Source organism: Cricetulus griseus, chromosome 4 (genome assembly GCF_003668045.3).
Source record: "Cricetulus griseus strain 17A/GY chromosome 4, alternate assembly CriGri-PICRH-1.0, whole genome shotgun sequence".
NCBI classification, from domain to species: Eukaryota; Metazoa; Chordata; class Mammalia; order Rodentia; family Cricetidae; genus Cricetulus; species Cricetulus griseus.
The window spans coordinates 128,461,806-128,564,920 of NC_048597.1; the positions used below are offsets into that span (position 1 = coordinate 128,461,806).

At 45.4% G+C, this 103,115-nt stretch overlaps 1 protein-coding gene and 1 long non-coding RNA gene across 2 annotated transcripts; one reads left to right on the forward strand and one right to left on the reverse strand.

Moving 5' to 3' along the window:
* Positions 1 to 38,528: 38,528 nt before the first annotated feature.
* On the forward strand, positions 38,529 to 57,566 carry LOC103164114. Its single transcript, XR_003484455.2, has 3 exons — positions 38,529 to 38,793; positions 39,184 to 39,569; positions 57,050 to 57,566. It is a non-coding gene; the product is annotated as an uncharacterized LOC103164114 (long non-coding RNA).
* A 2,706-nt stretch (positions 57,567 to 60,272) lies between these two features.
* On the reverse strand, positions 60,273 to 99,125 carry Panx1 (pannexin 1). Its single transcript, XM_027410834.2, has 5 exons — positions 98,472 to 99,125; positions 77,377 to 77,516; positions 65,299 to 65,519; positions 63,015 to 63,673; positions 60,273 to 61,966 (listed from the first exon to the last, which is right to left on the reverse strand). The coding sequence occupies exons 1-5, from the start codon at positions 98,650 to 98,652 to the stop codon at positions 61,887 to 61,889; spliced, it is 1,281 nt and encodes a 426-aa protein (XP_027266635.1). The 5' UTR covers positions 98,653 to 99,125; the 3' UTR covers positions 60,273 to 61,886.
* Positions 99,126 to 103,115: the final 3,990 nt, after the last annotated feature.

The window sequence follows — 103,115 nt, forward strand, 5'->3', positions numbered from 1 at the left end:
TGGGAAAAGATGAAAAAACACTCATTGTTTGCTAAAGTTCCAGGCCCACAATAAGCATTAATTTATTGAATCTTTAAATGACCTTTTTAAAATTAGGCATATCTGTGTCTCTGTATGAGTGTCTTTGTGCATGTCTATGTATGTGTCTATGTCTGTGCATGTGAGCCTGTGTCTGTATGGGTGTCTCTGTGTGTGTATCTATGTGTCTTTGTATGTGTATGCATATCTATGAGTGTCTATGTCTTTGTGTGTGTGTGCTTGTGTGTCTGTGTGCTTGTTTGCCTTGTACGCTTGTATGCTTGTGTGTGTGTGTGTGCGTGTGCATGTGTGTGTGTGTGCGTGTGCATGTGTGTGTGTGTGTACCCATGTGTAAGTGCACACATACTACACCATACATGGAAGTCAGAGGGTAACCTTCAGAAGTCACACCTCCTCTTCTTCCATTTGTGTGGGCCCTGGGGATCCAACTCAGGTCGCCAAGACTGATGGCAAGCATCTTTGCCTACTAAACCAAATCCCTGGCTCTTAAGGTTATTAAGTGGACTTTTAAGGCCAGTATAATTAATCAAACACTGTAGATGAGTACACCAAGCTCAGAGAAATCTAACAAATTTCCCAGTATCACATGTGACAGAAGTGGAATCTAAATCTAGTGAGTGATACCAATGTAGCTCAGGATTGTACCACTCATGGAACTGACATGTGGGCTGAAGGCTGAACTTACACTGAGCAGTATTTGTTTTCTTTAATTGGAGTCAGCACATGGGGGTAGATGGCTAGATTTGTCAGTCTTGCAGATAATTCTCCATACTAGATCTCACCTTCTGCAGAGTTATAGCCAAGGGCAGTTGAGGTCACACAACAGCAAAGTGCTTGGTGGCTGGCACTATACCTCTATGTTTAGTTGTTGACAGCCTTTCTTTCATCCCTTGTGCTGGATAGGTTGTCACTTCCTCCTTAGTAGCTGGAAAATCAGTGAGAAAAGGTATTTGAGTGAAGCAATAACTTGCTGTAGCTTTTTCAACTCAAATTCACCATGTTCTTTGCCCAGCTGACTTGAGCCCTCCTACTCCAGGCTGGCAAGATTGGGTTATAGCTCCCTTCCACTTTCAGTCCATCAGAGAGGCAGATGAGAAGCCCCTGTGCCACACCATCACTCCTGATGTATGTGTGATGCTGTATCCTGCACACAATCTCACCCCATCCAACAGACAAACAACATATGTCAGTGTGAAAGTCAACATCCAAGCCCAAGAGGTCCACTTACTCTCCATCCTCACCTGGAGATTATATCCTTCTTGAAACACAATCCAAGCACATCCATCAAGAACATCAAGTCCCCAGCCCACGAATGTTCTACTCCATGACAGTCCTCCAGGCTTTCTGGAAAGCAGAACCAGGCATTGTCACCTTTGCTTTTCCCAGGAACAGTGAGTGCCAGGGCCTGCTTTGTCTATGCCAGGAAGGTTGGGGTGCTTGCTGTGCTTTCATGGAAATCTGAGGCCAGCTTGGAGCATTCTTGCTACACATGGCTGTAGGAAAAATCACAGAGCGTCCCTGGAATCTCAGCCTAGCTGAACAGTCACATTTGGGGTATGTGGGGCAATGCTGGCGAGGGGTTGGGATAGGACCAACAGACTTCTGTGGTGCATATTTGGGTCAAGTGTGACAAACAGTGGGAAGGGATGGGAGGGACTTGTTAGCTTGTCCCATCACCTGTAGTCTGCCTAATTGTTCATTCACTCAATTTACTGATTCTTTTGTGAGCTCCCCCCCCCCCACACACCCACGGCCATCCACCTCTCCTTTCCTTCATTGTACAGTCAGCATTGTTATCTCTAGGGAGAATTTGGGGAAGACCCATGATGTACCTATCTGTTCCTGGTAAGAGCTAAGGACTCATAAAAGCCATGTCTGTTAGCTGTTCCCTTCTTTTCTTTCCTACATAAACCCAGCAAGTATTCAGCTTGTAATTTGCCTGAGCTTCACTCATCCCTATTCAGAGTCCCATTTGAAATGATGATGGTCACTGATCACTCTTACTGAGCCTTTTCAAGTGTTAAGCAGTGCCTTAAATCATTTTACTTCTATATTATCAGAATATGGGAAGATAGGTCCTGATAATGCACTTTTGTTTTTTTCAGATAAGATATCTTAGGCATAGGGACTTCTGCAAGCTGCCTGACATCACATGGCTACTGTGAGAGAGGGTTGAGATTTGGATACAGGTCTATGGATCCAAAGCCTCCTTCTTAGTCACTGCACTATCCACACAGTGAGGAAGCATTGGCCATAGAAAACACGTGAATGTAGGCAATGCTCTTTGCTGGCTCTAATGATGGGATTTAAAACCTCCTAAAGCGGTCTCTAATGGAAACTGTTGAAGTCATTCATTCCTTACCGTCCTCATTTGTGGCCATTCTTGGAGTCAGCTATACACAGTCTCTGATGGCAGGGAAGAAACTCATTTCGTCCAGAGGAGATGAAGGTGGAATCCTATGAGAACTGTGGTAAATTGGATATTCTGGGAATAAAATCCCTTTTATTTTCTGTCTCTGGTAGATTTTATAAGGAGAGGGAGAGTTGAGCCAGAGCTCAGAGAGAAGCTGGGGTTTGCAGAAATGGAGGAGATGCTGAGTGAGAGGGCTGAGAAAAAACAGGCTGAGAAACAAGAAGAAAGAAAACTGGTAAGGGATGGAGTAGGGTGAGGGTGCTGTGTGCATGGCTGTGAGAGGAAACAAGAAAAGGCAAACAGCTAAAGCTGTTGTGGAACAAGACCTCAAGTACATGGACTTGGAAGAAGGAGAAGTGTATGAAGTTGTTCAAATCCCTCCCTTCCCTCTTCCCTTTTCTCCTTTTCCTATTTTCTCCCACTCTCACCTCTCCTTGCCTTCCCTCTTTGTACTGGACATGTTTTTGATATGATTTTACTCTGAAGTACACTGTGGTTTGAAGATTACTGTGATAAATGGAGTAGAAAACATAGCCCCACTGAGTACCCTCACAGAGGATGAAGAGACCCTGAATGCCATAAAAGCAACCCCTCTCATGCAGGGAGTCTTATAAAATGTATTCCCATATATATGCCCAGGCAGAGCAACTGCAACATGGGGTAGAGAGAAGAAGAGGAAGAGAGGAAAATGAGAGGAGGGTAAATGTCTTAATCACTGTTCTATTGCTGTGAAGAGACATCATGGCCAAGGAAACTATTATAAGAGAAAACATTTAATTGGGACTGGCTTACTATAAATTACAGGCCCAATGGAACATGAACCAAGAGACTCATTAACCACGTGGAGTTTATTAAAGGGGGGGGGAGAGAGAGAAAGAAGCAGAGAAGAGGGGCAGAGAAGGGAGAGTGAGAGGGGGCAGAGAGAGAGGAAGGGAGAGAGAGAACATGTGGAGGTGTAGCTTAAAAGGGGAAGTTTGCACATGTGTACTGAGTCCTGACGCAATCCTGTAACTCATGACATAGCCATGATGTGGTCACACAACACAGGGCTCTTTGAGCTGCCTAAGTATCTGCCTCAATGCTGTATGCATGTCCCAGCCATTGTCAGGGGGCAGGGTCAGTATAATGCTGAGGTTCCAACACCTAACAGTTTCAGAAGTTTAGTTCATTGTCATCATGGCAGAAAGCACGGCAGCATGCAGGCAGGCACTGGAGCAGCAGCTGAGAACTACATTCTGGTCTTAGACCCATTCCAAGTGACAAGCTTCCTCCAACAAGGCCACACCTCTTAATCCTTCTAATCCTTTCAAATAGTGCCACTCCCTGATAACTAAGCTTTCACATATATAAGTCTATAGGGGCCGTTCTTATCCAAATCACCACAGGAAAGAAGGAGGAATGAAGGGAAAGATTTAAAGTCACAGCTGATAAGCCACTAAGGCCAATTTTAAATACAGCATACCCCCTGAAAAGTATTTATAAATAATTCATTCAGTAAGTATAGTTAAGCCACCACCACTCAGACAGCCATGCCTGTCCAACCCAAAAGTTCTTGCCACACACACCCTCTGTGGTGGTGATTGAGCTGTGTGTTACCTTGGAGTTGGGTGATGTTAAGGGAAAAGCCACATGGCTGCCTGGAGGAGGGGAGTCCTGGGACTTCCAGTCTAACCCATCCAGAGCAACTCTGCATGTGCTAAGGTCTGGGCTTCACCTGGGACTTCCTAAGACAAACAGGGACAGCTCCTAGAGAGTGTTTTCTTCCTCTTGCCCTTCTTGTTACCATGTTACCTCAAGTCTCTGTAAAATTTATAAGCTAGTTAAAAGTCAATAGAGATATTAAAATACAATTGGTATTGATATCAAGTGTCTGAATCCCAGAAACAGTCCACACTGCTAGAAAACTACAGTGCTCTGTGCTGGTGACTGCTGCGTTAACAGTGTAGTTAGCTGAGGTTCTTTGCACTTCCCCCTCATCCATGCAGTATGAAGCCCCACATCTCATGTGTGAGCATCAGCTCCCTGCCCAAGATGTACTGCTTCCTTAACCCCGTGCTTTTTGCTCATGTCTGATTTCCTACCCAGAATGGCCATCCCAGTTTGCATCTGTGCAATCCTCCCAACAAATGTGGATCCCCTGATTGAAACACTGAGACCTGTATCACCTGGCCTGCCCTTCTGATGCTTATGCTGGCTTCCTCTGCTGCATAGTCCTGGATGAGGTGCAACTCTGGGTCTCTGTCCATGGTTCTGAATCAACAAAGCCCCACAATGGCTTTAGTTCACACATACATAGCAAATGGAAAAAAGACTGTCTCAAAATTCAAATATCTGATCCCATAGGCCTCTGTGGTTCTTTCCTGCTTCTGAGAAAGGGACCTGTGCATGCTCAAAAAAAGGAAAATGAGGACATGTTATCCCCCGCCACGCCAGTGTGTGCATGCAAACGCATGTTTCACATGTATGCACATGAACATGGATGTCAGAAGACAACCCCAGGTCTCATCCTTCAGGAGCTTCCCAATTACACCTTTTTGTTTGAGGCAGGTATCTCATTGGCCTGGAACTTTACCAAGAGGACCAGGATAGGGGACCGGTGAGCTTCATGGCTATGCCAGCCTCCACACCACACCTTGCCTTTGCTGAGACCACAAGTGCATGCGGTCTTGTAGATTACAGAGATCTAATTTGAGTCCTCATGCATCTCCTCAGCCCATGTGTCTCTCTTATCACTGATTGCCCCGCAGTGTTAGGTCATGACTTCTAAACACCCTGGTGAGGGATCAAGCTTCATCTTGCCCAGCTTTCTGGTTTTTAATGTACTGGGCAGTTTTTGTACGTAGTAGATTCTAGGATGGTCTTCTCTTAGACCATCGCAGAGTTCAGTCCCCTTGATCTTATATGCAAACATCTCCTCCACAGAGAGTACTTGTTTTTCTTATATATAAATTTTTATTTAAATTAGAAACAATCTTATTTTATATATCAATCCCAGTTTTCTCTCCTTCCCATCCTCCCATGTCCCCCATGGAAACTTTTATAAAGGAGAACATTTAATGGGGTAGCTACAGTTCAGAGGTTTAGTCCATTATCAGCATGGTGGGGACATAGCAGCATGCAGGCAGACATGTTGCTAGAAAGTAGATGAAAGTTCTATATCTTGCACAGGCAACAGGAAGTGAACTGAGACACTGGGTGTAGCTTGAGCATATATGAGACCACAAAGCCCACCCCCACACTTCCTCCAACATACCATATTTACCTCAACAAATCCACACATCCTAGTGGTGCCACTCCTTATGAGCTTATGGGGGTTAATTACATTCCAACTACCATAATCAACTATTTAATCTTTGTGTGTGTGTGTGTGTGTGTGTGTGTGTGTGTGTGTGTGTGTGTGTGTGTGTGTTGAGAGTTGAACCCCGAATTTGGTTTCTGTGAGGCAATCTCTATACCACTGAACCACATCTACAGCCTTTCATTTGCTTAACATGCCATGACATATCATTCTTTTTCTGTTTATTGCAGACCCCCTGGCTTATTTGGAAGCCCTCACCAGAATGTATGTGCAGTGGGCACAAGGCTTTGTTACCCAGTCCCTTCTCTTGTGTTTAGTGCCTAAGACAGCGCTTGCTGCTAGATAGAACTTATGCAATTTTAATAATAAACAATTCACGAGACAACTGTGATCTGCATTTTTCCTGCCCCTTCCGGAGAGAAGCAGGGTATAAGGAGGACTGGTGAGAAGATGGGTTGGGCAGGGGAAGAGAAGCAGAAGCACCATAACTACTGAATGATTGGGCTGAAGTCTCTGTTGTCAATGCCAGTCAGTCCTTGAGGCAGCCATAGCACTCTGGACCCTGCAGCACTTGACTCTCTGTAGGAGCTCTCAGTGCTAAGAAATAAACAGCATGTTTCTTATTGAGTGGATATTTCTTTGGGCCAAAGGAAAACAGCTCTGCATCATTCATATACCACAAAGACCTAGCTTAGGAGGCAGGGGTTCATAAGGACAAACACCTGGAGGTCTAATAAGTAACCCCCTTATACTGGCTCAGCTGGAAAGTTCAGTCCATAGATGGGAAAGGGGGGGGTTCTAAAGAAATTGCATCCCAGGAAGTGATGGAGCAGGAAGGTCCATTTCCAATATCTGAGCTCAAATGGAAGCCTAGGCCAGGCAAAGTGGCAGTGATGTCCACAGAGAACACCAGTGACTTGGTGGCCTCATTCTCTATCTGCCACACTGTGGGGGTTGCTTGCCACTGGATCTTAATATTATTCAGATTAGGAAGGCAGACACTGAGAATTACCAGAGAAGAAGGACATACCTGCTGCCTTTAACTCAGATCTGGCAGAAAATTATTTAAAAAAAAAAAAGCAGGAAGGAAAAAAAAAGAAATACAAAACAAAAAGTCTGCTAGGATTGAAATTATGAGTATTGGGGTCTTTGGAATGGGGAGCAGAGTTAAAGAAGCTTTCTACAAAGGAGAGGAAGGGCTGGAGGGGGCAGAGGCCAACAACTGTTTTCTATGCATTTGCTTCATTGAAATATTGAAAGAAGCCTTCAGCCATTTCATTTTGAGACTGCAGAGTCAACCTTGCAGAGTTTTGTTTCCTTGGGTATGACTCCAAAATTAAAGGGAAGCTGCTGAGCTACAAAAATGCTGCAGAGGAAGAAACATTGTGGGAGACTCAGCCCAGAACACTGTGTGATAATGGGCTCAATAAATACTAGTTAGAGGAAATCTTTCTCCAGATAAAAATTCCACTTTGAGCTCAGACAATTTCTTTCTCTTTCTTGATTTCCTTAGCTCTACAGCAACAGTTTCAGCCAACAGATGTCCTGCCCCTCTGGGGGCAAATGATCTCAAGTCGGGCCACTTAGACAACCACTTAAATCGAGCACTTATTCCTCTCACCAGTGATAGACTGCACTCTTAATTTCACAGACAATTGTACTACCAGGGAGAGAAAGAAAATCAAAGAAAGTTTGCCTATTAGTAAGCTTTGAATACAAATGACAGAAATAAAGGTGCTTTTGGGTATTGGGAAGTATCACTATCAGCCAGATGCAATCAGAATCACTTTTTCTTGTACCATGCCACAGGACCTGGTCTCTCTCATGCACTCATTCTCTCTCCTGCATATTTTCTTTTGATACTAGGCAGATGGGAACATAGTTTTATGAAAAGTAGTGTCAGCCAGGCATTCAGTGTCAGTCAATGATAGTCAGTGTCAGTCAGTCAGCGTCAGTCAGGCAGTTGGTGTTATTAGTCAGTTATTGATAGTCATTGTCAGTCAAGCAATGTCAATCATTGCCAGTCAGTGTCAACCAGGCAGTTAGTGTTAGTCAGTGTCATTGTCAGTATCAGTCAATATCAGTCAGACAGACGGTGTCAATCAGCATCAGTCAGTGTCTGTCATTGTTAGTATCACTCAGTGTCAGTTTGACAGTTGATGTTAATCAGTCATTGCCAGTTAGTGTTAGTCATGGTCAGTCATTGTCAGTCAGTGTCAGACAGAGTCAGTCAGTGTCAGTCAGAGTTAGTCAGGATCAGTCAGATAGTTGGTGTTAGTAAGTCAGTATCATCAGTCAGTGTCAGTCAGAGCCAATCAGGGTCAGGCAGTGCCAGGAAGTACCAGGCAGTGTCAGGTAATGCCAGACAGTATCATCAGTTTGCTAAGCTATAATAATGTCACAGTCTGGTTATCTTCAACAACGGACAAATATTTCTTAATGTTTAGAGCTGAACGATCTGATGAGGGCATGGTATGGTCAGATTTGGGTAAGGATTTTTCTAAGTCTACCTATGACCATCTTTTCACTGCATCCTCACACTACAGGGGGCAGAGCTGAATCTCTTCTCAGAATGGCACATGTTCCATTCATGAGGCTCTGCCTTATGACAAGTACTACCTCTAAACAGCATCAGTGTGGACTCAGGCTTCACTATGTTTTAGGAGAATGCAAGCAATCTGTCCACAACAGACAGAATAGAAACTGAGCTGACTTATTTGATCTCATGTCTGAAAATCCACAGCTGGCTCTCATTGGTCCTGATTGGTCACAGCTCATTTATGTAGCCAAAGAGCCATGGGAAAGAATAGGGTCTGAAATAATAGAACAGTTCTACATGAATGACACTGAGAAGTCTCTAAGGAAGGCCTTCCCTAAGCCCAAAGCAGGGAGCAGGCAGAAAGGTAAAGCAACAGGGACTCATCAAAGGGTAGGACAGGAGGACAGAGCAGGGAAGGGAACACCTGGCTAGCCTACTGTCTTACATTTCAGACTGAGAAATTAAGGCCAAAGGAGTTGTGGAGGGACACCTGCCTTTTTACCAAGGGAGTATGTGACTTAACAGACTATGAGAATCCTGATAAGCTCTTTTAAACACTCACCAGTAAGAGAGTGTTCATTGGGAGGAAGTGGCAAGCAATGGAGACTGTGTTGTCTCAGCAACATGGTAAAGGGAAGCTCATCAAGCTATTAAGACTCACATGCTGGGAAAACATGTGAGAAGACTGTGAGGACAGAAGGAAGGAGATGGCATACTTGGAATTATAAAAGATTTCTGATTTGCCACAGGCCTACTAAATCAGAACCCAAGGGGCAGATCCCAGAAATCTGCATTCTAACAAAACCCCTTAAAGGCTAGAGAAACTCTGTTGACCAGGTACTTCATCTCCTAAGAGCTGGATGGCTTTTACAATGGCAGAATTTGATAGGGGGATCTGTGTGTCACAAGAGCAATTGAAGACCCAAAGGATGAAAAATTATATAGAGTGAGAGAGAAACAGGTAAGGGAAAGACTACCAAAGTCCAGTTTTGAAGACTAAACAAAGTACATGACTAATTTACAAAGTAGCAACAAGAATGATCATAATAAGAACAAATATATTGTCTCTGTCACAGTTCTATTGCTGTGAAGAGATTTCATGACCAGGGCAACTCTTATAAAGGAAAACATTTAGTTGGAGTGGCTTAAAGTTTCAGAGGTTCAGTTTGTTATCGTCAAGGTGGGACACATGGTGCCATGCAGGCAGACACAGTGCTGTGAGTTCTACATCTGGATCCACAGACATCAGGAAAAGGGAGACTCTGAGCTTGGCTTAGAGTCAAAGTCCACCCGCAGTGACACACTTCCTCCTACAAGGCCACCCCCCTTAATCCTTCTCAAGTAACATCACATACTTGGTTTATTACATGCCAGTTGCTTTTTGGAGTAGTTTTCATACACTAAACCCATAAATGGTTCATAAAATCTTTCCAAAGATTCCAATGATCTTTTTATGAACCCAGTGTGATAAGTGAAGTCACAGACTCCAGACTCATGAGGCATTTGAAGAATGAACATCGTAAAAAATGGCAGAGTAGGGCACTCCCAGGAACCATCATTCCCCTGAAACAAGATTTAGGCTTGCAAGTATGTTCACAAGAGACGATTTGGAAATGCGGACATCTAATTAAAAACAACTAACAACAAAGGAAATGCTTAATGAGAAGTTTCTAGTGTTGACCAGAGACCACATGACATTTGGCTTAGCCTTGTATGATCTCAGTTTCTTCCAGCTTGACCATGGCTCTTGCTCCTGGCTGGGCATCCTGCTTGCTATTTATGACAACATTGCTGTTTATGAATCACGCTTGATTCTTTGACCTGGAAGCAGGTCCCCCAAAATTATCTTTTTTTCTCTGAGCTAGTATTTGATGGCAGGAATTGTAGTTATGATAGCCTTCGGGAGGAAGTGGGAGGGAAGTAAGCAAGCAGCAGACACAACAAAAGCTAAGGAGGAAGCCACAGGAGGAAATAGGGACCCGAATTATTTCTAGGAACAGCAGAGAATAATGAGAGCTCTAGTCTGCTGAGCTCTAGACCATTCTCACGAGGACCAGGGCTAGGGCTGGGGAGATGGCTCAGCTGTCAGGAATGCTTGCTGCTCTTTTAGAAGACCAGAATTCAGTTTCCAGCACCCACATTGGGTGGCTCTCAACAGCTTGTAATTTCAGCTCCAGGGGATCCCATGCCCTCATCTGATCTTGGCAGGCACATCACACACACACACACACACACACACACACACACACACACACACACACACACACACACACACACATTATATTTTAATTAAATAAATATAAAATAAGAAAGGCCATAGATGAGCCAGTACATGCATCCTGGCTTAATTGTGAACTTTTGTAAGGACGTAAGGATGAAGACAAAATTACAGATGACTGGGCTAAACATTGAATGCCTCAGCTCATATGCAATCTGCCAAGACTGAAAATTGCACAGGATATATTTTGATTTATTTTTAGTTCTAGGAATTTAGAGAACTATTTCTCAGGTTGCTGGGCAGCTGACAAGGTAATGAAAAGGAAAGGCGCATGGCCACACATGACAAGAAATCCAACAAGGATCACTTGCAATATTGTTTGGAAAAGTCATAAAGTAAATGGATGCCAGCAGCCCACAGCATGAAGCAGCAAATCATGAAGGAAGAGGAGACTCAGACCCCAGTGATAAGTATGGGGAAAACTTATGAGCTTGTGAGCACACTAAGAAAGAGAAAGATGTGGTTCATTCTCATGAAAATAAAACAGTGAAGTGACAGGCACTCCAGGGAAGCACAGATACTAACTAGGCTTATCAGGGAGCAGCTTCAATCAGTCTTCTTAACTGTGCTCAGACAACTCAAGTGAGCCACAGGAAAAGAATAAAATGAAGGCAGGATGCTGATATCCTTATACAGAGAAGATCAGCAAGCAGAGGGGCACTGAAGGGAGACAAAAATGTGTAATAACTAAAGTTAAAATTTCACCAGACAAGTTCAGCAGGCTTCAAAGGTAAGTCACTTTAAGAAAGTTTTATTAAAATTTCCAGTAGAAAAAAATAATAAATACAACTGCACAGAGCCAGGGGTACCCACTGAACTTCAAGAAGTTTTCTAGAAAGAGAAAGAAAAATATTTGAAAAAAAATCACAGTCCAGATTTCACAAACATGATTGAAGACATGAAACCACACATCCAAGTCCAGTGACCCATGATAGAATTGCCTAAAAGCCTCTACATGAGATGCACAGCTGTCAAATTGTCAGAGAACAAAGACAGTCCTGGAAGGTGCTGGGGAGAGCCACTGGTCTTGTACATATTGTCCTCAGTAAAATCAGCAGTGGTTTCTCATTAGAAACCAGAGGTTTCAGACAGTGACAATTCACTTAAAGCATTAAGAGAAAGCAAAAGGAAAGGGATAGCAAGATGACTGCTGAGAAGTATGTGCTGCCTGAACATGAGACCAAAGTTTGGTGTTATGGTGGAAGTTCCACCCAAGTCTCCTCCCCTAACTCTCTCCAAACCCTGCTGCAGCTCAGACAGCCCTCCAAATGATAACCCCTCCCCCAGAGATGCTCAAGACCACTCCCACAGGATATTTAAACTGCCTCCTAGAAAATAGACTGGTGGTTTTTCTGGTCTCCCTTTTCCATTTCCTCTCTGGGAGACTGAAAGGTCATTTGGGAGTGCTGTATCCATTAAATATAGGCTTTTTTTCTAATTTGGTTTGATTTGGTCTGATTTGGATTGCTGCATTGGCAGAGAGGCTTATCGGGTGCAGAAACTTTTCAGTTATAATGATTGAATGGTGAAAGCTTTTCAAATGTATGCTCCCATGAGGGCTGTATTCAGGGGCCTCTGGCTCAGCTCTTGCTTTCCTCCCCGAATCTATGAGCTTCTCATAGGGTGGTTCATGGCTCTGCTTGTAGCTGTGTGCATACAGCTCCCCCATCCCCTCACACACAGCTTGCTATCACTTGTCCCATGGTAACACTCGCCATACTGACTTTAAAAGACCTTTTGTTCAGAAAGGCCCAGAGTTCAGTCCCCACCACATTTATGTGGGTTTTGGTTAGCTTGAGCTCATGAATTATAAATTATGGATGAACTTAATTCAGGAATCGCAGAGCAAGGAGTGTCTGGGAAGAAGTTGATCATTAAGCATAAATACATGGGATGCTGCTATTTATATATTTTCTCCTAGTGGAAGAGATTTTAGAGAGAAACAACATGAGGCTGCTCAGGCATGGGGAAACATTTCTATGAGATATTAAGACCTTGAGTCTTATCAGGAAATGTGTCCACTTTAGCCTGTGGGTCCCGAGGCACAGCTGATATCAGTTTGGGAACATGAAAGATATCAGGACTGGAGTTCTGAATTAATAAAGACTTGGTCCTGTGTGGCTGGCCAAGGAAATTAAAGCCTGGTTTGGCCAGTCTGTCTCCCATAAGGATTTGTCCTAAAAATCTGATTTCATTTTCAATGCAGGAATCTTAGGAGGACTTTGGGATAAGGAAGAAGGATGTTTTTTTTCTGGCCAGTTGTAACCTATGAGGAAGAGAAAATAAGGAGCAGAATCTATGCACACATATGTGTGAAAGAGGGGAAAAGACTGTATTCATGTCCCTCTCTGTGTGTCTTTCTGTGTCACTCTCTGTCACTGTCTCTCTGTCTCTGTCTCTCTCTCCCACACCACAAATGTGCAGAATACAGGAATAATAGCCACCAGGAGGAAATTGACACTTATGAAATTGCTCAGGCCTCATCCAGACCTAGATCCACATGCAGACACATGGTGGCAGAAACTGAGGCAGGAGGTGAGGTTATTGAGATACAGAGAAAGAAAGGATGAGGGCAGACTGTGGCAGGCCATTAACTCAACAGACCTTGACTGAACATGTTAGTTCTGACTGAAGAACTTAGTCTGGAGCAGATGACCTGGGTTCAAATCCCAGTTTTGCCACCTACTTAGAGTGTGGCCTTGGGCAAGTGTCTGGAACTGTATGCCTCTGGCTCCTCTTCTATAAACTAGGTCTAATAATCACAATTAGAAAGGGATGATGGTCCATCTTCATTGTCAGCCTGGCCACATTTAGAATCACCATGGAAACACACTTTTGGGTGTGTCCACGAGGTTGTCAGGAGGAAGTTTTGACTGAGGAGGACTCACCCCCGAATGTGAGCAGCAGCATTCGATGGCTGCGACCCTGAACTGAGTAGAGGAGAAAGCAGGCTGAGCTCTGGCGTTCATCTGAACCTGCTTCCTAACTGCTGACTCGGTGTGGCAAGCCATGCTTTTGCTGTCACCATGGACTGTGTACCCCTGAACTGCATACCAAAATAAACCCTCCCTTCCTTGAGTCACTTTTGCCTCACATTTCATCACAGCAAGAAGGAGCTCAGAGGTGTGAAGAACTGAGAGCTTTCCTGGCATGCTGCCCCACAGGTGTGACATGTGCCTGTCATTGCTACTTTGCATGCTGGTCATGGCTGTTTTGTAAGTATCAGCTACCCCTGTTGAGGTAGCAGCAAGTTTGAGCCATGAGTGACTCTTATTCTACAGTGACTTCCCTACACCATCATTCTCTAAGAAGAACCTTGTGTTGGCCACAAGAAGCAAGCAGCTATGACAACAGCATGGTCCTTGTCGCTGTGGAGACAAGGGAATCACGGGAGATTCAGAGACATGTGGCATCCCTTCCTCTAACTTTTCTTGTCTCCTGCTCGTGTCCTTGGCTTCCACACCCTTAAAATCCTCCTCAGACCCCTTCAGCAAACTATAAGACTCAAGAGGTTAGGATGCCTTGGTGAGCTGCCATCTCCCAAGGCAAGATGATTTTGCTGGACCTGGGTAACTTAGGCCTTGGCCCCAAGCTTGGAAGATCCCCAGATGTTTTAGTCAGCCAGCCTTGGAATTCAGTCTTGTTTAAAATATAACAAATCCTTTCTTTGGTCTGGGTTCATGTCTTTTTTGTCCCAGCTGCTTTTTGTGGTTTCCATGGAGATGAAGACTTCTGGCTGGGACCATCCCTGTAGCAATGTTAAGGAGATTAATAGGCTCCCTCATCCTGTTCTGTTCATTTCTCACTTTGGGTTCAGTGAAAAGCTCACAACTCCACCTCCTCATTTTCCTGGTAAGAGGGTGGGGACCTGTCTCACTATGTTGGGAGGCAATATAGCAGGAATTAATTTGATTTGTGGGTCATTGCTCTGCAGTGTGTCAACATACATTGGCTTGGAGTGAAACACATGGAAGCACTCATGACTCATGTAAACACTGATGATGGATAAAAGTACCGGCTCTCCAGGATCCTTCACTGATGACAATCCTGGGGCCCAGGGTGGGCTGTTACCTTTATTTCAGCACTGTGACAACCATGCTGCAGACTCTTTGTGTCCTAAAGCTAACTGTGGTCATTTATCCTTCTGGAGGTTCAGTCTGTGTGTCCAAAGCCACAGATCTACACAGGTGGGGAGGCATCATAGGCAGACTTAGTGGTTGAGGAAGGAAGGGTTTGGAAAACCAAGTTTGGGTTGTATAGTACATTGCCTAGCCTTAGCAAACTCAGGGCTCTGACACGCATGTATATAGCTGTCTTGGTGAGCGAGCCTTGGAGAACTAACGTGTCAGCATCCCACACTTACTTCCATAATTATATTTTATATTTTATTTTTTTTAATTATTTTGGAGGAACAGAGTTTCTTTGCAGCTAAGGTTGGCCTTGAACTTGTTACTATTCTCTAATCTTCTTGTCCTAAGTGAGAAAAGATGGAATCCTCTATTATTGTAAAAAGCAGTTTTATTAAGGTACAATTTACATGTAGCAAGATCCGTTTTGCTTGGTGCTTTTGATAAACACATTCACAGAGCTGTCAGCATAACCAAGGTTCAACACAGCCTCACACCTGTCTCCAAATTCTCCCATGCCCTCCTGTGATCCCCCTCTCCCTCTGACCTCACATCCATTGCTGTGTTTTCTATCCTTGTGGATTTTTCTTTTCTTTTTCAGAACACCATATAATATATTAGTTTGAATAGGGCTTCTCTTTCTTCCTCAAGCCTTTGAGATGGTAATCACTTTTAAAAGAGGGCAGGTTTGCTTTGGCTTCCAGCTTCAGAAGTTTCGAGGATGGCTAGCATGGCCTGATGAGAAATAGCTTGTCATCAGGAGGCTGTGGAGGAGGAAGCTGAGCTCCCTATGGAAACTAAGAAGCAAAGGGAGAAGAGGGGGCCAGGGTACCCATATCACTGTCAAAGGCACACCCCTGTGTGACTTGAAAAGTTCCATGTAGCCCTACGTCCTAAAGTGCTCACACCCACAAAGGTGCCACAGGCTGGAGAGTGAGTTCTGCAAGACTTTCAGCAGTTGTCTGAGCTGGTATGAGTCTCTAGAGTTCACAGCGATGCCTCACGGCCAGGATAACCATTGCTTCATAGATGAGATTCCAAAAGCCTCAAAGACAATTCAGGATCCATTAGATCAAGAGAAGCTTGGTTCTAAGACTCTGCTGTCTCTCTAGCAATGCTGATACTGAGGATGTACTTTCCCCTTATCCACCAGCTCAGGGAGGTGAGGACAAAAGAGGATGGGGGGGCAAAGAGGAGGATGAATCAGATAGTCCCAACCCTCAGAGCCAGAAGTGAGGCCCTCTCTCCCTCCCCATGAAAGGCTCTGGGTGTGCTTCCAAGCATTCTTGTTATTTCGTATGATCAAATCACTGACCTGGAAGAAGGCTTTCCAAGGAAGAGCTGAGGAAGGCAACTGAGTGACTTAGTAAGCTCTTTGTATGAGACCTTCTGAGCCAGGAAAAAAGCAGGAGTGTGTGCCAGAAGGAGCGGTGTCTCACTTTCCTTTTAATAACATTTAATTAATTAATTTACTATGGTGCATGCAGGCATGATAGGGTGGAGGTCACTTGCCATGGCCTGTGTATGGTGGTCAGAGGGCAAGTCTGTAAAACCAGTTCCTTCCTTCCATCTTTATGAGGATTTGAGGGCTTGAACTCATGTGGTCAGGCTTGCATGGCAAGTACTTTACCTGCTGAGCCTTCTTGATGGCTCTTTAATAGCATGTTAAAAATCAATGTACTTAAGATTCCAGTTGCACACTCCTAACTCATTATCACAGAACAAATGGCTCTACAGTGCACTAACTGAAAAATATATTTATTACATTATAGTTCCTGGGGTTAGGAATCTAGGTCCAGCCCTACTGGGTTAAAATGGCTTAAGGTTTCTCACAAGATTGCAACCAGGATACCACTGAGAACTGTGACCTCATCTCAAGGCTCAAGTTTCATTCCAGGCTTAGGCGCTTGCTGGTTGCTGTCCAGAGGCACCAATTCCCGATGTGGGTCTCTATAGGATGCTCACAGCAAGCAGATACAGAGAGAGCAAAGAAGGCAATGGCAGAGGGAGAGCCTGTCTGTAATTTCATCCCAGAAGGGGCAAGTCATCCATTTTGCTGCATTTGACCACTGGAAGTGAGTCACCAAGTCTAGCTCACATTGCAGGGGTGAGACATTACACCAAGATATGGCTGCCAGGGTCATTTAGATGCCATCTCCTACCTGGTTTAATACACAGACCTTGAGATGTACGGATCTCGAATTCTCAGGTGGGGGGCTTTTGACAGTTTGCACCATGTGGCGTCACTCAAAGTGGAGTAGAAGATTTCCATGCCTTTAGGTTTCCTCACACTTGCTGTCCCCTTGAGATCTCCACCATTCTCTCCTATGCACTGCCAACCCCTACTTCTCCTCCGCCTCCTTATTTTTCTTCATCCTTCCTCTCTTCCTCCATGGTCCTTCTGATATGGGTTCATATGGATCCTTATTATAAAGACACATTTGTACTCCATTTTGTAGATAGGAACTGTCATGGGCTTGTTATTACCAGCCCTATGGAGTAAGATGAGGGATTCAGCCAGTAACAGACCTTCTGGGTCTAGGAAATGGTGGTCCTCTCTTGAGTCGAACTTCATTTCAATGAGCATGTCTTGTTATGCTACTCAGGTAAATTAGGATTCTAAACTACGCTTCCACCACTTCCTAGCATGAGCCCAAACTTCAGACTCACCTGGAAACATCCTTTCCCAGACATGCCTTGCTTATTACTTTCCAGGTGCCCTGTGCCCTCTCTGCCCCTTCTTCTTCTCTGAAGCTCTACGCCTTCCTCTAAAGCTCAAAACAAAGGGCTGTGACACCATCCATCTCTAAACACATCCCCACCAAACTCTTGTCTTGTTGGTTTGTTTTTGGAGACTTTGTAGCCTAGGATATCCTCTAACCTGCAACCCTCCTGCCTTAGCCTCTCAAGTGCTAGGATGATGGGCATACATCATCTGACTTGGCTCCTATTTAAACACGGTGACACTAGGTGACTACCTAGTCACCTTTGTGTCCCTTTTGTCCTGTGCCTACGATATGAGGCACACTGTGTTTAGTCTTCGTGGCCCTGCACAGTTATAATTAGGTAATAGTTTGGTGATTGTTGTGTTTTGTTTCTTTCCACCATTTGTCTAATTCTTGTCTCTGCCATTCCCAGTGCCTGGCACACACTGAGCATTCTATACAATGCTGTTGGGAGAAGGATGCAAGTGAGTCCTCTCCCTGAGAAGAGACCAGGGAAATGGCAATGTTTCTAGACCAGATACTGAATCAGAAAGAGGACAGCTTGGGAACCCGGTGAACTCTACAAATACCAAGTGTAGATCATAGCAATATGTCCATGTGGGTATCATGGCCTTGGCAAGTGTAAGATCGTCACAGCTAGGAGAACTGCTGAGGGGCTTATGGGTTCTCCCTTTACTCTGCAACTTTTCTGAACATTTAAAATTATTCTAGGCAAAAGGGTGTGTGTGTGTGTGTGTGTGTGTGTGTGTGTGTGTGTGTGTGTGTGTGTTATACATTATGTGTCCATGTCTGTAAGCTGTACATGAGAATGTGGAAGCTAGCTGTTGACACTAAGTGTCTTCCTTCTGTTGTTCTATATTTTCTATTTTGAGACCAGATCTTTCACTAACTCTGGAGTGTACTGATTGGCTGCTAAGCACCAGTGCACTGGAGGTTACAGGTGCTTGCTGACATGCTGGGCTTTTCCATGGGTTCTGGAGATGCCTTCAGATCATGTCTCTGCTGCAGGTACTTTTCTCACAGAGCCATCTCTATGTCCCTGGTTATTTGGTTTTATTTTTAAAGTGCTTGGTTGTACCCTCTGACATGAACAGAGAGGTTCTAATAGAGAGCTACCATTAGTCCTAGGGGATAATAACAGCCAGATGGACTCAGAGAGATCAGAACTCTGGGCCTGGTAGACTTAGGGTTGACATTTAAACCTCTGGGTATCTGTTCTTGTAATGTATGGAAGGCAAATTATTGGGGCCTGGACTTACAAGAGTTGGTTGGATATCAAGACCCTAAAGTCAGGGCTGGAGAGATGGCTCAGAGGTTAAGAGCACTGACTGCTCTTCCAGAGGTCCTGAGTTCAATTCCCAGCAAGCACATGGTGGCTCACAACCACCCATTATGAGGTCTGGCCTCTGAGAGCACCTGCATTCATGTGCACACACCTCCCCAGCATACACACATGCAAAAACATACACATAATTAAAAGTTAAAAAATCTAAAGTGCACCATCAGATGCTCAGGATGCTGAATTAATTATAGTAACCATTGTTATTATTGCCCTCCCCTTGAGCTCCAAAGCGTACATCCAATCCTTCTTGCTGATCTAACTGGTCCCAATGTTATACAGAGATGCTAAGGATGTAAGAAGGAAAAGATTTTAAAACACCCTCTATGTGATGATCTAGTTTCCCTTCTGTCACTGTGATAAATCACCCTGACCAAAAATGACATGGGGAGAAAGGTTTATTTGACATACAATTCCATGGCACAGTCCATCACTAAGGGACATCAAAGCAGGAACTTGAAAGTAGACATACTTGCAATTCCACAAAACATTATCTCTGAACATGTAACTTACTTCACAGCCAAGGAAGAGCATCATGAACCAAGGAAGATGCTGCTTTACAACTCACAGAGAGGCTTATACTCATTTAGCTTTCTTATACAGTTCAGGACCACCTGCCTAGGGAATGTTGCTCCCCACAGTTGGCTGGGAACTTCCACATCAATCCTGCATAGACATGCCCATAGGCCAATAATTTACCTGAAATTCTCTTCCTAGATAATTCTAGGTTGTGTCAAATTGGCAGTTGAAGTTAGCCAGGACATGGGATAACAGGACATATCATCTAACTTAACCTAGAAGAACACAGTGTTCCTTAATCCTGGAAATGCAAGTTCTTCTACTGTTAGACCCTGAACAAGTCTTACTCAAGGGGTAAAATACTTCATTGGCTCCCCTCCTCAGGTGGGAGCAAGATTTCCTCTGGCAAAGAGTCTGCAGGTGCCCCACCCTCTTGATTCTACTGCTGTATAAGCCTCTTGTAATGAGAGTATCTTTGGTCTTTCAAAGCTAACCAGAATCATCCCTCTTTTATGACATCAGTCCTTCCCACCTCCAGGGTCCTTTGATATTTTCTTCTCAGGAAAGAACTTATGAGTTAGAATAGAATCATCAACCAGTGGGGTAGTAGGCAGATGAGATACTGCCTTTAAGATGGGTATTTTCAATCTTGACTTAATGTCAGACTCATCTGGGAAGCTCTGAAAACTCATAACATCCAAATACAACCCCATGAAGTCAGACCCACTAAATCATACTCTTGGGAAGGAGGCTGTGGTAATTACATTTTCAGGAAATTCCTCTTCCTGTCTTTTATGTGAAGCCAATGTTAAGAATCACACTTCCAAGGAGAGCCTCACGCTGGCTGCTCAGCAGTACAGCCATTCTTGAGCATCAGCCCAATACCTGATGCCAGTCTCTTGTGCTGATTGCTGCAATGAATGCCTTAGCCATGACCTGTTCTCACTCAGCTCCCACATTTGTCCTTCCAGGCATCTGGTAACTGAACTGATTTTCCTCTGTAATCCTGGCTTGACCTCTCACCCTGCCATGCTCCCCAGGGCCTTCATCTTCATCTTTCCTTGATCCTCCTAAAGACTCACCTGACTCTCAAATTAGTTCAGGAAATTCTCTTCTTTAGGAGATTTCAAACTGACTAAAGTCAGGGCTGTAGTCTATTTCCTGGAAGGAGTAGCATACTGTTGCACACATGGTAGTTAGAAACTTTATGTCTTTATAAAAAATGGATATGTCTATAAAACCACCTATAAAAAAATAGAAGACAATGTAAAATTTATAGACATATGAATTACCATTGTATTTGAAAGGAGATATTTGAAGTGATCTACATAAAGTGCCCTAAATGATATGGGAAAACAACAAATGATCTGGAAACAACAAGATGGAAAGTATTGTTGGATTAATTGAAAAAAGTGTGGCAACCACACCAGTGCAGTCTACTATTTAGCTGAGTGACTGACCATGAGACTAAAAATTCTCTAGAGTGTCATGTATGAGAGAGTGCTGAGTGACTGGCTTTGATCACTATTAATTGCAATCTGTGCTTAGGAAATGATTACTTTCAGCAGTGGTTTTCCCGAGGCCAGTTATCATAAGAATTTCATGTCAATATGACCTACCAGAAAATAAAGGTATGTGAGTCACTCACAGCACCAATGTAGTGATTTAGGACTCTACCAGATGTATTAGGAAGCATGGGGATCTAAGGTCAGGTCAGTGTTCGATTTCCTCTGTGAAAGATGTATGTGATAGGGTTGGCTCTCCCTCCTACCCCATCCTGCCAGGATCTTCTGAGAAGATGGAAAAGACCTGTTGTTCTAGACTTATGTCAGGTAAGTGGCTTGATCTGCTACTCAGCAGGATGGAAGACACATGTGTAGTGTCTTGTCGTCAAAGAAAAGAATGATTCTTGGATGCAATAGTATTGCCAGGGCAGAGAGAACTCACAAGTCCCAGATCTGTGTAGTCCCTTCCTCTAAAAATGAAGTCATGCCAGAAATGGAAGGACCAACTTAGCTAGAGGACGTAGACATCTAAAGGGGAACAGTTTCAGGACAGCTCAGATTCACCTGAGTGACCATGCACTTTTCCTAGCAAGATATTTCTTACCATGATGGAAGAGGATGAAACTGTGGAACCTTTGTTGGTACCTCAGAGAAAGTAGGTAGAAGAGAATTCAAGACCAGATAGGTCATTGCTTCTTCTCATTGTAGCTGGCATGATGTAAGATTCTGTCAGCTGTGCAATACAATTTCACCTTTCTCTCTCATACAGTTTACGTGGATGGCATGCCCAGCGTCCTTCCACATCAACATGCAGCGACCCACACATGTTCCAAATGGGACTCCACACTCCTCATGAGACTCTGAGCTTTCCCCCTTCAAATAGTAGATAGAGTCAGAGACATTAACAAAGGTCCATCTCCCTGTGTCTGCCCAGAAGCAATACATGTTCCTTCTTGTCATTCATCGGCAAGAGCTTAGCCACGTGATCACATATACCTACAGGAACTTCAGGAAATGTGGCTTAGTTCTGCACCCAGGAAGACAGGAAATTGGGTTCAATTTGATAAGGCAACAAGACAAAATTATCAAACTAGCTGAGAGAAAGAAAAATCAATAAAAATGAAACATCCCAAATTTGCTTCAAAAATCCCTGTTTGCTTCAAACTAGCTGGTTAAGATGGTCTTTAAGTATTTTATTCAGATCTAGGTGTCATTGAAATATTGAAGGGCACGAAACACATGTGGCAGGATCTAACCTATAATGTAACAGTGAGGCAGTCTTTGGGGGCCTGGAACTGTGTAGTGTATAGACCTTGATCTGGTTAGTGTGTGAATGAGTGGGTCTCTGATTCTTGTGCCTGTTTGGGGGACTCTTTTCCTTATGTTGGGTTGCTTGGTCTAGACTAGATGTGATGGTTTTTGTCTTATGTTATTATATTTAATTTTGCCATGTGTGGTTGTTATCTCCTAGAAGTCTGTTCTTTTCTAATGAGAGACAGAAAGGGAGGGGCAGGCAGATCTCTGTGAGTTCAAGGCCAGCCTGGTCTCCAGAGAGAGTCAGGATAGGCTCCAAAGTTACACAGAAAAACCCTGTCTCGAAAAACCAAAAAAAAAAAAAAACCAAAAAAAAAACCCCAACTCCAGTCTCTTCTCAAGCTGGGGCGGGCGGGGGGGGGGGAGAGGGGAGGCGTGCTTAAATCCTCGGAAGTGGAAGAGTTTTCCTCAGAACTGTTGTGGAGTGTGTCCTTAGCAGGGCTTGAACTTGTTGAGCCTGCTTTCAGGAGACAAAAGCCTACAAGGCCTTTGTTTTAAGCTGGCAGACTTTTGCCTCAAGTTAGGAGGTGAGGAAGAAGTCAGTTGGAAATTCATCACTTTTATCACCTAGCCATGGGCTCTCTTTCTATCTGCCTATCTACCAGAAGTCTGTCTGAATACTGATCTCTCATTCCTCCTCTCAGAGGTCACACTAACTATTGTCAGAGGGTTGGGGGTGGTGACTACCCTTAGCTGCTTTGAGCTGACAAAGATACAAAGATTCCACAAGGGAGGGGCAGCAGTCAGAATGGCTCAGAGGAGAGTCTTAAGAGGCCACATGAAACCCAAATGATGGTGATGGTCCACAGCACAGGACAGCCACTTGGTGATGGCTCAGTATCTCTAAAGCTTGTCACATGAGTGAGGGAGCATCTGTAACATATAAACAGGAAAAAGAAAGGAGACTGTTAGTAGTGCCACAGTTCCTATTGAGAGCACAGTTAGAAAAATAGCTCGGGCAGTTTGCCCTTATTAGAGGAAGGGAATAGGAGAGAAAACCATTCTAAGAATCCCCGGCAGGCTTTGTCATAGATATCAGGAGATTGAGGATTTTTCTTTTTTTTTTTTTTTTTTTTCTTTGCTCTAGGTCTAAAATCCATATTTGAGTGAGTACATACCATGTTTGTCTTTTTGTGACTGGGTTACCTCACTCAGGATGGTTTCTTCTAGTGCCATCCATTTGCCTGCAAATTTCAAGATTCCATTGTTTTTCCCAAACTGGGAACTACCCAAATATTCATCAGGAGTGGAATATATAATGAATCTTGGTATGAATTATATATGTGTAGTACTTGCAGTGTGACTTTCCAACAAAAAGTGGAAATTAACAAAGTTTGGCTGTATACAACAACACAGATGGGCTTGCCACTGGAACATGATCCCAGGCAGGTAGACACCAAAGAGTGGTCAATGCTTGAGAACAACAAAAGGAACAATGGAGCAAGGATGCTGATTGCAGATTTCCAACATGTGTGGGGGTGACTGAGATTCAGACAGTATGTTTCCTGGGGTAGAGAGGCCAATTATGGCACTGACAGCTGGTTACAGGTGTGTGTTTGTTTTCAGACACTGAAACAAAATGACCATGTATGCTTTTTTTCCCCACTGAGTGTATTAAGACAAAGCCCATCAAATAAAAATAAAAATTCAAAGGGCCTTGAAACCAGACCATGCCATGCAGCTCCTTAAAACTTTATTTATAAATTATTTATGAAGTTCACATTGTGTCCAAGATCTCAGAAATCTAAGACAGAGAATCCCTAACCTTGAGCAAACAATACTGTGGTCAGAGACAAGGCAAACTATCTGAAAACTTGCAGTGGTGAACAGTGGCTGGCCCTCGATGTGAAAGTTGTTTAGTAAGGCAGAATTTAATAAGGAGCGTGTGGGAAGGGAACAACACTAACCAAAGGCCCGTGAGCAGCACTAAGAGTTTTATGTATCCATATAGTAACCCTAAATGTAGTACTACCTTATATCCCTGTAAACATTGCAGCTCAGAAGAAAAGGTATCCCAGCAGTTCAGAACCAAGAAATACTACAAAGTCACTGTAAACATAGCAGCTTAGAGCCTTGCTCCATGGAAAGGTTTCCCCAGAGTGTAGCAACTCTGCTCTGGCAGGGGAGGGTTTCCCCAGAGAAGCAGCAAACTGAACAGAGTACAGAGCTTATATAGGGTTTCTTGGGTGGGGGCAGGGCATGGAGCTTTCCAGGGTGGCTTGGGATTGGTGAGCTTTTGTAGCCTGGGTCTGGGGCAAGCTCAGGGATTGTTGGGATTCTGTGCTCAGGGTTTGGTGGGATTTTGTGTTCATGGTCTTCAGGGATTGGTGGGATTCCTTCTGCAGCTTGACTTTGGGGCAAGCTCAAGGATTGGTGCAATTTCAAGCCTTGATCCTGGGGTCAAACCCAGCTCAGGGTGTTTTTCCTTGGTCCAGGTCTTGGGTCTCATCAGGGGCAGGATGTTCTTTCCTTGACCCTTTTCACCCTATATTTCCCATTTTACCAATGAAGATACTGAGACCAGGACTAGACACTAGGCATTGCCTCATCCTGCCCTGCTATATATAACCTACTTCCCATCTGTCTGTCACAATAACTTTTGCTTTCCATAGACTTGTTCCAGGATTTCTTATGTAGGACTTTGCAGCCATTGTTCTCTCTGCTGGGACCCTCTTCTTCTAAGCCTTGTTCCCTTCCTTTCATTGCTCCCTTTGCTCCGATGCTTCCCTTGGGCCCTTCATAATAGACACACTCTACTACAGGTTCTCAAATCTAAACTATAGGTTCTCAAATCTAAGTGCAGTGCTGGCAGGGACCATGTTGGTAAGTGTTTGTCTCTATTGTCCCATTACACAGCATAGCAACACATAAGGGACATATAATAAAACAACTCCTGAATAAATCTTTTAAATGCCTACCATGAACAATTCCTATGCTATTCAGTGGTGCAAAAATTTAAGCAATAGCTACATATAAATGATGCAGTCATTTATTATAGTTCCAGTTAATTAGTACAAATGCTGCCTATTCTTCAAAGCAAGGCAGATCTGTTTTCATAACTCACACAAAGCCTTTGTGTCAAAATACAAATAATACATTTTAAACATCTAGGTGTACAGTTGGTGCAGTCTCCAGCCTGTTTCTTCTTCTCCTATGATTTCTTACTGGAGTAGGAAAAGAGGCTTTGAGTTTATTGCTTAAAGGTTTTCAGGATGAAGAAGACCTTGGTTGCCCTGCCAACCTCTTTGTTTTCTCATTTCCTTGAGACAGAACAGTCTCAAGGAGGTAAACAGTGGGGGAAGAAGGAGGACCGAAAGCCTCATGCACATCTGTGTGCCTGCAGAGTGTACTTGTCACAATTATGTCTTTCCAATTATTGCTTTTCCCAGAAGCGGGCTGGGGTACCATACCAGAAAATCTCCTCTTCCATCTGATTGTTCAAAATACCCAGAGGAACACTGTCTTCATCAGGCTCTTACTTCCCCTGTGCTTTATAGATGCAGCTCAGAGGTTCTTGTTCTCTTCCCAAGAGAATCCCTTTTGGAAGGGTGTCACTCACAGAAGTCATGACAAGTTGGTGGTTTTGGCAGTCTCTGAATATTGCCAAAGTCAGTTCAAGTGACAGAAATTTAACTTCTTAATTGTTTTATATTTGGCAATTGTTTGTCATTTCTCTTGCACCTTATAACTCCTCAAACTAAAATGCAGCTCCCAGAGGTGCAATTCTTTTCATGGTTCTATCCCTAGTAACAGTAAGGCTGGGCTCAACGAATAACAGAGCAGTGCTAAGCATGGATCTGTGAAGCTGCAGGGCTTAGCTTACCTGTGAAATAGCCATGAACAGTCACCCACAAACATGGGCCTCATCTCAGCTGTCAGTTACCAGCAGGAAATCAAAAGGGAGACAAAGAAACAAGTTAAATAGAGTCATAAAGGTTCTGCCACTTAAATCAAGACTGAGAAATCATACAGGAATAACAATTGTTTAACAAGTAATTATGAAAGGAGACTGTAAGAGTTACAGCTCTGAAGAAAAGGGCATCCACAACACATATGTTACAGCTCTGAGGGGAAAGGTATCCTGCTAGTTTGGAGTCAAAGAATACCACAGTTAGACTGCATAGCAAAGCTCAGGTAAGAGATTAAAAGAGAAAAACACAGGAGGGTGGCTGCCTCTGCTTGGGAGAGAAGCATCGAAGAACTGAGTGAGAAGCAGATTTTATGCAGGGTTTCTTGGGGGCAGAGTTTTCTAGGGTAGGGATTGGTGAGATTTCTTGTTCTGAGATCAGGGATTAGTGAGTTTTCAAATCCTGAGCTTGGGCTTTTATTGTGCACAGAGAAGGAGATGAAAGATAAATTTCTAGATTGAATAAGATATGAACCATAAGAACAAATCCATCTTAAGCTGTGGGGGTAAATTGCTTGCTATGTGAAAATGAAGGCCTAAGTTTGGCCTGTAATCCCAATACTGGGGAGCAGGAGACAGATGGATCCTGGGAGTTTGCTGACCAGCCAGCAAATTGGCAAGCTCCAGGTTCAATGAGAGATCCTGTACCAAAAAAATGTGTAAACATATAAGCTGACTATATCATAAAGGTTTTTCCAGTGCAAGGGCATCTTGATAGTTAGGAGTCAAGTAATACCAAAAAGTCACACCATACAACAAACCTCACATGAGAGATTTATTGGGGAGAAAAGAGTGGCAGCCACCTCTGAATAGGAAGAGAGACAGCAGAGGACTGGGAAAGGGGGGAGGGGTCTTTTCTAGGGCTTTTGGAGCCCATGCAGTGAGCTAATAGACAAGTACAGCTCAGCTGGAAGTATTGTATCACCATTAATGCTGAGTGTGTAGTGGAGAGGACTCCCAAGCCTCAGAGCTCCGGGACATGTCAGGGTCAGAGTGTTCTTTTCTTGGTCCCTTTCCCCCTATATTCCTCCCTTTTTTGTTTACTGTCATGAAATATTATTTTAAGATGTGTTACATTTGTTTATGCTGTGGAATATTTGTTTAATAATGCAAAGATGTGTTGCATTCCTTTATGTTGTTTAACTCTGTGAAGTTGTGTTACTTTGCCTGTGTAAAATACCTAATTGGTCTAGTAAAGAGCTGAATGCCCAATAGCTAGGCAGGAGAAAGGACAGGTCAGGTTGGCAGGCTGAGAGAATAAATAAGAGGAGAAATCTGGGAAGGAAAAAATCAAGGAGCAAGAAAAGAAGGAGCCAGCCACATAGCCAGACACAGAATAAAAAGGGAAGACAAGCTATACAGAAATAGAGTAAGATAAAAGGCAAAATGTAGATGGACAATTTAAGGCAAGAAAAGCTGGGCATTCATAAGAAAGAATCAGTCTCCACATGTGTTTTTTATTTGGGAGCTGGATGGGACCCCCCCCCCCAAACCAAAGAGCCAAAAGAGTAAAAGAGTTTAAAAATAAAAAAACAGTTTACTATTGATACTAATCAGGAGTTGGGAAAGAAGGTAACAGTAGCATTAAACTACTTTGTGCTGAATGGGGGCATCTAAGTCCCTGGGACAAGCTTGATGTTCACTGTCAGGGCTTTGGTCCTGTAGTTAGGGGCTGATAATCCTGTAATAGCAAGTGATTAAAGATCTGGTTAGAAAATTTTTGAATTTGTTGTTGAAATAATCTAAACAAGAAGTTTGTAAGACAGGGTGTAATCAGTAGGATTAGGAAAAGGAGAAAGGGGCTTAAGAAAGTTAGTAATTCCATATTGTATTGTCAACAATCCATCAGCCAGAGTCTGTCTGGATCTTGTCTTTTACTATACCTGATTGATTTGATTGGCTGCCATAGAAGCAACATTCCTTCCTGAAGAAGAGACCAAGAACACCTCTCTCTGCTGTTAGTAAACCTAATCCTCACCAATTTTGTAGTGCCCTGGCAGCCAGCAAGTCTATTTAGCCCTGTAGGATGAGCTGTTCTAGAGGTGATACCAGTGGTTATGCCTAGGAAGGAGAAGGCATAGGATCTGAACCATTCATTTGTCATATTGTGGTGGAAACCAACAAGAGGTCTTCTCCAAGGACCACCCCTAATTTTGGGAAAAGGGACACCAGAACACAAGTCCTGGACCACCCAGTGGGTAGACAGCAGTAAACTTGAGTGCTGTAGAAGATCAAGTCATTGAAAACATTTGGGCATAAGGGCTGGGTTCTTGTGTTCAGGGTCAAGTTATTATAATCTGAGGAACCTGTGTGCAAATAAATTGTGTCTCTGGGAGCTAAAGCAGTCTGTGCCATCAAAGAGAAAAATGTGAGGAGATGAGGACTGGTGATGATAATTAGACTCAGAGCAGTTAGTAAGCAGCAAGGTGCGAGACTCTAATAGTCCAATAGGCAAGGCCATGCATGGCAGTCGTGAGTTTGACCTGGGAGTGACACACAACCAGCATTCTTTAAAGTGGCTAGGTAGAGTATTCTTTAGTAACTGATATGCAGAGATTAAGGTCTGAAACAAGAGATGAAGTGACCATGAAGACAAAGAGGTGGCATTGGTGCTGTCCAAGAGAGGAGAGATTAGGAAGGTAAGAGCCTTTGATGAACGTTGGACCACATCTTCTTTTTTTTTTCTACAGCTAGATGTTGGGAGAGTTAGGTATATACTCTTTGTACTTTGATTGTACTGGGTACCTGCTTAACAGGTCATAAAACAGTTTGTGAGTGACACCCTCCTCCCATTTGGTGTCCCACTAGTCTTGAATATAGAGGTAGAAGGATCCCTCCTATATGTAAAGATGAGAAGGGGAATTAGAACAGCCCATATTTGTCCCATGGTGTTTGTAGGAGCAATATGGGCAACCTCCATAAGTTTTACTACTTTTTATAGTAATCTTCCTTTGTTCACAGAAAAAACAGGCATGGAGTAAGCTCCAGGGAAGGAGAGATGAATAAGGGAGTTACAGGGAACTGGATCAGCCTTTGATAGCCTGCTATAAAGCAATTTACCAGACCTATTAGGATGGGTTATTGGTTAGAGGTGGAAGTCTCTTGAACATTAAGCATCCAGACAGGTAGAAATAGAGGAGGAGAGAGCAAGTTTGGATACAAAAAGATTTTCAGATCATTTGTTTATGCAGTAGCAAAAGGTGTTACCATATGACAGAATTTGAAAATCAAGCATGCAAATTTTGGTCATTGGGCTGTACTGAGGTCAAGCTGTTTGTAGTAACAGAGTTAGGCTTTAATAAATCTGAGACCACGGAGTTAGAAAGGGTCCCCAAAATGAACTCCACTGAAGGGAGTTTGTATAAACACCATTGGGAGCTGAAAGACAAGAAGCCCAAGAGGGCATAGAGAAGCTGTGTGAGTTCCAGGAGGGAGCTGAGAGACAGGAGACACAAGGTCAGGAAAGGCTTACAGAAGCTTCAGGAGACAGCCCCATCCTCAACCAGAAGCCACTCCAGCCAACAGAACTCCAGATAGGCAAACTATCCATGGACCTGACTCCATGACATGATCCCCAATGCTCCCTCTTCTAAAATAAAATAAAACCAAATCCAAGAACACATCAAAAAAATCATTCATCATGACCACGTAAGTTTATCCCAGAAATGTAGTCATGGTTCAACATAGGAAAACCATGAAAACAAACAAAAACAACCAAACAAAACCCTACATGATCATTTCAGTAAATGCCAAAAGACATTTGACAAAATCCAACACCCCTTCATGATAAAAGTCTTGGAGATATTAGAGATGAAGGAACATACCTAAACATAATAAAGGCAATTACCACCAAGCCTATAGCCAAATTCAAATTAAATGGACAGAAACACAAAGCAATTCCACTAAAACCAGGAACAAGACAAAGCTGCTCACTCCCTCCACATCTATTCAATATAATTCTAGCTAGAACAATAAGACAACTGAAGGTGATCAAGGGGATAAAAATTGGAAAGGAAGAAGTCAAAGTATCATTATTTGCCGATTATATAATAATATACATAAGTGACCCCCCCAAAAAAAAAATCTACCAAGGAACTCCAACAGCTAATAAACACCTTTAGTGAAGTGGCTGGATATATTAACTAAAAGAAAATTCAGTAGCCCTTCTATATACAAATGACAAATGGACTAAGAAAGAAATCAGGGGGAAAACACCCTTCACAATAGCCACAGATAATATAAAATATTTTGTGACAAGTCTATCCAAGTAACTGAAAGACTTGTATCAAGAAAACTTCAGGATTTGAAGAATATATCAGAAGACGAAAAGGTCTCTCAGGGATCAGTAGGATTAACATTGTAAAAATGGCCTACAAGGTCACTTCCAGGGCAGAACTAAGCTGAGCAGATCAGGGTGCATAGGACAGGTAATCAAGAAAGAAAACGACACCTGGGGTCTGTGTACTGAATCAGTCCCCAACTGAGAAAGGTAGAAATAGTAAAAGGTTTCTGAATATACAGCCACCAAAACTTAAATTGAAACCAAGTGTGTGGTGTCAAGGTCATCCATGCTGCATCATGACTTCAGTTCTGAACACGCCTCACGTGTGCTTCCTACTGCATGTGACTTCACACTGTGCAAAGTCAATGCTGCCTGAGAAACCCCACGGACCCTAGTGCTGTCACTGTGTGTGCACATTTTTCTGCTATTACAGAAACAACATGATTGAATTATAGAAAATGAAGATTTCCAGTATTTTTCTATCATGGTCTTCAGTATGTATCAAATTGGTATATCTTTTGGATTGTGCTGTGTAGAATGATTGGTCTTAAAATTTGCTGTTTGAGTTGCTGGAGTGAGTTTCATAAAGATTTGTTTAATGAATTTTAGGTTGAGTAGGATAGAATTTTCAAGAGTTTCTGAAATGGCCCTAAAACTGCTTTTGCCATTTCGTTCTTTCCTTTTTCTCTTTTTAAAGATTTATTTTTATTCATGCACTTGTATGTGCCTGTGTTAGTGTATGCTAGAAGACCCGGTTGGAACTTCTAGAGTGGAGTTACAGGTGACCGAAAGTCACCTAATGTGGGTGCTGGGAACTGAACTTGGAGCCTTCACAAAAGCAACAAGTGCTCCTAACCACTGAGCCATCTCTCCAGATCCACATCTGCCACTTTTTACTCTGTGACGGTAGTGTGAACATTGATGATTATAAAACTAAAATATCAATAGGTTGAAACACATTGAAGATACTTTATATCTTCAGCATCCAATACTCAGCCAAGATTTAATTCTTTATTCAAAAAGAATAAAATGGGGGCTGGAGAGATGGCTTAGTGGATAAAGTGCTTGCTGTGCAAGTGTAAGGACCCAAGTTTGATCCCTTAGCACCCATGTAAAAAAATCCAGTGATGGTGGTGTGTGCCTGTGACTGTCCAGTGATGGTGGTGTGTGCCTGTGACTGTCAGTGATGGTGGTGTGTGCCTGTGACTGTCAGTGATGGTGGTGTGTGCCTGTGACTGTCAGTGATGGTGGTGTGTGCCTGTGACTGTCAGTGATGGTGGTGTGTGCCTGTGACTGTCAGTGATGGTGGTGTGTGCATGACTCCAGCCCTGGGGAAATGAAGACAGGAAGGAACCCAGGGTATTCTGGCCAGCTAGTGTAGATGAATTTGTAAGCTCTAGGTTCAGTGAGAAACCCGGACTCAAAATATAAAGTAGAGACATTATTGGGGAAGACAGATGATATCAACTTCTGGTCTACACACATATGTGCACACAGGTGCCCACATAACCTTACACATGCACACACATGCACTCTTACCCTCACACATGTAAAAACAGCTAAAAAATAATAAAAAGACATACCCACTCATTAGGATGCAAATTTGCCATTGACTTTAATAAAGGCTAAAATGATTTGTATGTCAAAGAATTGTTTAAAATAAATTTTTATATGGTCAGTAAAATGCTTGATTTGTATACCCATTTATATAATAATATACTCGGAATCACGTAAAAATCTCTTGGCAGAAAAGAGTTGGAAGTGGAGAAAATTTAGAAAGCTCCAGGCAAGGTCACACTGTGGCACAACTGTAATATTCCTGGCTGACTGCAGCTGATCGCCACTAAATTCCTGTCTCACCACCTCAGGCTTTGTGGTCCTGCATATAAAGAGCCACTTCTTAGTACCAGGAGCTGTTACAAGGAAGAGGAAGAGCCAGTGAGAGGACTAAAGACTAACCACCTTGGGCTTAAAGTCCCACACATCTTTTGTGCTCTTATTTGATTGGCCACAGCCAATCACACAAGACTATGAAAGGAATCAGGAGGAGTACAGAGTGTGGACCACATGGAAGTAGAGGGTGAGGAGATGCTGGTATGTCTGTGCTGTGTACGCAGGGCCTGGCCTGCAGCCATGCTAGCTACATCCTGGCCAGGTACCCTGAGCCCACTCTGCCTCTCACGGAGAAGTGGCTCATCTCCCAGGTTGGCTTTTCTCCCTGTGGAGGATGACGAGATGCCTATTCTTGTTGATGAGAATCAAGTGAGCTAAAGGTACTTGCAGTGCCTGAGAACTCTAAGCATCAGCTGTTAATTGTCAGAAGTATAGAAGCCCTTCAAAATTTAATAGACAAGGATGCTTGGGTTTCTAGAGAGGGCAATAGCAAAGCACAAATCACCCTCAGGAAATACTCCTGGCTGTGAAGAGCAGGGCAAGGATTGACTTTCCGTTTGCTGTTCACTCTAATGCAGGGCTACATTATTTTTATCTTTATTTTAATTTGTGTGTGTGTGTGTGTGTGTGTGTGTGTGTGTGTGTGAGAGAGAGAGAGAGAGAGAGAGAGAGAGAGAGAGAGAGAGAGAGAGAATACTCCACCACTGAGTTATATCATCCATCCCTTTTAAACTTTTTTTTTCTTTTTTTTTTTTTTAATTTGAGAGTCTTATTAAGTTACCAAGGCTGGCTTTGAATGAGTTCTGTAGTTCGGGTGACTTTGAATTTATAATCCTCCTACCTCAGCCTTTTGAGTTGTTAGCAGGGCAGGGTTGTACCACGAGGCCTGGCTTGTTTTTTTTTATTATTATTATTCATGGATTGCTGATTTATTTTATATATGTTGAAGGTTCAGGGACAGTCAACAGAAACGAGTCATGCAGGCTGGAGAGATGGCTCAGGGGTTAAGAGCACTGACTGCTCCTCCTGAGGTCCTGAGTTTAATTCCCAGCAACCACATGGTGGCTCACAACCATCCATTATGAGATCTGGTGCCCTCTTCTGGTGTGCAGATATACATGGAAGCAGAATGTTGTATGCATAATAAATAAATAAAATCTTTAAAAAAAGAGAAATGAGTCATGCAAGGCAGATGAAATACCTTCTTGTTAGCAGTAAGTTGATACTGGGAACATGGCATTGGGATAAACAATAGTGGATTTCTTAATACTGAATCTAGAATTGGATTAGATGCTTCCAACATCATTTAGTATAATGTGTGATGAGAGAAAGTATGCAGAGAGCAGAGAAAAGGTGAATTGCTTCTCAGCTCTGTGCTGGCAGCTATGCAATATCAGAATATATATAATACATAAATATTAATGTAAATAATTATATAGTAATATATACATAGAATATACTCTAACATATATTAGAAAGAAAGCCTGCATTTACAGGTGTGTATATGCATAACTCAAAAGGACCTGACAGTCTGTGTGCTACCTCCTGATGCCAACACATCCCAAACCTGTCAAGTTCAGTAAGACACCATTAACTGACCACACCAGTCCTAAATAAAAGCTTAGCTAACCCTTTGGAGTGTGAACTGCTTCAAGATGCTAAGGTAAGACCAGACAACCATTAACTCTACAGAAATGTACACACTCACAGCAGAACTGTACAAATCATTGCAGTGGTGGTGGGAGAACCCTTCAGAAGATGGAACATTGCCCTTCTAGAATTCTCTGACAGCATTCTGGTTGCATTGCAGGGTTTTCTTGCTGCATCCTAGGGAAAGCACTTGAACAATAAGGTTAAAATAAAGAAACCTGCAGAACAGAGAGCCAAGAGGCCAGGCCTGATAGCTCAGTCAAAAAGTTACAGTGGCCATGACATCACAATTGAAATAATGGATGGCTTCGTTTCTCTCTTTTGACGTTTAAAAGTTGCTGGGTTATTTTTATATTTAAGGGGAAGAGAGGTAAACACCTGGTAGGCTTCTGAGCAGTTGGCATTTCCAGAGACTGGCTGCTTCTCTAGGGAGGAGGGGTGATCAGTCTCCCTTCTTGGTTTGCCATTTTGGCTGCTTTTCCAGATCACTGTCCAGTGGACACTGTGACCGAATACTTGAATTTGATCCTGTAGGTGATCTGGGGTCCTCTGGATTCCCATCTACATCCCTGATCTGAGTCTCAGTGCACCTTCTGCCCTGCACTGGCTACTGTTCTCACTACTGTGACTGAGTTCCTGACAGGAAGCAACTTCAGGGAGGAATTATTTAGTTCCCGTTTACAGAAATTGGCCATTGCGGTAGGGAAGGAACCATGACAGGTGATTGCTCATATCACAGATCAGAGGGTGGGCAGGAGCTAGGGCCAAGCTGTACTTGGGCAACCCCTAATTCGACTTTCCTAAACCATAGGTCTTCAGATGTGAGGTTACAAAGAACTGACAACAGAGCTTTCTCAATGTGCAGCAACCAAATTCAGTTAAAGCATGAAATGAGTCTGGGTATTTTGGCAGTGTCTCCTATGTCATATATGTGACTTTCAGACAGCACTCCACCACCATCACATCATGCAGTGTCACCTCAGCTCAGACTCCTGACAATCCTATGTTATAAACTGCAGTATTGAGACGAGATCTGGTGAGTTCAGGGTGGTATGGCCGTAGACAAAAATAGACAGGTAGACCAATGGAATGGAGTTGAAAACCCTGATATTAACCCACACACCTACAAACACCTGATTTTTGACAAATAATCTAAATTTATTAGATGGAATAAAGAGAACATCTTTAACAAATGGTGCTGGCATAACTGGATGCAGGCATGTAGAAGACTGCAGATAGATGCAAGTATATCACCATGCACAAAACTTAAGTCAAAATGGATCAAAGACCTCAACATAAATCCAGCCACACTAAACCTATTAGAAGACAAAGTGGGAAATACTTTTGAATTAATTGGTACAGGAGACTGCTTCCTGAACATTACACCAATAGCACAGACACTGAGATCAACAATTGATAAATGAGACCTCTTGAAACTCAGAAGCTTCTATAAAGCAAAGGACACAGTCAGCAAGACAAAACGAAAGCCCTCAGACTGGAAAAAGATATTCACCAACTCCACATCTGACAGAGGGCTGATCTCCAAAATATACAAAAAACTCAAGAAGCTAGTCTCAAAAATACCAAACAATCCAATTAAAAAGTGGGGTACAGAACTTAATAGACAATTCTCAATAGAGGAATCTAAAATGGCTGAAAGACATATAAGAAAATGTTCAACATCCTTAGCCATCAGGGAAATGCGAATCAAAACAACTCTGAGATACCATCTTACTCCTGTCAGAATGGCCAAAATCAAAAACACCAATGACAGTTTATGCTGGAGAGGATGCAGAGAAAGAGGAACACTCCTCCACTGCTGGTAGGAGTGCCAACTTGTACAGCCACTTTGGAAATCAGTATGGCGATTCCTCAGGAAAATGGGAATCAGTCTACCAGAAGATCCAGCAATTCCACTCCTAGGCATATACCCAAAAGAAGCACATTCATACAACAAGGACATCTTTTCAACAATGTTCATAGCAGCACTATTTGTAATAGCCAGAAACTGGAAGCAGCCTAGATGCCCCTCAACTGAAGAATGAATAGAGAAAATGTGGTACATTTACACAATGGAGTACTACTCAGTGGGAAAAAAACAATAGAATCTTGAAATTTGCAGGAAAATGGATGGAACTAGAAGAAACCATTCTGAGCGAGGTAACCCAATCACTAAAAGACAAACATGGTATGTACTCACTCATATGTGGATTTTAGACATAGAGTAAAGGATTACCAGCCTATAATCCACACTGCCAGAGAAGCTAGTAAACAAGGAAGACCCTGAAAGACCTTTGCCCCTTAGCCCTTTCTTTCTCGAGTTTGTCTCCTCTTCCTCCTGTCGGCGGCTTCCACTTCCCCCGCCACCCGCCGCACGCCCGGCCCGAGAACGAGCACCAGGTGGGCCGGCACGAGAACGAACACCAAGTGAGCCGGCCTGGAGCCCTGCCCCTGAGCCCCCGCCCGATGAGAAACACTCTGTCCCAAGGTCTCCGCCCCCAAGGTCAGCCATCTGGACGCGGAGGGGGGGAATTGAGTCTGTTGTACCAGACACCAGACCTTGAGAATATGCTGATCTGGAATGGCTCTGTGTCTCATTTGAACCATCCAATAGAAATGATTCTGTATTTCGCCTCATTTGAAAGACTCTATGTTTCACCTCATTTGAATAACCCTGTATAGCGCCTCATTTACATTGACCAATGGGAATAGCTCTGTACAATGCCTCATTAGAATTATCCAATAGAATCCCTGCTTCTAGCTTGCGCCTTTTTCCCTATATAAGGACCCCTTTCCCTTGGCTCGGCGCGCTTGGCCTCACAGAAGCTAAGTCGCCCGGGTACCCGTATCTCCAATAAAGCCTCTTGCGGTTTTGCATCCAAGTTCGTGGTCTCGCTGATTCCTGGGTGCGGGTCTCCCTCTACGAAAGTACCTCTTCGGGGGTCTTTCAACCCTAAAAGAGACAAACTTTGTCCCCTGGAGAAGGGGAAAGGGTCAAGATCTCCTGAGAAAATTGGGAGCACGGGAAGAGGGGGAGGGAGCTAGGAGAATGAGAAGGGGAGAAGAGGAGGGGTGTGGAGGACATGAGGGAGCAGAAAGGTTGAGTCAGGAGAATAGAAGATAACAAGAATGGAGATACCATAATAGAGGAAATCATTTTAGGTTTACAGAGAAATCAGGCACTAGGGAAAGGTCTGGAGATCTACAAAGATGATGCCTGCTAACAATCTAAGCAACAGAGGAGAGGCTACCTTAAATGCCCTCCCCTGATAATGAGATTGATGACTGACTGACATGCTACCCGATAGCCCTCATCCAGCAGTTGGTGGAAATAGAACCAGTGGAAATAGACACCCACAACTAATCACTGAACTGAACTGGAATCCAGATGTAGAGAAGGATGAGTGAAGAGCAAAGGGATCCAGACCAGACTGGTGAAACCCACAGAAACAGCTGACCTGAACATCAGGGAAATCTTGCTCCCCAGACTGATAGCTGGGAAACCAGCATGGGACTGATCCAGACCCCAGGAACATGGGTTTCAGTGAGGAAACCTCTGAAATCTACGGGACTTGCTGTAGCAGTTCAGTACTTATCCCTAGCATAGGTGTGGACTTTGGGAGCCCATTCTACATAGAGGAATACTCCCTGAGCCAAGACACATGGGGGTGGGCATAGGCCCTATCCCAAAGGACATGATAGACTCTGATGACACCCTATGGAAAGTCTCAACATCCAGGGGGAGCAGAAAGGTTATGTGATAGGTAGGGTTCTGGGCGGGGTGGTGGTGGTGGTGGGGTAGGGTGGTGGTGGTGGTTGTAGGGGAGGAGGGGAGGGAGAGGGAACTGGGATTGTCATGTAAAACAATCTTGTTTCTAATTCAAATAAAAAATCTGCAGAAAAAAAGAAAAAGATAAAAAAAACAGTTACATTCTTAAAATAAATAAATAAATAAATAAATAAATAAATAAACCACAGTATTTTTGCTAAATGTACCATGTTGCCTGCTCTTACAGAAACATAGTAGTTTAATTATGGAAAATAGACTTTTCCTATTTTTCTATAATTTATTACTGTTATGAAGTTTGTCCCCTGGGAAAAAACCATACAATTATAATTAAGAGATTTATTGGCTAGTTGCTAGCAGGACAATCTCTGAGGCAAATCTGAGATTGCTGTGAAGGAAGGGTCTGGGGAAAGGACTTTTAAAGGGGAAAACCACAGGAAGACTTTCTATATCTATGCAAGCAAGTAAAAACTGTTCTGTTTCGTCAAGTGATTAAGGCAACTCAAAACAATCTTTGGATGTCTGTGTAAGCAAGTTTAGAAGAAAAAAAAAAGAAGTTAGTCATATCATAATGAGTAGATAGTCACAGCTATACATTTTTGGGTGGGGCTCACAGAGTTACTGGTGTGAGAGCCAAAACTTACATTTTAAGTTTTAATTACTATACTTAAGAGATCCATGAAACAAAAATGCCCCTGATCTGCAAGTCCCTTGCCCAAGGACAGATAGTTCCTGAAATGCTGGAGGCTATTGTTACTGGAGATAACAAGCCATGTGTTTTCATTTCCCCAAACAAGTTTGTTTGACCCATCTGCCACCAGATGTGCTTAATCACATGGGGGAGGTTCACAGGCAGGAAATGTGTCAGGAGGCATGCTTGGCCTGGATTGGACCTGATGAGAAATGGAATGAATTATGGGTTTTCCTTCGTAAGCCCTTGCTGGGCTTGATTCTGGGTCATTTCCTAGGAACCTAGATATGGACCTGGCCAGAGCCCATCCACCTGGCCATTATTTAATTAACACTTGCTTCAAATGTGACTTTTAACTGTGATAGTGTCTTATTCTCGATCGGTGGGATTAACACTGGGAACTTATCTTCTAGGGACTAAAGTCAGAGAGAAATGGCTGGTGGGTGACAAGATGGATGCTTAGCATACAATGGAGCTTCTTTTGCTGTAAGAATTACCAGTAAATGTTTGATTTGTATACAAATTTTACATACCTATATACCTGGGATTGTATACAAATTTCTTGGATAAGAAGAGGCTGCAAGTGGAAAATGTTTAAGAAGCCTAAGCCTAAAATTACCACAGCCTCCCAAAGCTGCATGGCCATCTGGGGACCAGGGTTTAAACAAGAGCCCTAGGAGACCTCTCATGGGAAGCCACTGCTAAGGCCCAGGAACAGAACATCAAATTCCTTTCTAGTGGTTGGTCTCCCATGGGCTACTCCTGACATGAAGAAAACCAAGGACCACTCTGGTGTGACACAGTGGTTCTAAGAACCAAGACAACAGAAAATGCCTTTGGCCTGTCAAATAAAATGTCACCTCTTTTTCCTTGCAGATAATTCCAACCTCTGGCAAGATTGTTTCTGGATGTTTCCCTCATTTTATGGCAATGTATGGCTTAAAACGGAGAGATGAAAGCTGCCCAGGTTCTCCTGGTTCTGATATAGAACTGCCTGGATTTATTTTCCCATCCTGGTGATGGAACACATTAGACACGGGTAAAATTGATTTCTACAGAGTCCGGACTTTGGAGCCCTCTAAAGCACAACAGACCTTTAGTGTTGGATTTCAGTGCTCGGCTGATTTAATGCGTTCTGCTAACTGCACACATGAGTGTCTGGTGCAATCTTCCTGAAGCCACGCAGTTCACTCCAAAGAGACACTCTGGAGTCTGCAATGTTTTTCTACATCTCTTTTGTTTCTGGAGGACACCTTTATCAGGTAGGAGGTTTTGTTCCTTCAGCACCCTGAATATGTCACTGGGTTGTATAGTTTCAGCTGACTAGCCTGCTGATAGCCTTATGGAGAGTCCTTTATATGTGGCAAGGCTTTCTCCTCTTGATACTGTTAATAGTCTACCTTTTAAATTTTGTTAGCTGTCATGTCTGCAATGTTTTCCTTGGCTTAAACCCATTTGGGTCTGTATGCTCACAGCTCTCCCTAGATTTAAGAGAGTTTCAACCATTATTTCTCTAAGTAAGTTCTCTGCACCCCTTCCTCTCTCCTCCCTCTGAAACCTCCACAATGGATGCTAACCGTTGATTCCATACCATCCTTCTTGGAGGCTTCCTTCAATTGTTTTCAGTCTTTTCCTTTTTTTCTCTTCTGACTGGATACTGTCACATGACCCATCTTTGCTTGCTTTCTTCAGCTTCACCAAATACACATTGAAATTAAATTATTATACTTTTTCATTTTATGACTGTCTTGGCTAGCTGTATATTGACTTGACACAAGCTAGAGTCATCTGAAAGGAGGTAACCTCAATGGAGAAAATGTCTCTGTAAGATCCAGGTGTAGGATATTTTCTTAATTAGTGATTGATAGGGAGGGCCCAGCCCTGGGCTGATAATCCTGGCTTCTATAAGGAAGCAGACTGAGCAAGCCATGATGAGCCAGCCAGTAAGAAGTACCCCCTCCATGGGCTCTGCATCAGCTCCTGCCTCCAGGTTCCTGTCCTGCTTGAATTCCTGTCCTGATTTCCTTCAGTGATGAACAGTGATTTGGAAGCATAAGCCAACTAAAACCCATCCTTGCCAACTTGCTTTGGTTATGGCGTTGTATCACAGCAATAGAAACCCTAAGACAATTCTTTATATTCTTCAGCTTCAGAATTTGTTTAACCCATTCTTGAACCTTTATTTTTGTTCATCATTGTTTACCTGATGTTGTTGCCCTATACGCCTATGTCCCTCTTGATACTTTTGTAAATTTATAGTTGAAGGCCCACAGTTTGGAAGAGTTGATGAATAAAATGGGATTCTAGGGATTGGCCCTGAGGGTGGCCCAGAGCCCTGGCTCTGGCTCCTGTCCACTTCCACTTCCTGATCTGTGACGTGAGCATATACCATCCGCCTGTGTTCTCCTGTAGCTTGCTGAGCTGCCTGGAAGCAAGTGTTTAGAGTTCATTGTCAGCTAACCACCAGATCTCCATTTCTTTGAGTCTGCTACTATGGTGATATTTTGTTTATGATTTAACAAATAAATCTTACCTGAAGATCTGAGTGCAAAGCTAGCCACAGCCATAGAGGTCAGGCTGTGGTGGTACACTCCTTTAATCCCAGCCCTCCGGAGACAGAGACAGATGGATCTCTGTTCATTCAAGGCCAAACTGAGCTACACAAAATTGATCCAGTCTAAAATAGAAACAGAGTTCACACAAACTTGGGATCCCACGACTTTAATCTCACCACTTGGGATCCCACGACTTTAATCCCAGTACTAGAGAGGACTATAAGGTGGCAGGAGACAGGAGCTCATTGCAGTCTGAGGACAGTGCAGTTGGGATTCACTGAGGTTCGGTGGATTGCCTCTTGGGTCTGAGCACTCGTAGAGGTGAGAACTCTCTGGTGGCTTGGCTTAGCTGCTTTGCTTCTTCAGCTTTAACTCCAATATCTGTCTCTGGGTTTTTATTATTTGTGCTAGATGCTACTGATCATGTTATTATGTTACTTGGCTAGTGCCATTTTTGTCAATGATTCTTCATGTTCCTGGGAAGTTGTGTTACTCTCTGTGCATTTGAAGAAAAAAAATAGTTACATCTTTTCACTATTTACTATCTTCAAAAGAGAAGCACACCAATCATTCCAGCTAAGTATTCTGAGACATTCTCGGACCTTTTTAATGGATGTTCCCAGTCCACACTGCATGTGTCTACTTGGAAGGGAATTATGTTTGTGTGTTCCTTGATCCTACAAAGCCAAACAAAGTACAGACAGCCTCACATTTGGTTCTCTTGGGATGATGGTTTTGAAGTGCTCAATTTTGTGACCTTTTTCACACTTCTGCCACATTGAGATACACTCACTATCACAGGGTACATTTGAGGCAATGGCCTGGGAAGGTACCATCGGCAAAGAACAGAGCCAGCTGAATGTCCTTATATTATACAATGAAATTTTCTAGAATGTCTTAGAACTGATAGGGCTGCATAGTTCAATAACAGCTGTCTAGACACTGGAGAGACTGGTAATGCAATAGTTGCTTGCTCGTTCCATAAAGCTAAGTATGTAGTAGTCCCCACCCGGTACTAAAGGCCTGGAGAAGTCTTGGAGAACCACTGATCTTCAGTCCACATTGGAAGTCTAATGTCATCACAGAATAAGATATACTCACCAATGAGAAGTAAAGGCAAGCATGCAAGCAGCATTAATTATTCCTAAGACAGACCTCTTTCTTTGTAGGATGCCTTCCAGAGGCTCTGCCCTCTTTGGGGGTGGGTCTTCTCCCCTCAGTGACTCTTTCCTGAAAATGCCCTTATAGAGCCACCCAGAAGCCTGTCTTGTGGCTGATTCCATCTCCCCTCCAGTTGACAATCAAGACTAACCATCACTGACTGGAAGGTGAAGTGTGCCGAGCACTCAGGGTACCTATGGGTCATTCTGAGTGGGAAAACACAAGTGAGATGTCCCAACCTCCTTACTGGGAGGCTTTTTCTGAGGGAGTCTGGGAAGTAATTAAGATCTGCAGCCTCCCTTCCTTGCTCCCAGACTCAATTGTACTGAGCACCTCAGTATTCTGTGTGAGGTGAGAAGGACTAAGTCTCTTGGGCACCATGGTGCAGGGCTGAGGGAGCTGAACACCATTCACTACAGGAGAAACTTCAGGCCAAGAGCTTCTCTGCTGATATACCACCTTAGCGATAGTGTGGGTCCAGTGAAAAAGCCCTTCTTACTCACTGTCATCTATCTGGTGTCCAGTTTTGTTGTTGTGATGATATGCTGGAGCATCTCTGCTAGTTGTCCAGACTCTGCAGAGCTACAGTTGGCCATAGGCAGTTGTCCCATTGAGGTTGGATACAGGCAGTAAAACTCCCCATTCTACCATACTGTTACCAACGTTAACTTGGCTTTTTAACTTATTTCCTGTAAACATTGTTTATAATGAAAATTATTGAGGACTAATTGTGTTGATCATCTATGATGTGTCTGTTATCACTATTAAGAGCAATAATATTTGCAACACTTGTGGGTTTGTGCACTAGCTACTCTGCTGTATGTGGGCTAGTCAATGGATTGGCTCAATATACCTGGACCAGACCCCAATTCCATCTGTTGGATTACTTTAGCTTCTTCTAATGGCAGAAGGTCAGAGAATGCAACTTAACCAAGCTCTGACACCGCCCCCACCCAAGCGCATGGCATTGTAATTGGCTCTACTTTCTATTCCTATGTGTCCTGGGCCTACCACAGTCAGGTGCCCTTTAGCTATGAATATTATCCCTCTATCCCTGTCAGCTGCAATTAGCTGACCCACATAGGAGTGTTTCTTTAGAGATGGGGGCCTGGGCTTACTCAGCTCTCAATCTGGCCCCTGCTTTTTAATTTCCCCAGAAACCCACTATTCAGTCTTGGAGACAGGACCTTGGAGAGCCAGAATCATAAGCATGGGCTTCGATGTGGCTCTAACCATTAGTGTTGTTGTTGTTTGTTTGTTTTTGTCCAGGTCATATCCCTATATACCTAGGCCATCTCGCAGGTACTGGGAAAAGGCTACTCCTTTGCTTAGAAACTTCTTGCTTTTTTTGTTTTTGTTTAATAAGAGGATTAGACTAGAATTGTATTTTTTTCTGTTTGTGGAATTTGTATTTTTTGTAATTTTTTTTAAATCTTATTTTACATACCAGTCCCTGTTCTTTCTCCTTCCCGTCCTCCCATTCCTCCTCCCATCCACTCATCAGGGAGGGTGAGGCCTCCCATGTGGAATCATCAAAATCTGTCACATTATTTGGAGCGGGACCAAGGTCCTACCCAAATAGGGTATCTAGGCTGAGAAAGGTATCCCTCCATAGGGAATAGACTCTAAAAAGCCAGTTCATGCACTAGAGATAAACACTGGTTCCACTGCAAGCAGCCCCAGACTTCCCAGGCCCCCCAACTGACACCATGTTCAGGGGGCCTGGTTTGGCCTTATGCAGGTTCCTCATCTGTCAGACTGAAGTCAGAGAGCTCCCCCTTGTTCAGGTCAGCTGTTTCTGTGGGTTTCCCCAGCCTGGTCTTGACCCCTTTGATCATCACTCTCCCTCTCTACAACTGAACTCCAGAAGTTTGGCATAGGGCTTATCTGTGATTTTCTGCTTCTGCTTCTGCTTCCATCAGAAAGCTGAAAGCTCTGTGATGGCATATAAGGTAGTCATCAGTCTCATATAGGGGAAGGGCATTTAGGGCACCCTCTCCACTACTGCTTAGTTGGGGGTCATCCTTGTGGATTCCTGGACATTTCGCTAGTGCCAGGTTTCTCATTTCCCATGATGGCTCCCACTATTAAGGTGTCTCCTTCCTTGCTCTCCTTCTCTGTCCTTCCACTAACTCAACCTTACTGATCCCTCATGCTTATCTCCCCCCTCCCCTTCTTCTTCTCCTCTCTCTCCTACTTCCCTCCCCTCCCTCTCCCCCCATGCTCCCAATTTACTAAGGAAATCTTGTTCATTTCATCTTCTGGGAGGGACCATATATGTCTCTCTTAGGGGCCTCCTTATTTCCTAGCTTCTCTGGGGTTGTGGATTGTATGTAGGCTGGTTATCATTTGTTTTATTTCTAATATCTACTTATGAGTGAGTGCATATGTGTCAGGGTGTTTTTTTCTATTTCCATCCATTTGCCTGAGAATTTCAAGGTGTCATTATGTTTTATGACTGAGTAATACTCCATTGTGTAAGTGTACCATATTTTCTTTATCCATTCTTTGGTTGAGGGGCATCTAGGTTGATTTCAGGTTCTGGCTATCACAAATAGTGCTGCTATGAACATAGTTGAACAGATGGCCTTGTGGTATGAGTGTGCATCTTTTGGGTATATGTCCGAGTGGTATTGCTGGGTCTTAAAGTAGATTGACTCCCAATTTTCTGAGAAACTGCCATACTGACTTCCAAAGTGGCCATACAAGTTTGCACTGCCACCAGCAATGGAGGAGTGTCCCCCTTTCTCCACATCCTCTCCAGCTTTAAATAGTGTTTTGATTTTAGCCATTCTGACAGGTGTGAGGTGGTATCTCAGAGTTGTTTTGAGTTGCATTTCTCTGATGGCCAAGGATTTTGAGCACTTTCTTAAGTGTCTTTCAGCTATTTCAGATTCCTCTGTTGAGAATTCTCTATTTAGCTCTGCACTCCACTTTTTAATTGGATTGTTTGGTGTTTTGGTACCTAGCTTCTTGAGTTCTTTGTATATTTTGAAGATCAGTCCCCTGTCAGATGTGGGGTTGGTGAAGATCTTTTCCCATTCTGTAGGCTTTTTAAGCTTGACAGTTTTCTTTCCTATGAAAAAGAGTCTAGCTCCTAGCATTGGCACATACATTTTTGTTGTTGTTGTTGTTATATGATGGTGTTTTTTTTTCCACAATCATTTGCTTATCTACTTAGTTCAAGTTGCTAAACAGCAAACATTTGTTTCTTACAGCTCAGATGCTGGTAATCTACAAGTCAAAACACCAGGAGACACAGTGTGTAGTGTCTGCTGAGGACCCACTCACTGGCTGTGGACAGCTACTTACTTGTTTATTGTCACATGAGGAAGAGGGAGCGATAACTGTTTTATCCTTCTTTATATTCCTACCTGATAACATAGTCCTTGGGGCATAGTAACATTTAGACACTATTTAATGAAGACATGACTATGTGTATGAGTGTGTGAGTGAATGAATGGGTGGGTAGATGATTGAATCAGAAATGTTGCTGAAGATGCAGTGATAATCTGTGAATGACATCTTGGTTCAAAGGCCTGAGAGAAGAGAGAAAGAAATGAACTATAAAGATCTCATCCTAATAAGTGCAGAGATGTACCAAGGTCTCAAAGCTACCAGTCAAAGAAGCACTGCCCTAGGCTGTTCTGATAGCTTAGTCATCCAGTCAACACACGTCTGATGTGGTTGCTCACCAAGTCTAGTGTGAATTTAGTGCTCTGTGCCTATACTCACCCAAAGGGCTTTGTCTGATGGAGTTTCCAGATGCTAGGGCCACTGAAAATCATCAGTGGGGTTTATTACCTTCCCACCATTTCTTTCCCAGTTGTTCCTCCTGACCCAGAGAAACAAACTGAGAAAAGTCAGCAGAAAGTCAGAGTCCCAAAGTTACACTAGAATCTGGTGGTTTCCATAGTAACAGAATCAATCAGTAAATCAACAAGGAGTTACTGAGTGTCACTTGTGAATGCAGCCTGGAGTTGTTGCTGAGCTCATCAGAGAAATGGAGCAGTGGGCAAGAAGCAGAAGGGTCAAACAAAGATGAGGGTGACCCAGGGTGTATCACTGGTGTGGTGTGGGTGTGGCTAGTTACCTGTGACAAATTCACTCTGTACATGGCCAAAGTTGAGTGTGATTCAGATAGGCAAACAGCCTTCTCAGCTGCCACCCACCACTCAGGACTGTACAGAGATTGCTGGCTGACCCATTGTATCTGGCTATCTTAAGAGAACCCTGGCAGCCTCTAGTATTGACAGCATTTGGAGCAGCTGTAGTCAGTTAAGCATGGACTAAAGTTCTGTTATGAAACTGGATTTATATACCGGGCATACTTTTACTCAAATTGCGGTATAATTATGGGGCTGCTGGGAGTGCGGAATCAGAGGAAGCTTAATGGTAGATGAGGCTTCATTTCCCTGACTTTAACCATAAAAGATGTTTTAATCACACGACACTGTTACTTTCCACCATGCCTTTGTCATCAGCTCTACAGACTGGAGAGAACCGAGTGTTCCACAGTGATGGTGATTAAACTGTAGGGTAGGCATTAGGCAGCTCTGATGAGGCTGTGCACAACTCTCAACAGAAATGCAGGCTCTTGTCCTGTCACTGCTGCTGACCATGTGGGTGCTGGGTCACTTCCCCTGCTCATACCAGCCACGGAGGCAGCTCTTGTCCCATTAGTTTTAGGGTATATGGCCCTTGCTAGCTGTGCTACAAAGGTTCAACACAAACTAGGTATGAAATTCACCCTGAGGCACATTGCTTCCCCTAGCCTCCTCACTCATCAGAACTGCATGCAGTGGTGAAACATGCTTTTTCCAGGATCACTACAGAGGCTTTCTTCACAAGTCAGACAATGAGCCTGGAATTGCCCACTCCGACACCCAGGGAAAGCCAGACACTCAGGAGCGTGGATTCTCAGCTAGGCTGGCAAACCTTTGCATCACTTTTTAGTTCCCATCCTCTCGAATAGACAATGGGAAGACACCTACATTGGCAGTGGTAGCCACCTAACACCACAATTCACTGTGGTGGAGACGAACTTGATCCTCGGGACTTCTGCCAGTGCTGTGCTGGAACCTTTGGTGCGACCCCTTCGTGGGTTTCCAGTTGCCATGATTGGACAGATCACTTAATGGGTAGATGACTGGACAGTGGTGCAGTGGCATCATTTGTGGGGACTCTTCCCTGCGCTAGGCTAGGTCTTCTACTCAGCTTCTGAGACCCACACGGTAGGAGGCAGGCCCCACAGCGTTTCTATGCATGGACCACTTATGCACTATCTACCACATGTTCTAGTTTCTTCTCAAACAAATAAGATCCTGGATTCTTTTGCCCACACCCACTCCTGCTCCATTTCCAGTCCCTTTCTTAGCCCTATCTTCCTTTCTGTAAAATGGTGGGATCACAGGATAAAATGAAGTGATATCAGTGTTGTGTCCTGAAGGTGTGTCCTCGAATTCATATGTGAAGGTTCTAGTTCCTAAAGAGATGGCAATTGAGGGTGTGTGTTTGGAAGGAGGTTGAGTCACGAATGGGGTTATAGTCCTTGCAAAGAAGAGGTGAGAGAGTGAACTGGCCCCCTTTCAGTCATGTAAGAGTAGAGGAAGGAGGTGACTTTCTGCAACCGGAGGGGTCTCACCAAAAAACAGAATCCCATCCCCTGACCTTGGACTCCCAGCTTTCACACTGTGAATAGTCCCTTGAGCTTTGTTGTGTTAGCAGTCCAAAGTGACTTTGAATCCTGAACTCCTTGGCCCACTTGTAACTAAGGAAGAGAACTCACACAGGCTCTGCCAAGCCCTCCTAGTCCAGGACTGGCTAGTCTCAGAGAAGGGGCATGGTACCTGAGATGCTTGTCTCTTGGACTGGGGTGGGCAGCTGAGAACTCAGACTGGCACTGCCTAGCTGTTTCTGTGAATGAACATCCTGATGGCACTGGAGACCTGTCTCTCTCAGGGACAGAGGAAGAAACAGGAACATTTGGATGAAGGGAACGTGGGGGCCCCAGGCAGCCAGCAGGATTCTGAGTTCCTCCATGCTCTTTCTAATCAATAGGTGTTGGCAGCTCTGACCCCTTGGTTGGAACAAAGACTCCCCTCTCTCTCCCCCAGCTTCTCTCCACTTGCTGTATCTCATCTGGAGACAGTTTATAACCACAGATCCTCGGCCTAGTACCAGAGCCCCTGACTCTAGCTCTGGGTCTGCAAAGGAGCCCAGGAATATTTTTCAGGAGCACAGCACATGCTCTGAACTGGTGAGCCTTAAGTCTCAGGCAATACTGACACTCCTGGGATTTGGAGGAGGCCTGTCCAGGATAGGATGGGCAGTGATGCTGGGGCAGGCCACTGAGGCTTTACCTGGAAGGTGAGGAAATGACCAATAAGTTTCAGTGTGGGCCTTCCTGAGACTCAAATGGGTTTGATCCCCTCAATGGTTCATGTGGGGAAGCTTGGTCTCCAGTGTGGTGGTGTTAAAGCTGGTGGAGTTTTCACTAGGTGGGTCTGGTAGAAGATCCTTCAGGTCACTTGGGTGCATTACTTGGGTGCTGCCCTCTAGAGGGACTGACTTGTGGGACCCCTGTGTTGGTTTTCACAAGAGGGGGTTGCCAGAAAAGCTGGGCCGACTCCTGAATTACAATCTGACTTCCTGTCTGATCATGTGATCTTTTCCTTCCTCCCCTCCCTTCCTTTCTCTTTTGTTTTCTTTCTTCTTTACCTCTCTCCTTCCCTCTCCCTATCTGTCTCTTCTTCCCTCCTTCCTTCATCTCCCCTCTTTTATCTTCCCTCAATCCCCCTCAGGCTAGGACCACTGTACCCTGGTAGGAAATGCCCTTTAATAAGTGCATGGAGGATTCTGACACTCTCTCCCCTCCTAAATAGTCTAGACTGAAGACATTCAGGGCCACATGTATTTGGAGGTTTTTCTCTGTCTTACACAGTCTCACTGGACCAGTCCCCCGCCACACAACCACTTATGAAATAACAGTTAGAAGCTTAATATCAATGACAATTGTTTGACTAATGGCTCAGACATATTACTGGCTAGCTCTCTCTTGTAAAGTAACCCATTCCTATTAATCTGTGTATTGCCACAAGGCTGTGGTTTACCAGTAATGCTCTGGCAAGTTACTCCTTTGGTGGCTACATGGCATCTCCTCGACTCCACCTTCCTTCTCCCTGAATCTTTGTTTGGATTTCCTGCCTAGCTATATTTTGTCTGGCCATTGGCCAAAATATCTTTATTCATCAACCAATAAAAGCAACAAATATTTGAAGCATACAGAAGGACATCCTACATCATCTTCCCTTTTCTGTCTAATTAAAAAGGAAGGTTTTAACTTTAACATAGGTATCAAGGAAGAATTACAGTTACGATATTTAGTCTATCTGTATTTGATAAAATTAAAGAAAATAATCTTATCATATATCCTATCTTTATGAGCCGAAAGTTTTATATCTAATTTATCTTTTATTATAACTAAGGAAAACTATACATATCTAGTCTTCAACTCCATCAAAGACCCCAGAAGGATATAATATGACCTAAGAAAAGAGGAAATGGATTGCAATTAACTTCCAAAATTCTAGAAATGACAGAGACTTCTGGCAGTCACCCAAAGTTCCCCTGCAATTTTGGAGTATCCCTCTTCAGCCTATAAGCCTAGAGTATCTGGCAGACTTCTCAGTGCAGCAGGAAATTTGAAGCTCTGTTCTGCCTTATACTGGCAAAGTTTATCAGTTGCTTTCTTCTGTGTCCTGAAGAATGTCTGGCAGTTTCTGCCGTGAAGCAGGAACACTGAAGGGCCATCCTGTCTTGTCTTGGCAAGTTTAGCAGTCACTCTCCTGTGGGTCCTGTATGTTCAGGTCATACAGCACACCATCAAGCAGTCCAGGCAAGGTCAGTTCCTTGCCCAGATGGCTAGCCTTGTCACACTGAAGGCAAACTCTATAACGAGTTTCTTCCATCCCCAGCATCCTCTCTTTAAGTAATTGGTGTTGCCAGGAGCAGACATGTCTCACTGTCAAGAAAAATCTAAGTTCTTAAAACATTTAAAATTCCATATTCTGTAGGTTTTTGAAGTGTTTGAAGATTACTTATCCATCTGAAATATATCTCTGCATATCTAGAAAACCTAACTAACATGACTATAAGTTTGACTATTGTAGATGACTATTAATCTGTATTTCTTAATTATACATTACATTTTTAAAATGAGCTACATAAACATAACACCTTAAACAAGAGTAGAAATACACACACACACACACACACACACATATATATAGTACAACAAAATTGACATTTAATTTGTATCAATAAGCCAAAATCCATACCAATGTAAAATATCCATTTTTATATCAGCTGAGCAAGGCAGATATCTGTAATACCTGCTTAGTTCAGAGTATAGGAACCCGTGTGACCCAGAAGGCTGTCAGTCACTCACACAGGCTGTGTGACAGAGAGGAGCAGAAGCAGCAAAGAACAGGGAAGACTTCAGAGCTCCATTTATTTTGACATTCTTTGAATTTTCTTTCACTTTAAAAATTATTTCTGCAGTGAATATGCCATGCTTGCCTCATCCTTCAAAATTAAAAAATAGTGTGACTATCTGGGGAGCCACAACATGGCCAAGTCACCAGGCAGGCAAGTATGCACAGAGATCCTTGCCATAGATTCCTGCAGGCCAGGAGCTGGTTCTCTGCATTTTCCAGGCAGCATAGTGCAAGGACTGGGGGATGGACTTTGCCCCTCCCCCTAGCTCCTCCAACCACCCCATCTCAGGCTGGGGGAGGTTCTTGCCCATCTGGTTTATTCTCTGGGGTTCTCTGAGTCAAGAATATTCCTGGGTCTCTTTGACAATACCCATACCACCCTCATCCATCTGCCCAATCTTTGCTTCCACTGGTGCAGGGCCAGGAGACAAAACTCCAGTAAAGCAGGATATAGACCGCTCTGAGGCAGGGAAGGTCTTGCCTCTCTTAGCAACTGCTCCTTCCAGGGTCTTCCCGGAGACGGATTTCCCACCCTTGAAATTCCAAATGCCTTTCTTTACATTTACAGTTATTTTGAGGCAGATATGAAGCTATTCTGTGGGGCTGGGGCTGCAGCTCATTACAGTGCTCGTCTAGCATGCACAACACCCGAAATCTGCTGCTAGCATTGAATAAGCCAGGTACAGTGCTCCACGTCTGTAATCCCAGCACTTTAGAGGTGGAGGCAGGAATAGCAGAAGTTCAAGATCATCTTTGGCTGCATAGCAAGTCTGAAAAGAGGCTGGACTACCTGATACCCTGTCTCTAAACAGACAGACAGCTCCTATCTGCAGAGCTCCCCTGAGCACCAAGTGTAGCATCTCACTGGGTCTACTTAACTCTCAAAAACACTGTGATTCTCAAGGCCAACTCAGATGTTAGAGAGAGGACTCGAAACCAGATTTTGTACTGCCAAAATCCAAACTGAGCTTCCTTTTGTTGCTTCTATATGAAACATTTTCCACTATGTTCCCATAACATGGGATCTTCTAGTTTTCAAATCAAATATGGTTTATTTGACAGAACAGCCCCTGAGTTCTTGGTGAATGCTGACTCTGGGCTTAATGTCTTTATTTAATCTACTTTAATTCTCTACCTTTGACTCTTGTGAGACCCAAGAAGAAACTGAAGCCTAAAAGAGGCAGAAGCCAAGGTCACCCAGAAGTCACAGGCAGCCTTCAGGAGAAGACATTTCTAGGGTGCTTCACCCAAATGAATGGAAGGTACTTACTGGATAGTGATGACTTAATATGTGTGTTTAAATGCCTGGTACATTAGTGCTTGGGAAATGCTAGTTTCCTTTCTTTCCTCTGTCCAGAGAGAAGAAACAAATTCCAGAAACACAGACTAGTACACTCAGAGATGTAGTTCAATCTGCTCACTGGAAAAACTACTCCTCAGTGAAATTATAGATGAAAGCCAAGCATTTACCTTCTGTGGCCTTCTTCTTACTTAGGAAACAGCAACAACAACCACCACCCATGCGTACACAGCACTCATCCCTTTCAGAAGTCAGTTCTTGTCTTCTATCTTGTTGAGGTGGGATCTCTCTTGTTCTGTGGCAGTGTTGCATGCTCCCAGCCGGTTGGCTAAGTCTTCTCTCCCATCTTGCCCTATGAGTGTTGGAATCACATATGAATGTCACCAGATCTAGCCCTGAAGGTTTTTTCCTCATGGGGTCTTGATGTCTAGAGGAAGCCAAGTATCCTGCCTCTCCACACCAACTTGACCACTGCTCCTGAGTGACGCCCTGCAAAGTGCTCTGCAGACAAGCTGGGGCCATGCAGGAGATTGGACAGCTGGCATCAACTGCAGGTCCAGAAGCAAACACAGCGTAGAAGAAAGATCTGAGATGGGAGCAAATTACCTGGGGTCTCTTCCCGGCCTGCTCACCTCTCTGGGATTATTATTCTTGGCTCTAAAAGTAAGATGAAGTACTGGCTAAGGCCTCTCCACCAAGCTTTACAAGGAAGGAAAAAAGGAAGGCTGTAGGGATTCATTGGCTCTGGAGATTACCTCTCAGGCTGCTCTTTCTATTCAGGAACTGCTGCCAGGACAGGAGATCTGCTATGCCCTAAGCACTGTGCCCTTGGCATCTTTGTATCCTCTGTGGGATGCTCACAAGAAGCCTGTGCAGAACACTGCTCAGGAAAAAAGATGTAACCCATTAGTGTGTGCTTAGATGGGCCTCAGGGGCATTGCTACACTGATTGAAAGTAGCCAGTCTCGAAGGGTTATAGCTTTGATTCCATTAGTATAGCATCCTTCAAATGAGAGTGGCAGAGCTGGAGAAGTGATTGGTGGTCCCCTGGGGTAGGGTTGGACATGACTATGAAGGGAGTAGTGTGAAAGAGTCCTTTTGCAGCAATGAATGGTTATTTCCATTGGAACTCACATGCAGGTACACACATGCATACAAGTATGCCCCAAACTGGGCAAATCCTAAGGAAGAATATAGTGTGGATTGGGTCAATGGGTGGCGTTTCCTGTTTTGATACAATATCCTCATGTTCTCACATTTGAACCTTTGAATAAAGCTAGGTGTAGCACAGACATGACATCTCTCTCTCTCTGTTTTGCTACTCAAGCTTTTTTCCTTTCTTCTTCTTCCAGCTTTCTGTATGTTCACAATTAACTTCACAGTTGAAGTGTACTGAAAGCCCATGAGACGATTCTGTCCTACAGATAATAGACCAATGGTCACTAAGGTCATATACGGCCACATCACTCTGAGATTTGATGTGTGCGCCCACTCCAAACTCATGTGCTTCTCTCTACCACAGTCAGTGATTTGTGTGTGGAAAGAAATCTCCAGAACAGTCTTCAGATGTACTCTCAAGTTCTCCCTTTCAGAGTATTCTCCTTAAATCCTTCAGTGCCAAGCCTGCCGGGGGAGACCACAGGGCGCAGATTTCACCTACTCTGAGAAGGAGTCTGCTGTTGTGTGTTGTGGGAATCTAAGCATCCACCACCAGTGACAGTGGAAGACAGAGGTCCCTGGTAGATGAAAGCCAGAATAGTTCCCGAAAGCCTTCAATCCTGGGTCCACTTTGTATTCTCATTTCCTACCCCAAAACCTCAAGGTGGGCAGCCAGCAGGTTGTTAAAGCTAAGCAGGTTGTTTCAGCTAATTCTCCAGGTCTTTCTGTTTCGGGTAGCAAGTGAAATAATGCTTGGCAAATAGGCAGTACAAGCAGTGCTTTGAGTAAACCACTAAATAAATCATCAAATCAGCATCTACTAATTGATCATTTTACCTTATTCTACCTCATGTGCTCTTACTGCCTCTGCACCACTTCCACCCAGGCTCCCGTTAAAGGAGAATGACTGGCACTGTGGCTTGCCTTCAGTGGTAAAAGCTTTGATTTTTTCCCTTGGCCACTCAGCCTGCTGATCCTTCCCCTAAGGCCCTTTAGTGAACGTTATCAAATCCACATCCACTTTTAGCAAGAACCCTCCATGGTACCTGATCAAGGCCCCACATCTGCCTCTGGCCAGGAGTGTCTGACCACCCCCCCCCCCTCGCCCACACACACCCCTAGTAAGCCAGGACCCTTCTTGTTTCCCTCGTTCCCACTCCTGAGTCTACCCCACTTCTTGGGCATCTAACTCTCTTAACTATATTGTATTTGGGATTGGGCTCAATACTTCACTGCAAAATCCCATTTCCAAGGCTTCCAAACCCATTGCAGAGGCCCTGGATAATTATTGCGTTATCATGCTTTTTTTTTTTTTTTTTTTTTTGGTTTTTCGAGACAGGGTTTCTCTGTGGCTTTGGAGGCTGTCCTGGAACTAGCTCTTGTAGACCAGGCTGGTCTTGAACTCACAGAGATTCACCTGCCTCTGCCTCCTGAGTGCTGGGATTAAAGGCGTGTGCCACCAACGCCTGTCTCGTTATGCTTTAATGGTCAAAGGTGATGAAGGCAACAAGATTTAACAGCACTTACAGCCTATTAGAGGAGGAGAAAAGCATGCACACAAACAAAACAATAAACCCTCGGGGCAAATAGTGAAGGGGTTGCCACAGTCACTACAGCTCTTTATAAGTTCCTACTGTAGGTTAACATGTGTCAAAGGCAAGAGGCATTTAACGAGCATCTCACCGTAAGCATGTGTAAATCCCCAGAGACTTGTCAGGTTTCAAGGTGACATGCCTCCGTTAAATCTATGCACAGGGACAGATCTTTCAAAAAGGAGAAAAACACAGTGGCATCACTAGGCGGGAACACAGCACCATCTATTTTGACATGCTCTGTCAACATAGTGGCCTCCACTCACACGGGGCTGCTGAGCACTTTGAATGAGGCCAGTCTCAAACAAGATGCACTGCAAGCCTAAATCTATGTTGAACTTAAAAAATTTCCGTACAAAAGATGTAAAACACCTCAGCATTTATTACTCTGTTTTTTCTTTCTTTTTTTTTTCCTCCTGTTTCGTCTTGCAACAGCCAGAGTTCTGGGCAATTTCTTTTTTCTAAAATGAAACTTCTCCTCTCAAGGAGATGGCATTTGTAAAGTGCTTAGATGATGGTGAAGAGCCTCAAGGGTCTCTGTACTTAGAGACATTTCCTTTGTAACAGGCACTTCTCATATTCAGAACAAATGAGAGGAATGCTAAAATCTCCGAGTGTCCTTACCTCTGAAATTACCGTCAGAACATTTCCTTTTATGTTCCTGAAGTTTCCATGGAAGCTTGCGTTCTATACGACGATCTTCACTTAGAGGTAATGCAGATTTCATTTCTGGGAGTTTGGAAGGGATTTTGACAGCAATTTAGTTCCTTTTGTTTTTCGTGTGTGTGTGTGTGTGTGTGTGTGTGTGTGTGTGTGTGTGTGTGTGTGTGTGTGTGTGTTCTGAGAAAAGACACATAGGAACTTTAGAAACTGGCTCTCTTGAAAGGGATGTTTTGACTGCCATTCACTGTCAGGCCTGCCCCCCTCCCTCCCCTGAGGGGCCCACCTGCCCCATCTCTGCTAGAACACAAAGGAGCACTACCTCTGCTCTGTGCTCATGAAGAGGCTGCCAGAACACCGGTGTTATTTGAGGCCATAAGAAAAAGAATGTCAGTATTTATCAATTCTACAGTTTAACTGCTATAACTCAGTTTCATCTGGAAGAGCCCAGAGCTGTGGGGCCCAGTCAGCCCAGCATCTCCTTCCTTTCCTGCTGGATCCTTGGTTTATAGGAGGGGCTGTCACAGAATAAACCTCTTTAGTGGATGGATACATACTGAGAACAGGTGCCCCTTTCTTACTGTATCAGCATCAGCACTGCCAACTGATGACGATGTGCATGCTGGGGTTTGAAGAGAACTGGCCCCCACAAGCTAGCATTTTTGAACATTTGGTACCCAGCCAGTGGCGCTGTTGAGAGAGTTTATGTAACTTTTAGGAAGAGGATCTTTGCTGAAGGAAGTACAATAGGGTTGTTCTGAGGTTTTAGATCCTCGCCTCACTACCAACTCTGTTTCCCATCTGCAGAGGGAATGTGGTCAGATGGGCTCCTTCTTTTGCCACCATACCTCTCCTGCCTGTTGCCATGACTTCCCCAACACAATGGACTCGATCCCTCTGAAACCATAGCCCAAACAAACCCTTTGTTCCCTGCAGGGTACTTTTCATCACTGAGACAGCTGCACTCTAATATAATAATGTGGGATATTGGAGCTCTTTGAAAATTTGATGGCTACACTAGTGTGAACGGGAGACACTACTGTTAAGGAAAGGCTCTGGGTCAGGTTCTCGGTTACTAATGTGGGGGAACCAGGGGCATGTACCTGGCTGCTTTAAGTTAGGCAAAACAGATGTGTAGTAGAACAGTTCACTTCTGATCCGTGCTCCCCTCCGCGCCCAGCAATCTGGAATTCAGAGTTGGGGTGAGCAATCCTTGTATCTGGGTAATGAACTAGGTGATGGAAGTTCAGAGAACCAACCTGCCTCATGGGCATCTCACAATAGTGAGAGGGACAGGTGCTAGCATAGGAGGGTTAAGTGGAAACAGGGGACCTTCCTGCAGGGCATTTTAGAGCTGATTGTTTGATGGAAAGGAGACAACAGCAAAGTACCCAAGGCTGGAAGGCCATTAAGGGATGGTGCATATGGCTACTTCAGATAGGCCAGCCCAGGCCAAAAGCCTGAAGAGATGAGCAGGTGGTAGAGCTGGCTAGGTTGTAGTCAGCAGTTTCTCCAGCTCAGCCTCCAGGGAACACCGCCTGTCATCCTCATATTGATTGCACCATGTGGGACCCTGAGTGGCTCTGTCCAAACTCCTGGTACAGAAAGCTGCAAGGTAAGCAATGGGTGCTCTGAGCTGTTAAGTATGCAGTTATTTGTAATGGGGCAATAGTAAATGAATGCAACATACAGATTGCTGGGGGACAGCTGGGGACCCAGAAGCATTTATAGAGTGCTTAATACATGCTATGAACTCTGCTAAGATTGTTCATGCCTGTGGTTTGTTAAACCTCCTAAGTGTGTTACTTTCTATTGTAGAAATGTTCTCCTGAGCAGAGGTGAGCAGGCCAGCTCATGGCCATCTACACGCAACTGTTGACCAGACAGTACGATTTACACTCCCAGTCTTGGAGCCTTTCATCAAGGACTGCCTTCACTTACTGCCAGCTGGATTTTAGCAAGTATTGCAGAGACTCCTGACCATCACACATCACTAGATGGGGCCGGACCTGGCGGCATTTCAGACCCATCTTCTTGCTCCATCCTCAGTGGAGCGACTCCTGAAGAAGGCAGGAAAGGGCATGGCTCTCTCTGTTACATAGAAAAGTTTATTTGGGGAAACATAGCACAGAACTAAAGCTCCATTCACTGTGGTCTGCAGACACAACAGCCTTGGCTGGGAGCTCTTCACCCTCTTAGATGAATGTCAGCACAGTGGGGCCAAGTGCCGCCCATGAAAGCAGTAGGTTGGGCTTCCCCATGTAACACCGTCGTTTGTTCTCATCTTTTGGACTTTTCGGAACAAAACTAAAGATGAACTTAACATTTAAAGTCACTCTTTATCGACTCAGTGTTTTTACCAAGTGACACAGAAAAAAACATGCAATTTATTTTGAAAGGTTTCAGAGAAATTTAATCATTAGAAATGTAACTTAGCCAGGCACAATGGCACACACAGTTTAATACCAGCACTAGGGAGACAGAACTAAATGTATCTCTAAGTTCAAGGCCAACCTGGTCTACAGAGTGAGTTCCAGGACAGCCAGGGCGACACAGAGAAACCTTCCTTAAAAAAAAAAAAAAAAATCAAAAAACAAAATTCTGTAGCCTGGCTATATAGAGAAACCCTGTTTCAACTCCCTCCCCCACACAATACAACCCCCCACCAACCCCACTCCCCCCAAAAGGGAAATTTAAATTATAAACAGAACACCACTGTATTGAATGCTGTGTCTTTGGGGGTGGGGGGGGGATGCTTGTCACACTGCAGAATCCTACAGTTTCTCCTGTGGGTGAGCAAGGAAAAAAGTACCTCAAGACACAAGAAACTTTTTACCTTTCAGGAACCTAAGAACAATTACTGATGAAAAACTACATGCTTCAGTGACAATGCACTCCACAGCTAAAGAGATCCAGAAACACAATAGGTCTAATTTAATGCGGGAGGAAAATGAACTACAAATTAGCACCTATTATATTCCACATTTGACAAAATCACATCCTTGTCAATCTTTTAAAAGAGGTTTCGCTGTTCTTGTGAGAAATAAGGCCAAAATGCCAAGGATCATCCCAAAGCAGCCATTCATCTCAGTGCCCCAAGACAAAACATTAATTTTAAGTCTCGGCCCCTTTAAGAGGTTTATTCTGAGAGCAGGATCTTTAAAACCCCCATTTCCCTAGTCACTGCAAGACAACCATGAACTTGAGCTGAACTTGGAAAGTGGTCATGACTCATTCTGCACCAAAAGCTAAGAAGCACCAGTGTTTCCAGGAAAAGGCTATGCCTGCCTCTGCCGCACTCCTACTAGTCACAGGAATGAGCCTTCCCACTCTCCTGTGGAGGACCACAGGCCTCTTAAGTCAGATCCTTCATGCCAACAAACTAGGATCCCTACTGTTTCCCTTGCTTGCTCACTCAACAGAGTGCCTGGTGTGTCCCGGCCACTGGTTTAAGAGTTGGTGATATGGCCTTGAATCAAAACTTGGACCTTTGAAGATCTGCCTGTGCTGCTCTGACACATGTAAATTAAACCAAGCAGCATGTGTATCGTGAAAGGTGTAGCCACCCGTCTTTGACAGGAACAAAGCCACAGGGGCTAGGTCTTGGGTGAGAATGAGTATGTCCTAACAGGTGTTTACACATGTTAAAACATACATGCAAAACAGACCCACCAAACAAGTGCAGGTTTCCAGCCCCCAACAATGCTACTGTGAAGCAGGGCGATGTTCTGTAAGTGTAGGTTGTGCCCATCCTCCCTGCACTCCAGAGTCACAACAGGGAAGAGAACTGGAAGGTGCTAGCCTCATGACTCCAGAGAAAAGATCAATGCTGGTTGCCGGGTCACTCCATGCTGGACACTCCCCACATCACTGACTGACTTTCAGTCTGACTCTAGAAAATGAAGGTGAGTAACAAAAAGGCATTCTCTCAGAAGTACGAAAACACCACTAAATTAACTGAACATAACAGCGGTATCAGGCTGAAGGCAGCAGCTTTCTCAAGACCAAGGCACACTCTGCTCAGTGGGGGCCTTGCTCTTTGGCAAGCACAAGCTACAAGATTTGGGTCTGTTGTAACTTTAAATAGCCCCACCCAGAGCTGGAGGGCCTCTACACTTCAGAGCTCTACGTGCCCCCAGTAAAATGGTGAATGTGCCAGGACACTGCTTCCAGAATGACCTGTGTGAATCTGGTTTGGAAACGTCAGTAGTCCACTAAGACTGGAAACAAGGTCAGTGGCCCCATAGTGGTCATTTAGGACCTGTTATGTCTGTAATAAAAGGACAAGTGCTTACAAAAGCATCCCTCCGCCTCTAGAGAAGTGCTCAAAGCCAGTAAGCCAGCAGGTGGAGGGGTTAACTCCAGCCAAAGTGCTCTGCATCAGTATAATAGCCCTCTGGAGCTAAAAAGCCCACGGCAGCACCACGTACCCCACAGGCTTCTCCCCATGTCCTGGAAGTAGAGAAGCCAGCTGCAGTTCAACTGCTCAAAACCAAGGGTGCTGCTCCATCTAAACTTCAGCCTAGAGAAGATTTATGGCTGAAGCTGGTCATCTGTCTCCAGGAAACCACCAAACACCATAAACCACCAGCTATGAACTCAGGGCAGAGAATGGGCTCCTCCCAACACCACAGAGGGTTTTCTACTTTCTGGGAGGGTCTTCACTGTGGGTATTCCACCTATGTCTTCGCTGGGCTCTGATGACCTCAATACAGGACCTGCTTGTTCATCTATGTCATAGCCAGCACCAAGTGTGATGCCGTGGGTCCTACTGCAGCTCAGGGGAGCATGGGAGAGTGAACTGAAACAGAGGCTGAGGCCCCCAAGCACACATTCTGACCAAACGTCTGTATATGGTCAGGCTTGGAGAGTTTCTGATCTCCTAAAATATCAATTTTTACTGCCTCAAAATATAAGTTATGCTATAAGAAAGATGACACTTTTTGAAAATAAAATCCATATCCTAGAAAAAAATATTTTAAAGGTCATTTCAAAGTAAAAAAACAAAAAACAAAACAAAAAAAACTCCAACCCATACATACACACTGTAGCGAATTGTAATAAAATGTCTCCGACACAGCAATATAAAAATATACAAAATCAGTTTCTTAGTTACCAGGTCTCAGTCATACCATAACTCAACACTCAGCAGAAAGAAGTATCATGGAACAGTGCCATTCAAAGGCCCCAGTGCACTCTTGGTATTTATATGAGCTTTCCAACTCAGAAACTGCCAGGGAAGTACAAGCAAAATCTGCTTTTCTCTACGTTAGGTAAGGCAGATAGCCACTTACCTAACTTCTGGCTTCACCAAAAAGCAATTAGATTAGGTGAACAACTGTCCCTAAGATTAGCTAAAAGCAAACTGGGCAGTTCCCGAGGACTTTCATTTAAACAACGTGTTAAGAATGGGAAAGTCTACAGACTAAAGAGTTTTTATATAAAGTGTGAACGTACAGCATGTTCACGCAGTAAGAACGTGAAGGGGCTTTAACAAATGCTAAATCAGCAAGAATGTTTTATAAAGCCAGGCCTGTGATTCACACCTGTGATCCCGACACTTGGGAGGCTCATCGGGGAAAACTGACGCAATTCCAAGGACAGGCTGAGCTTTGTTACAAAGCGAGACCATGTCACAAAAATTAAAAACTGTTTACAAACCAATGCTTATATCAGTCCTAACCACCCATGTGTATAATTTATTCTGTAATTCTTATTAATGCTAGGAATGTTCTTCTCAAATTACCCCAATTATACAAGTTAATCTGCAAAATTTAAAAAGCTGTGCTTAAATATAAACAATCTGTCTCCAAACTCATGGCAAAGGTCACTCTTTTGTCAGCTCCATGTTCGGCTCACATTGGGCAGTGTCCTTCCCTGTGATCTGTCAGTGTTCTTCAGTAAAATGTGGTACTCCTGTCTCAGATGTCTTGATGACATCTACCAAAAACCTCTAAATTCGATTTCCCACTGGGATGTTTCTGAAGCCTTCCTTCTGAGAGTCACCACGGCACGAGCCGATGCACTATAACTCTGCCTCCTTAGCTGGCTTCAGCAGCACTGCCTCAGCCTGCTGTCCTTGCAGAGGTCAAAGGGCAGGGAGCAGTGGTCAAGGACAACAGTTAGCTGAGGCTGGCAAGTGATAGGAGAGTTTGCAAGTGCAAGAGCTGAGACACCAGGTACACCCAATTTAGGATGCTGCCATGCACAGGCCAACACTGCTGGTAGGCCAGCGAGTGCTTTTCTTATTCAACAGCCAGTAAGTGCACACAGAGGGCATTATTAAATTAAATCCTGACATGTTTATTATTATCTCATAAAACAAGACATCCCCAAAGTGCTTGCTCTCCAGAAGTTCCAGGTCTTACAACCCTGACAGTCTAGAACGGTGTTTCTCCGAAGTGCTAGAAGGCTGTGCTCTTAATAGCCTTTCAATGAGGACTTCGGGCAAAGCCCACTTACTCATTTCCATATTTTGTCTTATGGGACATTCCTAATCCATTCTTCCTTTACACTATTGGCCATTATATCTATTAGGGCCTGGTAAAACACACATCACATCACTACCAAAAACATTTACTGCAAACTAGCTACAGACCCAACAGGGGTGCTTCAGCCGCAGAAGTCACGGACTTGAAAGTCAAGAATGAAACCATTAGCATGATGAATTCAGAAGTCTCTGTCGAGAGTTCTTCTCTCCAATGTTTGTTGTAGTGTCACTGCTCAGGTCCAAATCTGCCAAAATTAAAACCATTATTTAGAAAGGAGGACTAGCAGGGAACACTGACGTCAACTAACTGTGAGAAGGACTGCTCACATACATTGTTTTACCATGTCTGCTTCTTAGTTTGAAGTCTGATATTAGGTCAAGGACAGAAGTCAAATGGTGGCTTTGGGAGTAACCAGCCACTCTCTGGGTTATATGAGGCCTGCTCCTGAGGAAGGAATTCACAGTAAATGTGGTCCAAAGACTCAGGAGGTCCTAGGTTTTAGAGAAGCTAGATGGACATGTTGTCAAACTCCCTTCTTAATATTTATGTTCCTACCCATAGATCAGTGCGGCCCTCAGCCTTGGCCAGAGAACCTTCCATCTGCAGTGGGCAGCGATCACCACAGACTCCCAGCTGGTTAGTTCTGACAGCAAGTGAAATGACTGTCCAGGGCTTAGTCCTAAATGAGACACTTCTGCTAACCCCCCAGTCCCTAAACCAAAGTTCAAGGAATGTCCATGAAGAGGAAAGAAAATTAAGAGCAAGGGGGACGGGGACAATTGCTGACTTCTGAACACGACATCCCTTCGCCTCTAGAGAAGTGCTCAGTGAGTCACAAAATAAGTTAAACAAATAAACAAAAACAAAGGGGTAGGAAGGTGGGAAGGAGCTATAAGGGGCGGGGTGGGGGGGCAAGCTGGATATGGATATCAAGTTACACTGTAAATATGTATGAAATGTCAAGAACAAATAACCAATACTGAAAAGAAGGAAAGGTAGAGAAGGGCAAAGAGATAGGAGGTACAGACAGGAAGACAAGACAAAGACAACAAGGGAACCAAAAACAGGCAGAGCACGACACAGCAAACAAAACACAAACAGGCCAACCAGAGGGCTGAGAGGCAGACAGAGGGAGAAGCACAGATTCATCCTTGTTTTGAAACTTAGGGTAACAGTAATTTGTTTCCACGTTTTCCCCCAGGACAACACTGGGGCAATGGTTCAAGTGACCAGCAAGGTAAAGAAAGCCCGGATTGCTACAAAGGTGTGCTTGTCCAGAGAGCCAACTGTACCTTTGAACTCCACCATCTGGCTGCCCTGGTCCTCTCCCTTGATCTCTGAGCACATGGGAGTCTTCCCATCCATGACGTCCATCTTGATCATGCCTAGGTTGGTCAGGAGCAGCATGGGGTCGATGCCCTGCCCATTGCTTTTAATGTTCTCCAGCACCTTAAGACACTTGTATGATTTGAGCTCACTTATGTTCTCTTCCAGAAAGAGGTTGTAGAGGCTCAAGTCGTTGTAGCCTTCAGACTTGAAATGTAGAACATCGAAGGTGGGCAGGATTTCATATACTTTGAGAACATCTGTCTTCTGCCGGAACGGGACGAACAGTGTGTAGATGACCACAGGAACCAGCAGAGCATACACCATGAGGTTAATGAAGCTGAGCAGCTGGAAGATGCCGACAGCAATGAGCTTGCACTGGAAGCGATCGGGAATGGTGCTGTCATTTCTCAGGACGCCCGATTTGATGCTGCACAGAAACTCGTCTGATAGTGAGGAGAGGCTGAAGTAATAGCCCAAGTAGACACATGCCAGCAGTATGACTGCAAATGTCACCAGCCGGCAGCTAATGTATTTCATGATTAAATGACTAGAGCTCTTCTTTGTCTTCAAGTACTGCTCCACAATTGGGTACTTGAAGTGGCTTTCAGATATCTCCCACAGACTGAAAAACAAAGCAAACAAAGAAATAACTGAGATCCTTGTCTGTCTCATCAAATGTCAAAGGCATGGACATTTTCAACATTGTCACACTGAAAACTTCAAACACAGTAACTGTAACTTCACTCAAGTACTAGGGAATAAAACCATGCTTAAAACCACTTTTTCCTCTTGATATTTTAAACATTTAAAGTTTTATATGAGTACTTTGCCTGCATGTGTACAGTGCCCTTGGAAGCCAGAAGAGGGTGTTATGCCTGGAACTGGAGTTATAGACAATTGTAAGTCAACATGTGGATGATGGGAACCAAATTCAGGCCCTCTGCAAGAACAGCAAGTGCCCTTAACTGTTGAGTCATCTTTCCAGAACCCTTTTAATATTTTAAAGACAATCTGGTTGATTAAATATGAGTTAATATTTAATATTTTTTAGGGCAATGCCTGGTACCCAGGGTTCAATGTCTGTTAAATAAATTTATCCGATCTAGAATAGCAGCTAGTAATTGTTTTTAAACCATAATCTCCCACTAAAAATGCAGAATAAAGTGAAGAAATTTTAAGACCAACTAGAACACATGCTTCTGCCAGGGAGGGTTGGGAAAACTCGGTGGACCCAAATGGCATCGTCATGTCCCTTGCTCTCCTCTCCCACAGGAGACTACATGACAGTGTTTATCTATTATCTAGAAATAAAAGGGTAGAAAAAGGCAAACCAATGCAGTTAATGAATAATGTTGCACTCGAGAGTCTGGAATTGTGATGGGTAGTTTTATGTCAACTTGACAGAAGCTAGAGTAATTTTACAAGAGGGAACCTCAATTGAGAAAAGGTCCCGTACCAGATGGGCATGCGGACAAGTCTGTGGGGCATTTTCTTGATTGTTGATTGATGTGGGAGGGCCCAGGTCACTGTGGGCAGTGCCATCCCTGGACTGGCAGTCCTGGGTGCTGTAAGGAAGCAGGATGAGCCACCCATTAAGAGCAAGCCAGTAAGCAGCACTCCCCCATGGCCTGTGTCTGAGTTCCTGCCCTGCTTCAGTTCCTGCCCTGATTTCTTTCAATAATGGACTGCAATGTTGAACTGTTAGCAAAATAAATCCTTTCCCCTTCAAGTTGCTTTTGGTTGTGGTGTTTTATCACAGCAATAGAAACCCTATGACCGGAATACAGCAGGTGGTTTTAGCAATAAGACAACTATTGCTATTACTGTTATTACTAGCAATGACAGAGCCAGAGGAAGAATGTGACAAGGCAGGGCCTCCACCTATTGGGGCCACTTCTCTTTCTCTCATCCTGCTTATTTGTTTGGCTGCCTCAGAATCCTCTGTGCTTCTCCATTAGAGGACATCAAAGCAAGTAAGCTTCAGGTCAGACTTTGATCTGTCATCCCTGTGAGAACTGCTTTTCAAAGGATGGGACTGGACAGGGAAAGGAAAACTGACCTGAGGACAGTGTGTGTGGGGGGAGGAGTTGTCCACTGTAAGTTGATGGTAGACACCCTACCTACTTCCCTTCCCAAGAGTAGATTCCCTTCCCACTCTTGGCAATCAGCACTCTGGGCCAGCCTGGCAGGAGAAAGGACAGGGAACTTATCCTAGGGTGGCTATGGGCAGCCCTCTGGAGCTGTTACCTTTGCCCCACATTCTCATTCACTCCTGGCGGTCCAGGTCCGTCTCTCAGGTCCAAGTCCCGAGCGCTCTTGGCAGCCTTGATGGCACGGTTGTAGACTTTGTCAAGTTCCTCCATGATAAACTTCAGGTCTGAGCAGAGATGCGGAGCTGCTGCGAAGCGCCAGAACAGCGTGGGCAGGTACAGGAGTATGGCAAACAGCAGCAGGATGTAGGGGAAGAACTGGAAAGCAAGAGCCAGGCATGGTCAGCACATCCTCACAGCAGCAAGAAGCCATCATCGGCTTGCCTGGAAGCTGTCCTCACTCTGCCAGGAGCTGCTCTTGTCCTCATTTCGGGGACACATGAGCAATCCCATGTCACTCATGGACACCAGCTTGCTGCCTGTTGATTACTGCTTGTTTCCGTATCTGACCCAGAGGTGACCCCTTTTCATTCAATAGACATTAATTTGAAGTCACTGGTGACTACAAACAGTATTTCCTTCTGAGAGGAAGAATAAAAGAAGGAGGAAGAGGAGCAGCTGTAACGATAAATCTTTCTGCCAGTCGCCTGAGTTCCACCTGCCTCCACGTTAAGGTCCCAAGTAACACACAGAGACTTATATTAGGTCCAATGCTGCCGGCCAATGACTAGGATTTCTTACTTGTTAGCTTAATTATCAACCATAATTACCAATCTATATATTTTAAAAAGACTTATCCGATCAAGGACACCAGGGGCATGTGTCCTCTCTTGTCGGGCTCACATGGCAGTGCCAGAGAAGAGAGGAGGAAGAAGAGAGTAACTTCCTGCTTGTCCCTGCTTATATTCTGAGTCTGTCTGCTATGTCACTTCCTGCCCGGATCACAAGACTTCTCTTTACTACATTTCCCGGAATCCTCCTTAACTCTTAGTCTCGCCTAACTTGCTTCCCTACTGGCCAACAGTACTTTATCAACCAATAAGACAAACATATACACAGAAGGACCTCCCCCATCAAGCAGCAGCAGAAGAAAATGCACTCCCCCATTCCTTAGAACGATCCCCTAACAGAACCACAATTAAGGAACAGGTAAATGGCACAGTGACCTTTGCTGCTGTTGTTTTTCCTTTTGTTTGTTCTGGTTTAAAGCTCTAAGTTTTTGTTTTGCTTTTTTTCCATCTTTGGAATCTGGGAAAATGCCAAAGAAACATTATGAGAAACTGGAGTTAGTGGTTCAGTAACTATCCTGTAAAGCAGCTGGAGTAAGCAATTAAAACCCACAGGATGTGGAGGGAGAAACCTTTATAGCTGGAACAGACCAAAGCCTCATCACGGTAACAGAATTATGGCGAGGGACCAGGAGTAGTGGACATAGAGCCTCTGACCCTCAGTTTCCCTCTCTGAAGTGGTCACGTGACACAGGTGTCGTGAAGATGAAACTAGATCACTCTGGAAAAGATGCTAAACAAGACTGATGCCCAGCCTGTCATAAGCACTGGAGAACACTGGGAAAAACCAACAACAGAGCTTCCTCTTAGTCCTTCTGATGACCCACAGGCCTGTGAGAATAACTCCTATCAGAATAGGGGAGAGGAAGCTTGGAGTGGTTTCTGTCCCCAGCTCACAAAGCTGGCAAGTGACCCAGTTAGACTATGACCCCCAAGCCACAACTTGACATGCTCTACACAGCATTATATTACATTGTTCCAGCTCCACAGTTCATTGTAGTGACACCAGGGTCATCCTAACTGGACACACATCCTCTCCTTAAACGTATCTAAGAGTATGCAGGACCTGTGCTAGGCCTGTACTGTAGCTGCAGGAGGGGAGCGATGCTGCAAAGGCACTATGGGTATTCCCAGAGCCCTGCCAGCTTGTCCACATACATGTCAGCTGGCACATAACCGTGAAGGAAAACCTCCAGGCTCTGGTTCCGACCTCACTAGATTTTCCATGGCTGTCCTGCTTCCCTCTCTAAAACCTGGCCCCAGGCACACATTACCCCTGCAGCTGTTGGGGCTTCATAGCTCCCTTGGTTGTGTCAAAATGCCTTGGTTTTGCTTGTTTGTTTCTAAATGCCTAAAGTAAAACATTGGGTTCACAAAGGAAATGGGTGTGCAGATACAGTTATCAAAATATGGAAAAGTCTTCCATACATGTACTTGTCTATTATTAACCCAGAGACAGGGCCCAGTGGATAGTCTTTTAGCTATATAGTTCTGAAGTGGAGATGAGGAAGCCACATTAATCCAGACAGAATGTGCCTTCACTGGGTGACAAAGCCCTTGCTGCTAACTCTAGCAGAAGTTAAGGAGAAATTGGGCAATCACCCATTCACAAACATCCTGGAATCCCTGATGTAATAGAAACAGAAAAGGAAACCCAAATGGATCCAAATTCTGTAGCACCCTCCATGAGGATGTACTTTGGGGTTCGCACAGGATGAGGTCCTTCAGTGTTAGCCTGATTTGCAAAGAGCTGGCACACAATGGCATACTGTAGGTTGGGCACTGCTGGGTCAGTGTACAGTTAGCAGTGATCATTCCATCCTTGTCTATTCTAGTTACTGTCTATTATGAAAATTAACCTGGCAGCCAAGCTGTTTCCAACACTGGGACAGTCAAGCACTTTCTCCAGGAGCCATAGGCACTGAAACCATTTCTAACTTGGTCTTGTGACATTTTTATGGGCCATGCTCATTTGGGGGTTATTTGAATAATAGCATTTACCTTAGACTGTTCCCCTAAAGTAACAAGCATACAATCTGTCAAACAGACCCAACGAGTGTGGCATGCAGCCCACCGGGCAGCAGGGCACGGTACACTGTAATTAGAAAAATGAATGTTTAGAGAGAGCATTTGCAGTTTCCTAAATATCCTTGTAGCCTGGTTGCCTCTGCGGGGATGTGTAGAAATGCTTTGTCTGTTGCTTTCTCCTAGTCTTACACTCGCCCATGTCCATCAAAAATAAAGGGACTGTTCTGCATGTCTTCAACATGGCAGTCAAATCAGTTCAACTGAAATATGAATCTAAAAAGTGTTAGCTAAGTTACAGCCTTTACAATTTTTTTTGCCAGAGTTAGAACATGGAGAACCAAGGTGTCTGCATGAGGGGAAGCTTTGCTGCCTACTCTGAACTAGGTCTGAGGTGGGCATCACTCAAAGCTCTGACTGTACCCCTGGACACAATGTCCCGGGTGGTTGGTTGGTACTGCATTCTTCCCAAGACAGTGAGACCCTCACGGGGAACCAAGTGGCCACTCCACCTGCAACTTTCAGCCTGCTTATGATCAGATTTGTATTGTTCATGGAAGAGGTTGGGGTCACATGACCTCTGTGTGGAAGGAGCCTAAGGTAACCCAGAACAATCCCCTGCTATGGTCTCTTTCTTCATCTAAGGCAAAGATCCATGTAAGCAGCTGAACAACACGCCCTCCCCCCCAAGGGATATGTCACTTGTCTTACAGGATTAAATGGAGAGGGGATGTGGGCTCAGAAACATTCCTAGCATCTGTTCTGAGCCAGGAAGTGACAGGGTACACACCTCTCAACTTCCCAGGTTCAAGTAGCAACATCTCCCCAAAGGTCACATAGCCCAGCAATTAGAAATCAAAACACAGAGAAGCCACAGAGTGTACACACTTAGCACAGAGAAAACAGAATTAGTCCCTAAAGAAAGTGGTCAGAACCTTCACAAAAGAGGCAGATCCTTCTGCTTACTACACTGTGAAGCAACTTAATAAAAAGAAAGAGCAAACAAAAATAGGAATATGACTGTGCTAAACTAGGATCACATTTCTCCTCCTCAGCGGCCCTTCGAGCATCTGCTTTCTTCTGCCTGGAAGCTTTCCATCTGTCTGGTGAGTTCTCATCCAACAGAATAAATAACATGGTAACATCATACACAACACCAACATAAATATCATAATGACATAAATAGCAGCATAAATAACAAGTCCATGTGAGGAAGGAAAAAGAGTTGAGGCTGGATGGTTGACAGACTGAATAGAATCCCTTTAAAGTCCAAGAACCATGGCTGGAAAGATGGCTTAGTAGTTAAAAAGGACACAGGTTCGATTCTCACTTGGTGGTTTATGACTATAACTCCAGTTCCAGGGGATCTGACACTTTTCTGGGAAGCAGGCATGGTTTGTATGGTATACAAACATACATAAGGGAAAAAGAAAAAAAAAACCACATAAAACAAATAAACTAAAAGAAAACAAAACAGAATCAGGACTCGTGCATGTGAAACTGCTCATAAATAGGGTCATGGTGATATAGTTAGCTCTAAGAGGACATATAAAGTAAGACCTAAACCAAAGACTAACGGCAGCTACAGACCGGAGGCTCGAGTCTGATGTTGAAGGCAGAGACTGGAGACGTGGCTACCATCCAAGGAACAGATGTGACAGCATCCCCTCTCTTCGCTGTCAGCACTTCCTCTTAAGTCTATGGGTCAAGGAGAGACTAAACCCCTACTGTGGAGTTTTCTCTGGTCTGTGGTGGTCATCACACAGGCTCTAGGGAACACCAAACGTTAGCTAGCAACTAACTATGAAGGCCCCCTACCCCCATACTGAACACAGCGGGAGACCATGATCAAAACTGCCTTGGCAAAACAACAAAACAGTACAGAGAACTTCCAGAGGTGGTAAGGCAGGTGGCCCCTGCAGCAGAGGACAGAAGTGACGGAACTGAAGACAGCTGCAGAGCAAGGGCACTCATGTGACAGAAAGGCAGAAGACCTGCGGACTATGGTGGGCCTCCGGCCTGTGCAGGGGTGTGGGTGCTGGCACTGGCAGCTGAGAGAAGCACAGGAGGAGGACTGCACACAGAGAAGAGGGAGGGAAGTGGGAGGCAGATCTAAACTGAGAGACTGGCATGAGATGCCTGTAGTCAAGAAGACCCTGGCGGAGATGTACAGTAATCGCCGAGAGTAAGGGAGGAGCCTGGCTTGTGACTCAGCACCTGACAGCACACAGACACCCGAAGCCAAGAGAACAACAGCAGAGACGACCCCAGAGGATGGGGGAAGCCAGAGGGAGGACCCAGCTGGGGTCCTGTAACATTGCAGGATCAGACAGAGAATGAATATTGGAAGAGACGGGAAGGTCAGAAAGTAGGAAGTAGGCAAAACAAGATGATCTTGGATTTAGGGACATGACCTACAAAGGTGTAAGGATGCTGGTCCTGGCTGTGGAATGTTCGAACGAAAATCACTTAAAAGACAGTTCCAAATATGGGAAATGAAGAATGGAGGCATCACACCCTGAGCAGCTTTCAGGATGCAGATAGTAAAGATGTCAAAAGGAAGACAACAGGCTGGTGGGATCCGAGGGTGGGTACCACTCAGAGAGTCTGGAGAAGAGAGTAAACTAAACATCTGCACAGAAGAAGGAAAGGACCAAGCCAGAAGAAACAGCCACCTGCAAGGTCTGAAATTCTGCATGGGATGACACGTCCCCTGTGGTACTCTGCTCTTGTGCAAACATGCAAGGGGTGAAGCTCTGCATGGGATGACGTGTTCCCTGTGGTACTCTGCCCTTGTGTGAGAGCACTTTAGGATTGTAGACCAGACAAAGGTGTCTTGTGAAGTGCCAGGACTTTGGGGGCCACTTTGTTCCTGCTGCAGCCATTCCCTTTGGTCACTGCACTGTGTAAACAAGTGTAGATTAATGGGTAAAGGCAGCTGTTAGCAGTTTAAAACATTATTTGAAGAGAAGCTGGGTTTGGCTAGAGAACATGTGGGGTCAGTTTGACAACCTGACCTGGACTTTGCTTTTTGAGGAGTGGTGTGGTTCTCAGATCAGTGACTTCACTGTCCTTCCTGAAGCTGCCAGAGTGACTGTGATTGCTAGCTTTGTCAACTTGATATAACCTAGAATAGCAGCTCTCAACTTGTGGGTGTGGGTGTGGGGGGTGAATGACCCTTTCACAGGAATCACGTATCAGATATCATACATATCTGATATTTACATTGCAATTCACAACAGTAGCAAAATTGGTTATAAAGTAGCAATGAAAGCAATTTTATGGTTGGAGGTCACTCCAGCATGAGGAACTGTATTAAAGGGTCGCAGTGTTAGGAAGGTTGAGAACCACTGCTCTAGAATCATCTAGAAGAGTCTCAATGAGTGACCATCTACAGCTAACCTGTGGCATGGCTATGGGAGACGGCCTTTTATTAAGGTGCGTGGGAAAACCTAGCTCACTGTGGGAAGCACCATTCCCTAGGCGGGAGTGGGAAGTGGTCCCAAACTGCACAGGAGTGGACTCTGGGCACATCCAGCAATTAGCACACATGTATTCCTTCCTCTCTGCTGGGTGCAATGTGGTCAGCTGTTCTTGCTGCCTTGACTTCCATAGTGACGGACTAGAACCTGGTGTGTACATTGACATAAATCACTTCTCCCACAAGTTGCCTTCAGTCAAGGTACCTACCACAGCAACAGAAATGAAACTCAGAGAGACACAAAATAGCAGCCCTCCCTCCCCGTGACGACATCTGCCCAATGATGTGCCAGTGCACACGATTTGCCGAACGCCAGTCTAAATTGGTGGTGCCCAGGCAGGCCAGCAGCATCAGGATCCCGCAGGAGTCAAAGACAACTGCATGCCTGGCTTTAACCCCAGTGTTCAAAGTTCTATCCTAGCAGTGTGGGTGGGCTCAGACCCCTTGTTTGTACATACTCCAGGTAATGCCAGAGGCTTCATGTGAATCCTCCACGCTACAGAAATACTTTGCCTGTCTTGTTAAGTGCTTTTTATTCTTACTGTATCTTTTAAGGGCTTCGTTTTAAATAGAAACCTCACTAATCTTTGCTGACAGGCTGAACTGGAATGAAGAGAACAATGAGAGTTCACACAGTCTTAGGGCGCCCCCTGCTGGTCTCCTGGATGCACTCACAGGGCCCGCAAAACCTTGCAGCTCTTAGCGCCACAGGAAACCGTCAGCAGTGAGTGGAGTGGGAGAGCAAGGTGGAAGGAAGAGATGAGAGGTCAGTCTACTCAGCAGGGACAGTTACCACACTGACAATGCTGGTCCACAGTGACAGCCACTTAAACATTACACTGAAGGCTGTCCTCTGTGGGATGTGAGTCTCCAGGTTTGGCTGGCATCGAATTGAGACATGTTGAAATAAACTCTAGTCCTTGTGAGCAAGCCAGAAGAACCTACACAGAACATACAAGCCACCTTCTCCCTCGCCTGTTCCACAACAGTAGTCACCGAATACACTTGCCACTTAGGAAAAGTGATTTTAAAAAGGATGCTCTGGACAAAGGGATTTTGTAACCTGAAAATTTCCCCATTTTTTCTTGTTTAAAACGACATCAAACCATACTGCTGCACTATTATTTAAGGTGCAAATTGTACCACTGTCAAGTTTTATGGTTGCTACCTCCCTTCCTCCTTCCCTCCTTACTTTTTTTCTTTTTTGTTTTGTTTTGGTTTGGTTTTTGGTTTTTCAAGACAGGGTTTCTCTGTGTAACAGCCCTGGCTGTCCTGGAACTCACTCTGTAGAGCAGGCTGGCCTCAAATTCTGAGATCTACCTGCCTCTGCCTCTTGAGTGCTACAATTAAAGGTGTGTGCCACCATTACCCGGCTTATGTTAACTACATTTGTATATTTTATTTTTAAAAGGTAGAAAATGGAAAAACATTAAAGGTGGTAATACAGGAGTTATGATTGCCCTATCTGTGCCCAACTCAAAAAAACCACATCTTTGTTCTCTGCCGTGGGCTACTTTACCAGTTAGAGAAAATTTTGATTTCTTTTATAGATGTTATTTTACTTTTAATTAAGTGTGTGAGACTGTGTATGCCAGGTATATGTGGTTACTTATAAAAAGGCCAAAAGATGGGGTCTGATCCCCTGGAACTGGAGCTTCAGGCAGTCATGAGCTGCCTGCTATGCAAACTGGGGACCACTCTGAGGTCTCCCGAAGAGCAGTACAGACTCTTAACCACTGGTCCATCTCTTCAGTCCAAGATCTTGATTTGTAAGTCCTTCTCATTCTAGGACCATCACAATCAAATCCCACACACTGAATGGCCGCAACAATGTGAGTCTTCTCTGGCAGGTCTGTAGACCTAGGTGTTCCTGGCAAGGGCCCTGGGGAGGTCCTTTTTGCCCCTCCTTGGCCTGGGTTACAGGTCACCTTCCCACAAGTGTCCCCATACATCTCCCCTCTATGCGTGCCTAATGTCCAAGTTTTTTCTTTATGAGAGGACACCTGCCAAACTGGAGGTGGGACCCACCCCACCCCAGGATGATGTCTCCTAAGTCACTAACCATATCTGTAGCATATCTGTTCAAGTAAAGTCATTTCAGGGTTAATACAGCAACATAATCTTTTAGGGGACACAATTCATCTTGGTCTCAGTCCTCAGCATACCCCTGGCAGCACTTGGCACAGGCTACTATATTGACAAGCTGCTATTTAGAGGACAACCTGCTCTTTACTCCCACAGTACTCCTTTCTGTTGTCTCTCCTCCCCAGTTCTGTCCTCTGTGGGTTCCTCTTAAGCCCTCAACTCTTTATGCTAGATGCCTTTTAGTTTCTGTCCTAGTTAGCTTTTACCATCAGCCTGGCACAGCCTACATCTGATGGGGGATCCTCGAATGAGGAACTGCCTGGGTTAGATTGGCCGGTGACATATTTTGAGGGGACAGTTATGATTACTAATCGATGTAGAAGGGATCAGCCTATTGTGGGCAATGTCATTCCCTGGGCAGGCGGTCCTAGGTTGTATAGGAAAGCTAGCTAAGCGAGAGCCTGAACATGAGCCAGAGAGCAAGGCAGCAGCAAGCAGTGCTCCTTCATGGTTCCTTGAGTTCCCACCCTCAGCTCCTTCAGTGGCTGATTATAACCTGGAAGTGTAAGCCAATTAGTTCTTCCCTCCCCATGCCGCTTTGGTCAGAGTTATCACAGCAACAGAAAGGAACTGAAAGAGACCCCATCCCATCTACACCCACCCTAGAGGAGGTCAGTCTCCCAACTTCCACACAAATCCTGATAGACACCAACGCACTGTGAAGAGCACCTTCTCTCTACTCATGGCCCAAGGGCCATGGAGCAGCTGTGTGTAAGAGCTGAGCACCGCCATCTGCTTCTTCTCAGATTTCCTGCATCCTCGCCAATCCTGGACCACACCCTGGCTCTGATCCTCCCCTCCGCCTGCATAGTCCCATCAGCACATTTCTTTGGCCCCAGCTCCTCAGACACCTGGGATGTCCCTTTTCCTGTATCACCAGGCATGCTATGGGGGTTGGGGGGTGAGAAGGTTGGTTCTCAACCTTCCTAATGCTATCACCTTTTAGTACCTCAGGTTGTGGTGACCCCAACCATAAATTTATTTCGTTGCGACTTCATAACTGTAATTTTGCTACTGTTATTTACTGTGATGTAAGTATCTGACATGCAGGACATCCTGGGGTGGCAACCCTCTGGTTGAGAACCCCTGCCGCAGGCAGGGCCTCAGTGTTTGCTGGTTCAGTATCTCTGCCTCTTCTCCAGCCTCAATTCCACCTCCTTCTAGGCGCTCTCACATATGCAGTCTTCCTGGACGTGAAGCCTCCCCCACCCTCACACACCATTCCCACCCAGCTCGTTACCTCTGCCCACAAGGAAAGCATATTCTCTAAGAAAAAGGCCAGTTGTTTTGTTTGTTTGTTTTTAAGCATCATCATCATTTCTTCCTCACACACTCACTCTTCACCCTGGACAACCTGGCTGCCACATTTAACTCCCTGCTGCCTGGAGCAGGAGCCTCAAGGATTAACAATGCAGTAGGATTGGCTCAGCCTGCAGCAGAGGGATTTAAAGAGCTCACAGCCTGGTCTGCAAGCCTGTCCCTTGGTTTATGGGGAAACCACACTTTCCCTTTTCTGTCTCTCTTTCTAATTATTCTCCTGCATGTTCATTTCACCACCAGTGAACTTGGAGAATCCGACACGCCATCTGTGGCCCATGGCTGCCAAGCACACATCCAACATAAGGAGGGCCCTCGATCAGCACCAGCTAAAAGGAACTCTGTGTCACTGTCTGCAGCTTGAAAAGCTCCATTTGAATATTCTAGTCCCCTGTGACATCCTCCATATATCACATTCTCTGAGTCCATTGCTAATAAGCACTGACGGGTCTGAGCAGGCCCTCCTATAGGCCTGTTTCTGTTTGTGACTTTTCTCCGAGTTTCCCTGCATTTATGGTGTGTCTGCTGAATGCCAGATACCCAGCACGAGAAGGACAGATCACATTTGAGGCTCTGGACAATGTCCCCTTCCTCCAGGGAGAACTCAGCCTCACTTCTGGCAGGCAGGTAACCTAGAGACACTGTCAATGTCTAAGCCAACTCACTCCCCTGGCACTGAAGTGATTCAGACCAGGACTCTAACCCCGGGGAGGAGCCCCCTTTCCCAAGGAAAGGCCCAACCAAGCCTGAGTGTTAGCCAGGCAGGTCTCAACCTCAACCTGTCCTGAGTCCTGTGAACCTGGCAAGCTCAGAACCATGTATCCAAGTGAACATGCCATCTCTCAGCACCAGAAGAGAGCATGGGGAGCTCATCACACAGGGAGCCACCCACACCACTTCCTTGACTGGAACATGAGGAGCTGGGAGTTTGCAGACCTGGGTTCTGTTTGTACAGTCCCAGACTAATCTATGGCCCTGGGCCTCATTTCTCAAGGTTCCCTTAGCTTTTTTAGTGAAAAGCATCTGCCTTTTTTTCTCTCCAGCAGGCCCACAGTAGCTGTCATCCCTGCCAACTCTTACATTATGCAATCCCAGCTACAATCTGAGGTTCAGCCAATGCCAACCCAGAGACTGTACAACTTGGCACTTCACGGTGACATTTTAACATGGACTTAAAATATAGCGGCATGGACTGAGACTTACAAACAAAGGTTCTGATCCCCTGCAGTGTGTCCACTTGTGCTGAGAGCCCTTATAACATGGTATACTGACCAGTAAATCATGCAAAGCTGACAAGGACCCACCGAGTATGTAGGCTGCAAATCAAAGGGAAAAGCCCAACCCAGTGACCTCCATGCCAAATGCTCACTAAACAGGTGCGGGGGAAGACAGGGTTGGAGGCAGCATGAGTCAGAGCATGCAGAAAGAGCTTTTCAAGAGAAGAATGCTGCCTGGCTGTCCAGAGGAGTTAGAGCAGCAGAGGATCTGTGGTCAGCACTGGCCCTGCAGAGCTGACTACTATGTTTTCCACAGTTCATGTGAGCTCCAGAAGATACAAATGTTCTACTTGTTTTTTATGAAGGGCAAAGAAGGGTGAAGGAAAGGCTAAAGCAGAACCCTGCTTTTGTATGTGCAAGGAAGACTCAAGTGTCCATCATCACGGAAAAGACCTGAGGTGTCACATCATCACTCAGAGAAGACTGAGACGTCATATCATCACTCAGAGAGAAGACTGAGACGTCACATCATCACTCAGAGAGAAGACGTAAGAGTGTTCTTCTGCACACACTTGCTGGTTCCAGCTGCAGTTCCTTACTCTCCATTCTTTGTATACCCCCACCCAACGGTGGCTTGCCCTGCACCTCTTCTCTCTAGTCTGAACAGCCTGGTTAAGAATGCCTCTTGGGTGGTTTCTCTCCTTCCTTTTAGAACATGTTCCCACTAGAAACCCATCAAGAGCTGTGGACCTAGGATTCGTGGCCAGGTTTCTGGGTGCACCAGCAACACAGTGGCCAGAAGCAACCCAACTATATATTATTCTTTACTTTTTCTAAGTGACCCATGTGTCACAAACAAGACTCCAGACAACGTTCCAACCCCAGTTCTGCTTATTCAGATGTCCAAAAGGTACGGAGGGCCCACCATATGTGAGACATTCTGTAGGAGAATTAAGGATGCAAAGAAAACAACTATGTACCACATGCCTGTCACTAAAAGGCTAAAATTCAAAGAGCACCTGTTTTCTCATCTGCTCCACAGAGACATCCGATGAAGTCCCTGCTGAGGCTCCTCCAGTGTGGCTGACCACACACCCCTTGCATGGTTGTGGGGGAGGGGGACAGGACAGCCTCTCCAGGCCTCCACTTCTATATCTGTAAAGCAAGTACAGCAGGTGTGTCTGTATCCCATATCTCCTTACCTTGTGCAGCCACAGTGGGAGGTTTCCAGACTCGTTTTGCAGGGAGCTCTTCTGCTGCACAGCAGCCCAGCAGTATGAATCCACAAAGGCAGCCTGTCGCCAGGAGAAAGAACTTGGGGAGAAGCAGCTTATCTGTGTACCTGGGAAGCAAAGCAGAAAGTTCCAAATGAATGAAGCCCTGGGCCTGCACTCCCTTCCCCATCCCCACCGACTCAGCGATCTTAAGTTGTCACCCAAGTCAAAGCTTCCTGCCCTGTGAGTCTCAGCATCACATACCAACTGAATATGGGCATCAAGAACTTTTGACAGTAAAAGGTTTCTGAATATGCAATGACCAAAATCTCAAACTCAAATGGGTAACAAATGCAAGGTTTTCTGGAAGTGTTCATCCATGTAGAACTGCCCAGGGTTCTGATTGCACAGTGAACACTCACCACCACGCAACGCCCTGAAGCACCTCCGTGCACAGCCAAGACTGCTGTATGTTACTGTCCTAGTTACTTTTTTTTGTCAACTTGACACAAGATAGAGTCATTCAGGAAGAGGAAAGCTGGTTGAAGAATTACTGCTAACAGACTGGCCTGCCAGCATGTCTGTGGGGCATTTTCTTAATGATATGGGAAGACCCAGCCCACAGTGGGAGGTGCCATCCCCAGGTAGGTAGGCCTGGGTCATATGTAAAAGGTAACTGAACAAGCCAGGAGGAGCAAGTCAATAAGAAGCATTCCTCCAAGGCCTCTGCTTCAGTTCCTGCTTCCAGGTTCCTGCCCTGGCTTCTTTCTGTGATGGACTATGATGTGGAAGTGTAAATCAAAGGAACCCTCTCCTTCAAGTTGCTTTTGGCCATGGTGTTTATCACAACTATACAAAGAAAACTGGGATGACAGTTAGGAACTGCAGTGTTTTAATGGTACATCCAAAGTTTCTACTCTCATGGAAGCATCATGGCTAAATTAGGGAAACCAGACTACAAACTGTTGTACTATCATTGCACATTATGTAAGGATCAAATCAGTACATACTCAGGTTGAATTAAGGCAGCAAGCACATCCATCTCGTTAGTATGCACTTTGCTGCCATCTTTAATAAGTGGTAAAATTATATACGTACAAGAATGGTGTTAAATAAAACCTATTTGACATACCTACACACCTGGGTTCTCATAATGGCTACAGAGTTTAAGAAGCTTAATCCAGATTGGGGAGCACCCAGACAGAGGAGGGGATGATGGTGAGGAAGGAACTAAGATACGCCCCAGCACATACTAAAACTGAGCACTGTGGCAGTACAGCTCACTGACACTGGCCCTGACAGCAGCCTCGGCTCAGGTGGGAGAAAACTCTAGAAAGCAGTGAAGCCATCGTAAAAAGAAAAGGGAACAGGAAAGAATCAGCCAGTATGGACAGAAACACAGAGTTTAGGAGGTCTACGGAGACGGGGCATTCCACAGGTAAGCAGGCTACAGATGAGCCTATGTAGGTGCACACATGTGTACATGTGCATGTGGAGGTCAGAGGTCAACCTTGACTATTCCTCGGCAGGCGTCATCCACCCTCACTGGAAACTGGGGCTCACAGCTTAGGCTAGGCTAGCTGGCCAGCAAGGCCCACAACCTGCCGCTGGCCTCTGCCTCCCCAACACTGGGATTGCAAGTATGTACCACACCTGGCTTCTAAGGATTCTAAGGATCAAAGTCAGATTCTCATTCCTATGCAGTGAGTGCTTTCTTGGGTGCCTTTGTCCCCAGGCCCTAAGAAAGAGAAGTCTGAAGGGACAATGGTCATAGATGACTAGTGGGTAAAGCGGAAAAAAAAATGGCATAAACCAAATTGTTGCCTAAATGGTTTAGATTTAGAAGGCAAATGCCCAAGACTACAAGCCTCCCAATAGGACACGGGGCTGGAGCGGGGATGAGGACAGGAGACCTGGTCCTATTCAGGGGTTGTTGTTAATGTGTTCCTCTGGGAAGAGACTGCGGGGTATGGCTTTCTCTGCAGCAAACTGAGAAATGCCTTGCTCTGCACACGCAGCTGTTGTGTGCCCTGGATTCTGAGCAGTAGTCACTCAACTCATGTGGCCTTGGGATCCAGCAGCACTGCTCACTCCCTATCCCCATCAAGCGTGTACTGGGTTGGGGATGTGTAACCAGCATGAGAACCAGCTGCTGCCTGCTTCTCCTTGCCTTCTTTCTTTCTCTAGTTCCCTGACTGATGAGGCAGGCTCTATCCCTCATCCCAGGCAGGGTGAGGGGTGCTGAGTGCCTGGGCTCTGTGGTGTGGTGGTATTTAAACCTCACCCTACCACTTAGAGGGTGACTCATGGCTGGTGAATCACTTAACCTTCAAAGCCAGGGTCTCTAATGGGGATGACATTAACATCAATACTGCACACTGTTATTGGAAAGAGAGGCGAAGAGGCAGCCAAGGGGTTCCTGTAGTGCTTTGTTCTCATTGGTCACTCTGTGAGTGCCAGGAAGAACAGGCTAACATTTCCTGAATTGCTTTAAAGACTAAAGCACACCCACCATTGTCTCTTCTACTCTGTGAGCTGGGCCTCCCTATGCCCTAGAATGTAATAGGCCTCCAAAGGTCACCCTCCCCTGGGGACGGGATGATCCATACACTCATATTAAGAAAAGGAAGTGACATCTGCAATGTCAGGAGGGTGGACTTTGGAGGTGGTGATGGGGTGCATGGTAAAGGCCCTGAGCACCCCTCTTCTTCAGCAGGTGACCTGACACCCAGACATCAAGAACGAACTTCACAGCAAGGCTTGGGAGAGGTCATCCTGAAGTCACCAGCCACTGTAAAGTGTCTTATAATAGGGACAGTTCTTGCCATCAAGTGAGGGTATCAAGCATGAGTTGGAATGGGTAAGACATTTCTAGGTCCCCCTTATCCCATTAAACTTAAGATGTTGCATTTTATAAAACAGAGTGTCAGGGTACACAGGTCTTCTCACACTGTCCCTGTGACCCTGCTAATGCCTCCTGCATCATTACCTACCAGGGCAGGGTGAGTGTTAGTAACCAGGCATCTGTACTGGCCTGCCCTTGGGGTCCTCAGCTGCCACCACTAAGCAACCCCCTGTGCACATTTGTATGTTCCCCTTTAAAAGGGCCCTGCTCACCTCCCATCTCTTTCTCTCACGCTCTCTGCTTCCCTGCCTGTCTCTCTATCCCCCTTCTCTTCTGCTGCTCCTATCCCCAGAGGCCAGTTTCTCCCTTCTCTCCCCACTTTTCCCATTCCCTTTGCACTATTTAAAACAAACAAACAAACAAACAAAAAACCCTCTATGTGAGCTCTGTTGCATGGCATCTTTCTCTCATGCACCACTTTTTAAATTACAACAGTGAGTAGTCCCCAGGTTCTCTTAAGTCTGCTGGTAAGCCCCCTGCTTGGGAACATCTGTCCAAATGCTCCCAAAAATGAACAGTGATGTTAGGAGTCCATGGAAGTCTGCCTGGCTCAGAACACTCCTTGGATACCACCCTCAGAACACTCATCTCCAACATGTAAGAACATTCTCCCTGAAGGAAACTACTTCAAGCCCTAGTTTGGGGTTCAGGGCCCTTCCCTGTGGCAGTAGCAGAAACTCTTGAAAAAGTAAAAGAAAAACATCTAGACATTTTATAGTAAAGCTTTAACAAAGGAGAAGGGAGAAGATGGAGAGCTGGAGTTGAGGACATGCTGAGGTCCTACGGGAGCATCCCTCACCTAGAGTAGAGAGACAGCAGACAACTGGAACTCACTGGACCCCATCCACTCCTTCACCTACTCTAACCTCACTCATACTGGGAGAAACAGCCAATCTTCCTTTACCCTGGAGGGAACTGAAGCTCAGAGTGGTCCAGCCATCCTCCACCCCTCTCTGCACATGCCTCTGAACCCAGTTACTCCAGTGAGCCCCCTCCAGAGGAGTCCCCAGTAGAATCTGTTAGAACAGGCTGGCCTCCCAGGCAGTTCCTCTAAGCTGCTGGAAGAGAGGAAAGCTTTCTGGCAAGGGTTGAGAACATTCAGGAAATGAATGAGTACAGCCTCCAGTATTTGGTGATTTCCGCCTGGGACCCAGAAACTAAGTCAGAGAAGCCAAGGGCCAAGCTGGGATGACATGGACTAAGAAAGAAAAGCTGGAGTAAAGGGAAGGCACCAAGGAACAGCACTGAAGGGCCCCCAGCTGTGAGCCTATAATTTTCCCCTGGGGACAGTCCAACTTGCAGGTAGGTCAGCCACTGCTGGAGGCTGAGACATTTGGGACCTGGGACTTGACAAAAGGGCCCCTTGAGACCCTAGATTAAAGGTTCTACACCACTGTGTCAGTTAAGGAGAACACTGGGGTCTCTAGGCATGGCAGTTGTGCAATGTCCACCACTTTGCATAAATGTGTGTGTCCTGATCTGAATAGAAATGTTCTCTGCAGGCTCAGGTATCGAACACTTAGCCAACAGTTGGTGGTAATCTTGGGAAGTTCTGGAAGCTTGGTGCTGTGGGTCTTGTGGAGAGGTAGGTCACCAGGGTGTGCCTTTGTAGGATGTGACTGGTTCTCTGACCCTTCTAGTCTCATTCTGCTTCCTCCCCCCATGCTCTCACAGCCAGACATTCCAGCCAAGCACACACAGACTGCATCTCAGAGGCAATGAGTCCAAATCACCCATCCATTCTGAGGGAACTGGGTCATTTGTTTGAGAAAGAATGACTACAGCACACACAGGGAAAGTCAGTAGTTTCAGCTTTATGCCAAGAAGAACAAAAAACACTCCTCTGGTTGGCTGAAATGCAGAGACAGCTGTGGGTTTCACACTCACACTAAAGACGGTAAGATCTTGAAGAGGAAATGTGTTTACTGGGGCTTCACGAAGGAAGTCTCATCTACCAAGCAGAGAATCTGAGCAACAGAAGTCTCCCATCACCCCGCAGTGCCTCCACCTTGGGCCTGGAGTGTGATTACACCTTCTGCCCAAGCCCAATGGCCATTAGCACTGCCTAGACCCAAATCTGCTGCTGCAGCAGTGCTAGCACACGGAAAACATACACACACACACACACACACACACACACACACACACACACACACACACACAGTTCCTCCTACCCCACAAGTTTGGCTGTGTTGCAAACTGAAAAGCTATAGGGAAGCATAGGAAGCAGGCCTCACTCAGGAGCTAGCGAAACTCATCAAAACAGCGACTTTAGCAAAAATGAAAACACTGGTAGGGAAATCTAGTCAGCTGGCGAGATCTTCAGAGAACTTTGCGAAAATGCATGGGATTCTAGAAGTATCACACTGAAGACACCACAGGGGGCAGCAGAGGCCCAGGGAAGAGATCCTTGTGATTAGCGTTCACCCCACTCACCCATGAGGAAAGCGAGGCACTAAGAGCCCTAACTATGGAGAGACAGAAACTCGGGCCTCCCCATTCTTGCTAGAGAAAGAGGAAAGAGAAGGCACAGGTTACGGGATAAAACTGGGTCTGAGACAGGGCTGGGAAAGTCTGTTCAGGGGAGACACCTGCTGGGGCTGCTGCTCTAGGAGGCACAAAGGAAAAACTACATAATTGCAATTATATTGCTGATAGCTGCTTTCTGAACAGTTTTAAAGTCAACAAAATGTTTTCATTTCACAAAAGAAAAATAATTATAATCCATCTACTGTAAATTACACACATACATACACTCACACTAGTACACACACACACACACACACACACACACACACACACACACACACACATCCATATTCCCCACCCCCCCCACACACGTATCTCATACAAGGGATCCAAGTAGACCATAAAACAGCCTTCAAAGTTCTAAACCTGAAGCACTGGCTACCTTTTAAGGGCACCAGAAAAAAACCTGAAAACCATTCTTGTAAACTCCCTAGTTGGGTGGGAATTATCATAGGGAAAGCATGAAGACAGTGCAGACAGGAGACCCGAGTGCTCAGCTCTTACAGTAGCACGTCTCAGGAGGCCAAGGCAGACCCGAATCTGCTGCTGGCGACTGAAGACGGATGCCCAGTGGGTCTTCTCCTGGCACTCAGAGCTCCAGGCCACCAGAATGCTCAGCAAGTTCCAAGAATCTCACAGTCACTTTCCTTCCAAGCAGAAGCCCGTTCCTCTCCTTGCACCTCTCTGGCCAACTTCTACCCAAACCCATCTTCAGCTTCAAACACAAGACATTCTCGAATTAGATTCTGGGAGACCCAATCTGCCCATGACTGCCTTCCCTTTCTCTGCAGGAACTGACTTCAAAACATCCACATTATTTCATACTGGTGAAAATATAAGCACTGTTTGCAGCCCAGAATCAAAAATGGAACTGAAGTGATTTTTACTGCCATTAGGCCAGGTTAACTCACAAGGATGCCTCTGCATGATGGGGGCTGGGCTGCAGTGCATACACCTCAGTAATGCTGGCTTTTGCTAAGACAGGCATAGGTGTGACCTACAGGAGCCCCTAACACATCCCAGACACTTGACCACCTGCCGAACAACGTTCAACAAATACTCCGAAGCTTAGGAGAAGATGCTGCTCCACAAACTGGATGAGGCTCAGCCAGGACAGCTGAGAAAAGCCACAGTCTATGCCTACCAGTGGTGGGAACCAGGACATGCCCACAACCAGGGAGAGAAACACCAAGTTGTCAATTGTCATCAGAGAATATGGTGTAACAACACAGCCTGACACACAGACAATTATTTGAAAACTTGTATCAGGTATGCAGGACTTTAAGGTGGAAAGGGTGTGTTGCTGTGTTTACCTCATCCTTTCTTAGTTCAACACTTCATTTTGAATGTTTTTCAGAACTACAGAAAAGTTACAAGAACATGACAATGACATCCCACTCCATGTTTGGATTTAAGCCCTGAGGTCTCACACCTCATGCCCTCTATCTGCATCTATATAACACACACATTTGTGGCTACAGCTCACAATCCTTTTGTCAGTATTGTATGTCTTCTAAGAACAGGGCTTTCCCTTAACCCAATGCAATCACCAAGTTAAATTAGCATAGCAATAGGGACTTGCTGGACTGTGCTATCTGTACAAATTGAGTTTCCTTTCCCAAAATAACAAATCCTTATAGCCTTGTTAGCTTTAACTACCAATCTGGCACAGCCTAGAGTCACTTAGGTCTCAACTGAGGGATTGCCCAGATCATATTAGCCCATGGGCATGTCTGGGAGTGGGGTTCTCATTAAATGATATAGGAGGATCCAGTTCACTGTGGGCAGTACCATTCCCTGGGCATATGGTCTTGGGCTGTATAAGGAAGGCAGCTATGAGTGGGTCTGGGAGCAAGCCAGTGAGCACTATTCCTCCAAGGCATCTTCCTTCAAGATAGGACTTGAGTTTCTGCCCTGACTTTCTCCCAGTGACAGCTAACCTGTGAGCTGAAATAATCCCACCCCTCATCTAAGTGGCTTTTGGTCAGTGCTTTTTCACAGCAACAGAACAAAACTAAGACAGATTGGAACTAGAAGTGTTTCAGAACATGTGCATAGAATTTGCCAGCTAAGCTTCAAAAATCAGAATTCAGAAATGTTCCAAACTCTTTGAGCATGATGCTGATGCTCAGAAGTTTCAGATTTCAGAGCATTTTGCACTGCAGATTTTCAAACTAAGGATGGCCAACACACTTTCAGGTTTCCTAAGTTATCGTTTACAGCAGCAACTTGCTTTGCTCTAATCGGTTATGCCTCACATGCTGCATTTAGCTGTCATGGCCACCTGATCCTGGGATGGTCCACAGCCTGTTTGTCATCCACACTCCTAACATGTGCAAGCATAGTCTCTGCATCTGATGCCATGCCCACCTTGATTTGCGCTTGTCTGTTTTTCCAGGTTTGGACTCCCACAACTGGGGTGGAACACAGGGAGGGGCCAAGCTTTTCCCTCAGCATCCATCCCAGTTTGAGAGGCACAAGATGACAGCTTCCCATTAATTGGTGGTGTCACCTCTGTTGTCATACTGGGTGCTATCTAGCTCTCAGTATTGCAGAAGTGACTTCTCCCCTGTGAAATGCTAAGGGACCTGAAGGGAAACCATGGAGATGGTAAACATTGCATCATGTAAAACCATATTCTTCAGCTTGTTTCCTTCATCACTCTGACTTAGAAGCACAGATCATTCACCCTGGGAAGTGGCGGGGGGGGGGGCAATCACACACAAACCAGTGTGACACCCAAATCACACTGGGATCACTACCCCTCCCCCAGTCCAACTGTGATAACTTGAGTCTGAAATGGTCCCACAGATTCATTTTGAATGCTTACTCCCCAACTGGTGATGCTATTTGGGATGGTGGTAGAATCTTTATGGGGTGGGTGAGCAACTAGTAGAAATAAGTCCTAAGGATTAGGCTTTTGGAGGTTACAGCCAAGACTTTTGGGCCACTGTTTCCTTGTCTACCACAGTGTAAGCAGTCACAACCACAGGCTCTCACCACAATAGATTCATTGTGAGGAAAACACCCTGCCAAATTTCCTCTGCTCCCAGGGACTGAGATCCCTCTGAAGCCATGAGCCAAAACAAGTATCTCAGCCTTTAAGGCATTTCTGTCATGTAGTTTGGTCACAATGTAAAAGGAGCCCATCCACACCGTTGTCAATAAAGGAAACCCGTGAATTGCTGCCATTATTTCTATCTTACAGAGGTGGCTCAGGGAATTGAAATGGGCCAATTGATACTTGGTTAGGTTACAGTTCAAGTCTGAGTGTGTAGTTATATATACTGAGAGGAGAAAACAACAACAACAACAACAACAACAAAAAAAAAAAAAAAAAAAAAAAGACAGACCTGGGGCTGTTAGACCCATGGGATGCAAGGTTAGCCAATATACAAGAAACACACAAGAAGGACAGAATTGAGTCCCCAGAAACCCAAGCCTGAGCTGAGATCCAAGTTCATAAAAAGGTGTCATTTAAGCTACAAAGTTAGGCTGGAGCAATGGCTCGGTGGGTTAGGAGTGCTTACTGACCAAGCATGAAGACCTGCATCAATTCCCAGCACCCACATAAAAAGCAGGGCATGATCACATGTGGGCCTGTAACCCCAGTACCATCGGGGCAGAAGAAGACTGCTAGGGCCTGCCTGGCTCCAGGGAATAAGGACGAGAGTAATAGGGCTTGCCCCATCTCAAGGAAATAAGGAAGTGACTGAGTCATTGTATGTACTCACAGTGTGCATATACACACACACACACACACACACACACACACACACACACACACACACACACACACTACACACACACACACACACACACACTACAGAGGCAACAAGATTTGTGGCTAACAGGTGGCACACACAGACCTTCCCCAAGCACATCTGTGGAGAGCCAGAAAGGTGGCTGGGGACTATCTGTATGGAGTCTACATGGTAGAACAGACACTGGCCTGAATAAACAGATTCATTAAAAATGTCACAACAGAAATGAGATGTGAGGTTCAGAAAGCAAACCCTTTCGGCAATCCAGGCTGACCAAGCTTCCCATAGGAGAAATGTGTTGGCCCTGGGGTTTGCATTTTTAGAGTGCAGTGGGAGAAGGTGGCACAGACTCACAGTGGGCACTAGAAGGGTCACTGTAGAAAGTGAGATGAGGGGGAATTAGCTTGAGAATAATGTTAAACAGTTGGTGGAAGGGCAGGGAAAACTCTAAAACATGCCTTGAAGAACAGGTTGTTAGGATGGCAGTCCGGAATGCAAACCTCATTCATAAGGAAGCAGTCTGGAAGTCCATTCAATGTGGCCAAGGGGATGTTAGCACACAGGAGGAGATCAGGTGAAGTCTTCTCTGAAGAGAGATTCCTGGAATCCCTTTTCATCGCTGTTGCTTTATATAAACAAAACAAACGAAATCTACTACATTCAAAAGGTACTAGATTTCTCTTACTTTCCATCAAGTTATACAACCTAACTCTTCTCACTTATAAAGCCTCACAGATTGTCTGGAGGCACGAAAGGAATTGCCCATCACAGGGCTAGTCACACAGGGAGCTTGGTCAGTAAAGGGCTTACCTTACAAGTACAAGGACCTGAGTTTGAGCCCCTAAAACCCATAGAGAAAAATCCAGAGATGGTAGTCTGTGCTTGCACCCACCATGCCAAGGGGGCAGAGACAGGAGGATCCCTGGGGCTCCTGACCAGTTTAGCCTCCTTGTCAAGTTCTGGACTAGTATGAGACATGCGCCCCCCCCCCCCCGACACACACACACAAACACACACACACACACACACACACACACACACACACACACACACACACACCACACGAAACAGCAGCTAAGGTTTTTATTTCCACCAAGCAGCATGGAACAGGATATAGGCTTCTTGAGTCAAATGCTGTATTATTTTCTTCAGTGCACACATGATTAATTTCTCATCAACTTTTATCTTCTAAAATTCTGCAGCAAATCACCACCATGAAGGTGTATTTAAAAATGTCCCAGCTGGAGCAAGACTGAGCTTAACTAAGCCCCTCTTAATCATTTCTCTCCCAAAGATGCTGTCTAAAAGCTAGCTTTTATAATTCCTGATACAAAGAAACCCTGCTGTGGAGAAGGCCTTGAATATCCCCACTCCGTACTGAAACAAACATTATAACCATGACAAAATGAAAAGAAGCTATGATGACTGTCACCATTATGGTGACAGTGTCATGAGACTCCTGCAAACCCAAAGACATTCTACGCAGATCACATGGGTTGCTCGGGACAGATTAAGACCCTCAAATGGCAAGGGACTTGAAAGCTTTTCATCTAAATGAGGTGTTACCCTTCAAAGACCTTGTGCCAACATTACAAAGCCACAGCCTGGGGTTCATGACTTCAGAGGGCTGCATTCTTCCCGAGTCTTCGTGAGACACCAGAATGCAGCTAGGTCTTAGCTCACAGCACGGGTGGTTCGTGTCCAAAAGTGAGAACAGTACAAGAGAGAGAAATAGCACCCCAGAGCCCACACAACCACGGGCGCCGCTGGGAAGGCCTGGGAGTGCCTCTCTGAGACCGATTTCAGGACAGGCACCTTCTGGTCACCTCTCAGCCACCCAGTTGGTTCCTACTGTTGGAAATAAATACCTAAAGTGGGTTCCTTTGGTTCCTAACAGGGGATTGACTTTCTGCTCCCCTTGGTCGCTCCAATGTGTGCACTGGGAGCAAACAGTTTTCAGTAGAGAGATGAAACCTTAGTAGGGGAAGAATGTTGGGTACAATAGTCATTGAGCTCTCTTCCTTCCAAGGCCACTGGAGGGAGGAAGACAGGCACTTGCCAGTCCTTACTTGCCAGTCTCACCTCAGCAGAGCCAGGGAGAGCCTGAGTGGCAACTTGAAGTGTCAGTTTGTGGCAGCTCCTAGTTCTACCAAGTTCCTCCCACTGTGTGTACTTCATTTCCCTCCCTTTGGAGTGGCAGGCTCCAGTGACTACCAAGCCAGTGCCAGACTTTGGCTGCTGGTTCTTGGCTCTAGTACTGAACAGCGGCTACCCTGTGGTTTGCAAATGAGTGGACTGCAGCAAGCAGTCGGCTCCCAGCCAGAGCACAGCCTAGGAGAAGCTGCTCTGGTTTTCCACGGGGCAGCTGCCAGCCCTGTGAGCTCTCGGGAACCCCAGGTTAGACCAAGTGTAAAGTAGAGTTAACATTTAAAGGAAAACTTTCAACGCCATTTATTTTCTAACTTCCTATTAAAGTTCATGCAGCTGACAAAATGGAAACAGGAAAGAGGGCTCAGAAGTGAAAGTGTCTCTCTCTTTTTAAACAGAATTAAAGCTTAAAAAAACAAAATGTTCACTGAGCAGTGGTGGCACACACCTTTAATCCCAGCACTTGGGAGGCAGAGAAGGGTGGATCTCTGTGTTAGAAGTCAGCCTGGTCTACAGAACAAGTTCTAGGACAGCCAGAGCTTCACAGAGAAACCATGTCTCAGAAACAAAACAAAGCAAAAAGTTCAGACAGGAACAGTGTCCTACACCTGTAATCTTAGCACTAGAGAGGCAGAGGCAGGAGGAGAGTGAATTTAAGACTGGCCTAGGCTGTATGAAACCCTGTCTCAAAAAAAGCCCGAAAGAGAGGAAGGCAGAGAGGGAGGGGAGCAGAGACAGACAGACAGAGATGGCGGGTGACTGATTTCTGAAGAATGGGAAAGAATTTCACAAGCAGAGGCTGAAAGGAATGGTATCAGCCAAAGGGAAGGGGCAGTCCCCTGACACTGCCAAGAGTGACTGCCACACCTCAGTGTAATGGTGTAATAGGGAACTACAAACCTGGAAATGTCACTTCAATCGTAAGAACAAACTAAAAATGAATAGCGTTGGGCCAGCGAGATACTTCAGAGGGTAAAAGCCGTGTAAGCCAAAGAACCTGAACTGGATCCTCAGACCCCAGAAAGGAGAGAACTGACTCCTTAAAGTGTCCACAAGTATGAACAAGGGACATGGGATTGTGGAAGTGTGTGTACCAGGGGCCCCTCTCCTGGCATGTACCTGCAGTAACCCCACACTGCAGGCTGCTTTCCAGTCTACTTTCTTCTGAGTGTGAAGGGTCCCCAGAGGCTGTGACATGCGCATCAGAGGGATGAACAATGGCAGATAGGAGCATCTAGTCTTCTGCTAGGGATTTCTACAAGTGGAAACCAATGCCATTCAAGGTTTTGAAGTGACTTTTTGTAAAGCTGTAATACATATCACATATGCCAACAGGCAAAGGGTTTAGCATTATTTAAGAAAAATACTTTTTAAATTTCAAAGCTTTAATTTCAAAAGCTATAAGTTGTAAACTAAAGCTTCTTTAGAGTTCTAACAAAATCCTGAGTGTAAAGTGTGCTTGAGACCGGAGACTCTGGGAGCCACTGCTCCAGAGAAATGCTTTCACAGGGCAGCACATGTAAGGTTGCCCGTGAGCTATGCACGCATCAGGACACAGCAGCTAAGTAAAGTGAGGGACAGTAACCCTAAAAAAGTCCTATCCTGCTTGAAAAGAATGAGGTGGGCTGAAACAGGCATCCTCCACATTGTGCACGCTGCTTCTGCCTTTGTCCTTGCAAGTTGATACTCAGCATTAGCATGAAATTTGTGGTGTGAGAGGGTTGACAGAGAATAAACATCCTATTAAATTGTACTTGAGATGAAAAAAATTCCTGTTGTATTTTGACAAAATTATTTTTATTAAAACACACATCCATGAAAAGAATGAGATGGGGCTGGATGTAACACAAAAAATAAAAGACCCAAAGACTAATACTAGGATTTAGGTTCAAGCTAACGATCAGAAAAGAAAAGCAGCTGGTCACTAGCTCTTACTCCACCTCAGACTGAAAGGCAATCCTGGCTCCACCAAACCTCAGACGGTAATCCAGACTTCTATGCTCTCCTCAATGTAGCTGGAGAATGACTGCCTGGTACTGAGCCCTTGCTCCTCCTGTCTTATACACCTCTCATGAGTCCTGGGATTAAAGGCGTGTGATCATCTTTGTGTGAGCTGTTTCTCCTTAGGACTGGATCAATCTTTTGTAGATCTGGGTTGCCCTGTTCTCACAAAGATCTTAATCCTGAGTCCTAGGATTAAAGGTGTGTACAACCACCTCCTTGCTTCTGGCTGCTAGGATTAAAGGTGTGTGCCTGACTTTTATGGCTTGTGTCTGACTTTGCTTTCTGAATCCTCAGGCAAGCTTTAATAAATCATAAATGATATATCAACACATCCAGGAGGTGGCTCAGAGGGTTAAGGCACTCACTGCACAACTCTGAGGACCTGAGTAGGACAAGGCAAAACTGGAGGTGGAGATGGGAAGACTTCCTGGTTTCCAGGCCCAGCTAGCCAGGCCTAGAGCAGGAAGAGCAATAGCCTGCCTGCACACACATATACACATACACATACAGATTCTCTCTCTCTCTCTCTCTCTCTCTCTCTCCTCTCTCTCTCTCTCTCTCTCCTCCTCTCCTCTCCTCCTCCCTCCCTCCCTCTCATATACACACACAATCAGGCACACACAATCACACACACATACTCACTCGTGTGCACACATTTACACACACACAGAGGCATGAGTATGAAAACATCTCCAAGGCACACTAAAGATAAATGAACAATCCACAACAAAGTACCCATATATATTGTTTAACTCTTTACATTGATTTCTTTATTTTGTGGGTGTGTATATGCTGTGGGTGTGTGGGTACCACCGTATGCATGCAGAGATCAGAGGACAACTTGAAGGGCTCAGTTCTTTCCTTGCACCATGAAGGTCAAGTGGATTGAACTCAGGCTTTAGGTTCGGCAGCAACTTTCTTTACTCACTGAGCTGTCTTTCTGGCCCTGTTTAAGTTCTATAATAATGTTAAAATGCTACCAGAATGATGTCTTCCCAACAAAAAGAAGTGTAACATATACTACTCCATAGAGTAGTTACCTCTGGCCAAGAGAATGGGATTAGGGTAGGTACGTACTCAAAAAGGATAGGGGTTTAGTTTTTCCCTTTATGTCTGGATCTTTAACAAATACACCCAATATATATAGACACACAGCCTTTGGCAAATTGCAGCTAACTGATGTTGTGTAGCAGTTTCCTCTGGACTGAAACTCTTCCTCCGGAAGGAAATCATGGAGGCAAGGGGGACTCACAATAAAGTTACATGGCCCTACCCAGAGAGCTACAAGCAGTGGACATCTGCCATGGGAGCTACAAGCAGTGGATATCTGCCCTGGACCTATAAGCAGTAAACACCTGCCCTGGGAGCTACAAGTAGTGGACACCTGCCCTGGGAGCTATCAGCAGTGGACACCTGCCCTGGGAGCTATCAGCAGTGGACACCTGCCCTGGGAGCTATCAGCAGTGGACACCTGCCCTGGGAGCTACAAGCAGTGGACACCTGCCCTGGGAGCTATCAGCAGTGAACACCTGCCCTGGGAGCTATAAGCAGTGGACATCTGCCCTGGGAGCTACAAGCAGTGAACACCTGCCCTGGACCTATAAGCAGTAAACACCTGCCCTGGGAGCTACAAGCAGTGGACATCTGCCCTGGGAGCTATCAGCAGTGGACACCTGCCCTGGGAGCTATAAGCAGTGAACACCTGCCCTGGGAGCTACAAGCAGTGGACACCTGCCCTGGGAGCTATCAGCAGTGGACACCTGCCCTGGGAGCTATAAGCAGTGGACACCTGCCCTGGGAGCTATCAGCAGTGGACACCTGCCCTGGGAGCTATAAGCAGTGGACACCTGCCCTGGGAGCTATCAGCAGTGGACACCTGCCCTGGGAGCTATCAGCAGTGGACATCTGCAAGCTGAGCTGGTGTCTTAGCTACTGTTCTACTGCTGTGAAGAGATACCATAACCAAGACAACTTTTATAAAAGAAAGCATTTAACTGGGGGCTTGCTGGCAGTTTTAGAGGGTTAGCCCATGATCATTATGGCAGGAAGCAGACAGGCGTGATGCTGGTAAGTAGTAGCTGAGAGTTTTACATCCTGATCCACAGGCAGCAGGTAGAGAGGGAGTGGCTGGGCCTGATGAGGGGTTTTGAAACCTGAAAGCCTACCGCTGCTGACACATCTCTTCCAACAAGGACACACCTTCTAATCCTTCCCAATCAGTTCCATCACACAGACAGGGAGCTATTCGACAGGAAGCTTCTCTCTCTCTCTCTCTCTCTCTCTCTCTCTCTCTCTCTCTCTCTCTCTCTCTCTCTCTCTCTCTCTCTCTCTCTCTCTCACACACACACACACACACACACACACACACACACACACACACACAGGGTTCAGCCCTGTATCCGGAGGGAACAAATCTGTTAACATCTTCCCAGGACAAGTCTAGAACTGCCACAACAGCATGGCCCTGCAGCATGGCCGATGGGGCTGACAGCCAGGACGCAGTGGCAATCATACTGCACTGGCGACTGCCTGCCACCAGCTGCGAGGCCACATACTGATTGCAAACCATTTCCATCAGAATCTTCATGGGCTAACACGGACACTGTATTTCTTGAAAGAACTGTTTTAGTCAGGCTTCTCTAGGAGAACAGATCCTCTAGGGGATGAATATATGTCAGAATTTAACATTGTGATGACAGCCAAGTCACATCTGAGATGCTGAGAACATGGAGCCTCAACAGTCACAATAGTCTTAGAAGCTAGAGTCATTGGAAAGGTTGAAGCTTCAACTGAGAAAATGCCTTCATAAGATCAGGCTGTGGGTGAGCCTGTGGGGCATTTTTAAATTAATGATTGATGTGTGGAAGCCCAGCCCTTTGTAGGTGGGGACAGCCCTGGGCTGGTGGTCCTGGGTCCTATAAGAAAGCAAGCCATGAGGAGCAAGCCAGAAAGCAGCAGGCCTCCATGGCCTCTACATCAGTTCCTGCCTCCAAGATCCTGCTCTATTTGAGTTCCTGCCCTGACTTTCTTCAGTGATGAACAGTGGTGATGAAGTAAGTATAAGCCACATAAACCCTTCCCTCCCCAGGTTGCTTTGGTCATAGTGTTTCACAGCAATAGTAATAACCCTGACACTAGACCACTGATGTGCATAAAACCAGCCAGCACTCCTAGGTTTCCCAGTAAGTGTCAGTGGGGACATAGCAGTAACGGTCTTGCTATTTATTGAAAGAACAAACAGACCAAGTGGTAAATGCGAAATAAAATCACTGAAGATAGTTAGGAAAAAACAAACAAACAAACAAAAAAAAAAAACAAATGGACACCTGCTACAAGAGTGAGAGCAGGGGGCTGGAGAGGTTGAACAATGGTTAAAAGCACTGACTGTTCTTCTAGAGGACCCGGGTTCAATTCCCAGCATCCACATGGCAGCTTATAACTGTCTGTAACTCCAGTTCTAGGGGATCTAACACCTTTATATATACCAATGCACATCAAATAAAGTTAAACAAATTAAAAAAAAAAGAGTGAGAGCATTCTAGTAATAGTGGAGTTGAAAGAATAAAATAAGTTTCTTTTAAAAAAGATTTGTACATCCACTTATCTGTGTGTGTGTGTGTGTGTGTGTGTGTGTGTGTGTGTGTGTTGGGGGGGTGCTTCTGTATTAATATGGAGATCAGAGTACCTGATAGTTGAATTTTCAGGAGTCAAGCCTAGACAGGCCCCAAGGCGTGTTTTCTTACACTTGGCTGAAATACAAACTTAGGAATGCAAAGTCATTCTGGAAGATGAGTTCATCTTTCTGGAAACTGATATTGTTCTCATCCTTCCCTCAGTGAGGGAGAAGGGAAACAACTGTGGAGATTATTACAAGCAAACTGTATGTGTCAGCATTGAAACTGGGAGGAATTTTAGTGTCTATACAAGGGACTGCTCAGCAGATGTACGTACGGCTGGACTATACTATGCTACAGGGTCATTCTGCCACTAAGAAGCTAGCGAGGGGTGCATTGGTTCAGTGGATAAAGGCACTTACTTTCCAAGCCTGATATTTCAAGTTTGAGCCCCAGGGACCACATGAAAGAAGGCCAGAAACCCCTTTTGCAAGCTGTCCTCTTACCAACACTCATACATGTGGTGTGGCATGCACATGTCCACACATATACACAGACACATTAAATACAGGTAAGCAACCTAAACAACAATAATAAAAAGCCCAGTGACATGACACTTGTATTATGATATAAAAAGTACTCCAAAATGTACTAAGTACAGAAAATGGGTTACTGTGGCACAGCTGGGCTGTTTAACAAGTGTGATGTATACATGTGGGTGCAGAGGGAGAAGAGGGCCTATGAATTTACTACTTATCCTCTAGAAACACAGACAAGGTCAAACACCTGTGCAAGAGGGCCTCCCTGAACCTCCACACTCTTCCTGGCTCTTTGATTCTGAGTGTGAGCTGAAGGTATGCTGTGATTGGGAAGCTAAGTATTAGTCCATGCTTACACGTGCAGCATCAGCTATTTGTAGCTACTGAAGGAAGGGGATTATTTTGGCTAACAGTCAGACCCCTCCTGGTAGGAGAGGCATGGCAGCAGTCATCTCCACAGCAGCGGCAGCTACTTGCTGACATCTCAGTGCGCTGGAAATCAGAGCAGACAGGAGACAGGGCAGAGCCTTCTTTAAGAATATCCAGCGCACACCGTACAGAAGATTGAAAGCTAGATGAGAGACGGGCAGGGTGAGGGCTGGTAGAGCACACAGCACCAACTCTCCCTACTCCATCCCAGGTCACCATCCATTCCAACTGTCTTCTGCAGGGTGGAAGTTTTAGAACTAACCACAACAGTTGCCCAACTGAGTTCTGACTCCTTATATTCTGTCCAACAATGCGTACTTCCCTGACTACAGTCTTCAAACTGTGAGCCAGGACTTGGAAGTAAAGAGCATCTCTGAACAGCTCCTTCCAGGGGGACTGTGTCTGTAGTTGTTCCCACCAGAGGGTCAGTTAGGACCAGTGAGCAGCCCCAGCCCCAGGTGTCTGCAAAGGCTATCAAAGCCACCTGAATCATGGCATATCTACAGCCCTCAAGAATAGATCAATAAAAGACTATGTATCTAACAGGTGAGACAGCCACACGGGCAGGCTATGTGACAGAAGGATTCCAGACGACAGAGAGGGAGGGAGGGTAAGGGCTAGGAGAGGGCCACTCAGCCATGCTTGGAGCTGCCAAGAACTGCCCCCACACTCCTGGAGCTGTCCTCCCTGACAGTGTGGTGGGCAAACTGTCTGCTGCATTTAAATGGTTCCACCATCTTTGGTTGTCTTATTTATGGTTTCTATTTCTATGATAAACACTGTGTCCAAAAACAACTTGGAGATAAAAGGGATTATTTCAGTTTATGCTCCTATTTCATCCTCCATCACAGAGGGAAGTCAGGGCAGGAAATCAATGCAGGAACCTGGAGGCAGGAACTGGAGCAGAAGCCATGGAGAAGTGCTGCTTACTGGCTTGCTCCCCATGGCTTTCTCAGCCTCAATTCTCATTTATCCCAGGACCACGAACCTAGTGGTGGCACTGTCCAGTGACCTGGGCCCTCCCACATCAATCATCACTCTGGTTGGGGCATTTACTCAATTGAGGTTCCCTCTTCCCAATGACTCTAGCTTGTGTCAAGTTTTCATAAAACTAGCCAGCATACTGGGGTTATTACAATTATTAAAATCTTCATTCTCATTCCTTTGGACGGGGAGGTGTTTTGCCTTTGATACCACATAGTTAAACTAAACAAAATCAATCACTGATCGTGAACACTAATCTCCTAGACTTCTGTTGGGTTATCCACACACCTGTCTTCCCTTGAAACTCTTGAGCCCTTCAGAAGACAAAGGCATCTGCCTGAGTGTTCACCAAGCAGCCTAGTGCTCAAGAGTTCCCTCTGCCTTATCCTGAAATCAGCAACGGCAGGATGTCACCTGGTAGCAGACTAGTATCCAGCCGGATAGTAAACTCCCCCAGGCAGAGAGAGAGGACTGTGCCTTGGAATCCTTTTCTATCCCCGATAGTGCACAGCAGAGCTCACACACAGCCCAAGCAGAGCCTTGCTGGCTGGACCCACCTCCATAACCCCAGATGCCTCTCACACAGTACATCCATCTGGACCTGCATAACAGACCCCAGCTACGGGTGCCTCAGGGGTCCTAGTACGGGAGTCAGCTCCTCCCTGTTAGCCTCTGCCCACACCAGGTGTCCAAGACTTGCTTCTTCAGCACAGGGATATTTATTCCAGGGGTTTTAATGCCTGGCACTTGGTTCTGCCCACGGCTAGAAGGCAAAGTCTATCATCAGGCCCCAAGCAACTCTGTGGTTTCCCTTCAGCATTCATCTCTGCCCAAGAACTAGGAAAACTGAAAGCTTGCTTTGCACCATTGCTTTAGCAACTTTCTGCCATACATGTCACAGAACTACACTCGCCACGGCCTTTCCTGACCAAGCCTGCCTCAACTCCACCAGCACCTGTACTCTCTCAGGTGTACAGACAGCTTATGTAAGACCACTCTTCTGTCCACATCTGTTAAGATCTAGGTACCCAGGTACTTCCTATTCCTCCCCCATCTCTCAGAAGGACCCCCCCCCTCTCCCTTCCTGCACTCATCCCCAATCCATGCACAAGATCTCAACTGATGCCCCAGTGCAGGGCAGTCACGTGCTCAGAGCCACCTCTCGTCTCCTCCATCCAGAACCTTTGTGTCCTCGCTATTACTTATTGAGTGCTGTTGTTGACCAGTCTGTCATTGGCCTCCTGATCCCGGATCCCAGGTGAGTGAGTGTGTGCCTCTCTGTAGTAACCTGACTCAGGTCCATACACCCTTAGCTCCTAGAGTCCCCAGCGAGCCCCCTGCTCTAGGCTGGCACAGCCCCCCTGAGCTTCCCTTCTGAGAGCATGTAACTGTCATGTGAAATTCCTGGCAAAGACCTAATCTGGGCTAATTCACACTCCACCCACCTTGACACAGACATTCTGCAAGGTCCTGCCCCACCTGCAAGTGCCGTTGGTCCTCCTCTACACTACTTACCTGCAACTCACACACTCACTCAGGTTATGAAAGTCTCATGATCTCATGATTCCGCCTCAAACACTAGATTTCGGAATCTCGTGTAACTATTAAGATGAAATGAGAGTTTGTATGAAAGGGATTAGGTCATTTCTTCACCTTTCATTCATAGCAAGGCCTAGGTGGAGGACCTCTTCTACCTCCAAGGGCAGTTACTCCCTATCGCACACAACCCTAACACAGAACCCAAGTACCAATGAAAAGCAAGACAGTGAAACACGCACACTGTACATGGAACGCTTCTCTTTACATCCTCCCTGGAGCCACCCGGGTGTGAAATTTTAGGTGATTGAACAATTAATGGGGAGAGGAGTAGGAAGAGTCATTCTTGGCACATCTAGAAGCAACAGGCTGGATGTGAACTCCAAGCCGCAATCATGGGGCGCAGGAGACAAAGGAACTGGAGGGAGGATGCTAGGAGGGTCAACAGAGGTGTCCAGATTACACATGAGCAAAATAAGCCTTCAGACTCAAAATCCGGTATGACCAGGGGGGCTACATTAGGAGGGGAATGCGGAAATGCTGGCTGTGGGTAATGAGATCTCTTCGCAGGCCCTGCCAAACCCAGACAATGCCAGTCTAACCCAGGATGTCCCTGCGCCCCCGGCCTCACCGATGGAGATCTCCTGAGCGAAGGCCAGCGAGATGAGCAGCAGAGGCAGACCCACGGCGATGCATGTGACCATCTTGTCCACCGCTAGCTCCAGCCGCAGCCCCTTGAATTTGGGCTCGGTGGGCTCCTTTAGCAAGAAGTCCGAGAACACGTACTCCGTGGCCAGGTGGGCGATGGCCATGGTCTCGGCGCGCCGGGTGCCGCGGGACTGGCAGCCGAGGGCAGGCGCGGGTGCTGCGGGCAGCCGGGGCGAGGCGCCGGGTCCTCCGGGTCACCGGCCGGGCGCGTGGCTTCCGCTTTCCCTTCCCGGGCTCCCGGGCAGGCCCACCATCGCACCGCCTTGGCAGTCGCTGGGGCGACCTCCTCGTAGGGACCGCACGGGAGCCGCAGCTGCCTGGGATGCCCCAGGCTGCGCAGGGCGCACGAGCTCTAGAGCTGCGGCTGCAGCGCTCACACCCTGTGCCCAGCCCTCGCGGGTCCCTGGCGCGCGCGACACCAGTACTTGGGCTTCTCTGCGCGCGCAGGAGCAACAACTAGCCGGGAACAAAGCACTTGGCCCCAGAGGCCACAGAAGCCCGGGCTGCACTGCACGCTCGGCTCAGAGAACCGAGCTCTTCCGGAACCTACGCCGGGGAAACCCGGTTCCCAGGACCGAGCAGTTTCCGGAAGCGCGCTTACGCGGGCGGGATGGGCGCGGCCGCACCGGGACCCTGGACTAAAGAAGGGTCACCCTCGGGACAGTCCCGCCCCTCCCATCCCTGTGCTCAGAGCTCCCAACTCTTAACACATAGGATTAAAAAAAAAAAAATTTTTTTTGGAGTCCTTTCTGCTGGCAACCCCTTCCCCTGAGAACGAGGTGGCCCCTTTCTAAGCCTCGCCCACCATTGTGTGGGCGTGTGGTGCTGAAAATGAACTCATGTCTAATGCACTGCTGCCCGCTAGACAAGCGCTCTACCACAGCCATACTCCAAGGTGCCATCCAGATTCTGTAAGAGCCTATGCCATTAAAAGGTCAAAACAATCATGCGGTGCAGAGTGTGTAAGGATTCAGGCATTATGATGGCCTGCCCCTGTCACCTGGCAGAATGCTCTCAGGCAGTGCCTTGGTCAGCCCAGGGTTCCATGGCTAAGTAGTCGGTGTACTCAGGTGCAAAGGACCCCTTTAAAAGAGAGACCCGCCCCCCTACTTCTCTCTCTTTCCCTTGTTCCCGGGGCAGACAGGACTTTTCCTGTCTCCCTCTTCTGTCCTGTCTCTTTACCTTATTTTCTTACCTCCCCGAAAATAAAAATTTCAATAAGAGTCACATCTACAGGTGTGTGTTTCCTCATCTACCCACCATCCATCACCCGCCCCAGGACCCGATCATGGGGACCTGCCACCTGCGGTCCCAACCCATTATTCTTTATTCCTAACAGAGGGAGCCCTGGACCTTTCTAGGGTTGAGGGGGGGGGGGGCAGAGGGAGAGAGGGGCAGAGGGAGGGGGAGAGGAAGGAAGGAGAGAGAGAGAAGGTCCAGGCCTCTGTTCTTTTCTCTATCTTCTGGTCCAAAGCAGTAGCCAGGGCTGCAAAGGAGTATCAACTGGCAGGTGTGTGATTGGCTTTGGAATACCTCATGGAAGAGGATAAGAAATGATCCAACCGTTTGCTGCCTTAGAAGGTGAAGGACCAGGCATGAACACCTTCTCTGGGCTGTGTACATCAGTAGGGTCAAAGGGGGTAAATCCAAGGCCCACATGTACCTCTCCTCCGGACTAGTCCTCCACAGTCCTGTGCTGGTGAGCCTCACGGTCCCTACCTCAACCCCCAACTGCTGTCTTCTACATTTCCTTAACCCTTGCTGTTGGCGCTTGCCCACAGATAGAAGCCTGGTGCTCCAATTTTAACATTCCCTCACTCTTGAGGGCTGCCCCAACTAAGTCTGAATTGTTGTGCTTCTTTTTGGCAGATCTGATAGCTCCCCACCTGCATAACCAGCACCCCAGTTTACCCCCACCATCATACTGCTTACAGGAAGATATCTTCCAGACCCTCCAAGCCATTCACCAAATGTTTGTGAAGTGTTGGGAAGTAAAAGTGACATGCTCTAACTTGTATTAATTTCATCCAAACAGGCAAAAAAATGAAGCCCTGTCACCCAGAGTGTTTTTTTAAGTGTCCCAGTTTCCACTCCTCTGTCTATTCTTCTCAAGGCACATGTTATGAGACAGTAATGGGCTAGGGAAGATGAGTCTGTTCCGGGCGGGCAGAGCTGGGATGAGTGTTTTTAAGGAACCAGTAAGTCATAATGCAGTTGTCCTCCCTGTCAGGATCAACTCATTCAAGAGGAGAAAAGGCCCCTTGGGAACCCTCTCATGGCCCCTCCCCTAGCTGGAATGAGTCAGTCATTCTCTTGGTGCTTCCCTCCCAACTCTTTGGTACCCAGCTCTCTCTGGGTAGGTGATGGTGGTGGCTTGGATATGAACCACTATGGAGGGTGTGTGTGTGTGTGTGTGTGTGTGTGTGTGTGTGTGTGTGTGTGTGTGTATCAGAGAGAGAGAGAGAGAGAGAGAGAGAGAGATTTTCATATCCTTTGTTTTGTGATGACATTGCCTTCTGATAATTATAAGAAGCACTTGGGGAATAAATGACATCAAGTCTGCCTTGCCCCTATCCCTTCCTGGCAGCAGAGTGACCCAAGGCAGGGTGTGGCCTTACAGTCAGTCTCCCAAAATTCTGGTTTGCTTGCTTGACATCCTTGGCATTTGATTACAAGATCCTTAGCAATGAAAACAGTCGAATTCAAGATAGTCAAACTCACCAGGCTGCCTAAGCTGTGTACATATGCAAGTTCTTCTTGGAGAAGTATTTACTGAGCAGCTGTTATGCACTGCATAGCTGTCTGCTCTGCAAGTGCAGCAACAAGCAGAACAGACCAATAGTTCTCACTTCCAGGGAGCTTCCATGCCCACCAAAGGTGCAGACAAAACTGAAGCTAACAGACAAAATGACTCTGTCCCGTGATTAACGCTACAAAGGAGAACATTGGGAATGGGGCATAACAGAAGTAGGGACCACACTGGAGACGGCCATCTGGGGAAAGCATGTCTACACTAAAAACCTAAGAAGGAGGAATAGGATCCTGGAGAGAGCAAAGAGAATAAAAGTCACAGAGAGGAGCAAGTCAAAGGCCCTGAGGCAAGAACTCTCAGGGGGCAGCACTGATAAAAAGCTGGAGCAGAAGAGAACCCAAGAAGCTGGAGAGGTGGGCATGGTCCCCACCAGCCTGGGCCTCACAGACCAGGGTAAAGAGTCTGCAGCCATTAAAAGTGTAATGAGAGATGTTACAATACTCACCAGGAAGTGACTTGGTCAGATTTGGAAGAGCATAGCAACAGACAGCTCTGTGGACAGAGCAAGGAAGGCAAGAGAATAGCATTGCTCAGGGAGCTGTTGCAATGACCCTACCAAACAGGACCTTGGACCTGCAATCAAAGTCAAGGTTAGAGAAAACATTTTGAATTTAGTAGCATACAGATGAACTTCAGACCCATGGAAATGAATGAATAAACTATAGATAAGGCTGCAAAGGGACAGCAAACATAGTAATCCTGTTTCTTCTACCACTCTGGAACTCTCAAGTTTGAAATAAATATCAAAGTGTTGGTAAGGTCAGATGTCTCAGGAGAGCCTTCAAGAGGGTACATCTGGTCCCTTTACAGTATCTATGCTTGTGTGCCTTGCATCCCTTGGCCCTTTGTCCATCCCCGAAGCTAGGGGTGTAATTAAGCAATCCAAGTTTTTCTTTATTATCTTATATTTAAATTTATTTTATCATTTTAGTTATTTATTTTTGACCAGGTCTCTCTGTGTACTTCTGACTGTTATAGGAACTCACTATATAGACTAAGCTGGCTTCAACTAACAGAGATTCCCTTGCCTCTGACTCCCAGGTGCTAGGTTTAAAGATGTGAGCCACTACACTCTGCTTTATAATTTTATTTTATTGTAGGGCTGAGGGTTGGACACAGGGCCTCATTCATTCTAAACAAGAGCTCTTCCACTGAAACACAGACCCAACAACTGCTTTTCTTTTATAAGGATACTCGTGGTTACATTTAAGGATAACCCAAGATAAACTCTCCATCATCAACCAGAGCTTTAGCTCATCAGACATTTAGAAAACCCTTTCCAAGATCTCATCCAGAGCTTCAGGGAGGAGGGTATGGAATCTTCAGGAGCATTTCTTACAGTGAAAATAATGGAGGGCCAGTGAGAAGGCTCAGTGGAGAAATGTAGTGGGCCACAAGCCAGAAAACCTGAGTCCAACCCCTGGAACCCATGATGTTAGGAGAGAACTGATTCCTGAGAGTTGTCCTCTGATCTCTACAAGCATGTTATGGCACATCCACATCCCCACCTCATCATACAGACATACTAATAAGGATACTAAATTTATAATGTTAAAAGAAAAAGTAGCACAAAGGTCCTGGTGTCAAGTTCTGGGGGATGCCAACATTTAGAGATCAGGAGAGGAGCTAGCCAAAGAATGAGAAGAAATAAAAATGGAAGAGGGCCGGGCATTGGTGGAGCACACCTTTAATCCCAGCACTCAGGAGACAAAGGCAGGCAGACCTCTGTGAGTTCAAGGCCAGCCTGGTCTACAG

Bases quoted from the DNA above. Each gene is read 5' to 3' on its own strand.
- Panx1 (XM_027410834.2), bottom strand. From the start codon at position 98,652: ATGGCCATCGCCCACCTGGCCACGGAGTACGTGTTCTCGGACTTCTTG. The intron at 77,517-98,471 runs GTGAGGCCGGGG...TTTGCTTCCCAG, and splicing joins CGCTCAGGAGATCTCCATCG to GTACACAGATAAGCTGCTTC. The intron at 65,520-77,376 runs GTAAGGAGATAT...CTTGCTTTCCAG, and splicing joins TCCCACTGTGGCTGCACAAG to TTCTTCCCCTACATCCTGCT.